This window comes from Tenrec ecaudatus, chromosome 14 (genome assembly GCF_050624435.1).
Source record: "Tenrec ecaudatus isolate mTenEca1 chromosome 14, mTenEca1.hap1, whole genome shotgun sequence".
Classification (NCBI taxonomy): domain Eukaryota; kingdom Metazoa; phylum Chordata; class Mammalia; order Afrosoricida; family Tenrecidae; genus Tenrec; species Tenrec ecaudatus.
The window spans coordinates 27,824,746-27,968,924 of NC_134543.1; the positions used below are offsets into that span (position 1 = coordinate 27,824,746).

The 144,179-nt window shown below is 50.3% G+C and overlaps 3 pseudogenes; 1 reads left to right on the forward strand and 2 right to left on the reverse strand.

Moving 5' to 3' along the window:
• The first annotated feature begins 33,993 nt into the window (after positions 1–33,993).
• Positions 33,994–116,130, forward strand: LOC142426208 (glyceraldehyde-3-phosphate dehydrogenase-like; annotated as a pseudogene).
• Positions 57,354–57,493, reverse strand: LOC142426908 (U1 spliceosomal RNA; annotated as a pseudogene).
• Positions 116,131–133,073: 16,943 nt separating the features above from the next.
• Positions 133,074–134,280, reverse strand: LOC142426210 (endosome-associated-trafficking regulator 1 pseudogene; annotated as a pseudogene).
• Positions 134,281–144,179: the final 9,899 nt, after the last annotated feature.

Genomic DNA, 144,179 nt, shown 5'->3' on the forward strand with positions numbered 1-144,179 from the left:
AAAGATTTACCAGCGATTGCCCGGTGTACATCGCTAAGAAGCGCCGCTGAAGGTCGGTCTAAAGTCAGCTCTGTCGGAGCTGCAAGTTCAGCTCTGGGGCGCAGTGCCGGGGCCTCCCGCGGCCTTCAGCTCCCTTCTCTGCACTTTCTGCCTTTGCCCCAGGACAGTCACATACTGGTGGCTTGACCCAGCCTAGCCTGGTGGTGATGCCCAGGATAACATCTGGACAGGGAAGGAATCCTGGTGGTGTAGTAGTCATGTGTTGGCCTGCTAACTGCAAGGTCAGCAGTTTGAGACTTAGCTGCTCCCTGGGAGAAAGATGAGGCTTTTTATTCCAGTAAAGATTGACGGTCTCAGGACCTCACCGGAGCAGCTGTGCCCTGTCCTATAGGGGCCACCGTGAGTGGGAATTGACTTGCTGGCAGTGGGTTTGGTTTTGTTTTTGAGGGGGGAATAATATGCTGCCCCCATCTTTCATGCGTCGATCAGGTTTGTCACCATTTTCTGCTACAGGGATTTCAAGGTGGTGCCTTGGAATAAAGGCCTGGCAATCCACTTTGGAAAACCAGTCCTTGAAAACCCAATGGAGCACAGCTCTACAGGAACACACAAAGGAAGGGCTGCCGTGAGCCGGAGCTGACGGGACAGTAATTAATGTCTGGTTAATTCTGAGGTCGCTTCTGGAAAGTGTCTTCTAGGTCAATCTCTCAGAGCCTGTCTTTCTGAGCTCCACCTGGCTGGGCTTGCCCTGAGAGTTCGGTGGTCTCCGATTCTTGGGCGACCCGACAGCGTAATGCATCTCCTCTGATGACACGGGCCTGCAATGCTGCCCGTAGGCCGTCTCTCAGCTGGACTGGGTTTGGTAGGGACGAGGGGCTAGAATTCAGCGGTTCTCAACCGGTGGGTTGTGACCCCTGTGGGGGCCAAACAACCCTTTTCTCGGGGGTTGCCCGATTCATAACAGTAGCAAAATTATACTTATGAAGTAGCAACAAAAATAATGTTATGGTTGGAGGTCAGCACGACATGAGGAACTGTATGAAAGGGTCTTGGCATTAGGAAGGTTGAGAACCACTGGGCTAGAGGAATGGAGATGGTCATTATCCAGGGAACCCTATGGCCGCTCTTTGTAGCAAGTGAAGTTTCGCTTCATTATGCATGCCTTTATTGTTAACTATTGTGGCGTCGCCCCCCACCCCACGGTGACCCCAGACCATTGGGTTGGGCGACTGATTAGGTGAACTCTCTGACATTGGATGCCCTACCGTCAGACCTCATCCCAGGACGGGTGTGTCTATAGGGTGAAAGTGGGGCAGGAGAGAGCAGAGAGTGTAAGGCTTGAGAGGGCACAGAAGCTCAAATCCAGCAATTCCAATTCACTCTTTACCCAAACCAGAAAAAAAAAAATGTCGCTGTTGACCCAATGCCAACCTAATGGGTGCCAGAGTAGAGCTGTGTTCTATAAGGGGCTCAGTGGCCCTGATCTTTGGGAAGTGTGCTTCCAGGCATTTCTTCCAAGGTGCTCCCAGGTAGATTTGAACTGTCGACCTTTGGGCATTAGCTGAGCACTACCTAGGGACACACACCATTTTCCTGGGACCTGCATTTCTTGTGTATCCTTGATATGTGTGTGTGTGTGCATGTGTGTTTGGGGGTGGCAGCTCCCTAAAAGTCAATGGGGCAGCTCCTTGGCTCCAGTATTGGGGTCTGAGGGTCCTGCTGGAGTACCCACATCCTTGCTCTTCAATACTCTGAAAAGGTCTTGTGCGCCACTTGTCCCTCAGCTGGTCATACTGTGGTGGCTTGCGTGCTGTTGACATACTGGTAGCGATGCCAGTGGTATTCCAAACACCAGCTGGCTCCCCCAGAGTGAACAGGCTTCAGCGGAGCTTCCAGATGACAGACAGACAAATGAGAAGAACTCGGCTCCCCCCTTGGGAGGAAGAAGCCGCTGAAAACCTTGTGTAACCTTGAAGATAGCTAACCATGATGGTTTGCACCTGGTGATGTCCAGGGCATGTCGATCTCCTTCTCCTAACTTTTTGCTGGGTTCCTGTCCCCCCTCATCTATCAACAGGATGGGGCTAAGGTTACTCTGATGCCTGAAATGGTGTGCAGAGGGGAGGGGACATGCTTGTCAAGTCCACTGACTTTGTAAAAGCATCCCAGAAGGACCCTAATGCTCTAGTCTCTGTCTCTGAACGAAGTGAGGGAGTTAGGAACCCTTGGGAGGATCGGCCAATCAGAGAAGGGAGAGCGCAGTGGGATCTTCACGCACAGGCTTACGTCACATGGAGTCAGAGAAGGTGAGGTGGAAAGGCTCCAGGAAGCAAAGGTTGGGGGAAAAGAGGAAACTGTCGTGGAGTAGAGAGGGGGGTCTGGTCCATTCGCACCTCGGAGGACCCCTTTGGGGACAGGTCCTGGCTGCCTTCTCCATTCCCTCCTCCTTGCTTCTCAGCCAACCCCCAAATCCACATGGGGAAAATGGCCAAAGGACAAGTTGGGCGTCTCTTACTGCAGAGCCCCTCCGGAGACAAAGGGCTCCGTGGGTCGCGAGTTAGGGGAAATGTCACCTCCAGAGATGCCGATTCCCTGGGAGGCGTTCGCCTCTCTTCATTGTGCATTTTACTGTTTCCTTTCCAGCATCAACCAGCAAGTCACCTGGGTGACAGTGTATTAGAGGGAGCAGAGCACGTTAGGATAAATAGACGCTGTCCCCCACAGGGCCCCCCTCCCCTATCCGAAACTGGGAGGGACAGGCCTTCTGAAGACCACAGGGATAAGGAGACCAGGAAGCAGGCTGGCAGCAAATGGAATGCAGAGTTCCGGAATGCCTTCTGTCTGATCAATCTTCACAATTATAATCATCTAGTTGCAAAGGGCAGGAACAGTTGAATTGGAATCATGCCTCCTCCCCAATCCCAAGTTCTGTCCAAGGTGATTTGGGGGTTTAATGTGCACATGCTCTCTTCAGGAGAAGACCGCAGGACCAAGTTGGAAGACCCCTGGACTTCGATCCACAGGACGCCTCCACTCTATGTAGCATCCCAACTGCTGGGTGATCTTGGCGCTAAGTGACCACTTCTCTGATCTGACGGCTTCCCTGGTTTATCAGTTGGGAATCATGACCCCCACCAACCTCACAAGAAGAAATTCATTGTGCTCAGACTCAAAAGGGATAAAGTATCTGAACGTGATACGTACATACGAGGGGGCCCCCCAAACCGGAATTTCCCCCCAAAGCTATGTATTTAATTTTTTTTTGGAACAAAACAACCTTATCATCCTCAAAGTACTCTCCATGACACTTCTTATATTTGTCAAATCTGCGATTCCATTCTTGGAAATATTTTCCAAACTCATCTGTTTGGGTGGCTGACAGCACCTTCCTCATTTTTTTCCCTTCACCTCTTCTCCATCATCAAATCACTATCCTTTCGTGTCCCTCTTCATTAGCAACAACAAAAAGAAGTCACATGGAGTGAGGTCAGGTGAGTCAGGTGTGTGGGGCAAGAGGCATATTGTTTTTTGCCCCAAACTGGCGCACTGAGATGGTTGCATGAACAAGTACGTTGTTGTGGTGGCAAAACCAGACCTCATCTGTCGCCGATCAGTCCTTTCTTGTTGCACACTGGTAACACAATCTTTACAGAAAGCTTGATTGCAGTCGGACCTGGGAGAACAAACTTCAAATGCACTATCTCCCTCACATTAAAAAAACAAATGAACATCATCTTGATCTTTGATTTCACTTGACGAGCTTTTTGGGGCGAGGTGACAATGGCGTCTTCCACTGGCTTGATTGATGTCTCCATTTGTGGTCATGAGAATAGCACCGTGTCTCATCACCAGTAATGACCTTGGAAAAAAGTCTGGGTCACTTCAGACCTGTTCTTTCAAAGTACTACATGTTTCTAGTTGACGAAAACATGGTCAGTCAGAACCCAAGGCACAAATTTCTAAGTGACCCTTCTCATTCCCAAACTTTGAAATTCGCTGAACCGAGCTCCAAGACAGTGCAGATGACTTCCCCATCTCTTCGTTGGTCCCTCGTTGGTCTTCAGTACAAGTGCATGAATTTTGATGACATTTTCATCCCTTCAGGAAGTTGACGCATTTCCAGAATGAGGGTTGTCATCAATTGACATTTCACCTTTGTTGAAATGAGAAAACCACTCATACACTTGAGTTTTTCCCATAGCGCTGTCCTCGTTAGCTGTTTCTGTGGCATTTTCCTGAGCAGGAAATAAAATTTCACAGCCAAACGCTGTTCTCTTGAATTGGTCATCACAAGAACGAGGTACAAGAAAAACTGCTTTTACGAAAAAAATTCACTGTGACCAGAGAGAACCTTCCTAAGCAATGCCACTGGGTGCACTAACTCAGAGAGAGTTGCTTGATGCTTTCCCAGCAAGGAAAAATGTGGACCACAAAAGCTCTGCCCAGGAGAGCTTTTTTTTTTTTTAAAAATTTATTTATTTATTTATTTTAACAATTTATTGGGGCTGATACAATTCTTTTCACAGTTCATACATATACATACATCAATTGTATAAAGCACATCTGTACAGTCTTTGCCCTAATCATTTTTTTTCTCTTTTCTTCTTTTACATTTTATTAGGGACTCATACAACTCTTACCACAATCCATACATATACATACATCAATTGTATAAAGCACATCCATACATTCCCTGCCCCAATCATTCTCAAGGCATTTGCTCTCCACTTAAGCCCCTTGCATCAGGTCCTCTTTTTTTTCCCCCCTCCCTCCCCATTCCCCCCTCCCTCATATGCCCTTGGTAATTTATACATCGTTATTTTGTCATATCTTGCCCTATCCGGAGTCTCCCTTCCCCCCTTCTCTGCTGTCCCTCTCCCAGGGAAGAGGTCACATGTGGATCCTTGTAATCAGTTCCCCCTTTCCAACCCACTCACCCTCCACTCTCCCAGCATCGTTCCTCACACCCTTGGTCCTGAAGGTATCATCCACCCTGGATTCCCTGTACCTCCAACCCTCATATGTACCAGTGTACAGCCTCTGTCCTATCCAGCCCTGCAAGGTAGAATTCGGATCATGGTAGTTGGGGGGAGGAAGCATCCAGGATCTGGGGGAAAGCTGTGTTCTTCATCGATACTACCTCACACCCTAATTAACCCATCTCCTCTCCTAAACCCCTCTATGAGGGGATCTCCATTGGCCGACACTTGGGCCTTGGGTCTCCACTCTGCACTTCCCCCTTCATTTGATATGATATATATATACATATATACACATACATATATACATATACACATATATACACATACATATATACATATACACATATATACACATACATACACACACATATCTTTTTTTTTTTTTGCATGATGCCTTATACCTGGTCCCTTGGGCACCTCGTGATCGCACTGGCCGGTGTGCTTCTTCCATGTGGGCTTTTTTGCTTCTGAGCTAGATGGCCGCTTGTTCACCTTCAAGCCTTTAAGACCCCAGACACTATCTCTTTTGATAGCCAGGCACCATCAGCTTTCTTCACCACATTTGCTTATGCACCCATTTGTCTTCAGCGATCCTATCATGGAGGTGTGCAGCCAATGATATGATTTTTTGTTCTTTGATGCCTGGTAACTGATCCCTTTGGGACCACTCGATCACACAGGCTGGTGTGTTCTTCCATGTGGACTTTGTTGCTTCTGAGCTAGATGGCCGCTTGTTTATCTTCAAGCCTTTAAGACCCCAGTCACTATCTCTTTTGATAGCCGGGCACCATCAGCTTTCTTCACCACATTTACTTGTTCACCCACTTTGGCTCCAGCCATTGTGTCGGGAGAGTGAGCATCGTAGAGTTCCAATTTAATAAAAGAAGGTATTCATGCATTGAGGGAGTGTTTGAGTAGAGGCCCAAGGTCCTTCTGCCACCTTAATACTTGACCTATAAATATAGACACATAGATCTATTTCCCCATCCTCCTATATATATTTGCATGTACATGTCTTTGTCTAGACCTCCATGAATGCCCTTTGACTCCTAGCTCTTTCCTCCATCTCCCTTGACTTTCCTCCTGCCCTACTACCATGCTTCATCGCCACCTGGGCTAGAGTATACCTCTTCTCTAAGCAACCTTTCCCTTGATCATTTCCCACCAGGCCTGCCACTCCCCCTTCTCTACCATTTGGGGTCCCATGTTTTTCCCTTGTCCCTGGGTTTGTTAACACCACTTCCTTACCCCCCCCTACCCCCCCACCCCAAGTCCCCCCGGAACTGTCGGTCCTGTTGTTTTTCCTCCAGATAGTTCATCAAGCCTGTCCTATTCAGACAGACCTGTGGAGTCACTAACATGCACGAAAACTAGACAGAGGAAAACAAAGCAACAGTATACAACCAGACAACAAAACAACAAAAACAAACCACTGACAAAGAACAGAACAAAACAGTTCACAAGAGAAAAGCTTGTAGTTAGTTCAGGGATCGTTTGCTGGCCCTTAGGAGCGTTTTCCAGTCCAGTCTGTTGGGGCACCACGCCCTGGCCCCAAAGTCCACTTTCAGCATTCCCTGGGGACCTTGCCACTCCATTCCCTTGCTGTTCCGCTGCACTCCCCCAGTGATTTGCCTCAGTGTGGTGGGATCAGGTCAGGTGCAATTCCCACACTGTGTCTCCGGTGCTGTCCCCTGTATCGCCCTTAGTCACTGAGGGGCATCATGTCTCATAGTAGGGCCAGCCATGTTGTTCTCTCTGTGGACTGGCTGCTCTACTCAGGAACATCATCCTCACGGCCTGGTGGGCCAGGCTGTGCTCCACTCTCTCCTCCTGCCCCTTCATCTGCTCCCGTGTGCTCTGATCAAATATGTCCATCTCCCAGAGCTGCAGAGCCAATGTCGTCCTTTGGAACAAATTCTTTTCGGGGGAGGGGCAGGATTCCACTTAATTTATGGTGCTGGGGCCAGCCTCCCAGACCTCCCAGGAGAGCTTTTTAATGGGTACCCACATTTCCCCTTTCTACCATACCAAATGAACTTTAATTAGTTTCCCTAAATTGTCTGGCCAGAACTGCAGAGTTCTATTCTTTCCCAGGAAACATAGTAAAGAGACATGATGCAAAGCAAGGACAGAGTCTGAACCTCTACTACCTATCCACAATTTTGTAGACTTACATGGTGGAAGCTGTTATTCATTTTGCTTGTCTATCTGTCCATCCATCCATCCATCCATCCATCCATCCATCCATCCATCCATCCATCCATCCATGCAGGGAATCTGGTTGTTGTTAGTTGCTGTTGAGTCGATTCAGACTCATCCGGATCCTATGTACAATAGAAGGAAGCACCACCCAATCCTGTGCCGTCCTCGCACCAATGCTTGCGCCCATTGGTGCAGCATCATGTCAATCCAGCTTGCTGAGGCTCTTCCTCTTGTTGGGACTTTTCTGGGATTTTAAGAAGAAGAAGAAGAAAAGGATTTTCAGTTAGAAGCACTGGGTGTGCGTTCCTTCGAATTTCTTGCATGTGTCCTGGAAACACTCGTACAAGGAAAATAAAACTGATACCTTCTAACGGGGCTTCTCCGAGGCTTGAGCCCAGGAGTCTTTAGATTTAACAAGGTTGTTTTGGTTACTTTGACCCAGATCCCAGCTCTGGTGGGTTACAAGGGACATAAAACCCGACACTTCCCTGGTTTATAGTGGGGGTGGGGGTGGGGGTAGAGGGGTCTCCTGTTCGAGCGCTATCCTGGAGACTGATTGTTCCCGACTCCCTGTGAAGTGCCGTTTTCTGCTGTGTCCCCTTCTTTCATCCCTTTTCTTCCCAGCTCTCTCTTTCCCTCGCTCTCATTTTTCTCAGCAAGGGAATAATCTACCTGCTTTGGAAATACACAGAGATGGTCCTGCTCTGGGGGCCTCTCCTCTTCCTTCCTACATTGAAAGTTGATGTGTTCTAGAATCCTGGGGAAGGGAGAGCCCTGGAGAGTCAAACTTAGCCCCTTAGACAGCAGCCTGTATGCTCTTTCTGTAACCCAGAGCTCTTTTACATTCAGTTGGAACTTAATAAATGTTTGACATGTGAATCAGTAATGACTAAATCTATCTCCTAAAATACTGAAAATATTTGTCTAGATAAAGCTCCTCAGGGCCATTGGGAAACCAGATATTGGCCATAGACATTGTAATAGTTCTTTCTGGCTCAAACAGCCAGCATTGCTACTGGCATCGTTTCTTGAGCCCCCATGTCCCAGGTGCTATATTAGACGTTGTCTGAGCTACCTGGGGCTGTTGGGACAGAAATGTCCCAAGTGAATGGCTTTAACAAACAGAAATGTAGTCCTTCACATTGTTCACATAGTGCACAGTGTGAGAAATGTGATTGCAGTGTGGTTTCTCTCACTGTCGGCACTGGAGGACCCAGAATTCATTGGAGAGCTCCGTGTGTTTTATCGACAATATTTCCCTGGGTCTAGGAGGTTCTCAGCACAGGGATCCCAGGCTCAAAAGACACATGCCATCCTCAGCTCTTCTTTCGTGGTGATAGCAGTAAGTACCTGTCACTCCGTTCACTTCTCTGTCGTCGTATCTCTGTGGGATATAAGGTGTTGCAGGTCACACCTCAGAGAACCCCCCCTGACATCTGATCAGGTCTGGGAGATGAGTAAGGAAGTTACATCACTCCATAATCTCCTAACCATGGATTGGTTATTCACATCAGATCACAGCATTATGTAACTGCCAAGTCACATGATCACATAACTGCCAAACCACTGAGAATCACGGCCCAGACCACTTGACACGTGTTTTGGGGGGAGTGAGTGCTTTACAGAAATGATTTCACAATATCCTCGTGACCATCCAGCAAAGTCTGTGCTGGTGCCATCATCTTACAGGCAAAGAAATCGAGACTTGGAAAGTTGAGCTGATTTCTCAAGGTTACATCCAAGAAGTGTCGGGGCCTGGATTTAAAACCAGAGATGCCTGTCATTGAAGCCCGTGTTTCCTGAACATACATGGAGTCCACATTTATAGCCTCATAATTGTTAATCTGGAAGGTCTTTCCAGATTGTGTGGACCACTTTGCTTCTCTGTACATTGAGACCATTCAGCCTGAGTGCACACACGAAAGCCTTGAGAAACAGTGTCAAGGTTCCTCCTGGACAGGAGCCAGTCTGGTGGCCACAGACGCCATCCTTTCCCTGTGAGTGGTACTACTAGTGGGGTATTGTCTCTCTACCTCCCTTGGGTTGAGCTCTTCTGCCCTCAAGTCAAAAGGGGAATTAAGTTACTGGTGCCACTTGGTGGGGGGGGGGCGGGGCGGGGAAGGGAAGGGGCACAATGGAAAGAAAGGAAAATTTCCACTACCTAGTGCCTAATGCATTATAAAACACTTGCCCATACATGTTCCAAATTTATCCTCACCACAGGTGAGGAAGCAGATTATACTTGTTCTTAGTTGTTTAGAATAAAACTTTTGAGCTCGGAAATGATAAGCAGGGTTACTATGAGTTGTAATCTGGGAGGGAGAGTTCTTTTTGACTTGGGCTTTGGAACCCAACCGGGTTGCTAAGCAAGGAGAGGCTACTCTGGAAACCTTAGTGGACAGGATGTTAAATCTAATGAATGAGTCTCTTCTTTTGGGCTTACTAGTTACTGAGAATTTCCTGTAATAGCCACACATCAGCATTAATGAGGATTTCCTATGTATCTGCCTCTGTATTGAATTTAATCCTCAACAACCCTTAGAGGTATGTTGTATCTTATTTTCCTTTTTAGAGATAAGGAGACTCAGAAAGGTGAAGTAGCTAACCCAAAGTCATACAGGCAGTAAGTGTCAGAGCATGAGTTCAAATCCAGGCCCTTGGATTTCTTAACCCATTCACTTTGAGCCTCTGTTCCTAGGCTGGTCTGGCAGTGCTCCCAGGAGCACGTAACATGGAATGGGAAAGCAGGTAATATGGATAGACTGGCTACTGCAGGGCTTGTACTTTACAAGCAACGTCTCCCTCTAGCCTTACTACAATCCTTTGAAGTGGGCGGAATCTCTTTATTTTAGCAACAAAGTCATGGAAGAAAAATCAAATAATCTCACTGTGTCTTACACTTAGCAACGGACAGAGGCCAAATCCTAACTCGGGATTGTCTGGCTCCAAAGCCCTATTTCCTCTTAATTTACACCCCCCCCCCCACCGCCAACGTGATGTTCTGCTGTGAATGGGATCTCCACAGCCTTGTCTTCTCAGAGCCCACCTCCAATCCACAGCCCTGCATGAAGGATGTATCAAAGTGCCTGAAGGGAAATTGTGGTAGTTACATAATTTGTTGGCAATTTGAGATTTAAGAGTGAAGGGGTGGAGTTTAGCCTGTCTATCAGGTAGCAGCTTGATGACCTCATTTGGAAGTGCTAAGAATGTACATAGCTCACTGCAGGCAGGGCACACACTCACTCCCTCTGAGACATTCCTGCGGACAGGACACATGGAGCTATGCTAGAGCCCTGGAGCTGGAGGAGCTATGTGGAGACCCCCTGCCAGCGCTAAGATGGTCTACCGCCACTGGATCCACAAGACTTCCAACTCACTGGCCGGTGATCTTCCTGCATTCGGAGTCATTTCATGTGTTTTGTGAGTCTAAAGAGGAAATTATGGACTAGTATCGGACATATGGGCTAATATTGGACTTATGGACTTGATCTGGACTGGACTGGGATATGTTCTTAATGTACAATTACTCTTTTATATAAAGCTCTTTCTATACACACGAGTGTCTATGAATTTGTTTCTCTAGTCCACCCAGACCAACACAGAAAGGTTATGTGGTTGTCCCAGCAGCTGCTGGGGGCTCACAAGTTCTTCCAGGAGTTGAATAATTTGGAGGCTAGATAGACATGTCAGCAGTGGTGGTCATAGTCATCATGGCAAAAACATGTATGTCAAAGTCCTTTGAATGTCCACTGGCTATCATTTTTAGTAAGCAAGGTCAATATTTGAGTGGTCAGTAGCTGTGGGATTCTGCTTTCGACATCTGAGACATCCGTCGTGAGGATAGGGTCCCAGTGGACTTCTGTTTTTTGGAACCTATTGTTACTATTTAGACATCCTTGTGAGTCATCCCCTCCTTCTCCCGCAGCTCACACGGAGCCAGTCATTGGGACCATTGCTAACTCAGGATGACAGAGTAGCCGATGGGAGATTGTTTTTTTTTAACCTTTGGGCAGGGCAGTTTTCAAAAGACCTCACATCTGGTGAGCCTGGGCAGTGGCTGATGAGTACTAGATGCCCGCAGTAGACACAGACACAAGCACAGCTGTACTGGGCGCACTCATTGACTAGCTCACTTACCGTTAGGTGCTAAATTTTTCAAAGTCCTGTGAAAATTCTCAAGACCTAAAAAAAGAAAGAAAGAGCAGAAAAGGAGATGTTAACGTTAATGTTGGTTCAATGTTATGTTAATTAGCTCATTGCAAAACCCATCCCAAGTAGTGTCAATTGTATTTAAACGAGGCTATAGGAGTGTTTGGAGTCTCCGGGTGGCGTGAATGGCTGAGCATTTGGCTACCAACCAAAAGGTTAGTGGTTCTATCCACCTTGAACTTCCTCAGAGGAGAGGGACTCTGGGAGCAGCTGCTGAAAGCTCTTTGTCAGAAAAACGGCTGAAGCACTGTTCTCAGATGCACGGGGATTGCCATGAGTTAGCATGCACTTGGAAGTAACTGCCATGGAAGCCTTTGTGTGTAGTGCATGTGCAGTGGGTGGGACCTCCAGAAGCGTGGGTGATGGTGATACTGTAGCCCGTGGTGGAGGATGGCATAAAGAGTCTAGTGAAGGGTTGGTCTCAAGTCAAATCTCCGCATTCTGTTTCACTATGTTTTCCTCTCTCGTCCTGACCAACAAGGGTACATGGATTCCTGGTTTTCTGAAGAGGGCTGAGACTAGACTATTGGTGGGTAGCAGGAGGACCCCTGGCCTCAGAGACCAGAGATAGGTATCCCTTTCCTGGGTCAACAATGTATTCCTTTATGCGCCTAGATCTTGATGATGTCATAAGGCAGCTCTGTGGCTCACACAGGTCACCTGACCCATTTATAAAAATGAGGGCAGCGGTGGGTCCGATGGTATTTATTTCTGGTCCCTTCCAGCTGAACTCCAGGGTTACATAAATGTGTTGGAGGGATGGCTGGAAACTACTGCTCAGTCTTCAGGCATCTTTGGTGAAGTGGGAGTGTCGCTCTGCACTGACAGCTAGGCCCAGGTCTAGGGACACAGTGTGTGTGCGCACGTGCGTGCGTGCGTGCGTGTGTGTGTGTGTGTGTGTGTGTGTGTAAAACCTTGCCCTGGGTGAAAATCCTGCTCCTACTCCCTGCTGCAGCACATACCTGAGGAAGCCAAGAGACTGTGACTTCCCATTACTTGACCAGGGGTCCTTCTCTCTCAGGAAGGACCCTTCCATCCTTGGGGTCTGGGGTTGGGGAAGAAAAGGAGAAGGGGGTGCACCCGGAACCCAGACTGCCACAGCCACTTAGATGACATCAGGAAACAGAGAAGTAGGGGGTGGAGTGGGAGGGATAGGATAGGGTGGGATCTAAAGAAAATATAATTTGGGGTTCTAGGGGCCCCTAAGATTGATGCCCCACACTGTGGAATCAGCACTAGCTGGGAGCTTCCTGGACCTTACCTATGATAGACGGTGTCAACTTGGCTGGGCCCAGACTCTCAGCGATTTGGCTCTTGAGGCCTCACCTGTGAGGGGACCCAACACCACAGCATCGACTCCAGCACAGGATCTGCTGTGAGTGGCCCAGCAACTGTAAGAAGGCTAGGTGGGAGTGCCACCCCCTTACCGAGGTCACGACCCGGATGCAATTGAAAGGAAGTTTCCCAGGGTGTGTGGCCTGCTTCTTATGTCAGTGCACTCTGTGGGAATGCTTGTTTGCTTTTGGTGGGTCTGCATCCTGTCTCTGGCCCACTGACCTTAAATACTTTGGACTGGAGTCAGCGGTCCGCCATATTGCCTGCTGCCGCCAGGAGCCATCAGTGGTCTGCCACCTGCGCTGCTGACCTTGGGTCATTCCCCTCTGCAGCCAGGTGGCAGTTTGCGGTCTTCCTGAAATGTTTCTGGATTTCTGGTTCTATTTGAAATGTGCCTTAAGTGTCAAGTGCACATGGGATTCCAAGAACTTAGAAAGGGTAAAAAAAAAAGAGAGAGAATATGTAAAGTATCCTATGAATAGTCTTCTTGTGCTCATAAGTAGAAACCATGTTTTGATTCTGCTGCTGTGTTGTCAGGTGCCATCAAGTTGGTTCCAGAGTATGTGTAAGAATATATGGATCCCTGGTGGCATCGGGGGTTATGTATTGGGCTGCTAACCACAAGGTACACAGTTCAAAACCACCAGCTGCTCCTCGTGAGAAAAAAAATTAGGTTTTCTGCTCTCATAAAAATTTGTAGTTTCTCCACAACCTTCCTCTAGTTTATGCTTAAATGCTTTCTCCACCCGACCTCTACCCCAATTCTATCTTACAAATGTGGCTAGACCAGAACAGGTATACTGGTACAGATAAGAACTCGCAACACAGGGAATCCAGGACAGATGAACCCCCCAGGACCTACAAGGGTAGCAGCGATACTAGGAAGGTAAGGGAAGGCTGGGGAGTAAGGGGAACCGATCACAATAATTGATGTATGGCTCCCCCTCCCAGGGGAACAGACAGCAGAAAAGTAGATGAAGAGAGACACCGGTTTGTGTAAGACATGCCAAAAAATTTATAAATTATCAAGGGGACATGGAGGAGCAAGAGTGGGGAGGCAGGAGACAAAATGAGGAGCTGATACCAAGGGCTCAAGTAGAAGGAAAATGTTTTGAAAAAGATGATGGCAATAGATGTACAGATGTGTTTGACACAATGGATATATGTATGGATTGTGATAAGAGCTGTAAGAGCCCCCAATAAAATAAAATAAAATAAAATAAACGATGTGCAGCGTCTGAAGCCTACAGAGACAGTCCTGCTCTGTCTTAAGGAGGCACAGTGAGTCTGAATCCACATGACGGCAGTGACTACGTGTATGTGTGGAGACGTGTACATGTCTAAACTGAGTGTGTATTTTTCCAGCTCTGTTAGCTTGCTCACATGCAGCCCGATCTAAAATGTGCCATCCCTGCGACTGGGGTTCAGGTTGCTGTGGCCCGTGGGATTTTCCTTGGCTGACTTTCAGAGATGGGTCTCCAGGTTTTTTTCTTCATCCATCTAAGTCTAAAACGTCTGCTAACACCCATTCAGCACCTGCACAATGCAGAAGCCTCCACCGACAGGGGCAGTGGCTGTGCCTGTGCTCCCTCAGCCAGGAACCAAGTCTGGGTGCTCCTTGGGAAAGCAAGAATTCTACCCCGGGACCACCAACACCCACCTTCAGGGGCATTCATGATCCCCAAATGATTACTCTCTATCAATCTGACAGCAAAGTTTCATGTTTCTCATAATGGACCCTGCTCGATACAAAATTTGGCATCGCTGAGCTGAGGTGGGGTTGGTACCCTGACAGGCTCTGAGTCCAGCTAGCTTATCCCAGTGTATGTGAGAGAAGCAGGTATCTCTGATTTCTTGGTAGATGAGGGGAAGGGACGTGCTCTCGGGAGAGGAGCGTGGTCTTGTCATTTCTCGACCACCGTGGTGTCCAGGGGCCCTCCTGGTGCTGTGGGATGGGGGTGACCTGCGCCCCAACAAGGCCAGCAATCGCAACCTACCAGGAGCTCCTTGGGAGAGAGATGAGGCTGTCCGCGCCCGTGAAGATTCATCTCAGAAACCCTACAAAAGGTTGTTAGGAGCGTGAATCGACTCGACAGCAGTGTATGTGTATGATAGATGGTTCCCAGCGATCTAGGAATTCCAAGATGATTTTCAATCACCTAATCTTTTATTTATGGATTGCAGAACAAGGACGCGCCCCAGGAAAAATGGATTCTCCCGACCCCCAGAGAAATGCAAAGAAAACCAAGTAGCTGGTGGAGAATTGTACGTGAGCATCTTTTCAATGTCACCCCTCTCTCGCCGCCGCCAGACGTCCACTCTCCATACAAAGAGACCAGCCTTTGAATCCCATGAGATGATTCATGCGGAAAGTGACTTCCGAGTGGCCTTGATCCGTTCCTCAGGCTGCAAGGCTTCTTGATTCCTGGAATGTCCATCCGGAGGGATTGCCTTCTCTACTGGGGATCCTTAAGCCGGTGTCCAGGAATGGGCTTCATAACACGCCAGCTGTGTACTTCCCTATGGGAATTCCTCGGGGCAGAGGGCTCGGAGATGCCATCAGATTGCCAGAGAGGCCCAGGCGCCCCCAGAAGAGTCAAGCCACTGTCCCATGCCCTCCGATCAGGGACGATTTGTGTCCAGCATCTAGGTTTCTGCCTTCCTTCCGTCCTGGAGTTCCTCATGAAATTCTACCTCTGCAGAAACCATCTGTCCCTCGTGACCTATGTGCCCAACAGAAACCTGGCGAGCTCTGCGTCCTGAGAACCCAGCTGGCACTCCAAAGGAATGGACTGAAAGTCAACTCCACCTGCCTCAACCTGTCCCCAGGGCCACTGGTGCTGTCTGGTGGCTCAGTCATGCAACTGCCGTCTGTGGCCCACCCTACCCAGCAGGTTTCAGTTTGGGGGGCTCCTATGTACCTGAGGTGAAGCCCTATCCTGGAAGAGAGTGTAAGGATGATGGGTTGGTTATCTTCAGCCCTCTAGGCTCTCTGCTCTGGAAGAGTTCCGGTCTCGGAAATGCACAGGGCAGTCCTACCCTGTCCTATAGGGTCGCTGTGAGTCAGCATGAACTCCAGGGAGCGAGTGAGAGTCTGGATGCAGGAACACTGGTTTGAGTTTTGGGTTTGAGTCTGGATGCAGGAACACTGGTGGCACAGTGGTGAAGTACTCGGCGGCTGATGACAAGGTTGGCAGTTCGCAGCCACCAGCTGTTCCGCAGGAGAAAGACGTGGCATCTTGAAGCCCTATAGGACCAATCTGCTCTGTTCTAGAGGGTCGCCACGAGCCGGTATTCGGCTCCCTGGCAATGGATTTGGATCGGGTTGTTCTGGATGCGGAGATAAACCTTTGAGCTCCTTGGGTCCCACCTCCTCATGTTACTGATGGGGCAAGAGACATTGGGGAGGTGACACAATTGCCCAAGGACACACAGACCGAGAGCCACCAGGACCAGGGTGCAGCTCTTCCCACTTGCCCCCTCCCCCTCTTCTATAGCCTAATCTAACTGGTGCCCAGCGTGCTCCAACTGCCAAAGGAGGGCCGCTGGCATACACGGTTGATGCAAAACGCTAAGACGTGAGCGGCTTGGGCTCACATTTCATCTCCACCATGGGAAGTTCCTGAATCCCAGGCAAGTCCCCTTATGTCTCAGCCTTAGGTCTCTTCATCTATATCAGATCCATGTCCTCCCTGGGTTTCATGTCAGGACTAAGTAGAGGATATAGGGGCGCATTTAGAATTGAACCTCAGGTATAGCAAGTGCTGAGCAACCCGTAGGTGTCATGGAGGCTCCACCCCTTGCCCAGACCCCTCAAGGCACCCCTGCTCCTCACCCTGAAACTGACCTCCCTGGGTTTTGTTCAGGCAAGACGTCACTGCGTGACTAGCGTGTTGTGCTGGGCCTTCCGGCTCCTTTGTGCTCTCCCGAGATGTGGGGCCCGGGAGGACCCCCCAGCCTTGTCTTCCACTGTGTGTCCCTGTGACCCGCTCAGGGCTTGGCAGAGAGTAGGTGCCCAGTGGGCTGTCTTGGGGAGCTACTGAACTGGTGGCTTTCAGTGCTGACTGCTGACCCCTGAAGATATCAGGTTCCTCCTTCCCATAGCTGGAGGAAGGCCCATCGCAGATGGCACTACGTCAAGGATCGTGAGACGGAGAGAGTGCCCTGAAGGCCGGCACAGAGGGAGAGGGGATGCAAGCCCGGAGACGCACAATCTGAAGGTGCTGGCTTTGAAGCGGTGGGGTGGGACAGCCACCTGGGAAAGAGTCCCCGACTCTCCAGGAAGGAGCGTGGGTCAGTGTGGGTCAGGTGTCCAGGCCTAAAGCAGTCAGTCAAAGTCAGAGAAGTGGGGTCCAAACCCGGGCGAGGGAGCTTCGAGGAAGGAGGAGGTGCTAGTTATTGTGAGCAGACAGAACACACAATAAGGCCTTCACAACGTGTCTTCTAGTTTATTTCTGGGTCAGTCCATCATGTACAGAGAAGGTAGCAGTTTTCTTTCTGCCCCCCGGGGTTTCACTCACTGCCATCACGTCCCTGTGACTCATAGCGGCCCTGTGGGACAGGGCAGAGCTGGCCCCCAGTTTTCAAGACTGGAACTTATTACAGGAGTAGAAAACCCCATCTTTCTCCCACAGGGAGGTTGCTAGTGTGGAAGCACTGATCTTATGGTTATCAACCCAATGCGTAGCCAGGGTGTCATGGTTACACAGTAGGCTGCTGGCTGCGAGGTCAGCAGTTCGAAATCACCAGCCACTCCATGGGAGAAAGATGAGACGTTCTGCTTGCGCAAAGCGACCGTCTTAGAAACTCACAAGGGCTGTAGTGTCACTAGGAGCTGGAGTCGACGGCAGTGAGTGTTTTATAGGTGTTATAGAAGTTTGGCTTTTTTGCCCATTTATTTTTACATCGAGAGTGATGGGAAAGGTTCCTGCTGCTATTGCTTCTGTCTAGTTCTTACCTGTTTTAGTGCTCTCTAGTTTGGTACACAGTGTTACAAGTTCATTGCATTCAACTGGAGCATTCTACTTTTGAACTTTGAGATGCTCGGCATGGAAGAGACCTTCAAAGTCCTTGGTTCATTCAGGAAGGTAGCTGTGCCCATACAGCCACAGGTGAGCTCTCGCGGCATTGGCAAACCTGTCTCTTCCCTCCGCTCCGTGTAGGACTGCTCTGATGGCCACACCCGGACTCCGTGTCTCCCTGTCACTGGCCATCAGTCATGGTGCTAACATCCGCCATCTTCCCCCAGGCAGCAATCTTCCTCATTTCATCTCAGCTTCCAGAAACACAAAACCACTGACTTAGAACCGTGTCCCGCTGTAATAGGGCTCATGTCAGCCTTTGATTAAAATAACGACATCAATAGCAGCAATAGTCTGTACTAAACCACGACGCCGGGAGCCGTCTTTGAAGGATGGCTCGAATTGGGCTGCCTCAAGGGAATTTTAGGAGGGGTTATGCATTGGGCTATGAGCCTCAAGGTCAGCAGTTTGAAACCACCAGACACTCCATGGGAGAAAGATGAGGCTTTCTACCCCACAAAGCGTTACAGTCTCTCAAACTCACAGGGCCCATCCTATAGGGTCGCCAAGAGTCGGCATTGACTCCATGGCTGTGACTTTTAGAGTAAGGGCCCCTTAGGACTCTCAGGTAGAATACGGCTGTAGAACACACCTTTACCGCCTGTCTGGCTTCTATACTCTGCCTTCCTGGTGCTGTTCCTGGCTTGGGCCCATCCCAGGATAAAGACCGGGTTACCATCTGAGTGCCTAGAACTAACGTAGGAAAGGAAAACATGTGTGGGACCCTCTCTTCACTTTGACTTAAGGGGATCCATGAGATGGGAAGGGGTTCTGTGGTTCACAGGGATGTGAGATGTGAGAGGTGACCGAACAGAGATCCCGGACAGGTACACACCTTCCGCGAGAGCCCAAATGCCTCTGCCTGAAGCTGGCTCTGCCTTCTTGGCTCTCTTGGGGCTTAACTGGGCTCCCCAGCTGAAGAAAGACGCTGGCTACCTTTTTCCTTTCTGCAGATGGAAGAGAGGATGGCCCCCAATGATGTGCATTCCATAGATGGCGAGAGAGATTAAAAAGAGAAACAGCCACGTGGTCTAAGAGGGGCAGATCCTAGTTAGGAAAGTTGTCCTCAGCCTTGGACAACTGATCTTGGAGAGAACCTGCAATCTGATAACAAACTCACTGCCATTGAGTCCATATTGACACACAGCCGCCCTAGAGGAGGACACATTCAAACTGTCCCTGTGAGTCTGTGAGTGAGTAACTGTTTACAGTCATGGGAAGCCCCGCCTTTCTCCAGAGGAGCGGCTGGTGGTTTTGAACTGCAGACCTTGTGATCACAGTGTAGCTCGTAAACACTACACCACCAGGGCTCCTTACAGTCTGATGTTACAGTCTGATAACAAAAGGGTTTGGGAAAGAGGACCTGCTTCTAGCCTGCGTTCCTTGAAGGGCTTCCTGGGATCCTGGTTCGGACCTGGCACCGGGGAAGATGTGACTCCGCTCTCCCGTGGAAGTTGCTTCATTTTGGAAAAGACAGAATCCAGTCCCGCTAGGGACACCATTGCCAAGTGTGAATTCGGGTTATTTCATTCCCTGGCTCTCATGGAAGCCCCAGAGCATCCTGTCACTCTATACTTACTGGTATATTTTGGCCCTAGCAACTGTTAGCCAATGATATATTGATAACAAATGAATTACCTACTTAATAATGGCCCATTATCATACACACACACACATACACACATCAAGCTTCTGACAAGAAGGACATTAAACTGATGTATTAATTTTAGAATCAATACTTTAAAATATACTATTTCATCCTTAAGCATGAAATGTCTCTCCGTGGGTTAGACTAGAGAAAAGCTTTCGGCTTTGTATAGTTCACGTTTCAAAGTCTACCAGGAACTCAAATAGTTTGCTGTTAAACTAGGCCTGCAATCCTGCCTGGCAAACTTATAGCGTATTTTTCATCCTTAGTAATATTTATACCGATGATTTCTTTTTTTTTTCACTTCATTAGTAAGAACTCTAAAACCTGTTCAGTATCAGCATTCTGTGTCTTATAACTGATATTAAATGAATGGGTCTCTGGGCATGGCTGAGAAGCAACGAGTCTGCCCAGGAATTACCAAGGTTCTGACAGCCATGGCCTTCATTCCAGGAGTCCACAAACCCTTCAGACTTGGGGTCACTACTCCTAACCACCCTGCCCAGGCCACCATCCTCTTATGGGCAGCTCGTGGCAAACAGCACCGTCTTGCACAGCCTCTCGATCAGGCGTGCGGGTCAGACACTGATGCCCAAGGTTTTCCCTGGCGGATTCCCGTGGTCCATCCCCAGGCCTTCCTAGTTCATCTTCACCTGCAAACTTGGCTGACACCCGGGCCACCTCGTATGGAGCTATATGCAAGCCTCCACGGAGAGGGGAGCGGTTGGGAATCGAACCTGGGCTCCCAAGCTGAAGATGGGAATTCGACCATGAAACAACCCCTCTTTCCACCCGGGTTTAAACTAATTCCCGAGTAAGACAAAAGAGGCAGCATACAGAGGTCAGAAGTCACTTGTGAGGCTAGGTTGTAGCATGCAGTGTAAGCCTACAGGCCCGAGGACCTCCTGGCCCTGAATCCAGAGTTGATGGACATCAATCAACCTGTGGCCACCCGCATCCTGAAGTTGCACAGCTGAGTGAATCTCATCGGGGAGATGAGACAGGAGCGAGCCCCCCAAAGGAAGTGGAGGGTGGTAGGGGAGAGGCTCGGCCAGGAAGATTCAGCTAGAACATCGACTTGACAAGCTTGGCGCCGAACCCGGATGAAAACCAACCCCCTCGCCACAGAGCGGAGCCTGACGCAGGGCGACCCCTGGGTACCGGTACCGAGCAGATCTGAACGCCAAGAGGTTTTCTTGGTGGCACCAACAGGTAAGTGCTCCACGACCGTCCCAAAGGTTGGAAGTCACGGGTGGTGTCGTGGGCATATGTCGCGCTGCCAGCCACCACGCCGCCAGTTTGAACCCACCAGCTGCTCTGAGGGCAGGAGACAGGCTTTCTACTCCAGGAAAGATTTAGTCTCGGAATCCAGAGGAGCCGTTCCGCCCTCTTCTGGAGGGTCGAGAGGAGCCAGGGCTGACTCGAAGGCAGTGAGTTTGGCTTTTGACTTTGAGGGGAACCCTGGAGGACAGGGGAGCTCCGGTGATGGGCTGTTAACCACAAGGCTGGCAGTTCAAAACCACCAGCCAGCTCCTCGGGAGAAAGACGAGCCTTTCTACTCCCGTAAAAGAGTTACAGTCTCCAGCGCAGTTCTCGCCTGTCCTATTGGGTCACCACAAGTCAGCAAGAGCTGGTTTTCCTTACTGAGGAGCTCGGGGTACACGCACAGCGCTTTCCAGACCGTGCCTGGCCCGCTCCCCACAGACCTGTCTGCGTCATGCTGACTCATAGCCTCCCCCCATGGGTTTCCGAGGCTCTAACTGTTTACTGGAGTAGAAAGCCCAGTTACTGGTGCTTTTGAACTGCCGACCAGGCAGCTCGCAGCCCAACGCACAACAACAACACCAACAGAATTTACCTAGATTTAAAAACAAACAAACAGACAAGCTTCTGTGCTGTGGGGGTCGGCAGGTCCTGCACGCGTCTTCAGCTGTGTCTACAATGTCTGTGATGCCCAAGCCTGTCTTGTCGGAGCCCTTCTCTGCAGCCAGGCCTCCCTCCCCAGTCTCTTCCCCCAGCATCCTGCCCCAGTGGCCTTGGGGGAACGTCAAAAGCACTCATACGGAGCACGAACCAGGACCCCGGGCATTCCTGGCAGTTGGTATGCTCCGCTGCTCATCAAAAGGCTGGGGGTTCAAGTCCAACCAGAGGCACTTTCGGGAGAAAGGCCTGGTGATGTACCTCTGAAGAAGTTAGCCATAGTCCTAAATGCTTGCCCCCCCCCCTTACTCCCCACCCCACGGTCATGATCCCAGTTCTACCTTATAAATCTGACTAGACCAGAGGAGGTACACTGGTACAGACAGGAACTGGAAACACAGGGAATCCAGTACACATGATCCTTTCAAGACCAGTGCTGAGAGTGGTGATACCGGGAGGGTGGTGGGAGAGCGGGGTAGAAAGGGGGAACTGATTACAAGGATCTACATATAACCTCCTCCCTGGGGGATGGACAACAGAAAAGTGGGTGAAGGGAGACATCGGACAGTGTAAGATATGGAAAAATAATAATAATTTATAAATTATCAAGGGTTCATGAGGGAGAGGGATATGGGGAGGGAGGGGAAAATGAGGAGTTGATACCAAGGGTTCAAGTAGAAAGCAGATATTTTGAGAATGATGATGGCAACAAATGTACAAGTGTGTTTGGCACACAATGGGTGTAAGGATTGTGATAAGAGCGGTACAAGCCCTCAATAAATGACTAAAGGACTATAAAAAGAAGCCAGCCACGGAAAGCCCCTGGGGCACAGTTCTACCCTGCTGCACGGAGATGGCTTGGTGTTGAGGTTCGTGGGAAAGGAGAAGGCCGACCGCAGAGCGGGGCCTGGGCATGTCAGACCCTGAACTTGTGCTCAATGCGTGGTGGCAGTCCACCAAGGACAGTGACCGAGTGGTGTGGGCAGGATGGGACGCTCCGTCCCTGAGACATTGGCCTGGGTCAGGCCTGGGGTCCATGGGCGGGTGTTTGGGTCCTGAGCCGAATGAAGTCAACGTGTTCTGCTCTGTCGGCAGCCCTCCGTTATTCCTGGTTCTGCACTGTTTTCTAGCTCCCACAAGGAGCCCTGGTGGCTGCAACTCCTGGTTGCTCACCAAACAGTCGAGGGTTCGAATCCCCCAGCTGCCCCCCGCGCCCTCCCCCCAGGGGAACACTGTGGCAGTTGGCTTTTCTAAAGCTGCACCGCCGTGGCGACCCTGCGGGGCAGTTCTACTCTGCTCAGGATGGACGAAGGGAGCAGGCTTGATTTGGAAGTGTATCTTGTCTCACCTCCTAAGGAGCAAGGAGAGAGGAAACCAGGCGCCACACTGGCCTCATTGCCTTTGTGTGGAAGATGGTGGAAGCCAAGGGCGTGGGTGTGCGCTCCTTTCTAAGCAGGACCCAGCCTCGGTGCAGCCCCCAGACGTGAGGCCTTAGCTGTGCTGGCCGCCCGCCTGCAGGGGACCGAGAGTGAACAGTAACTGCCAGGATTGGTCAGGGCCGCCACAGGGCAAGGGCCGTGAACGCGTGTTTCGGTTCCTCCCCACAATCTTCAGGTGGGCCCAAACAGTCCCTTTCTAAAACAATAATAAAAAAAATCAGAGCGATCAAGGAATGGACAGACAAAAGTATCGAGCTGGTAAGAATCAGCTGGATAGTAGTCGCCCTTGGACTCCCAAGTCTGGCCCAGGATGCTCAGCTTTGGGGCCAGATAACTCTTTCTTTGGGGACTGTCTCGTGTGTGTGTGTGTGTGTGTGTGTGTGTGTGTGTGTGTGTGTCTTTTGCAGCACTACTGGTCTTCGTCCACTATGTGTAGAACCCTCCACCCTAGTCGGGACCCCCAAACTGTCTCCCCCCATTGCCCCTGTGGAGAACCTCTAGTCTAGTCTTTCAGTTCCTGCTGAGCAGCGCCCTGGGCTTAGCCGCCTTGTTCCCCATTGGTAGGGAAAGATTCAGCTGTTTCCTCGCCTTCAGATGGCTTCCCCCGTGCAGTCCGGGGTCAACGACTCCAGTTTCTCATACATTCATTTATTCAGCGATATGGACCAAAGACCTACTCTGCCCCGGGAGAAGTATGGAAACTGCTGCCCCCAGGAAGCTTATGTTCCAGTAAACAGAACACTCTCAAGCTCTGCGAAACCCAGACACCTGCTCACACACTGCATTCTCCCGGCGGCCTCTGGCGTTTCTATTGGCGCGGGAGCCCCTCCGAGGCACTGGGAGACCCAAGAACTGGCTGGAGTTCACCCAGGCAGGGGGTGGTAAAGGGCAGCATCAAATGCAGACCACTGCCCTTTCTGCCTTTCCAAACCTCTTCCAACTGCTTTGGCTAATGCCACTTAGCTGTCTGGGTGCCCTTTCAGACTCACAGGTAAATGGCAACTGTCATCTTCTCCCCCAAATCGGCTGCTCACCTCATCCTCCTCTGAGACACCACCATTCTCCCGCCTCCCAAGTGGGCTCTCTATGTTAAACTCATGCCCCGGTCTGTCTATTCCTACGACCTCCCAGTTGTTTGTGGAACAACCCTCTCGTCTTCATCCCAGGGAGCCAGAGAGGCAGTCTAGTCTATTTCTCTGCTCATATTTTGAAAATAGGCTTTATGTTCAGACTGGTTCAAGCTTACAGACAGTTGGGCAGAAAGTAAAGTGCCTCCAAATATACTGCTTCTCTTATCATGACCACCTTGCGTTCCTGTGCCAGGAGCCCTGGTGGTGTAGTGGGCTATGTATTGGGTTGCCAACTGCAAGGTCAGCAGTTTGAATCCACCAGCTGCCCTGCAGGAGAGAGATGTGGCTTTCTCTCCTGGAAACCCCCTGAGACAGGTCTCCACTTGCCTGTAGGGTCACTATGAGTCAGAATTGACTCGATGGCAGTGAGTTTGGAGGTTTTGGGGTTTTTGCATTCTGGCGGTCTGTTTGTTACAATTGATGAGCCTGTATTGATAAGCTATTATCAAGTGAAGTCTGCATGTCACACTAAGGTCCACTCTGTGTGTTGTGCAGTGCTGTGAGTTTTGACAATTGTGTAATGTGAGGTGTCTCGGGGTGACACTTCCACACAGGCGTCTCACTCACACGGCGTCCTTTGTCCTCCTCTATAGAGCAGGCGAGAGAGGAGCAAAGAGGCCCCGGGGACTTGCTAATAGATGTTAGAACCAGCCTGTCTCTTCTGATCATAGTGTCATCCTAGTAACAAGTTCTTTGAGGTAAAAAGTCTTAAGAGCTTCCAGAATGGACGAACCATGACTTATTCCATAACCACAAGGTCGGCGGTTCAAAACCATCAGAAACTCCACAGGAGGAAGATGAGCTTTCTCCTCCACTAAAGAGTTGCAGTGTTTCGAACCCACAGGGGCAGTTCTACCCCGTCCTATAACGCCGCTGCGAGTCAGCATTGACTTGATGGCAGTAAGCCTGGGTTTGGGAATCTTTCACTGAGTCTCGGGCTTGTGTTGATGAAAGTCACGCAGAGTGTGCGTCCCCCAAAGTGGGCTCCCTCCTAATTACAAAGATGTCACCTAGACTCTGCAGCTCCCACCCATGCCAACCCTTTGTACAATAGACTTGAGACAGCCCGTCCTGCTCCAGCCTTACAATCCTACATCCCAGTCCGCAGTGGCGGCCCCTGGGATGGTTCATACAGCTCAAAGTCTTCCTCTTTTTACCGAGCCTCAACTTGACCAAGGACGATGTTCTTCTCCGGGAACTGGCCTCTCCTGGTGGACAAAGTTTCACCACCCTGTCTTCTAAGGAGTTTTTTTCCCCGGCCTCTTGGTGTTTTTTTAATGAGTGCTTACTATGTGCTGTTATTTTAACAGTTTAAAGATCTGACTCATATAGCATACCATGACAATCATCATCACCATCAACTTTAAAATCCAAGGAGCATTTTTGATTGTACTTCCCAAGAGTTCATGCTCGCAAAGACCACCAGAGGGCACTGTGCTCCCCACGAACGAGGCCACCGGACGCCAAAGCCTGGCTGAGAAGCTAAGTTCAAGTGACCACAGAATTTGAAGTGGTTTCCACTTGTGCTGAGAGTTCAGGCGCGGCCGATGGCGCCCTCGGGGCTGTTATTTAGGGAGCGGCGGGACTTCAACGTGACTTGTGTTCGGATCTTGGCATTTTCCAGCACCATGGCCCTAAGCTTCTGTTCTTCTCAATGATAGGCTAGCCTAGGAATAGCGGCTCGGACGGCCTCCCTCACCTTCAGAGCTGCTCTGGGGCTGAAATGTGAACCGAGAGATGGTTTTATAGCTATGCAGTAATATAATTATGGATGTTATAAAATCAACCATCAGCTCAACTCCGGATTTTTTAGAGAAGTACCGCCTCCAACTTCCTACTCTGAGTGGCTCGCTGAGAGCCAGCAGCAATGCCAGAGCACTGGCAGCGGCCCCTGCTACTGATGGCTGTCTGGAATTTAACATGCGCTCCAGCCGGCCCACGTACCCCTGGGGTTGGAGGGTCCAGAACTGATGGTGCTTAGACCCACAATCTTACCCCCTGCTTGGACGGTGCAGTAGGCTGAAGAAGGGGTGTTGTGATTATTGAGGCCATTGAGTCAGTTCCAGCCCGTAGCGACCCTGGCACAACAGAACGAGATGCTGCCCTGCCCTGCACCATCCTCGCGATTGTTCCTGTGCTTGAGCCTGTTGTGCCAGCCCCTGTGTCCATTCATCTCACTGAGGGCCTGCCTCTCTTCCGCTGCCCCTCCACTTTACCAAGCATGACGTCCTTCTCCAGCGACTGGTCTCTCCTGACAACTCGTCCAAAGCCGTGAGATGAAGCCTCGCCACCCTGGTCTCCAAGGGGCACTCTGGTCATGCTTCCTCCAGGAACGCACCGTCCATGGTGCTTTCCGTATTCTCCGCCAGCTTCCTTCTTCGATGTCCAACTGTCACCTGCATCGGAGGCCATGGAAGACCGCTGGCTCAGGCGCACCTCAGTCCTCAAAGCAACTTCCTAGCTTCTCGATACTCTAGAGGTCTTGTGCAGCAGATTGACCCAAGGCAACGGGTCGTTTGGTCTCTTGAGTGCTGCTTCCGTGAGGACTGACTGTGGCTCTAAGCAAGACAAAAATCCTGCACGACGTCACTCTATCCTGCACAGTAGCTTCCCAAGATGTGCATTCCCACCCTTTGGGAAGGAGTCTTGGTAGATACTCCGAGGTCTTGAGATGAGATCACTCTGGCTTCCTTGTTGGGCCCAACAGTCCAATGCGGAGTCCTTGAAGCAGAACAGATGAGGAGTCAGCCCAGTCCCTCAGAGGGCAGACCAGGCAAAGAGAGAGGCAGAGTGGGATGTATGCAGCTATAAGCCCAGGAGGACCACCGACTGGAGGTGCCCACCTGAGACAAGCAGAAAGGCACAGGACCAAGGTGCCTCAGAGCCTCCAGGGGGACCCAAGCCTGCCGACATCCGACATCTGGTCTCTGGATCTGTGGGAGGGAGAAACTAGAGTTCTATAGCTTTATGTCACCAAGTTATGACGGGTGTCAGCGGCCCTCAGGAATGACTACAGAGGGGAAGGGCTGAGAGTATTCAGTGAGCTGCCCCAGAGATCACCGTGGGTTGTTGAGATTAGGGGTCCCACCGAGGGAGTGGAGGAGAGCGGACCCAAGGTGGTTTGTTAAATATCAAGAAGTCTGACCGGCAGAGTGTGTGTGTTTGAACGAGTGCCCCCAGGTGACCGCATGCTGGGAGCGCTCGTCTGGGCCCCTGCTGACCCTGGACAGGTGTTGATGGAGCTTCCTTGGAAGAAAGGCTTGGCCTTGTACTTTGGAAAATCAGCCGCTGACGATGACAATGACCGGATGGGCCAGTGGTAGCGAGGGTGACCCGGGCTGGGCAGCGTCTCCTTCATTGCCAGGAGTCAGCGCTGTCCTGAAAGCAGTTAACACAACAGCGCCCGGAAACCTTTGTGACAGAAGCCTCTGAACCCGTCTGCAGAGACCTCCAGGACAGCCAGGAGTGAGCTTTGAGCACGGCACCACAAGGGGTCAGTCAAGCCTTATTTTTTTAACTTCCCTGGCCCTAACACCCAGAGGTGTCCTTTCAAAGTAGGGAAAAGCTCCCCACTCCACTGGCAGGGGTCAACCAGGGCAAGCTGCTGAGCTGGGATCGGGGCCTAGCAGCCCGTGCCCTCAGTGCCCCCTAAGAGAACCTGTAACCAGCGTCCACTCTGCTGCCACAGCTCCGTCTGCCCCACGCTGGGGGCAGCTACCTTAAGCTCCAACAGCTGTCCTGGTCACCAGGACTTGAGTGCTGGTGGCCGTCCCTCTTCCGCGCGAGGGGGTTTTGCTCTTGAAAATCCCCATGGTTGGAGAGTCCCAGAGGCTGCCCTTAAGACACAGGAAGGACATGGGTGTGGGCACTCAGACCCACAATTCTCTGAAAGATGGTGTAACATCAGTCCATTAAGTAGACCACCCAATGTCATCGGACACATCTTGGACTAATGGCTCCGTAACAAGGGTTTTCCATCCCAGCAATCCCTGAGCTCTCTGCACGCCTCATGCTCCCCGTGGAAACGCTGCCTGCACCGTGCTCGCTGGCACAAGGAGAGGAGACAGAGCAGAGACCAGAAGGGCCATCTCCCTTCCTGTGTGTGGTTTTCCATTCTGGCTCATGAGCATCCCCCGCCATGTCACCCTCCCTAACCCTTAGCCTGGAGAGCCCTGCCGGGGGTGTTCTTTGTTGGGAAGCATGTGGTAGTCCACTGATGAACCCTGGAATCCTGTGGAACAGACTTCCCAGACTTCCTTTCACTCTGGCCCCAGTGCCTAAGATCAGGTGTCCTCAAACTATGGACCACGGGCCACATGTGGCCCGCTGAGGACATTTATCCGGCCCGCCGGGTGTTTTTGCCCCATTTGCTTTTTTTACTTCAAAATAAGATATGTGCAGTGTGCATAGGAATTTGTTCATAAGTTTAAAAAATATTTTTATTTAAACTATAGTCCAGCCCTCCAACGGGTCTGAGGGACAATGAACTGGCCCCTGTTTGAAAAGTTTGAGGACCCCTGCAAGATGCACAATCGGTGCTCATGGAAGCAGCAGTGCATCTAAGCCAGACAAGATCCTTGACCACTCTGAATAGTAGCTTCCGGAAAGGTCAGAGGGTCTCCGCCCAGACCACCCAGCGGCAGCAGCTGCTGCTATTGGCGGGGACCCGATTCCAACTCCTGGCGGTGTCCCCTAGGGGAGATAGTGGCTCACCGGGTTTTCCAGGTCGCCGCTTTGGGTGAGCAGATACCCAGGCCTATCTTCCAGGCGCCTTAGGCATGGAGCCATAACCACTTGTGCCGCCTCGGCTTGCGAGCTGGGCTGCTAATGGCAAGGTCAGCAGTTTGAAACCACCCGGCTGCTCGGTGGGAGAGAGGCGGTGCTTTCTACTCCTGGAAGAGTAGAGGCAGTTCTCCTCTCGCCGCCATCGGTTCCTTGGCAAGGGGGCTTTTGTTTTTTGTGTTGCTGTCATTTCAAATTGGCAACAACTTGACCAGTTGGTGGTTCCTCCGTTTAACTGGGTTCGGGCAGGGGCTACAGGTCCTCCCATCCCATATGCAGGCTGGTTGCCTGCTGCCCAGCACAATGCTTTTCATTGAATAGCTCCTTGATAAGCCATTCCTGGAGGGAGGGGCACCCACTGGGCGACTGGAGCTGAGCTTCAGGAAGCTGCTGCTGCTGACTGGGGAGGTGGAAGGCTGCCCTCTGGACAGATGCATTCCTCCTTTATCACGGGCTCCGTCTTAACCTGAGGCTTTTCAGAGTCCTTGATATGCAGATGCGAGGGGTGATATCACAGAGGGCATTTAGTACAGAACAGCCTCCCAAGTCTTGACCTCTGTCAAGGGGAAGACACAGTGGACAGAAGGCCTAGCAGGCCCTTTCAGTCCTGCCTGGTACCCTCGACCCACAGAGCAGGCTGGGTCCAGTTAGCTACCGGCCATTGAAAAGCTCTTGGCCATTAGGGAGGGCACTGCAGTGAACGTGGACGGACAAGGATCTGGTTGAGTCCAGCTTTAAACTGATGGAGGTCGGGGGTGGGGTGGGGTGTCTGTAGCTGGGAGTGAGCTTGCTGGGTTCATCACTGAGCTATTTTCCACAGGTCGGCACCTCTTTGCACTCCCCCAGCAACAACGAGGGATCCCTAGTGACGTCGTGGGTGACTATGCCGTGAGCTACCACTGGCAAGTTAAACCCACCCGCCTTTTCCCTGGGTGCAAGATGAGTCTCCTACTCCCTTAAGGAGTCACCATCTCAGAAACCCTGAGGGGCAGTTCTACTTCATGCTATCGAGTGGCTAGGAGTCTGAATTGCTCGGCCTCAGCCGTGAAGGAAGGTTCCAGTTGATTCCCATCCGTCTCAGTACTTTGGAGCTTCTGGAGATGTTTGTGTGATGACACCCTCTCCTGGTGGCTGTGAAGCAGTGTCTCACAATGGTGTTGAGTCATTGTTACTAATAGCCAGTGGTGCTGAGCATCTGTTCATGTGCTAGCTGGCCCACCTGCAGCTCCTCTTCTTCCACAAGCCACTTGGAATCTTCGCACCTGGGTGTCTTGACTTGATTAGTTTATTCGACGGACGTTTATTGAACACCTGTTAGGTGCTTGGCATGCTGCTAGGATTTGGGGATGAAATCCAGACAAACACAGCTTGAACGACAGGGTAAGTGAAATTGGAAGGAGACGGCCGATGGCCGACATCAGTAGGAGATGATACCATGACGCGGATGAGGCAGGGTTAGGTTAGGGGAGATTCAGGAAGAGCTGGCGTGACCCACACCTAGGTTTCTGGTTTGTCCAAATGACCAATGGTGGGGAAGGACTGCCAAATGCTCCTCCAGTCTTCCTGATCCGGTGGTCCAACGGGTTGTCCCCCAGTGCTGCTGTCAACTAGCTGTCACAGATGGGTCCTGAATCTGATGAACAACACATCCCGAGGATATCCTGCCATAGGGCATCCCTCTATCAGACTTGTGACCTGAGGAGGTGGCACCTGGCCCTCTGTCAGAGCAGGCCTCTACTGTGGGCAGCTGCCTCCAAGGCCTCTTCTGCCTCTCCAGTCAGCCCTCTTCCTGGGGTGGGTGGCAGTGTCCCCTGCCTGCGCCTCAGACTCACCAGAGGGTATACAATGTGACTGGTGCAGCCTGCTGCCTGGACAGGGGTGCCCCTAGGCGTCCTCTGTGTTCACTATGAGTCAGTATTTGGCTCATGGCCAGTGGGTTTGGCTTGGCTTGTTCTATCACCTCTCTCCTGAAGTGGCTCTGCCTAGAGCCCCTCCTGGTTGGTGACCAGAGGACAGAGGGCTGTGGACTGAATGTCTTGAGTTGGGCGGGGCCTGTGGTATGTGAGTTCTAGAAGTTGAGCTTCAGGGTCCAGTGAGTCCTCTGGGCTTCACCTGGCTGGTGATTTTCCCAGGGTCAAGAGAGGGGGCGCTAGCTGGTCCTGAGACTCCAGGCGGGGAGTCATCCCAGCTGCCACCTCCCTAGAGAAAGACCAAGCTTCCGGCCGGGCTCCCAGGGGCAAGTGCTCAGTATGCATGAAGGAGCCTGGGGCATAAGCATCCTAGTGAACACGCACATGCTGGAGAGCTTCCCAGGCATGAGTTCATTGAAGCCTCAGAGCGATGCACTGAGGTAAGCGCTCCTGGGATCATCTTTCTCATTTGAGAGATGATGTAATGGGGCCCAGCGAGCTTATAGATGCAGTCAGGCCAAGGTCACCGAGCTAGGAGGGGACAGAGCTGGATTCTAACACAGGCTGGTGGCGAACAGAGCCCTCGGAGCTGGTGCCGGGGCTTGACGATCACAGCAAGAGATCCTGGTGCTCCGGCCCCGGTGTTGCCTTGGCTCACTATTCAACCCTTCCCCGCGGTGGCTTGGGTGTTCCTGTGATGTTGGAAGCTATGCCACAGGCACTTTTAAATGCCAGTAGGGTTGCCCATGGGAAGCAGCTTGCAGCAGAGCTTCCAGAGTAAGATGAACGAGGAAGAAAGGCCTGGAGATCTACTTCTAAACCTGATGGGTCACCGCAGTACACCGTCTGGCTCACGTGCTTTGGACGGGACACCGACAGGGCTAGTGAAGGCCCTGCATGCGGTGGGCTCGGACTGTCCCTACAGTGAAGGACTCAGCCGGGCTGCTGACCGTGAGGACACAGGGCCAGGCAGCACTGCGTTTTGCTGTCCATCAGGCTGCCAGGAGTCAGCATCAACTTGGCGGCACCTACCAGCAACATCAAACCATTTAACAATGGAACCGTCTAAAGACGGAGACCCAGGATCAGCTGGCCACGGCCTGAGGCTTCCGTGTGCCTCTCTGTTTCAGAACGTTAACCAGCAGCCTTGCGGACAGACTGGAGAAGGAGGAAGGAAGGAGAGGGAAGCTTGCACCATGTCCATAGAAAGATCCGATTTAGGGCTTGGGGCCCCCAAAGTGGCAGACAGAGAATGAGGAAAGATCTGCCAACGGAAGAAAGGAGAGGACTGGCCGGGAAGGGAAGGCCGAGGAAGGAGTTTACGCTCTGGAGCTGTGAGGCTCGTGTCCTTGAGTGGAGGGGGCTATTGTTAGTTTATTACTGCCCTAGTGGAAGCAGGAGCCCGATATTCCATTAGAAAATGGACGGAAATATTTTCTTGAAGGAATAATTGCATTTCCTGAAATGGAGGACCACAGGAAGGCCCACAGCACCCCCTCGTCGGAGAAACAGCCCGCTCATAGTTGCTAAAGCCAACAAGGGGAGCTGGTTTCACATAAAGGGGAGACGCGTGGGAAGAGGGAGCGAGGAAGGGTCACAAAACCCGAACCAGACACACTGCCACCAAGTCTGTCCACGTCACCGTGGCCCATGGAACAGGGTTTCTGAGAATCTCCTTCTCTAGGGGAGCAGCCAGCCTCAACTTTCTCCCGCGGAGTTTGAACTAGCGACCTAGCCCACCACTTACCCAACGGTACCAACGACGCAGAAGGACTAGCCTGCCTCATCCCAGACCTTCCCGACAAGGGCTCTTAGCAAAGCGTCCATTCTTTCTTCTCTCCTGACCCCACTCACTGAGGCAGGATGTCGAAACACACAATGGAGACATAGATGGGGTGTCTTGGGATAGCATGTAGGTCAGGTCAATCCCAGGGGAAGTCCTTGAAACGAAAAACTGCTTCATCTGGACAAGGTTATTGCGATGATCAGAGACATTATCGCTGGCTCTTTGCACAACCTCTGGGGGACAGCGGTAGGTGTGAGCTCAACAGAACCAAGTGCTTGGAATATGGTGAGGCTTCAGCCAAAGATGGATGCTGGACCCCACTTACTCTTCCTCTCTCTTCACTGCTAAGTCCGAGCTGACTCCCCAGAGCCAGACTACGTCAAGAAGCCTGTAGGGACCCCTGCGCCCCTCCTCCCCTGGCTCCCAGGAAGAGCAGTTAACTCAGACCCTTGAAACACCCATAGATTAAACTGGTAAGGGATTTAAAATTTACAATTGGCAATTTACAATTGATTTTGTGACTTTTAAAATAAGATTTTTTTGTAAATATCTATCCTTTAGCAATTTCTTCTCGGAAGTTGTTGACTCCTCTGTATTTAAGCTCTGTGAAAACCTCTATGTCCCCCCAGGACTCTGGTAAATCCTCACGACGTGTCGCTTTGTTCCTTCAATAAACTTCATCTTAATAGACGGCGAGGCCCTCGCCCTCTCTCCAACTTGCTCCCTGACATCCTTAGCAGTTAGTAGTTAGAAGCCAAAGAGACACACACTATTATTTATGCTTCCTGCTAGCCCTCCATTTCTTTACTTACTCAATGTCGCACCCCTTGGGTGTTATGGGCTGCATTGTACCATTATCCACAAGGTCAGCAGTTCAAACCCACCAACAGCTCTGTGGGGAAAATATGAGGCTGTTTGCTCTCCAAAAGGAAGATTTACAATCTTGGAAACTCTATCTCGGGTTGCCATGCGTTGAATCAACTAGATGGCAGTTTGTTTTTTGTTTTGCTTTCTGTACCTAAAATCCCTAGGCGGTTAAGGCTTTGGGCTGCAACCAAAGGGATGGAAGTTCAAGTCTACCCAGAGGGACCTTGGGAGAAAGGCTTGGGTTCTCCTTCTGGAAACCAGTCATTGAAAACCCAATGGCGCACAGCTCTCCTGTGCAGCTTGACTTGAGGGCAACAGGTTGGTGTGTGTTTGCATTTAACACCGCCACTCAGGTCACAATCAGCACCCATGAAAGTCACAGTTAAGAAACCAAATGGCGTAGTGCACCACCAAGTCTGCAGCAAAAGACCTCTTTAAAGTGTTAAAAGCCAAGAGGTCACTTTGAAGACTTACGTTCAGGTTGACGCAAGCTGTGGTGTTTTCAGTTGCCTCATGTGCAGGTGCGGCTGCACAATGAATGAGGAAGGCCCAAGAGCTGGTGCCTCACATGATGACGTTGGAACAAATACTGAAAGTGCCGTGGATGGCCAGAAGAAAGAGCGAATTAGTCTCGGAAGAAGTATACCCAGAATCCTCCTTCGAATCAAGAATGGAGAGACCATCTGATGTCCCTGGAGCAAGATGTCACGCTTGCTGAAGCAGAAGGTCAGCGAGAGGGAGGAAGCCCTTCAGGAGATGGACCGTGGGCCCGAGCGGAGGGACCAGGGTGAGGATGGCGCGGGACTGGGCCGGGTTTTCCTTCTGTTGTCCGCTTGCTGGGTTACAACAAGGAGGAGACAACAATAACAACAACGGTGTCAGAGCTGAGGATGAAGACATGATGGGTGTCACATTTCTGTCTTGTTTGGAAGATAGGCGTGTGAGTCAATAAAATCTGAGCCATGTGACAAATGCTCTCATAAAACCCAAACCAAACAAACAAACTCACTGCCATCAAGTCAATTCTGACTCATAGCGACCCTGTAGGGCAGGGCAGAACCATCCTTGTGGGCTGACCGGACCATAACACTTCATGGGAGTAGAAAACCTTCTCCTTCTCCCTGCGTCCATAAAGTGCAAAGAAGTAGAATGAGGTCATTATCAAGATCAAACCAATGGGACTTTCAAGGGGGTGTGAATCTTTGCAGAACAGACGCCTCATCTATCTCCCAAGGAGCCACCAGTGGGTTCCAAGTGCCAGCCTTTCTGTGAGCAGCACCATGCTCTACCCACCGTATTCCTAAGCCTCCCCCAGATCAGCTACAGAACCTTCGTATCATTGCAAACTGCAGTCCCTTTGATCTTGAGCTTTCTGGCAACGACAGTTGGTTACAAGAGAAGCACGTTGTTCCCAGTGTCCAATATGATATTTCCCAGATGCTTGTCATTCCTGAGGTTTTGTGCCTCTTCTGTGGATTGACTTGGGTTAGGCTGGGTTCTCAAGAGAATCACAACTGGTGACTTTGCTCGTCCGGTCGGGTTCAAGTCTGTGGATCAGACCTCCAACCCAAGGCTTCTCTTGACGTGTGGAGCTGTCAGGGCTGATGGGCCAAGAAGCAGGAAGATGAAGCAGAAAGACCACAGCTGGTGGATGCAGAGGCAGATGAATCCAAGGTCGGCAGGTCAGACAGCCGGCTCGGATGGCTCCCGGGATGAGTGGGCAATGTGCTTGGATGTTGGCTCAAGTTCAAAGGACTGGAGGTCGATGAGCCAGATGCATAAGCCCAACCAGCAAGAAGCCCTCCACAATGTCTACTTCTATATGAAGCGTGCCACCTCCCCAAGGAAGCATCGTGAGGGCCGTGACCTCAGTAAGGGACCAACTGCACCTTGACCTTCCCACTACTGCTGGGCTACTCACAGCAGATCCCATCAGATAATTGATTACATCTTGGGGGAGCCCTCAACTGCCAAACGACTGAGAATCTTGACCCAGCCAAGTAGACACAAAACCTGTCACACTATGCCCACATTGCTCCTTGACATTTCTTTAAGTCATGTTATTATTTAATTGAATTAATTAAAAAAGAAATCTAGCACCCTTTACATAAATGGAAAACGACCATCAGTAACCACAACTTAGGAGATAATCACATAAATTAATGCATAATTATTCAAGTACAGAATATTTGTCTGTTGGTACCCTCTAAAAAATCTCAAGTGATTCTGTGTGCTGATTATAATATGCCAGTCACACTGGGGTAATAAATGATGTATCTAAGGTCAATTGGAGACAGACTTCTTGCCGGGCATAAAATTCAAGGAAATATTTATTGCAAAAGACACTGGCACTCCATTCAAATGGATCTTTCTTATGAACCTCCTAAAAAAGGTAAGGACATAAGTTAAATCTTAATGTGCTGAGGACTTTTCTAGGGGAACTGAATGAACAGCAAAAGCTGTTGCTTTCTGGTGATCCAACCTAGGAGTCTGCTCATTTTTCTGTCAATGGCCAGGTAGCGGAAGGTTTAGGCTGTCGTAGGGTACAAAAGAGACTCCAATATAAAATATCATTTAAGGAGAACATTTATTCAGTCTTGAAAATGACAAAGGCAAAACACAAGGTGCTCCATGTGTAGAGGGGGGACCACCGAAGCAGGAAAGGGGCCTCTGTTGCTACATGTACAGTGTTAGATTATAAGAGCTTACAGGAGGGGCCAGGGCCTTCTAGCCAAGGCAGTGAGATGAGTGAGACTCACCTAGACAAGCCCCTAAGAGACTGCGCTCTCTGCGCTGACTGAGGGTAACCCACTGTCCAAAGCACTCTGCCTGAAGGCAAGATGATCTACATCCTTGGTCAATGGTCAGAAGGAAGTCAATGGATGCTCAGTCTATGTGGGGACTCTGCAGATGGATTTCGGACTGTGACTGTCATCCACAACCTTCTGCAAATCGGGTGCTCAGAATTTAAGCTCCAATACACAGCTGTGTGAGCCATCTAATGGACGCATTCACACCAGCCCAGCCCCTGGCCGTGGAGTGGATCCGGGCTTTCAAGGCTGTAAACCTGTAAAGCAGAAGCCTCTTCTTTTTCCTTGGAAGCTGCCGGTGAGTGCGAACTGCTGGCCGTGGGGTTAACAGCCCAGCGTGGAACCCACGCACTTGCTCACTCACTGCAATCGAGGCAGTTGTAACTCATAACAACTCTGCTGTCAGGGGAGACCTGCCCCTGTGGGCTTCTAAGGCTGCAGATCTTACCTGGAGGTGGAAAGTCTCATTCTTCTCCCAAGAAGCAGCTGGTGGGTTCCGACTGCTGACTGTGGTTAGTAGTTCAAAGAGTTGAGTTAGCTCCAGACAATATGTAAACCAATGGGTGTGGCTGCCTCCTAAGCAGACTCTCTCTCAAAACGTACTGCCATCGAGTCAATTCTGACTCATAGAGACCCTATAGGACAGAGTAAAGCTGCCCCCTGTGGGTTTCCGAGACTGTGACTTTACAGGAGTAGATAGCCTTGTCCTCCCCATCCCCCTCCCCCAGGAGCAGCTGGTGGTTTTGAACTGCTGACCTTGCAGTTAGCAGCTCAACGCATAGCCACTATGCCACTAGGGCTCCTATGGACAGGACAATTTGAATCAAATGTGTCATTCGTGTTAAAAACACCCCCCACCCCAGCCATTTAAAAATGTGAAAACCCTTCTTAGGGTGTGGGCAGGACAAAATGAGGTGGGGACTAGACGTGGTCTGTGGTTGACCTCTGATAACTAAATCCGCTGCCAGCGCAACGCGCGTCTGTCTCATAAAGACGTTCTTTCTGTCCCCGTGCTGTTAGGGAGCTGGTTCTGACGCATGGTGACCCTATGAAACGCATCCTCACACTAGTCTGGATGCTTGAGCCCGCGGGGGAGGCACTGTGGCAATCCGTCCCTGGAAGGTCTTCGATTTTCAACGGATCCTCCACTTTATGTCCTTCTCTAGGGACCGGTCCACTCAGAACCTGCTCAGCCCCACAGTCTCTTCTCTCCATCTTCGATGCGAAGGAACATGCTGCTGTACTTCTTCCAAGAAAGATTGGTTGGTTCCTTGGGCGGTCGTGGTACATTTGATATTCTTCATCAGCTTCGTATTCGAAGGCATCCATTCTTCGTCGGGCCTCCTTCTCCTCTGTGCGTCGTTCACAAGCAGATGAGGCCCTTTAATTGCCACGGGTTAGGTCTAGCACGCCTTATTTTTTCAAGTGCCAACTTAGCTTCTTAATGCCTTAAAGAGGCCTTTTACAAAAGGTGTGTTGACGCAGCACATTGTTGGTTCCCTAACTGCTGCTCCCGTGGGCACTGGCTGTGGACCCAGGTACGATGAAATCCTGGACAACTTCTCACCCTCCCACCCCCACTCCGTGTGTAGTGACTTTGGCTATTGGCTCTGCGGTGAGGATTTTTGTTTTCTTTGCATTTAGTTGCAATCCCTCCTGAAGGCTAGTCATTGATCTTCATCAGTAAATGCTTCCAGCCCTCTCCGTTTTCATCAAACGAGGATGCGTTATCTGCATGTGTTAATGAGCCTGCCTTAGAGAGTCCAGCTCCTCTGAAGATCTTCCCTCACACAGACTGCATACGTGTGGTAAACGGAAAGGGCTTTGACGCACACCCAACCTGACTTTAAACCATGCAACACCCCTGGTTCCATCTGAATAACCAACTGCCTCTTGATCTATGGACAGGTTTCATGTGAGTACAATCCAGTTGTCAGAAATTCCCATTCTGGGCAATCTTGTCCATAATTTGTCACGATTCAACATGACACAAGTAAACATATTTTTGCATAGTCCATAAACCAGGTAAACATCTTCCTGGTATCCTTTGCTTTCAGCCAAGATCCAGCTGAAGTCAGCAATGATAGCCCAAGTTTCGTGTCTTTTTCTGAATTGACTTGAATTTTTGGCAGTTTTTACTTGCCATATTACTAAAAGCCATCTATGAATTATCTTCAGCAAAATTTTCCTTGCATATGACATTAATGATAGGGCTCAACCGTTTTGCATTCTGTTTTCTGTTGGACCACCTTTCTCTGGAATGGACGCACATGTGGATCCTGTCCAGTTGGTTGGCCTAAGCCCTTCAGTCCCTTTACAAGGTCATTTGCACGACTGTCAACACAATGAGAATTAGAACCCCAAATGTCCCCTGTTGAACTTGCTGTCCTTCCTCTTTCTGGATGCAGCCTTCCTGGAGGAAAGGCACATGTGTTTTGTGAGTGCCTGGGACAGAGCCATTTGTAAACAGGACCTCACTTCGCCTTCCCAGCATTCTGTGTGTCGTATCAGGATCCCTCTTTGTCAATAGAGATACAGAGTTTTAGAGAGGTGTTTACTTGTTGCTGTTGGCTACCGTCAAACAGACCCGCGATCAGTTGCAGTTCTGTGATCACCGGGATCATCAAGCCTTTTTTCCTAGTCCGTTTCAGTTAGGAGGCTCCACTGGAACCTCTCACCATGGAAGCCTCCCCGGACAGATGGTGATGGCTGTGCATGAAGCGTGTACGCAGGAATCAAACCTGGGTCTCCTGCGTGGAAAATGAGAATTCTACCATGGAGTCACCCCGGCCTCTGTTCCGAGGTGGAACCAGAGAGAGAAGCAGGTTGGAGACACTGGGTCTTGATACTTTCTGAGGTGGAAGTCACCCTCAACAGAGTGGTTTCTGTGAGGCAACATATCGCCAGCCCCTTTTTGACTTAAAAGATTTTATTGTCTTTTAGATGAAAGTTCATGGAGCCGGTCAGTTTCCCATTTGACAGCTTGTACGGGAAGCAGCCGCCAAGAGCTCAAAGGACACATCGCGTTGGGAAAATCTGCTGACAAGATCTCTTTGAAGTGTTGAAAAGCAGGGAGGTTTCTTTGAGGATGAAGGTGTGCCTGACCAAGCCGTGGCATTTTAATCGTCTCCTGTGCACGTGAAAGTTGGGCATTGAGTAAGGAAGACGGAAGAAGAATCGATGCATTTGTAATGTGGCACTGGAGGAGGATTGAAAGTACCGTGGACCGCCAAAAGGACAAACCAATCTTTGAAGAAATGTGGCCGGGTGCTCCTTAGAGGTAAGGATGCTGAGCCCTCGTCTCATGTCCTTCGGGCACGTCACTAAGAGAGACCCATTTCTGGGGACGGGCGTTGGGCTGGGTACAGTATCAGGGCAGTGAAAGGGGAAAGCTCTCAACAAGATGGATTGACCCCAGAGCTGCAGCCGTGGGCTCGAGTCCAGGAACAGCTGTGGGGCCGGGGCCGGCCCGGGCAGAAGCAGGGCTTCCTTCTGTTGTGCAGAGGACCAGCACGGTGAGAAACAGCTGGTGAGCTACATCCTTCCAGATGACCGCCAAAAGCCCCGATGGAGTTCAGTTCTCCTCTGTCACATGGGGACCCCAAGAGTCAGAATCTGCTCCACAGTGATGGCCTTGGTTTTTTGGTGTCACGCAATCTCAAGGTATCATCCTTGGGACAGTCGGGGGCAGAAGGAGGGAAAAGACTTCCACGGGGGGTCCCACCAGACATTTCCCCTTAGACTCTGTTTCCCTTCTTCCAGCAGTTATTCAAACTCAGTAACTGCACTCCCCTCTGTTAGCTCAGTGGTTCTCAACCTTCCGGATGCTGCGATCCTTTCAGACAGCTCCTCATGTGGTGGTGACCCCGTAACCAAAAAATGATTTTCATCGCTACATCATCACTGTCATTTTGCTACTTTTATGAATTGGGCGACCCCTGTGAAAGGGCCTTTCGACCCCCCACAGGGGTCGCGACCCACAGGTGGAGAACCGCTGTGATAGATGGGTTCACATGGATGAGCCTCCGAAAAGTAAAACACCTCTCTCCAAGTCACACACCTTCTGAGCAGCCGAGCTGGCGGGGGGTGGGGGGGGTTCTTTCTGCCTTGGAAAAGTTCGCTGCTTCCTCAGGAGGGAGAGGAAACTCAGGAGTAGATAACCCTGGAGTTGTTAGTTGCTATGAAGTCAGGCGACCCGTGACAACCCTCCACGCAGATGTAACAGTGAAAAGCTGACCATTTCTGTACTGTGACGTTTGATCGATCAGAATCCGCATCCACGACTGTGCCTATTAGACCAGTTCATCCCATCGAGAGCCTCCCTGTCTCTCGACCCCCTACGTCACCACACAGGGCATTCTTTTCTAGGACTGGTCTTTCCTGATGGGCCCAAAGTAAGCAAGACAAAGTGTCGTTACTAAGGAGTCTTCGGTTATATTTCATGTTTGCTCTTCGGGAAGTCTCTTCGGTCTGTTCCATCAGCACCGCGGGTCAAGTGCACCCGTCCTCTGTCTTCCTACCTCTTGGCCCAGCTTTCACACGCAGGACAGACCATGGGAAAAGACCCCGGTTTGGGGCAAACGCCTTAGTCGTCAATGTGATATTTTTGCTCTTTAAAACTTGGAAGAGAACTTCGGCATTGGCTTTGCAATTCCTTGATTGTGCTTCCATTGGCCCTGGAGGGCGCAGAGCCACTGAGAACTCAGAACCGAGGGTAAGAAGGAGCAGGGTGGGGGCTGGTTCTAACTAACCGAGATGGACACAAACATGGGATGTGACCCCCCACCCCCCAGTCAAGGTCTCCAAGCCACTGCACGCACCTTCCCCTCCTGCAGCCCTGGGTGGGGCTGGGCCATGGGCTCCCTGCCCTCCTCACCTCGGTCTCCCCAGCCTGACCCAGCGGCCCTTCTGATCCCTGCCTCTTGCCTTCGCTGTTCCTGCCCAGTCCTGTCATTTCAGGCCCCCTAATTTAATAGGTTTGTCTCATTATTTTGATTAATCATATTAACTCATGTTAATGAAGAGCTAGATTTCAGTGCTGACGGAGGTTAATGGAATCAGCCCGTGTTCTTCTCTGGCTTTTGTTGGGGGGAAGAAGAGGGAGAAACAGGGGATGGCGCGTCAGCAGGGCAGACCCGGGACAATTCAGGGAGTCGGCGCCGAGTGAGGGAGATGGGGGGGGGGCATCGAGGAGACGATCACTTCTCAATCAGAGTTTCCTTCTAATTGAATGTCTGATTTTATTAATGATGGGATTCATAAAGGTCCTTAAGAAAAGAAAAGAATCGAGTCCGTTCAGCAGTTAAGTGTGGAAAATTAATGCAGAGGACATAAATTACAACGGCCGTTTGATTTTGCTTTCTCGCTTCTTTTTGGTGTGTGTGGCCAGGGGGAGGCTGTGCCCTCTACCTCGAAGGCCCCGTTCATCTCCGTCCTGAAGAAGCAGAGCAGTGGACTGGCGCCCCGGCCCTAGGAGGCATGATACCCGCCATCTATTCCATTCCAGGGGGACCCTGGTGGGGCAGTGGTTAAGGTTGGTGGCTCAAACCCACTCAGGCTCTGTGGGAGAAAGCCCTGATAGTCTGCTCCCAAGAAGACCCCAGTACATAGCCAGCGGGGGGTGGGGAAGCCTGGGGAGCAGTCCTGCTTTGTCACATGGGACCACCATGAGCCAGAACTGACTTAACCTCACCCAACAAGAAGCCCCACTTCACTGTGGACCCTAACACGCACCCTTTCGTTTCACCCTTACGGCAATGCAGGGAGCCCCCCTTTTACAAGTGAAGACGTGAGGTTGCTATGTGAGGGGTCCGGCAGCTAGCTGAGCCAAGGTTGTGACTCTCTGGCAGTGCTCCACTATCCTCGGGGTGGGGTGAGTGGGTCAGAGGGTACTGAGGTTCCTAAGGGGGGCATCAGTCCATTCTCTTCAAAGTGGAATTCTACCAGCGGGGCCTCCTCTGTGTGATCACGGGGATGGTGGCCTCAGTTTCGAGGGGCTGTAACATGCTGGCGGAGCCCCCACCAGGGAAAGTTGAAGGGCACTCGGGGAGAGAGGGCTGTGGCTGGGAGGTGCTGTTAGCTGGATTCTGACTCCAGAGACCGTATGCACAACAGAAGGAAACACCGCCCCAGCCGCACAGTCCTCACCATTGGGACCCACTGGTGTAGACACTGTGCCAATTCTCCCGCTTTTTGGCTCTACCTCGACTTGGTGAATCATGACATTCTCTTTCAGGGACTGGTCTCTCCTAACAACATGTTCAAAGAACGTGAGACGAAACTTCACCATCCTCGCCTCCCAGGAGCATCCTGGCCGTCCTTCCAAGAGCAGCGTCATTGGTTCTTTTGGCAGTTCACGGTACTTTCAAGATTCTTGGCCAGCACTATCATTTAAATGCATCGATTCTTCTGTGCTCTTTCCTGTCCACTCTCCAATTTCCACCTATAGACGAGGCCCCTGAAAATACCATGGCTTGAGTCAGGCCACACCTTGGTCTTCAAAGACACACCCTTGCTTTTCAACACTTTAAAGAGATGATGCGCAGCACATTTGCCCAATGCAATGTGCCGTTCGATCTCTTGAGCTGCTTCCAGGAACGTTGTTTGTGGATCCAAGCAAGACGAAATACTCGGCAACGTCAATTTCTTCTGGTGGAAGAGGTAGGATCGCGATTCTTGGCCGGCTGAAGTTTCCTGAGATGGCTACGCCCCAGCGGTCAGGGCTCCCCTCTCTGCCAACCGTACCTCTTCTTATCATCCATGTCCCAGGGCTGAGGAAGGCTTGGCTGGGTCTGAAACCTTTACCTGCTGGTGGATACCTCTTTGGTTTAAGATCTTCGTCGCTGTTAAATTTTAGAAAATATCCTTTGAGTTGTCTTCTGTCATTTGCACAGAACTGGAAGGAAAGTGTTGTGTAGCTGGCATTTGATGGGTAATAACGTGTCTGATGTTGAGAGAGCTGACTTCAATCCCAGCTTACCTGGGGGGCAGTCCTGACCACGTGATTGGCTGGATACCTGCTTTCCAAACCTAAGTCGTTTTTTCTGGATCAGGTGTGGAAGGAGCCCTGGGAGGATGCGGGGTCATTGTGGGGCTGCTAACCCCAGGACTGGGGGTTCATACTCGCCCACTGGAACCCGGGAGAACAAGGAGGAGGCTGTCTGCGCCTGTTAAGATTTACAGTCTTAGAAACACTGTAAAGGACCACTGTGCATCGGAATCAACTCAGTCACAGTGGATTTGGTGGGGATTTCATGCTATGTGCTTCTCTATCAGAGCCTTGGGATAGAAATAAACTCTTTGTAACTATACATGAATTCTTGCTAAAACGCCAGTACCTTTCTGAGTTCCTCATTACATGTGCAAAGCTTCAGCATCTGGTGTGGGAATTTCACCACGGCCCCTGCTCCAACAGCAGACATCAGTAGTAATACGTTACAAAACACCATTCTACCAGACCGGTGAATGTCCTTTGAACCCAACACTCCAACTCATCAGCATATCCACTGCAGGATTCTTTTATTTGTCTGGAAAATGTTTACCGAGTGCCTCTATGTGCCAAGCTCAGTTCCAGGAATTATCCAGATTCTACATCTAAGATAAACTTTTGTGTGTGTGTGTCTCATCTCTGACCTGATTCCGAGACCTCTCTCCTGGCATTGGGCATGCTACCATGCATGTCCCCATGCGCCAGTTTGTTGTCTGTGGTGGATTGTGTGCTGCCTCCAGTCTTTCAAACAGCAGCAGGGTCACTCAAGGTGAACAGGTTTCATCAGAGCTTCCAGGCAGACAGAAGAGATTGTCCACTTCTGAAACAACAGTACACCCTTCTGTCTAGAATAGCCCCCGATATAAGAAACCCACAATCCTCACAGCGGGACCAAACGACAACAGCATGATAAAAACAGAGAAAATGAAAGGTATCATGGATTTCACTCTACTTGGTTCCACAAGCCAACGCTCATGGAAACAGCAGTCAAGAAATGAAACGATGTTTTGTATTGGGTAAAACTGCGACACAAGACCCCTTTGACGTGTTCAAGAGCAAAGGCGCCCCCGACAGAGCCATGCATCTGAAAGCTGGATAATGAATAAAGAAGATGGATGCATTTGCTGCATTTGAATGATGGGTCTGGGGAAGAATATGGGAAGTACCATGGACGGCCTGAAGAATAGGCAAATCTGTCTGGGAGGAAGTACAGTCAGAATGCTCCTTAGAAGCGAGTCTGGCAAAGCTTCTTTTCATGTTCTTTGGACGCGCGGCCAGGAGGGACCAGTCCGTGGAAAAGGACAGTGTGCTTGGTAAAGTTGAAGGTCATCAGAAGACAGGAAATCCCTGAAGGTGATGGGTTGGCACTGTGGCTGCTGCTCTGGGCTCCCCCACAATTGTGAGGATGGTGCAGTGTTTCCTTCCGTTGTCCGCAGGCTCGCTGTGAGTCAGACGTGATAGTCTAGCAGCGGAAAGAAACATCAGCAACCATCATGGATTTGACTGGCCTGCGTTCCTGCATCTGTGGCAGAACCAGAGGAAGCACATCGCTCTTTCTGAATTCAAAGCTCGGCACCTGAAAAGCGGACTGAAAACACCCGGATCTCTGAGATGACAATGGCAGGCAGATAATAGTCACCTGAGCAGGGGAGACCTCGGAAGAGCAGAAGCCTTGGTGACGACCGTCAGTCACATCCAGATTCCACCACCCGGGGACCAGGCTGGCTCTGGCTCAGCCAGTGGGCCTCTCTTGTCTATATTCAGAGAAACCCCGTGAACAAGGGGGATGGAAGAACAAAGCAGGTCTTCGTTCAACAAAATCAACTGAACAAGTAGATCTAGAGCGTTAGCAACTCACTCCCGTCCACCAAGCCAACCCAGACTCATCACCCCCGACAGTCTAGGGGGAACTGCTACTTAGTGTTTCTGGGGCTGTACCTTTCAGTGGGAGCAGCCTCACCTTTCTCTCTTGGAGTGTCTGGCAGCTTTGAATTGCCGACCTTGTACTTAGCCGCCCAGTCTTACCCCACTGTGGCACCAGAGCTCCAGCCTAGCAACAGTTTATGCAGAAAAGAGCTGGGGGCTGCGGACAGCTGTTAGCTCAGTGTGATGTCATTGACATCTTAACCTGTACTCATAGAGATAGTGCCCAGGAGGAAGGAAACGAAGGTCCTTTGATCTACTGTGAAGTTCTGTTTCTTGAATCGCACACTTGGTATCCCACGCTTCAGAAGAGCAGGGTGGGTGTGAATGAATGTGCTCATTCAGGTGTCTAGTATGTGCTTGGAATGTCACATCTATATTTTCATTTTAATCCTGATGACAACACGCTCACCTTGAACAACGACTTCCCTCTCCTATTGCACAGCTGAGGGAAATTGAAGGTAAGCCCATTGTCAAGGTCTTCATCCATTGAAGGAGCCCCGGTTGGAGCTGTGGGTTAGGTGTTGGGCTGAGAACTGAAAGGTCTGCAGTTCAAACCCACCAGCTGCTTCTCGGGGTAGGGCGGGGGCGGGGGAGAAACAAGGCTATCTGTGACTTTCCAGCCTTGGAAATCTTCCGAAAGGTGTCACTGAGTTGGAATGTTTGACCGTTCATTTTGCAGTGGTGCAAAGCCTGGAACTCAGATTCATGGGAGTCCAGAGTCAATGGTCTTTCCAGGATACCTGGGTGATCCTGGGAAATAGAATGCTCCCAGGTGGCTGCTCCAGGGAGGAAGGAAAGTGGTGAAAGATGTCTGACCAAGCCTGGTCTTGAATGAGGAAGACTCATTGCTATCAAATGGAATACATCTCTAGAACAGGGTGGACCTGTTCGCTAGGATTTCTGAGGCTGTAAATCTACCTGGGAGCAGACAGCCCCGTCTTTTTCCTGTTGAGTGGCTGAACTGCTGCTCTTGTGGTTAGCAGCCCAACACCTAACTCATGATGTCTCCAGGGCTCTGGTGAAGAAGGAATAAAGTAGAAAAATAGGAAGGAAAGGGGCATGCCAAGGAGAAAAGAAAGTGAGGAGAGGCTTGGGGATAAGAATCTAGGAGGTGTCGCTGATAAGTTCGGAGACAAGCAGACTATGTCTGCAGGGGAGGAGCAGAGGCAGGAGAGGAGGGCAGGGCATGTCCGTAGCACAGACGGATTTGACCACCAGGCGAAGGGAGGATGGGAGGTAGTAAAGACTGAGTAGCACCTTGAGTCCGAGTGTCATGCTAAGGGCTGGATTTTAGGAAGAGAAAGTGTTGACTGCATCTATGGGGGATGAGGTAGGGACGAAGAATGGCACAGCTGGTAAGCTAGGGAAAGCAGAGAGAGATGACAAAAACAAGAACAACAAGAACAAAGCAGACTATTTCTATACCATATTCTGTGAACAACGACTTAATTTCTAACCAAACGCTGAATCAAAGAGGCACGCTAGATGAAGATACAGGAAAGTCTGAGCTAGGAAATAGGTCTTTGGGGGTTGAAGGCAGGAGATAAAGCAAGAGTTTTGAGGACTAATGATGTGAGGGAGGGTGCTAGTTTCAGAGGGAATGGTGGATTTTAAGACGTTGTACTGTCATATGTAAACACATTTATATATGAGGATGGAGAAATAGATCTATGTGCACATATTTATAAGTTTAGTATTAAAGTAGCAGATGGACATTGGGCCTCCACTCAAGTGCTCCCTCAATGCAAGAATACTTTGTTCTATTAAACTGACATTCCATGATGCTCACAATTGCTGAAGATAAAGCGGGTGTACACAATTGCTGAAGATAAAGCGGGTGTACAAGCAAAAGTGGTGAAGAAAGATGATGGTGCCCGGCTATCAAAAGAGATAGCGTCTGAAGTCTTAAAGGCTTGAAGATCAACAAGGGGCCATCTAGCTGAGAAGCAACAAAGCCCACATGGAAGAAGCACACCAGCCTGTGTGATCATGAGGTGTCGATGGGATCAGGTATCAGGCATCAAAGAACAAAAAATCTTATCATTGTGAATGAAGGGAGTGCGGAGTGGAGACCCAAAGCCCATCTATAAACAATTGGGCATCCCCTCACAGAAGGGTCACAAGGAATGAGTCAGGGTGCAGCATAGCACCAACGGAACACACAACAGTCCTCTAGTTCTTTCATGCTTCCTTCACCCCACCCCCACTATCATGACCCCAGGTCTACCTTACAAATCCGGCTAGACCTGAGCATGTATGCTGGTACAGATAAGAGCTCTCAACACACAGAATCCAAGAGAGACAAACACCTCAGGAACAATAGTGGGAGTAGTGATACCATGAGGGTAGGGGAGAGGTAGGGGGAGAAGAGGGAGAAACAGGGAATCAACGTCAATGATCAATGTATTAACAAACACACACACGGGGAATGTACAACAGAAATGTTGGCAAAGGGAGACAGAGGTCGGTATAACATATGAGAATAATAATAATTTATAATTTATCAGGAGTCCACGAGGGAGGAGAGGGAGAGAAAAGAGGAGCTGATACCAAGGGCTCAAGCAGAAAGAAAATGTTTTGAAAATGACGGCAACATATGTACACATGCGTTTGATACAGTTGATGTATGGGTTGTAATAAGAGCTGTAAGAGCCCCCAATAAAATGATTTATTAATAAAAGAAATTAAAAACAGATGCCCTCGTGCCCCAGCATTTTCACTCCTAGACAACCTGCAGACGGAACAGATGTGAAAGCAGAGCCCGAGGCGGACGCTCCCACAGCCGGGTTCATTGCACTACTGTGCCCCATAACCGACAGAAGCCCAGGGCATACCAGCAACAAATGAACCCTAGATGAAATGGGTGTCAGATATGCCCCAGGGCCAGTAGCAGACACCATCATGATGCATGCCACTCACTGTAGTGATGCAGCTCGGAGACGTCGTGCTGCGAGAAATGCACCGAGGCCGACCTCAAAAGGACAACTATTGCATGAACTCACTCGTAGAGAAAAACAAACCCTTCATGAGCAGGGGTTCTTAGTGGGGACTGGGGGAGGGCAGGGGAGAAAGGGGGATGTAAACGGTGATGGCAAATCGCATTGATTTAGACAAGGTTGCAGGGCCAATTACTGCAAAGGTGGTAGGCCTGTAAAGAGTGGAATTCGCCAGAGATAGACTTACAACAATCTCTCTCTCTCTCTCTCTCTCTCTCTCTCTCTCTCTCTCTCTGAGGCTGTTTACATCCAATTTTAAGTGCTCGTGGGATTTGGTTCCTTGGTGTGGGGTTGATGGGCATGGTTTCAAGGGGCATCCCAGTTCATTGGCTTCCAATACCGTATGATTTAGTGCTTCTGTTTTACCTCCTCATTCTCTGCATAGTGCCTGGGCTCTTACAAACTTGCAAGCGGCCATCCAAACACAACAGGTGCTCCGAATTCACCTGGAGGAGGGGGGCCGGGAAATGGCCCCCATGAACCACGGCCTCCTTTGCAATGTGTCTGGGAAAACTGGGTGGTGGGTGCCTGGCTACCGTTACTGGACTCTGTGAAAAATCAAAATCCTGATGAAATGTGGGGTTGGTATGGGGAGGAAGGGGGGAGTCTGAACAATATTTTAAATCCCTGTGGATTCCAGACTTTCTGGGTGAATCTCTGAATGAACTGCTAACACTTAAACAGAAAACATCTCCTTGGGCCTGCTGAAGATCACTCCCCGAGTGGAACGTAACATGTCAGCGATATCTACCTTGAGCCCTGTGTTCTCAACGGCAGCAAGTCAAAAGATGAGACAGGACCCCGAGGCGACAGTGAGCGTCGAATGGGGAGGACAACTCAGAAGAGACGGCGAGGACCCTGGCACAACCTGCAGGATGTGATCACCGTCACCGAATTGCACGCGCAGGCGCTGCAGGATCGGAGTGCGTTCTGTTTGTGTACCTGTTCAACACGAACACACAGAAACATGAAAAATCGTGTTGGATTGAATTTTAAGTTTTGTCTCCCGTGCAGTTACTTAAAAATTAACAAGTTGTTTGTTTTAAAATATCCACTGTCATCGTGCTGACTCCAGTGTGCGGAGACCTTGTGCGTTACAGAGGGGATTTTCTCCACAGGGCTCGCTTGGCTGTCAGCTGTATGGAAGTGTGTGGCCTGGTCTTTCTTCTGTGGCTCTGCTGTGTGGATTCCACCCACCAACTTTCCATGAGTGGCTGAGTGCAAACCATTGGTTCCATCCCAGGACAATCGTGTGATTTTACTGAGAGAGATTAAAAAAACATAAGGCACCAAAACCAAATCAAACTCACTGTCATGGGGTTGGTTCCGACCCAGAGCAAACGGCGGGTTTCTGAGCCTGTCATTCTTTATGGAAGTGGAAAATCTCGTCTTTCCCCCTCTCAGCAGGTGGTGGTTTTGAACTGCTGACCTTCCAGTTAGCAGCCCATGTAACCCACTCACTAGGCCACCAGAGCTCCCTAGTTGAGGCACCATGAGCTTAAATACAGTCTTCTCCCCCACCCAAAGTCACATTATGAGTCAGAGACAGGGCCAACATTGAAACCGGAGTCTTAACTGAGAAACTAGTATTTTGTCTCTAACCACATTGCACGTCACATGAAGCATGGCTAAGGTAATCTGAGGCGTGATTAAGACGTCCTGGTGGTGTCTTGGTTACATGTTGGGCTACTAACTGCAAGGTCAGCAATTCAAAACCACCAGCCCCTCCATGGGAAAAAGAGAGGGCTTTTTACTTCAGTGAAGAGTGACAGTCTCAGAAACTCACAGGGCAGTTCTGCCGTCTTGTAGGGTCAGTAGAAAGCAGCGCCAACTCAATGACAGTGCATTTTGAATGTGGGCAATTATTTTTTTAAACTACTCTATGAATCCACCACGATGTATTTGGTGAGTTGTGCTACAAGCCAGGCGCTTGCCTTGGTGTTGCGCAGGACCTCCCGGAAACCCAGAGTGGCTGTAGTGCAGCAAGGAGACGTAACCGGCTCTTGCTGGGGGGACTTGTAGGGGAGTCAACGGTCAGTAGGCTCAAGTGTCTAGGGGTGGGCTTTGGTCTCATCCCCCTCCTCCTGCATTTAAGGTTGATATGACAAATACCACTGGCCCAAACCCAAACCCAACAATAACAAAACCCACAGTGTCATTGAGTGGACTCTACCCCATGTCCCTCATGTGCGGCCGTGGAGAGCATTGCTCATAGGGTTTGCCAGGTTGCAATGCCTTGAAAGGAGATCGCTAGACCTTCCTTCTGAAGAAAGCGGGTGAAAACCAAAGAGACAGAAAGAAGACAGTCACGTGGAGAGTCTGTCTCCTTGGCTCCTTCCTCTGCCCAACGGCACTGTGCTCAGCCTCTCGCCTCCAGCCAGTCCTCCGAGATAATACGAAGCTGATATGCCTGGGACTGGCAGGTGGATGGAGCAAGACGTCCCAGCAGAGGAAGAGAAATGACCATCCCCCACTGCTCCTCCTCTCCTTTCTCTCTCCCTCTGGCAGGCCAATCTGGGGCCTCTGATACGTGCCAGGTACCAGACTAGGCTCTGCGTGCCACTGCCCTGCCCACCGGCAGCCCACGAAGGAGTTTGGGGACATGGTGATTCAAATCTCTCTGCCCAGAATGTCAGTGCCAGGGGCTTTGTTTGCTGGCTCCCTTTATTCTTGTTCGTGTTTGTTTGATTGTGTGTCCTGTTGTTGTTGAGTAGATTCTGACTCAGAACCCCCACCCCCACCCAGTGTGATGGAGTAGAACTGCCCAGTCATGTTTTCTCAACTATTATCTTTATGGAAACAGATCATCAGGTCTCTTCCCGAAGAGTTGCTGGTAGATGCGAACCACCAACCTTTCAGTTAGCAGCCAGGAATTGAACCACTGTACAATCAGGGCTCCGGCGTCTTCTCCTGCCCAACTTCACGGTACATAGATACTGTCCTCATTTCCTGCGTCAACCATGATTCTTTGACTCTAAAACCTCCATCCACCCCACCCCCTTACGTGATCCTGGGAGAGAAGCCACTGGTGTTTCCAATGCCAGCAGGGTCGCCTGTGGTGGACAGGTCTCAGCAGAGTGTCCAGACGAAGACAGAGAAAGGCACAGGCGTTCCACTTCTGAAAAGACGGCCCGTGAGGACCTTCTGGACGGCGGCGGAACGTTGTCTGATATATGTTGTCCTGCGGGAAGAAGAGTCCCTCAGGTCGGAAGGCACTCAAACAAACCAGGGAAGGGCTTCCTCTGCAATCCGGACGGCCTGACGGAAGTGGACGGAGAAAAGCTTTCAGGCTCTTCCCTTGCTGAGGGGCCTGACTGGAAATGGGAAGAAACACCTCAAACATCCATCTTCTCCTAAAGTTCTCGTGCCTCAGAGCTTTGGGTTTTAGGACCTCATTTATCAGGAAGATAAACATGCACGCACACACACGCACACACATGCACACACACACACACACGCACGCTCGCGTATTCAAAAGGCCTCTGCATGGGAAAACGAACGGGCCAGAAATGTCAAGAGCGCCTTATCAGCTGGGGTATCCGAGTATCTTTCCGGAGAATCCCAAGCACTGACTGGAAACAGATAAGGGAGGAGGGCAGCAGCGATAAAATAGAGAACACGGTTAATGCTTTACTCTGAATAAAGCTGCGCGGTGAATGTGGATTTACAGTACTTTCTGGGGTGCAATTCCTTGACTTCATGTCCCCCCCCCCCACACCCTCCTTATGCCTGTGTGCTGTGTCCTTGGACCCCGGCGTGCCCACTGTCGGTCTCCGTCGGCGCACAGCCTCCTGTGGGCGCAGGCAGCACGCTCCTCTCCGGAGCCCATCCATATGCATGGGGGTCTGTATCCCAGGCGCGGCTGGCATCATTCATTTCCAAAACCAGCATGCATTCATTTTCATAACTTTTTGTTCCATTACAATATTAATGGGACCATCAATGGGAAAGGACAAGAGAAGCATTTTTAATGTTTATCTGACAGTTCCAAATTTCACTTGAGGTTGTTTACTGGGATCTGATTGTTGGCAGAGAGGAGCAGGAGAGGCGGCAAGATTAATGGGGTCACGGGAAGAGGAGATGTATTTATGGGCCTTCTGAACAACCATCTAAGAGTAATAAAAAAGTCCTGCCTCACCCTTCCCCGAGTGAGACTTAAGAAGTTTTAAACGCTCGGGAAATGAGGGATTGTTTTAATTAACTTCCATCTAATCCAGGTGGCCTGTTCAAAGTGAATCATGTTGCCTTTATGTCTTAGTCTATTAAAAAGCAGACGGCCCGCTCCCATCCCCCACCGCTGAGCCTGCACGCTTTCTTCCCTGGCTGCCCACACCCCTACCCTCTGGCCCTGGATGGCTGTCACTCCGGCTTGCTATATTCCCCCCTCTGTCCCCTGTTCCCTCTCATTTTGAAACTTCCACACCATCTCAAGGATGCTAAAAGCGTAGGAGAGACGAGGAGGAGGAGGGAAGAGGTGAAGGAAGGGAGGGAGGCAGCTGTAAGCTTGCAGTTGGACTGGAGTAAGGAGCTTTGTGCCTCATCCTGGGTGTGTGGGGGGGGGGATGGGGGGCGTCCTTCTTGCTCCTGGTTGCGCCCATCTGAAGCCATTTGGCCACGAGTCCAAATGCCCTGCGGAGAAGTGACCTCTGTGGGCCAGAGGTCTGGGATGCATCAGCCAGCCTCCCTTCAGAGACTGACCACAGAAGGAGGCCTTTCCAGGGCTCAGGCTGCTTCCTGACGGAGCCCTCCTTCTGCTGGGACCCTCAGTCAGGGTGCCAGATAAAATCTGGGGTGCCCAGTGAAGTTTGGATTTTGAATAATGAATAGTTTTTTTAAAATGTTAACAAGTGTCATAGTGGCCTTCCTGTGGCTGAGACCCTGGAAGCTCCACAACCACCGTCTCAAATACCAGCGGGGTCACCCAGGGCGGACAGGCTTCAGCGAAGCTTCCAGACTACGCCAAACTAGGAAGAAAGGCCTGGTGATCTACTGCCGAGAATCAGCCCATGGAATCTTTTGCATCACAACAGAAGACGGTCCAACTCACCTGCTCTGGACATGTCACGAGCAGGGGGGACCTGAACTTTAGTCCATCCGAGAGCCCGGCGAGGCACAAGAGCTGTTGCCATGAATTCACACTGGCAATGTTTTCTTCCACTGGACACAAAACCAGAAACCAAACTCCCTGCCATCGAGTCGGTGCTGATGCACAGTGACCCCCTCGGACAGGGCAGGCCTGCCCCTGTGGGTTTCGGAGACTGTCACTTTACAGGAGTAGGAAGCGCCATCGTTCTCCCAAGGAGTGACTGGTGGTCTCGAGCTGTGTGACTTGTGCTTAGCACCAGCCCGGCATGTAACCACTACCCTATGAGGCTCCTTTGTACATTAGTCACATGAGCCAGAGCGGACCCAATGGGAACAAGCAGGAACAATTCTCGAAGACCACATGGGCCATGCTGACCCTTCCCAAAATATATAATATATATCCACTGCTTATTTGAAACTCAAATTCAATATTTTGTAATTTTGCTAAATTGATCACAGACCTCAGGGTACGGTGCCCCCCAGTGTGATGTTGCTAACAGGTGTCGTAGGGTTGGTCCAGCTCATAGCAACCCGCTGTACAATAGAGGGCACCATCGCCCAGTCCTGCACCACCCTCACCATCATTACTCTTGAGTCCATCGCCGCAGTCCCTGTGCCAATCCGTCTCAGTCTTTCTCTTTTTCACTGACCCTCCCAGCGCGGTCCTTCTCCAGGGACTGGTCTCTCCTGACAACATGCCCCAAGTACTTGGTGAGACCGAGTCTTGCCATCTGTCTTCTCAGGAACCTTCTGGGTGCTCTTCTTCCCAGACAGGCCTGTTTGATCTTCTGTCAGTCCACAGTACTTTCAGGATTCTTTGGCATGACCATACTTCAGATGCAGCCGTTCCTCTTTGGTCTCCCTTCTCCGTTATCCTCTCTCACATGCCTACGAGGCGAGTGAAGAGGACATGGCTTGGATCAGGTGCACCTTAGCCCTCAGAGTGGCAACATCCTTGCTCTTCCACTCCTGTGGCTATTTCTGTGCTGGGCTCTGGTACTGCAGTGACTGCGTTCAGATCTGGACTTGCCTCTCTGACCACTGCATCTATAAAATGGGATTCACAGTGATCACACTTCCTACTTCTAGGAATGTGATCAAGTGCGATTAAGCATGCCAAGTACAGCCCTGGTTGGCAAACACATTCTGAATAGAAGCAGAGAGTTACTATGCCAGGCTTTGCAGGGCAGACGGCCAATATCGCAATAACTGCCCTCTGCCTCCAATGTGTGGAAGCAGCCATGGTCTAGATGTCAACAAATGAGAGGGGCTGGACTCCAGCTAATCCCGAGTTAGAAAATACAGGCAGTGGGCCGCCTTCAGTCCAGGCTGACTGGCCTGTGACTGAGAGTGGTACCCGGCCCTTTGTAGGTGCCTCTGAAGTACTAACCAGGTGTGTTAGTCTAGGCTGACTAGAAAAAACACATCCATAGACACTCATGTGTGTATAAGAGCTTTATAATAGCATCATTGTATATTCAGAAAACATCCCAGCCCAGTCCAGATCCAGTCCTTAAGTCTGACATTAGCCCATATGTCTGATACCAATCTATGAAGTCCTCTTCAGACTCACGCACCACATGCAACGATGGCGAATGCAGGAAGATCAGAGACCAGTGGGTGGGACGTCTTGTGGATTCAGGGGTGGTGGAAGCATCTCAGCGCTGGCGTGGGTCTCCATGTGGCTTCTCCAGCTCCAGGGCTCTGTCTCCATCAGCGTAGCTCCATGTGGCTTGTCAACAAGAATGTGAAGCAGAGAGTGTCTGTCCCTTCTCCAGGGAGGAAGACAGGAGTTCCCAGAATCCCCAAGAGAAGGCCATGCCCACACAGAGGCCTCATTGGCTATGACCTGATTGACAGGCTAGCCTCCACCCCTTCACTCAAGTTGAAAGGAGATGATGTAACTGTCACACCATTGTTATTTCACAACCCTTAGACTCCCAGTCAGGAACCCTGGTGCTCAGCAGTTTGAAACCATCAGCTGCTCTGCAGTAGAAAGACAAGGCTTTCTCGTCATGTGAAGATTTACAGCCTCAGAAACCCACAGGGGTAGGTCTACTCTGTCCTTTTGGGTCACTGTGAGTCAGAATTGACTCAAGGGCAGTGAGCTTTTTGGAGTCTCCTGGTCAGGCCTCCTAGCTAGCGTGGCTTAAACAGCACCAAAGGGCTCTCCTTGCCCTTCCACACGCCTCTCCCATCTTCCAGGGAAGAGATTCAGTCTTGGGGCTTAAAGAACTCTGAGAGGAGTCACCCCTTGGCCTTCTTCTTTAGAGTGAGGACTCTGATTGCTAAGCACTTGGGGTCCACCGACCCTGGGCCAAGCAGCTGTTTTTTTTTTTGTTGTTGTTGTTAGAGATGTTAGGCCCAGTGAGATCTAATGGCTGTGGACCATACAGGCTTCTGTGGGTGATTTTGGGGAGCAAATTGCCTGGCCTTTAGTCCTAGTCTGTCTTACTCTGGGAGCTCTTCTGAAACCTGTTCAGCATCATAGCAAGATGCCAGCCTCCCTGACAGATGGCCGTGGGCTGTGCATGACACGCATGGACCAGGAATCATCCGTGGTCTGCCGTATGGGAGGTGGAATGCGACCCCTGCCCCTGTTCTGACAGAGCCAGAGAAAGAGGCAGGCAGAGCCGGGGAACTGGGTCTCACCCACTGCCCAGCAGAGGAGGAGCGGCCCAGCTGGTTGACACTCCCCTCGCTGCACGGAGACCTCCCGTGCAGGGGTCACGTATTCCGCATCCCTTGGTTCACCTGCTACCCCCACCCAGCAACCACGTGGGACCAGGAAGAACGGATGAAGATCTTGTGAGCAGTTCTCTGGGGCACCAGCCAGCTGTGTGGTCTTGCCTGAGGTTTTCCTAGTATCAAATGGTAATTAAAATATGTTCTCATTACAGCAACACGATCGCTGGCTGCCAGGCTTCAGGGGAGGGAGGGGAGACGACTTGGTGGTACACTGAGTGTTTTTAGGGCGGTGAAATTACAGGGCATAAAAAGCAAACCAAACTCACTGCCATCGAGTCGGTGCCGAGTCATAGTGACCCCAGAGGACAGGGCAGGGCTGCCCCTGTGGGTTTCCGAGACTGTTGCTCTTCATGGGAGCTGACAGCCCCGTTGGGCTTGAACTGCTGGCCTTTCAGATGACAGTCCAGCACATAAGCACCACTAGGTGAACACATGACAAAACCCACGGAGCGTTCGTCCTGACTGCAGACCTCCAGTCATGATGCTCCACGTCGGTTCATCTGCCATCACAAAGCGCCCCAGGAATGCAGGGGAACTGGGGGTGCCTGCGTGGGGAACGAGCTTCCCGCACAGTGGCTCTGTGAATCTCAGGCTGCTCTAAAACAGTCAGGCCTTCAAAGATACCTGGTGTCATCTGATCCTTCCCAGCTGTCACGGGGGCTCCTAAGCCTGCCCACCTGGAGCCTCAGTAGCCGCCTCCAAGGAATGGGTGGCCTGCAGTCAGTGCCTGACTCTCAGAGCCACTGGAGGGTGAAGTGGAGGGGGCAGAGGATGGGGTGGCACATCTGGCTCCGTCGTAAGCGCTCAATAGGCACAGGCGAGCAGGAACGCAGACATCTCGCTTGTCCAGTAAAGACGGCTTGAGCGCCTACCACACAGCCACCTCTGTGCTGTGTGTGTTTGTGTGTGTTGGGGCAGGGGGAGAGGGCTTAGGGGAGAGGGAGCCGGGGTGGGGAGCAGAATGTCCTGGAGAGGCTGCACGCAGAGTGTGGCTCTGGGCTCCTAGCTCGCCTGTGGCACTTGGTGGCCCTGCTCCCTCCTTGGTCAGTTGTCTCCTGGCTTCACCCTCAGCCGGCCCCAGGACCAGCTCAGGGGTGGTGCCTGGAAGGGATGCTGGCTGGCACCTGCAGAGCCCAGCTGTGCTTTTTTGAGGTTTCAGGCTGTCTTCAGGCCAACTCCCCGACCCCACCCCACCCCACCCCCAGCCCTGTTTGGTTTGACAGGGCTCTGCTACAGTATTTGACCAAGCTAATGAAAGACGTTGTCACTGTTCTGTCAGGGGCCAGCTGCCCTGCAGACCACAGGATGACCCACCCCCAGTCCCATGCCATCCTCAGAATTGTTCTGATGTTTGAGCCCGCTGCTGCAGCCACGGGGTCACGACTTACGAAAGAGAATCGAGCCGCTTCCTCGGATAGACTTTGAAGTCAGGAATGGTACTCACCACCCCGCAACCTTTCGCGTCTGCCATGACCTTTTGTTTTCATTCGTTTTTGTTTTTTTTTTCCTTAGGGGAGAGCGCGAACGCAGACCCCCACTACCACAAATTATGCAGTCGAGTTTCCCACATTTGGGGAAATCGCAGGGGTCAGCACATCCGGAGTGCAATGGATAAGCCTCGCCCTGGGAAAACCACCTGTCATTCGTTTTTTTTAATGAAGCATTGAGTTCATTAAAGTTTATTGTGCCAACCTGGCTGATAAACACATGTGGGGTTAATTGAAGGACGGAGGGATAAATGGCTCAGTGAACCTTGCCTTTCGAGTTCTTGGGTCTCTTGCTTTGTGATGGTCAGACCAGAGTGCAGCTGCCTTAGCCAGTTTCCTGCTTCAGCTGGCAAGGCTCACTTCCTGTAAGACATTCCTGAAGAGAAGCCACATGAGCCTACCCCGATGCAGCCCTGGGTGCTGGAGCAGCCGTGTGGAGACCCCTGCCAGCACTGAGATGCTTACATGCTCACTGACTCTGCTTTCCTCCTGCAGTTGGCATCATTGTGTGTGTTTTGTGAGGATGGAGGAGGACTTTGTGGATTGGTGTTGGACATATGGGTTAATGTTGGACTTGTGGGCTTGGGCAGCACTGGGTTGGGATATTTTCTTGATGTACACTTAACCTTTATATAAAACTTTCTCTAATACATTTGAATTTCTGAGGATTTGTTTCGGTAAAGTACCCAGACTAACACAAGCATGCAATACAAAGAAAATGTTCAAAGAATAAACATGAAATGAGCACGTGTGTGGCCATTACCCAGATGAAAGAGACAGACTCATTCTTCCTTCTGAAACCCCATGCGCCTCTTCCAGAGGCCACTGAAGAGCAGCCCGCCTTGCTGAAGTTGGTCATCCATTTCTTGTCCGTCTGGATAGTTCTGCTACGTATGTACCCAGCCCTGAACAGCCGAATGTAGCTGTGTGTGTGCTTTTCAACTTCATGACAATTCAATTATTCGTCCTCATTTACTGTTTCCACTCAACGCCCTGCTTTCTGAGCTGCACCCAGGATGATGTCGATGGCTAATGCCAGTACAGTCACAGGTGCACAGCTTTCCAGTGATCCCCATGATGCCATCGGGGAGCATTTGGCTGGTTCCTAGTGGGGGTGCTGTTGTGACCGACGTTGCTATGAAGGTTCATGCATGTCTCTTGGGCACAAGGGCAAGATTCCTTGTAATAGTGGCTGAGTGTGGGAGGGACGGTTGGTAGAGTGTCTATAAGGAGTCCTGGTGTGTGTGTAGGGGGGGGGGGGTGGTTAAGCGCTTGCTTGCTCACTGAAAGTCTATCGAACCTACCGGGGCTCTGAGAGAGACGAGACCTGACAATCCCCTTCCCTGACGGTGTATAGACTAGGAAACCCCGTATTCCATGCCGTCCTGCGACGTTGCTGTGAGCAAACAGGCACACCACCACAGACCGTGGGCGAGTGAGTATTCTGTTTCAGGTATCACTCAGTAGGGTTTTTCCCCCCCACTGGTTTTTCCAAGATGGTTGTACCACCAGCATCAGCAGACGGATAGCGCTCAATATTGGCAGACTTACATGGATGTCAGCTGAAATCTCCAAACTCACCGTCCTGAGTTGCTGCCAATTTAGTGGGTGTGTAAAGGTCTTTCATAGTATCACCATTTTTCATTTCTCTGATTAAAAATGATTGAAAATTAGCCCCCACCCTGTATGCCCACCCCCACCCCCATCCCCACTCCCAGCCAGGACTTCTTTGACAAGGCTGTAACTAGTGATGTTGGGACCATCAACGACTCCATTGTGTGCTTTAAGGAGAACAACGCTGACTCCACTACAGAAATAATTAATCAATCTTTTCCTATTTCCTGTCTCGTTTGAGTGGGAAAGCTTTCCACGCCCTCTCCCGGTGGTTGGTTGCCCCACGCTGGGAGCCCTGGTGGCATCGTGGGTCACTAGTTGGGCTGCTAACCTGCTGACTGACAGGTCAGCAGTTCGAAACCACCACTGGCTCTGTGGGAAACGGGTCAGGCCGTCTGCTCCTGAAAAGAGTGACCGTCTCAGAAACCCACAAGGGCAGTTCTACCTGTCCTGCCGGGGTTGTGGGGAGCTGGAAGGGACTCCACCGCTGTGGCTTGGCTTTGTTGGCTGCCTGGGCGACACACATCTCTTAGCTGATGGCTTGTCTCTTCCTTCTCATGACGGTACTGTTTTGGTGAAAAACAACCTTACGTTTTTCTTTACGGTGGACACTCCGTGTGCCTTAAGAGACCCTTCCAGACTTGCAGGGAGGGGTGGGGATGGGGGAGTATCACAAACACATTCTCTCTCCCTTCTTTTTTCTCCACTTGGATGCTACCTTCCTGGATGAAGACCCTCGGAGACCCCATTCATGGAATCGCTCCTATCCGACCCCAATCAGACCTGCGTCTCAGACCTCACCATCTGGAACCCAGCCACCAGTCTGCCTGCCTGCCGCTGACCCCTCTGGGCTACAAGCAGGGAGCTTGTCTCTCTGAGTCAGTTACACTGTGGGCAGTGGGTGCTTAACCATCTTACTCTCCATGGGGCCATCATTTCCCCCTCATTACAACACCCCTCTTGTTCCTTCAGCTCCAAAGCCGTGGATTCTCGACGGCGACTGCACCCACTGCCAGACTCCATCCCTAGCCTGTAGTCCAACCCCTCCCAGTGGGCCTCTGGCCATCATTGCTTTGGAGGCTCCTCAGGTGCCTCTCCTGCATGCTGTGGGGTTGAGACCCACTTCTCCGTGGTCTTGTCAAAGAGGCAGGCTCCAGGTCCTGTCCTTTGGGGTGCCAACTCATGTGTCACCCTCCCCTGGCCTCTTACGTCAGGCCCCATCCCAAATAGCCAGCCAGGAAGGGAGCGGGTGGGGTGGCGGCACTCGCCTGCCAACCTGAAGGTTCCCAGAAGGTGGCCTGCCAAGCGCCGGGCTGGGTCTCAGCCCATCAAGGCTGCCATCTTGGTGGCTTCAGCGGCCCCCGATGGGGCATGGATTCTGAGCGGGTATGCAGAGGACTGGCTCCAGACCATCTGTGAGAAAGGCCAAGGGGTGCGGGAGGAGCGAGAGAAACACGTTTTGGAAAGCGCCAAAGTTTTGACAGGAATCCGCCTCCTTCCCCCCACCTCCCCACGCCCCCTCTCCATCTGTTTGGAGAAATGTAAATGCACCCGAGTTCCCAGGTGACTGGCCAGCGGGTAGCCTCTTTAGAATTCCACAAACTGGCCATCTGTCGGCCCGTAATAAATGATAGCTATAAAAGAAAGTGATTATGGCGCCGATAGGGGGAGAGGCATTTGTTTATATTCTTATAATATGTATCAGATTGAATAGAAATTATCACTTAAAATTGACAAATGGAGAGCAGGGTGGCTTAGAGAGGGAGTCGGGGACACGGCAGCACTGATGGGACCGGAGGCAAACTTTCTCTGACCAAGTGCAGGGGCCAGCAGCGCCCTGCCTTGGGGGTGGGGCAGACAGGGGCCCGAGGCACGGAGGCAGGGACCTGGCTTCCAACCTTCTCCGGAAGTCTTGGGTGGACGCTGGCTAATGAGACCGAACTGTTGTAGATGAGAGCCAAGGAATGAAAGAGTGTCCTTTGCCTCTGTCTCTGTGGGAGCGACTTGACCCTGGGACTCCCACACATGTCCCCTACCAAGGCCAACACCCCTAATAAGTGATTACCTGCCAGGCCTCCTACCTTCCTCCCACCTTTCGTCTCAGCTCGCCTCCTTTCATGTCCTTTCAGAAAAGTGTGCTTCTCCCAGCTTCCTGAAGGGTTTGCTTCTCTAACATACCCCCCTGCACTTCCGGGACAGCCGGGTGGCTTCCTCAACCCCAGAAGCACTCAAGGCTCATCTTTTCCTCAGAAGCAGCTACAGGCTGAGTGGTTGGCTGTGCCCCTACCTTCTGCTCTCACACACACCTTGGGGAAAACCTCTGGTCTCCGCAGGGGAGTGTCTCCAGGTCCCAGGATCAGAAAACTGGACCGTGTGAGATAGACATGCGGTGGTGGTTGAATTGACTCCGTACAGGTCTCAGTAGCTTTCATCTAAGAAGCCATGGGCAAGGTCAAGCTGCGGACAAAGTCTGCAGTTCAAACCCACCAGCAACTCTGAGGTAGAAAGATGAGGCTGTTAGGTCCCGTAATGATGTATAGTCTTAGAAATCCTATGGATCATTCATTACTAGGAGTTGGCCAACTCCTTGTTGGCCATAGGTTTGGTGAATCTTATGGAAGTAGATCACCAGGTATTTCTTGTGCGGCACCACTGGGTAGACTGGAACCGCCAGTCTAGTGGTCAGTGGCCAAAGGCAAACCATTTGTGCCAGGCAGAAAGGAAGGAGACTGAGCAGATGGACAGAGCAAATACACAAGCCCCCTAAGGCAAGTCCACAGCCATGGAGTCGATTCTGACTCATGGAGACCCTTCCAACACTGTGCATCTTGACAGGAGCAGAAGGATTCATCTGTGTCCTGTCGAGGGGCTGGTGGATTTGAACTGCTGGCCTTGTGGTTGGCAACCCAACAATGCTTCGCCCATGGTGCCACCAGGTCAATCTCCTTGTAAGATAGACAAACTCCAAAACAAAGAACGAACCTCTCTGCCACCGAGGCAACTGACCCGGAGCGACTGAGCCCCGGGTAAAGCTGCAAGCCAGGCAATGCCACGGGGGTGGGGATGGCAGAGTCCCCACTGCTCAGAGGCTGCGCTCTTCAGGAGGGACGCGGTGGAATCTTAGGGTTGAGAGGGAACGAAGTGGGACACTCGGGGAGGAGTTGATGTTCGGCTTCTGCCATTATAGCTAGGACGTTCTAGGCAGACAAGAGGCTCAAGAGCTGGGCATTGGCAGTCATCAAATGATGTGTTGCACTTGATGATCTTCCCCTGGAGCACACGAAGATCCAGGTCCAGCTGACCAGTTCCATACGAGGGAGGGCCTGACAGTCTTGGAGAACCAGATGATGGAGGAAGAAGTCTGCCTCTCGTGGGCCTGGTGGGTGGTGGGGAGGAAAAGAGGCCGTAGGAAAAGGGACGCTGATGGCCGTGTAGGTGTCCTGGTCATGGAGTCCCCCAGGGCAGTGCCAGGTGGAGAGCTTCTGCTCATCTTCTCCTTGGGGATTTTGGAGGACACACCTCGGTCGGTGCATGTCCCGAGCAGGCAGCGGCAGACGAGCGTAGGCAAAGAAAGAGCAATATGACGGGCCAGGTGCATTTTTGTGCAACCCATTCCTGGTGGGTGGACCATGAGCTCAGAACAGTCGGCCTGCCAGGAGCCCTGCCTGGCCATGCCAAGCTGACCCCACAGCGAAGGAGAGGTGAATCCAGGAGCTGGCAGGAGGGGTGTCAGGGCCTCAAAGAGACCTAGAGCACTCAAAGAGATGATGGGTGCCCATCGGCAGGAGTGCCATCAAGCCCTTGCTGGAAAGGGAAAAATGAACCATGGGCTCAGCAGCCACAGACATCAGTGGATGCAGTAACTGCCCCTGGGCTGCTAAGGACAAGCCCAGGCCACCCTGATCTCAGCAAACACCAGCCATCATGCTCCCAAGGACTGGTGCAGAGCTGGGAGCCCGCAATCCTTTAAATTCCACAGAATCATGTAAACCACCCCCCTGTTTACACACGGAGCACTTTTGCTCTATGCCATGAAAGTAGGCTGAATCAACTCCCATAAAGCACCACACCTGGATCCCTCAGACCTACCACCTTGCATGGTAAACAGACACGATCGGTGTGATCACACCTGTATAGCCAGATGCTCCTCAGAAGCAAGATGCCACAATGTGTCCTGTATTTCGTGTTTTGATTACCTTTCTTTGGACCTGTTCTCAGGAGGGATTGGTCCCCAGATAAAATACCATGCTTGGTCAAGTTGAAGGGCAGTGAAAAAGAGGAAGATCGTCAAGGAGTTGGATTGACACAGCGGCTGCATCCATGGGTCCAAACATCACAATCATGATCAGGATGAAGTAGGATCAGGCAGCGTTTACATAGGGTCAGAACTGACCAGGAAGCACTTCACCACCACCACCACCATGAATGTTGAACTAGATTAATTACCTCTTTCCTCCATTTCTAAATTTTTTTTTAACTCGGCATCTGAAAAGCAGACCGAGGTCACCCACATCCCTGAGACGACACCCACCAGGCACCTTAGAAGACGCCTGTCTACGGACATGCTATCACGAGAGAAACAGTCCCCGGAGAAGGACCTCGTGCTTGGTCCCGTGTGCGCTAAAAAGAGGAAGTCCCTCCAGGAGGTGGCTTGGCACTCAAGGGACAGCGATGAGCTCAAACACGGGGCAGCGGGCAGTCTTTCCTTCTGGTGTACACACAGTTGCTGTGAGTGAGACCCACTCAATGCTACCTAACAAGGCCACGAGTGAGAGAGGACTCTTGATGTCACGGCAGTTAAACAGGGACTCCCAATGAGAAGGGTTGTGATTTGAACCCACGTAGCCGCTGAGCAAAATCATGAGAGAAGCTGGATTCTACGCATAAGAATCTGGCGTCAGGATTGGAGGAAAGCATCCAGATTTATAACAGCCTGCACGTGCAGCTGTGTGGGAGACTGAGAACCGGGAGGAGAGGGCATGTGGAGCAATTCTGGATGCTCATATTTAAGAGTCTGGGAGGCCGGGATTCTCGTGCTGGGAGTCCCTTGTGCTCGTGGAGGTGGAGATGCATCCCAGTCACATTCACCCAAGTAAAAGTTACTCCTCCCCATCTACCTCCCCATAATAATGCCAACTTGAAGGTGCTGCTTGTCAGCACCCAGTTGCTTACCATACAGCTTGCAGGTTACCTGCCTGAAGGTGGTCTGTCCTGGAGAGCAGTCAGACCCTATTGTCTGTCCGACCCTAAGCAGGGCCCTCTCCCTTCTGATATGGATCACAGATTGATCCCCAGGCGAAGAGCTCAGGGACACGTAAGGTCAAGCCAGGTCATACACAACCGAGGTCAAGCCGCCATCTAACTCTAGAACCCACTCATCTTGTCAGGCGCCTTCCTGTCCCTGTATGCTCTAGCATCTCCCCTTCCTATTGCGTGTGTGCCCCTAGCATGGCACCCTCCTTTTACATGTACGTATGTGCTTACCGTGGCTTGCATGCCCCAGATTGTATAAGCATGTGAGAGAACACATTACTCCCTCACTCTGGTTCCGGTCGCCATGGAAGGTGTGACCCCTTGCATGCCTTGTCTATTGTTCGTTTCATGCACCCTTCAATTACACAACCACCCCTTGGACCCATTTGGTTGTGTCGGCCCACACAGATGACACAACCCGGCTTGCTAAGAGTGAGGAGGGCTTGAAGCACTTGCTGACGAAGATCAAGGATCGCAGGCTTCAATGTGGATTACAAGTCACTGTAGAGCAGTGGTTCTCCACCTTCCTCATGTTGTAGCCCTTTCATACGGTTCCTCGTGTGGTGGTGACCCTCAACCACAAAAGTATTTTCGTTCATACTTCATCACTGTCATTTTGCTACTGTGATGAATTGAGGACCCTGTGAAAGGGTCGTTTGACCTCCTCCCTCCCCCCAAAGGGGTCGCGACCCACAGGTTGAGAACTGCTGCTCTCAAGAAAACCAAAATTCCCATAACTGGCCACCAAGAGGTTACATTACGATCATGGAGAAGAGATGGAAGTTGTCAAGAAGTTTGTCTTGCCAAAATAACAATCTATAAATTATCAAGGGCTCATGAGGGAGCGGGGAGTGGGGAGGGAGGGGAAAAAAAAGAGGACCTGATGTAAAGGGCTTAAGTGGAGAGCAAATGCTTGGAAAATGATTAGGGCAAAGAATAAACGGATGTGCTTTATACAATTGATGTATGTATATGTATGGATTTTGATAAGAGTTGTATGAGCCCCTAATAAAATGTAAGAAAAAAAGAAAATGATTAAGGCAAAGAATATACAGATATGCTTTATACAATTGATGTATGTATATGTATGGATTGTGATAAGAGTTGTATGAGCCCCTAATAAAATGTTTAAAAAAAGAAAAAAAAAGAATTTTGTCTTGTTTGGATCTGTTAGGTGGCTTAGCTTAGGGACCAGGGTGGTCATTATGCATGCTCAGAGGTTCAGGCTGCTGGCCAGGAGGGGGAGGTACACTTGGGTGGACGCTGCACCTGGATTGGCTCACCTAGGCCAGGTGAATTCAATTCAGCCAATGGGGTCGACCAGGGTCATCAACCATCCCTCCCTGCGGAATAATTGAAAAGGCAGGATCCCGGAGCCAACCGCATGACATTCCTGAGCAGCTTCTAGCCTGGCTGCATGGGGGCAAGGGGCCCTGTGGGTGCCCGTGTAAACCTGAAACTTCTTCTAACTTTCATAAAACTCACTTGGCTCACAAACCAGGCTTCAGCATGAATTCTTTCTCACATGGAGCCAAGGACCAAGGCACATCTCTCTCCCAAGAGGTCTAACAGATCCACCATCAATGCTCATGGAGCAGCAGCTGAGAGATCTAACGATGCACTGCATTGAGTAAATCTGCTGCATAAGACCTCGTTACAGTATTGAAAAGCAAGGATGTTACTTGAGGACTAAGGTGCACCTGACACCAGCCATGGTCTTTTCCATTGCCTCATCGATATGTATGTGAAAGCTGGACATTGACTAAAGAAGCCCAGAGAAGAATTAATGTGTTTGAGCTGGCAAAGAACATTGAAAGTACCATGGACTGCCAAAAGGAGGAACATGTCTGAATTCCATCTCCCACAAACGTTTTGGAGCCCCCTCCTTGGGAGAAAGCGGAGGCTGTCCACTCTCAAAAAGATTCCCTCACCCTTACTGCCATCAAGGCAATTCTGACTCAGAGACCCTAGAGGACAGTAGAACTGCCCCTGTGGGTTTCCAGGAGTAGAAAGCCTCCCCTTTCTCCCTGCGAGCAGTTGGTGGTTTCGAACTGCTGACCTTGGGATTAGCAGCCCAGTGCACAACTCAGCCTCAGAAAGCCTATATAGGGTCATTATGAGTTTGAATTGACTTGATCGTAGAGGGCGGGTATGTGCCCTGGGTCATGAAGGAAGGAATTATTCAATACCACCCTGAAGTAGCCTTGCCCGAACAATCAAACTGAATGAGGTCAAACTTCTTGGTCGAGCTACTAAATTAGAGGGGACTAAGAAACCTGTTCAAGAAAACTCCAGGTATTTCAGCAGTACGATCCAGACCACACGAAACTACACAGGACAAATACCCTCGGCTCCTTAAAGTTGGGGAAGGAACAGAGGGAAGGAAAGTATGGGGAAAGACAAGGGAGGGGGTGTATTATAGCAGATTTAAGAGACCTAGCAAGCAATTCTCTCCTGCCCTTCAGGGCCCCTGGGAGTCAGAATTGACTAGGTGTTAGTGAGTTTGATTTTTCCAGGGATTTGGGTGGTCCTGTTAGTCAGCTTACCACAGGTAGACACTATTTTACCCCCACTCTCCATAAGAGGAAACTGAGGCCCACCCTGACACCTGGGCTTGTTCTGTGACCTCTCAGGTCCCCAGCTCCTCATCTGGTGCCAGCCTGCCTCCAAAAGAACAAACCTGTGACCATTGAGTCGGTTCTGACTCATGGTGGTGGCCCCAGGCATGACAGAGCACACAGAGCACCATAGGATTTTCTAGGCTGAACTCTTTACCAAAGCCAATTGCCAGGCCTTTCTTCACAGGCTATCGTGTGGTAACACGAATCACCAACCTTTTGATTCATAACCTGGAAAAATGATAGGTATCTCCCGGGACCCGCTCTGGTGCTCAAACCCATAGCTGTTTAGTCGATGCCGACTCATAGTGATCCTGGAGGATGGGGCAGAACTGCCCCCAACGGGTTTCCAAGCTGTCCTCTTTATGAGAGCAGACCCTCTTGGCCATCGTCCTGCCCCTCCGCGGCTACAGCCATGAAGGTCAAGCTGGGCAGTTTCAGCAAGTACAATATTTACCCCAGACAAGGAAGGTACTACACCAGGACTGACGAGAAGGATTTCCAATTCCTTAATACAATATACGAAATGGGCATTCCCATTCCAAGAGGAACCCTGGCAGATAAGCCACCCTGTCTTCTATAGAAGGAAGCACAAATGGGGGGTGGGGGGGACTGGCAATCAGAGGAAAGTCCAAGGAAAAGAGCCCACTATGCAGTCAAATTCCAGAGGGCCAGCACTGGTGCAGCTCTTGCTGATATAATGGCCTAGAGGCATCAGAAGCCTGAAGTTAGAAAGGCTCAATGAGAGCAGGCTCTCAGGACTACAAAGAAACAAAAGGGCTATGCACGCGTCTAAAAAGGCAGCAATGGCTGCTACTAAGGCTCCCGTGATGGTGGATTGTGTCAGTTTCTGCTCTCCAGGTTGGTGGAAAATGCTAAGTTGGCAGATGAGACTTTCAAGTAAAGGTGCAACTATAGCTCAAAAAGAAAGGAGAGCAGACTGCTACATCTTCTTCCCACAGATCAGCTGGTGAGCTTGCATGCTGGCCTCCAGTTAGCAAGCGAGTTCTTAACCATTGTGCAACCAGGCCACCCGTTGACTCTTGGTTCCCTCCCTATCCCTCTCCCCACTCCTTCCCTGTCCCTCCCTCCATCACTCTGCTTTCCTCCCGCTTCCCCTTCTCTAACAACGGCCTTTCACCTTTTCTTCTAAATAAAAGAAGTCTGAGACCTGCGTCCAGCCAGTGCTTAGTCTTGTGTACACTGTTTCTCTCCTTACTCCCTCCCCTTCCTTAGTCCTCTCTCTCTCCCCACTCTCTACATGGATGCTGCACTCCTGGGGTCCCACCTGGAGTACAGCCAAGCAGTGGCCATAAACATAATGGAGTTGGCAGGACCCCTCCCCAGGGCACTGTACTCAGCTGTCACTCATTGTTGCTAACGGGCTCTGGTCCCCAAACTCCCTTTGCGGTGCTTGGGAGGAGTGAGCCAAAGCAATGAGGCTGTTATGTTCCTCCAGTGGGCTTTGCCAGCATCCTTCCTGCTGCAACCCGCCTGTCCTGCTCCGGGGCTCTCTGGCAGCTTGGAATGAGAGTTTCTGTCTCGAATGGGTCCCTCTCCTTCACTCAGCAAACACTAAGGAATTAGCAAGAAGCAGTCAGAGCACTAGTACCAAGCATGTGGTGCTGGCTGGCAGCCCACGCAGGAAGGGGAGGGCTGGAGCCACCGAGCTTGGATTTCTGTCCTCCAACCTTGAAGCTCTGACCTCGGAGTAAAAGAAACTTACCACAGCGCTTCTGACACCCCCTCCTCTTACTCTCCAACTCAAAACTCACTGCCATCCAGGCCAAACCACCGCTGTGGGTTTCTGAGACTGTAACTCTTTATGGAAGTAGAAAGCCTCACCTTCCTCCCTCGAGGCACCTATTGGTTTTGACTTTGTGGTTAGCAGCCCAACACATAACCCACTGTGCCATGAAGGCTCCTCTGCATCCATCCCCATGAGCATCTATTACACTGCTGACCCAGTGCCCAGGTTCACACAGCCCTGAGGGACTGAGCTGCTCCAATGTGCACAGAAAATGGGCTGTTTCGACAGGACCAGGGAGGACAGACGTCCCAGCTCTGGGTGACCTCATCTGGCAGATGCTACAAACTGGCTACCTAAAGCCAATACGAAGCTGCCTTTGCCACACCTGCCTCCCTTCATAGAGGTCAGTGAGCCACGTACTCATTTCCTAATTTCTTTTGAAGGGAACCTGGTGCTGCAGTGGTTAGTGTCAGGCAGTGAGCTGCAGCTCTGTGGGAGAAAGACTGGTCTTTCTAGTCATGTAAACAGGTACAGCCTCAGAAGCCCACAGGTGGGTGTGCATTGACTCTCTTTCTCAGCTAGAGATGGGGGCACATGGTCCAGCTCTCACCAGGGGCACACAGAGACGTTTGTAGAAAGTGCCAGGGAAGGACGGTTCTCCCATATGATTCTGAGTGATGTGCAGACTAAACACCCCCGCCCATGAAGATGTTCACATCCCAATCCCTGGGCACTGGTGGTATGGCATCACCATGGCAAAGGGGGATCACGGTGGTAGGGGGAATGAAGGTTACTAATCAGATGACTGTTAGACAGGTAGATCATCATGGATTACCCAGGTGGATCCAATTTATACTTGTCCAGGGGTGGATTACTCACTATGTAAAACACTGCTCCCTGTGCCAGGGACATAGACATTGAAAAGAAACTTTGGTTCAGTAGAGGGTACTGTGGGGATTGGGAGGGAGGCAGAGGACAGCCAGACCCAGAGCCAGAATTTTTGATGTGGTGAAACAAGGTGACTTTGTCCCTTACAGATTAGTATATAAGCACCAGCAAGCTCGTACTCATCTTGCTGATTGGGGAATCCAACACCACCTTTCTAGGAAAGCGTGTAACTGCTCCAAAGGGGTTTCAACAGGGCCTCAAACTGGTGTGAACCAGTTCCATCATGGCTGATGAGCAGACCTGCCTGCATTTTAAAAAGTTGGGTGATCTGGAATGAGAAAAGGTATGGATTGACACTCTGGGGTGGGTGAACTGAAGAGGCATAATGAATCCTTTCAGGAGTCTGATGTGTAACCAATTGTGGTCAGGACCATGGACAGCAACACATTCAAAAGTGGTGTGGTCCACCTCCCTCATTGAGCTGGGTACCTTTGTGTTCAACTTAGGCAAGAGATTTGGTTGCTAGGTCTCTCTCTCTCTCTCTCTCTCTCTCTCTCTCTCTCTCTCTCTCTCTCTCTCTCTCTCTCTCACACACACACACACACACACACACACACACACACACTAGTGGACTTTGACCTGTAGTTTTTCCCATTCCAGTTGATGTTCCAGTTCACCCACATTTTAAGACTCTGGGGTCCATTTTAGTGTCACTGCATTTGACAGAAGGGCTTCAGGCCAGAGTCAGTCCTGTCCATCTTGGACTCTAAGCACTGCCCACAGGGGTGACTGTCACTCCTGGCCAGCGCCCCCTCCTCAGCTCTCCAGGGTGCTGGCCTTGGTCATAGGCTGCTACATTGGAGGCTCCCAAGGCCAATGGCAATCTCTTCCAGGAAAAGGATTCCTAGTCCCTCTCTAACTTTCCACAGCACCTGCCACACAAGTGAGCTTTTCAGATGATCTAAATAAAACAAGAGGAAGACCCTCAGTGAGGTGGCCTGACCCCCGGTTACAACAACGGGCTCGAACAGAGCAATTGTGAGCATAGGGGACTGGTGCTGCTGCTTGCCATTTTATGTCGGGCCCCTATGAATTGGCACCGACTCAATGACCCCTAACAACAACGCCAACGATGACGGGTAACGATTTGATCATGGGCATGTCACGGCAACGAGCCCAGGTGGTGGAGCAGTCAAATGCTCGGCTGCCAATCAAAGACTCAGCAATCGTAACCCACCTGCCGTTCTGCAGGGGAAAGAGGTGGCAGTCTGCTTCCGCGACGAGTCCAGCCTTGAGAACCTCCAGCATCCGTTCTGCTTGGTCCTGGAGGGTCGTGGTGAGTTGGAATTGACTCGATGGCAGTGGGTCTTTGGGATTTTGTGTGTCATGGCTCTGGGTGCTCAGAACCCTGGTTGTAAGTAGCCACACGTTTCCACTGGGCTCACCAGCCGACAGCAGCCCCTCAGACGACTCAGAGGGCATATAACGCTCGCTGTCTTGTCTGTTTTCGTTTTCTCTCCATCTGTCTCTGTGATGAGATGCCAGGCATCTTTGAATTTCTCATCACATTGCCACCGAGCTGATTCTGACTCAGCACTTAGTAAAGTGTCTTCATCATGCAACTGTATTAGAAATGCTTTTAACAGTAATAATAATAATACTTTATAACATATATAACACAACAATAAGGGCTCCTGGGGGTGGGTTGCGGGATGACAATGTTTTGAAACTGATGGTGGCAGCAATTGCATAATCATGCATGATCTAATTGAATTATGCATTGTTACAACCTCTGTAAGAGCACCCCATAAAGTGATTTGAAAGAAAGAAATGCTTTTAGCTGTAAGTAACAATAACTGTCAATAGTGATTGTTTGCCCTTGGGCATCTTGAAGCAGGAGAGTACTGGGGATGGACCAGGAGCCTGGCAGCATCAGGAGCAGCATCTCTGCCTGTTTCTTAGCCTTTCCTTCTTGTTTGAGACCAACTGCCACAGATCCAAACAGACAACATTCTCACCAGCCACATAAACGAAACGACTGCCGAGTGGATTCCCATGTCCACATTCCCGTGTGTCACCGAGCAGAACTTAGCTCCACAGGATTTCATGTCTGTGATCTTTACCTGGCTTTTCTGCTGAGGTTCCTCTGGGTAGGTTTGAACTGCCGACCTTTTGGTCACTCAAGCAGCTGAGTACCTAGCCATTTGTGCTCTCCGGGGACACCCTCAGCAGCAGTGTCTGTTTCTTTGATCGTAGCCGCAGCTCTGGTGGGTTACGCATTGGGCTACAAACCGCAGGGCTAGCACTTGAAGCTGCCAGCCCCTCTGTGGGAGAAAGAGAAGGCAGTCTACTCCCATACAGATTTCCTCTCTTGGAAACCCACAGGGGCAGCTATATTCTGTTCTACGGGGCTTCTATGATTCAGAATCGACTCGTTGGCAGTTAAGTTTTAAGAACCTTGCTGGCATGGTGGTTACATGTTGGACTGCTAGTCACAAGGTCAGCAGTTCGAAACCAGCCGCTGCACTATGGGGAATGATGAGGCTTTCTACTCCTGTAAAGAGTTACCGTCTCAGAAACCCACCAGGGCAGGTCTACCCTGTCCTTTCAGGTCCCCATGTTTCAGAACTGACTTGATGGCAGGGAGCTTGGTTTTAGTTCTAACTACCTCCTACTTCATTGCCTATGTCTGGGTCATGTGACAATTCCCAAGAGAGGTTGGGAATAGAAATATTTCCCTTTTGTAGCCTTGGAAGTGGAAGCAGGCTAGGGAAGAGGGGGCTGGAAATGGGTATTGTATTAGACCTAGACAACAGAGTCTGCTGCAAGATGCTGAATGAATGAATGAGAATGAATGCATTTTCCCACCTAGAAAAGCCTAGGGTAGAAAGAAAGCCAAGGGCCTGGTTTTCAGAGCCCTGTGTGGTCGGTCACTGGGTGATGCCAGACAAGTCCTGGTGAGCTCTCCTGGATCCTGGAACTCCCAGTGTATGCTTCTCCTGAAGGAAGAGGCAGCCAGAGGTCTGTCCCTCCTGCTGGTCCCTGCCCCCATCCTGTCCATACAAGATTGATAATGAAACCAATACCTTTCACCAGCGTAATTTTCATATTTAATGAGCGTGACTCAAAGCCTATTACATTAATTAGTCAAATCCCACAAACTGTTAATGGTGCACGCAGTAATTAATATTGTATTCAATTAAAAAATGACCTGTTTGGGGGGCTCCTCCCAAGTACGGAGCATGGGGGTGGGGCCAGGTGAGCCCTGTTTGGGGCCTGAGCTCCCATGGTTGGGTTCCTCTTCCTGGTTTTTCTGTCTCCCTGTTTCCAGTGATTCCGGGAGGCAGGGCTCCAGGAAGCCGGTAAGTGGGTAGGGGGCCACGTGTTGGGGGGGGCATGTGTTGGTGGGGGGGGGGGTTGGGGAGGACCTCTCTGCCCAGCCATGGGCTTCGCTGCTTGCCAGCTCGCCCCTCGGTCCCTCCCCCGGGCCCCCGCCGACAGCCTGTTTGCTGTGATTTATGGGAGGGCCGGGCACAGGGCTCACAGACTGGAAAATTTCCAGTTTACACAAGAATTCCCTGAAAAATGAGCTTGGTTAATTTATTTCTTTCATTAACGATTTCGAACTGTGAGATAATCTTTCTGCGAGACCTCCCCTCCCGCAGGGCCCCCATTCGCACGTTCTGATAGGCTGTGCCCTGGCACCCCTCCCGCGCCTGCTGCCTGCTGGGTGGGTGGGCAAGGACTCGGGGAGGGCAGGGGGCCAAGCTCAGTGAGTCGCTGCCCAGTGGCTCATCAGTTGGCACTGGGGACCTGTGGCCCATCTGGGACTACTTCTTCCCCGCTCTGTTGGAGACTCGGGATTGAGGTTCTGAATCCACAAAACCCCTTCGCTGGTCCAGCCAGCTGCTAAGCCCCTAGGGCGGCAGAGGTCAAGAGGCTTTGAAGTCATAGTTTCATCCATTGAGAAGTTACGGTGTAGATGGGAGTTCAATCCTGGATAGGACGGAGGAGAGTACCCAGGGCCAGGCCTCGCCCTTGCATGTCTGTGGCCTGAGCCAAGAGCGCCCACAGTCCCCCAGCAATGGTGCTCCCATCTCTCTCCCCACAAAGAGACTCCGCCTCCTTCCCCAAACTCGACTGCCTTCCCAGGCGGCCATCTCAGAGTGTCATCAGGCCGGGGCTGAACATGGTGGTGGGGTGATCCATTTTCCCCAGGGTGGACCCCGACAGGAGGCTGGAAGCGGCTTAGGATGCTGAGCAGCGTCCTCAAGGGCTTCACGCCGGGACTCCTTGTCTGTGCGGAGGGAAACAGCTCGAGAATTGTGATGCCTAGAGCTCCATGTCTTGGGCAGAGGCCTCCTAGCGCGGGTCTCACGGCAGGGCCTCCTGGGATGATGGTGGAAACACATTGTGAAATCAGTAGGAGACACGGTGAACTCTTTGAGACAGCGTGGTGCCTTGGCGGAGTCCCCATGATCAGAAGCAGGAAGCATTCAGCTTGAAGCCTGCCTCTCCACTTCCTTGCGAAGCAACGCCGGCCACCTTACTTCATCTCTCTGGACTCACTGTCTTGATCTTAGGGAGTTGTTTCTCCCCATAGATTTCTGGAGCACTGGGTCGCCTGTGTGTCCACAGAGCCCACTAACGGACACCTAATAAAGAAACCAGCTGCCACAGAGACGACACTGCGTGCTAAAAGACCCTGTGAGGTGGCGGAGCAGAACTGGACTCCGGTGACTGCTTTTGAGGTCTCCAGGCCGCTCTTCCAAGGTATATCTGCCTAGGTTCCAACTTCCCATGTACAGGTGAGCAGCTAACCACACCCAGGGATAGCTGACACCCACTCCCTAGCCACACTGATATTTGCACCGCCCAGGACATCTGACCTGCTGTGGTGTTGATGGCAGCATTGTTAGCAGACATAACAAGAGAGCTTTGGAAACTTTCACCTGGCCCTGCCGCCCACTGGCTGCTCCCGGTGCCGGTGCCTCCTGGTCCTCATTTGCAAAAAAGAGCTGATAATCACCATCTCATTGGGATGTCATGCAAATGAAGGAGACTAATGCCAGCGAAGGGCTTAGCACTTCAACAAGTCAGCATCTCTGTTAAGCATCAATCACCCATCATTATCATCACCTTCATAATGGCCCTGGGAGACAGGTGCATCAATGTCCACGAATCCCTGAGGGTCCTGCTAAGAGCCCTTCCGACTCTGTGGTGGTCCTAGAGTCTGCATCTCTACTCAGGGCCCAGGTGAGGCTGCTGCCAGCCCTGTGGGCCACCTTGAGAGTAACCAGGGTTTCATTTACCTAGTAACCGATGTCTGAATGAAATTTCAAAAAGTTACATTTCTTGGACAAGACGACTTAATCTGAAACAAGAGGACGCCAGACCCCGTTGAAAATACTTACCTGTTGCTGTTGTTGTTGTTAGGTGCTGTTGAGTCAGTTCCAACTTGTGTACAACGTAAGTGAGCCCATGTACCGCAGAGTGAAGCGGGCACTGTCCTGTGTCATCTTCACAATCGTTCAGATGTTGGAGTCCATTGGTGCGCCCACTGTGTCCATCCATCTTGTTGAGGGCCTTCCTCGTTTTCGCTGCCCGTCTCCTTTACCAAGCATGATGTCCTTCTCCAGGGACTGGTCTCTCCTGATAACATGCCCAAAATACATGAGATAAAGTCTCACCTTTAAGGAGATGAAGTTGTCTTGAAGGAGCATTCTGACTGTCCAAGAAAGATTTGTTTGTCCTTTTGGTACTTTCAATATTCCCCACCAACACCGTAATTCAAATGCCCCGATTCTCCTTTGGTCTTCCTTATTCAAAGACCTTACTCCTTATTCAATGAAAAATTCCTTGGGCAAAATATTGAATGATGCAGGAAGCATCAAATGAAGAAGGAAAGAACACAGAGCCCCTCTACCAAAAAGAACGCGTTGAGAGGAGGTAGCATATGAGCAAGAACCAATGGTGCTGAGACTTCACTGACTGCATTAGCCAAAAACAAGACTCCAGGAATTGACAGGATGCCCAGTGAAATGTTTCAGCAAGCCATAGAATCACCCACTCGTTTATGCCAGGACATTTGGAAGGCAGCTGCCTCACCAGCAGGCCAGAAGAGGTCCACATTTGTACCCGTTCCAAAGCAAGGTGACCAACAGAATGCTCAGACTATAGGATGATATTGATAACGCACACAATCAACTTTCCCTTAAGATCATCCAACAATGGCTGCAGCAGTACATTGACGAGAAACTGCCAGAAGTGCAGCCTGGATTCAGTAAAGGACATGGAACAAGGTTATAATTGCTGATGTCAGATGGATTTTGGCTGAAAGCAGGAATTCCATTGACTATGCAAAGGCATCCGAGTGTGGATCATAATAAACTGCGGAGAACCTGGAGAAGACTGGGAATTCCGGAACCCTTCATCGTGCTCATTTGGAACGTGTACATGGATCAAGAGGCAGTTGTTCGAACATAACTAAGAAATAGCGCACGGTCTAAAACCAGCAAAGGCGGGCATCAGGGCGGTATCCTCTCACCATACTCGTTCAATCTCTATGCTGAGCAAATCATCAGAGAAGCTGGATTATATGAAGAAGAGTGTGGCATTAGGATTGGAGGGGGGCTTATTAACAACCTGCGATATGCAGATGATACAACCTTGCTTACTGAGAGTGAGGAAGACTTGAAGCACTTGATGATTAAGATCAAGGATTATAGCCTTAGTATGGTTTACAACTCAATGTAAGGAAGACCCAAATCCTCACAACTGGGCCAATAGGTAACATCATGATAAATGGAGAGAAGGTTGAAGTTGTCCAGGATTTGGACTTACTTGGATCCACAATCAATGCTCATGGAAGCAGCAGTCAAGAGATCAGAAAAGGTATTATGTTAGGTAAATCTGCTGCACAGGACCTCTGTAGAATATTGAAGATGAAAGATGTTACTTTGAGGACTAAAGTGCACCTGACCCAAGCCGTGCTATTCTCCATTGCCTCATATGCATGTGACAGTTGGACATCGAATAAGGAAGACAGTAGAATGATCAATGCATTTGAATTGTGATGCTGGGGAAGAATATCGAAAGTACCATGGACAAACCGATCCGTGTTGGAAGAAGTCAGGCCAGAGTGCTCCTTAGAGGCAAAGATGGCAGGACTTTGTCTTACATACCGTGAATATGTTGTCAGGAGAGACCAGTCCTTGGAGAAGGACATCATGCTTGGCAAAGTGGAGTGGTGACGAAAAAGAGGAAGGCCCTGGACTAGAAGGGATGGTCATCGTGGCTCCATCAGTGGGCTCAGGGATAGCAACCACATGAGGTGGCACAAAACCATGCAGTGTCTCCTTTGGTTGTGTGTTGGGTCACTATGAGTCAGAACTAACTCAATGGCACCTAACATAAACAACATTCAACGTCCAACTTTCACAAGCCTATGAAGCAACTGAAAATACCATGACTTGGGTCAGGCACCCCTCAGTCTTCACTTTAAAGAGGTCTTGTGTAGCAGACTGACCCAATACAATGTGTCATTTGATCTCTTGACTGCTGTTTCCAGTGCTTGTGGATCCAAGCTAGATGAAATCCTGGACAATTTCCACCTTTCCTCTGCTTATCTTGATGTGACCTCCTGGTTCAGTGTGAGGATTTTGGCCTTCTTTATATTGAGTCATAATCCATACTGAAGCCTACATTCCTTGATCTTCGTCAGCAAGGGCTTCAATCCTCACTTTCATCTAGCAAGGTGGTGTCGTCTGCATTTCGCAGGTTGGTAGTAAGCCTTCCTCATCTTCACACCGTATATAATTCTTCTTCATATAATCCAGCTTCTCTGATGATTTGCTTAAAGTACTGTCAGGGGATGCAACTTTTCCTGATGTTAAATCATTCAGCTTTCCCTTGTTCGGTTCACACAACTGCCTCTTGGTCTACTTAGGACTTGAAAAGCCCTACCCATGTCTGGATCGGGCTTTTGGCTGTGTGTGTTTGTGACCCAGCAAAGCTCTTGGATTTGATCACACACTCTTAGTATTTATGGTTTTCCTAGAACTACTGTAACAAACTGGAAGGCTTCTAAGGACAGGGAATCGCTGTCACACACAGAGTCTCTGCATGGCTGGGTTCTTCCTGGAGTTTCTCTGGGAGACCACATGTTCATGCCTCTCCTTGCTTCTGGGAGCCCCACATGTTCTTTGATCATTGCTGCATCTTACCACTCTACCATCGCATGGCTGTCTTCCTGCGGTCAGTCTCAGGTATCTTCTCTCCTCTAACAACATCACTCAGTTGGATTAGTCTGACCATCATACTCCCTCCCGTAAGACCACATTAACGGATAACACCTTCCAAGAACCTAGGAACATTTCTAAGCAAGGTCGCAGTCACAAGCACAAGGAATCAGGGCCTCAACATGATCACCGAGGATGTGGCTGGGGAGGAGTCACAGTCCGGTTCTAATGGTTATGTGAGATGCCTCCATGGTTGGAGGCCAGATGCTGGTGCTGGGTACCTTTTTTGGTCCCATTTTGGGAGCTTCTTTCAACGCTATCACCAGTTCAAAGGCAGAAGTTGAAAGGGAGTTGGAAGGTCACCCGTTTTCGTGGGCCATTGTGGATCAGATAGCTGCAAATGAGACTGATTCCACAGTGGCAAGCCAAACAGTGTCACCACGTGTGGTTTCATCTCCCGAAATAGTGGACATTTTCAGACATGACCCTGAACAAACCAAGTCCAATGTTATCCTGATAGATAAGGCTAAATTTTGGCGAGATGAAAACTTTGCAAAAAAAAACTCCAAACATTCTGCCCCCAAAGCAAATAACCATGTGCTCAAAGAGTGTTCGTTCCAGGCTCAAATCACCCACATCTGTTTTTGTTTATTTTTTTTAAAATGTGCCTAAATGTCCAGTGAGCTATTTGTCAGTTTGCCATTCACATGGGCCCTGGGGCTTTCTTTGTCCTGTAGGATCGCGCTGGGGGTGGGAGATACCACTTCCCTGGAGCATGCTCACTAAGTGCCTGTGGGGAACCTACTGCAAGAAACCCCCCTGAGGTAGGGAACTCCCCGAAAGCATCAGCACAGCGCTGGGTGTCTTCATAGGTGGAAACCACTCTGACATGGAATGGGCTACCCTTCCTTCCTTCCATTGTCTCTAATCCCCCCAGCTGCCTTCCTCCACCACCATGTTTCAGCTTCATCCTGTCAGTATCCACTGCCCCCATGCAGATGGAAGGCCTAAAAGGGGGTGGGGGTTGGGAGGGCATCACTCAGGAACCTGGCTCTGGGGTGTGTAGAGTCTCAGTTCCAAGCCTGTAATCAGACAAGTAACAAAGAATCACTCACTAACTCACTCACTCACTCACTTACTCACTCACTCACTCACTCACTCACTCACTCACTCACTCACTCACTGCTATACATTGTTTCTGATTGACAGCAACTGTGAAGAACAGGGTAGCCCTGCCCCTGTGGGTTCCTGTGATCTTTCAGGGTTAAATAGCTTCATCTGTCACAGAGCAGAGTGGCCGGTGGTTTCGAGCTGCTGGTCTTATGTTTAGGGGACCAGTAAGTAACTCACTCCGCCAGCAGGACCCCCATTGTCACAGGCCAAGTAACAAAGACTCACCCGCTCATTGCCGTGTAGTGTGTTCTGACTCATAGCCATCTATGTAGGGTTTCTGAGGCTGTAAATCTTTATGGAAGAGACCGCTGGTGGGTTTGAACCTCCGATCTTGCGGTTAGCTGTCCAGTACCCACACGACAGCACCCCCAGGACTCTTCCACAAAGAATCGTCGCTATTGTGATTGTTTTGCACAACGTGTGGGCCTTGCCAAAGTTCAGAATGTTCTAGACTTTGTGGTGACCTCAGACCTGCCATGAGGAGACAAGGGGAGGAAGGCTCCTTGCCTGTCCGCATACCTGCTGTTCCAGTACCAAGGACTTGTCCCAGGTCACGAACACAAGAGCCCCCACTGCTGTCTAGTGACACCTTAGTCCCATGGCCGCTCAGTAGAATGCCTTGTCAAAGAAGTTGAGCTCACGGCCAGTACAGACCTCCTACCATCTCTGGCCATGGCTGCTAAGTATCGTGTAACCAACCTGCCGGCTGGTTTCAAAGCAAACAACCACATGCGCAGTGTCCTCGGGGGAACTGAAGAGAGTCACTGCCCTACTAGGTGTTGTGTGAGCCTCTCTCTGCTTGGAAAGCTCTGGAGATCCACTCAAGCACATCACGAGAGCTCAGTGTCCGGCAGGGAATGGACGTGGTAGTCCTGTGGTAAGAAGAACCAGGTTACTTGGCTAAGGGGAATTGAGGTTGCTACTCAGCTGGCCTTAAAGTAGAAAGACTCTTAGATTGTCTGTGCATGCCCAATGTGATTCCCACACCCAAACTATTGCCATCGAATGGATGCTGGCTCAAGCGGACCCTGCAGGACGGGGTGGAGCTGCTCCTGTAGGGCTTCTGTCACTGTGACCTCCATGGACGCAGACTGCCACATCCTCCTCCCTCAGAGTGACTGGGGATTTGAACTGCTGGCCCTTCAGAGTGCGTTACCCATGGTCCCACCAGGACCCCTTCACTGCAATCACAAGGTCCTAAGATGTGGAGGAGGGAGGGGAAGGGGTGGTCAGAACGATGGGATAGGGAGCACCACACGTGGGCGATGTTAACAAACACCTGTGATCTCTCTCAGGTTAGGAGGCTAGACGTCCAGGCTGCCAGCCCTAGGAAGGCACTCCCTGTTGGCTCTGGGACATGCCTTGTGTCTTCACCCCCTGGGGCTCTTTGTGTGGTGCAGCATCCGCCACCTCAGCTTCTTTCATCTGTTGTTGTTTTTTTTAAACATTTCACAAGTGATCTACTCCACACCTCACACTAATACCACCTCCTCCAAACAGTCTCAGGTGGGATTATAGCCACCCTTTGAGACCCAGATTTCACAGAACCTGCTTGCGGGAGACACAGTTCAATCCATCCCAGACCCCACCGACTGTTTCTAGTTTGGAAGACAGAGGAAGAGGCCGCCGGCCAAGGAGCACAGGTAGGCAGCCTCTGGAAGGTGGGAAGGCAAGGGAATGGCTAGAGAGAGCCTCCGGAGAGGTACCCAGCCCAGCTGGTGCCTTGAACTGAACTCAGGGGACGACCATTGTTGGCTCCAGAACTGCGAGAGGATGGATTTGTGATGCAAGCCTGGCTTCTTGCAGCAGCTGTACCAAACCAATACAGCCCCTCATTGATTCCAGCCCCTTTCTGGTATTGATGTGTGCTCCCCCAGCCTCTGCTCGAGCACCTCTCGTAAGGAGGAACTCACTCCTTAGAAGACAGACAGCCTGTCCCCGTACTGGCCCACAAGAAGACTTCCTTCTTGCGCTCAAAACCCACCTCCATCATATCCAGTCATTCCTACTAGTCTTCCTCGGACCCCCACACCCACACACCTGAGTTCTCCGTTAAAGAAACACACACACACACACACACACACCGCGTGTATAAATACTCACATACCTTAAAATGCACACAAGGACATGCACTTGCACATACATCCACATCCTGGATCTTCCATAGGGACACACAGACATTCCCAACATTTTTTTTCCTTTCAACAATTCCTCACATGGTTAAAGAGAGTCCCATGCTTTATACAGAGTAAGCACCGCAGAATTTGCTGCGTGGATGAATGACCAACTGTCACTTGGGCAGCTGCCCGTCGACTGTGTGACACAAATGGAGCAGACACACACACGCTGACCCACCCCAATACCCCCTCCCCTTTCTCCAGTGGCAGCGCTCCAACTCTCTTGGGATAGCCCTTCCCCCGCTCTCCATCAGCCTGGGGGAGAAAGATTTCCATCATCTCGGCCCCAGTATGTACCAGCTGCGATGGCCGGTTCCTGACAGGAAAACCGGACCCCTGGAAACTCAGTCCTTTGACTTTGGGAGAAGCAATAGCCCTTGAGCAAGAGTCATGCTTCCCATGGGCACCCAGGAATCTGAATTTTAGTACGGCCAGAGTGATCCTTAGGGACAAGGAAGGTGAGGGAGAGACCAGTCAGTCCCTAGAGAAGGGCAGCGAAGGAGAGGAGGGCCCTTGGGAGATGAACTGCCAAGGGGCTTCAGCCACACACTCAAGCACAGGGGTACTGGTGAGGGCAGCACGGGCGCGGGCAGTGTTTCCTGCTGTGGTGCAGAGGGCCCCTGGGGGTCAGAGCCAGCTCGAGGGCACCTGACAGCCCAAATCAGCAACCTCCGCTGATTGGTTGACACTTTGCCCTGGGAGTCCTCTGGACTAGCAATCAGATGTAGACGCAATCCTGGTTCCAAAGGTGGCTTTTCACTCAACATCTCAGAGGGCAAGAAAAGGATACGTTGAGAAGACTTACACCTGCATGATAACAGGTCATTTTCTTCAGCATAAAGAGTTTCATTAAACATAATGATCATTCATTAAAAATAAGACTATGGAGCCATCCCATTCCCTCCTCCCACCCCATACATTCTCTTACTTGGAGTCTTGTCAACTTGCTAATAGTCAATCTCTCTACCTCTGTCTGTCTTTCTCACTTTGTCCATCTCTTCCTCTGTCTCTCTCCCTAGCCTCTCACATGGATACTCCAATAATGAAATTAAGCCTGGCCCGGGGTGGGGTGGGGGTGGGACACTTCATTGTTTACCCTCCTTCAAACCAATCAGAATAAGTGGAGGCCTCACTGTACCTGTAGGTGGTCAAGACCAGGGGCCTGCTGAACAGGAGCCCTGTCCTCTTGGGGGGAGGGGGTGCCCTGGCCTTAGCAATCTGGCCATTGGAAGTTTGCCCAGGTTTCTGTGTCTCTTGAACCCATTCCACTGGTGGGAGGGGCCTGATTAAGGTGCCAGCTCACCTGCACTCACGAGCCAATGGAAACCTGCCCAAGGATTCTGGCCGGCATCTGTGCTGTGAAGCCACCCTGCATCTCTTGGGGCCTCTAGCTGGGAGTCAGCCAGGCTGCACAAAGCCCAGAGCCTGGGCTTCCCACACACGCAGTGCTGGGAATATGGACTGCACAGATGAATGGATGAGAGGAGCGAAGGGGGAAGAGGGCGACTGAGCCCGTTCTCTTTCTGATTGTCTCCTCTCTTACCCCTGTGGAGGCGAGAGACCTAAGGAAGGCTTTTATTCCATTGTAGTAAGTATCTTCTTGGAAGACAGCATAATGCCCATAGGAATAGCTCCTTCCTGTCAAGGGCCACCTTGCTAGAATAAATAACCATAGTTATGGCGCCAAGCTTCCCAATGAGATTCCCTTGCCTGTCCTATAGCCAACAAGTGGAAGCGATACTAATAAAATGAGTCACAGACGCACAGTGGAATATCATTCGTAGTTAGTTTTTTGCACCAACCTGGCCGATAAACACATATGGGGTTAATTGAAGGGCGGAGGGATAAATGGTTCAGTGAGCATTGCCTTTCCAGTTCTCGGGTCTCTTGCTTTCTGATAGTGCCCTGCTTCAGCTAACAAGGGTTACTTCCTGCAAGACATCCCTGAGGAGAAGCCACATGGACCTACCCCGATGCAGCCCTGGGTGCTGGAGCACCTGTGTGGAGACCCCTGCCAGCGCTGAGATGCTTATGCATTCACTGACTCGGCTTTCCTCCTCCAGTCGGCATCATTGTGTGTGTTTTGTGAGATGGAGGAAGACTTTGTGGATTGGTGTTGGACGTGTGGGTTAATAGGTTAATGTTGGACTTGTGGGCTTGGGCAGCACTGGGTTGGGATGTTTTCTTGATGCGCACTTAACCTTTATATAAAACTCTCTTATACATGAGTTTCTGTGGATCTGCTTCTCTAAAGTACCCAGATTGACACAGTGACCTTCAAAAAAACCTTTTTTAAGTGCGAGAAGTCAGGCACAGAAGGTCACACATTACCTGACACTGATGTGAAACATTCAGAACAGGCAAATCCTCAGAGACAGAAATCATATTGTTGTCAACACTGCCGGGTCCTGCACCAACCTCACTGGTTCACTGCCCCCTAGACCACTCTAAGGACAAAAAAAGATATGCCAAATGGTAGCACAGTGAATACTTACATAAGAACAATAAAAGAGGCAACAAAACTAGACTATGTTCTAGGAAAGAGTCTTAAAATATTCATGAAAATATTAAATCATACCTGACAAAAAACCTGTAAACTCATATATTTCTCGAAGGGCAGCCTCACCTGCAATATGCTTCACTTTTATCGATCATCGCCAGTCTTGCGATTTATCCTTAACCGTCTTTTCACCCTAGGACTAGGACCTCGTTCCTTTAGACAAGCAGTCACATGGAGAGAACCCTGACTTCAAGTGCCATCTTAACAACCGGCTCGTCGAACTCAAGAAAAACTCAGGTATCGGTTCTGTCAAGCTGGCGCAAACGGCTGAATCCCATCGCTGGTTGGAGCCACTGGGTCCGTTTACCTTTGGAGGCAATGAAACGGTTTTGGCTGCCCCACTGTGCAGACACTAAACATCGCTGAACGCATGGTGCGTTTACGTCATGTGAATTTCACCAAAGCACGATGGCATTGCGTGGCACATGGTCTTGTCGCTATGCCATTGACAGCTTCTCCACACTCCGTTCTTTGTCCCCCGTCCCACCCCGTGCGAGGACTACCAAATCCTCAAGAGCTGCTTTTGCAATCTGGAGAAAATCCTTCTCTGGGGTTACCCCTACTCCCCACCCCCACCTCCTTCTCACCAAGCTTTAAGATGCAGCTGAAATTCTGTTTCCCCGACACTCGCTCTCTGGGATTTGTTCCTCAGAATCCCTGCTGCTTGTTTGCCCCCCACCTTCCTTTCAGTGGCCCCATTTTCTGGTTAGTCCCCACCAGGTTCAGCTGAGTATCTGGCCGTAATTTCTTGTGTCTACTAGGGGTTGGGGTCAGAGGGGAGTGACTGTTCAGAGTTAGAATTCGGTGTCAGGACCCAGGCTCGGTACCTGGCCACTGTACCTCCCAGGCAGCCGCCGTTCATCTGTCGGCAGGCGCCTGCCTGTTGTTATGCTGCTGAGCAGCTTTCCTTGGTGCCTCCAGACTCAGACAGCTAGGAAGAAAGACCTGGCGACCCAGTTCTGAAAATCAGCCTTTGAGAACTCCATGTATCAACAACCTGATTGCAAGTCAAAAGGGATGGTGTAGAACTGGGGTTCATGCTTCTGTACCTGAGCTCCGTGCTTCGGTGGCAGCTAACGACAACCACATCATCGCCGTCATCATCAACACCAGAGTTTGGCTGTGGTCTTGCCAGAAGTGACTAGAACTGGAATTGGTGCCGATATGGACGCTCCTCCTCGTTCCTTACCTGGCTCTCAGGCACCCAGTTCTTCAAGTGCAGGAGGCATGCCTCCACAGCTCACCTGGTTCAGGCACAGTGGGTCATCTCCCAGGGTGAAGGGCTCCCAGCCTCTGCCTCTGTAACTCCACGCCAGCAGTTAGGGACCTGGATCTCCATCTTCCTTTCAGGAGCCCCTTCTCCCCCTGCTTTGGCCCCTCCTCTTGCACGCTGGTGCTGGGGTCCCTGGGGGCGCTGCTAAGAATGCTCCCTGCCTTAGCTGCGCTGCAGGCTTGGCTGACTGGGCTCAGGCCGCTCCCCTATGACTTGAGAACATGGAGTCCCTGACCCTAGGGCTGAGGTTCAAACACAAGATTGCCTCATCTCAAAACACACACTTTCAGTCGCTGCACCTTGACCGCACTGTGCCTTCAGACAGAGGGACAGGGAACAGACATTCTTTGAGGACAGAAACACAGTCCGCATACGAGGGGGCTTGTTTGAAAATGCCCTCACAGTCACCCAGGACCAGGAAGTGAAGGAAACATTTGGAACGTGCTAGGTACTCATCATAAACATGAAGGGCCTTCAAAAAGTTCCCAGGAAAATCCCACTATGTAATTCCATTTTCCACGAGCTTTTTGAAGCCCTTTCATATTAGTACAAAAGAATTCTTGCTTAATTGTGAAAGCGGAGTCCAGTTCTGACCCCCAACCTGCCTCCCTCCCACTCTGCACTCGGCCGGTCATTTCTGAACCATTTGTGGGCATTCCTCCCCCAGTTTTCTACTCTCCTTCCCCTCAGTGTTAGGATCCCTGGCAGTGGCAGCGGCGTAGTGACTATGCATTGGGTTACTAACCACAAGGTCAGCAGTTTGAAACCAGCAGCTGCTCCAAGGGAGAAAGATGAGGCTTTCTACACCAGTAAAGAGTCAGTCTCTGAAATTCGCAGGGGCAGTTCTACCCTTCCCTACAGGGTCTCTGGGAGCCGGCGCTGATTCGAAGGTGTGTGTGGGTTTGTGGTGGTGTCTTTGTCCTCATTAGTACTTTGCAAACACCAGGAAGAAATAAGCGCTGACAGTGCAGTTAGGGAAACACCTTACAGGTGTGGGCTTACTCCCTAAGCAAGGCAAGCCCTGGTCTACTTCCATGTGCTTCCCCATTGGTGGGGACGGGTCACCCTTTCCCATCACATCAAGGATTCTGTTTCTAGGTCCCTCTGGCATCTGTCCCTCTCTCTCCAACCCCACAGGCCTTCAGACACAAGAAAGTCTCTTTTCAAATGACCCTCCTGGACAGGAAGGGGTGCCGTGGTGGCCCGGTGGGTTAGGCATTGAATGGCTTCACTGGGCAGTCACAGCCTAGGATGACCCATGGGGCAGTTCTACTCTGTCCTCAGGGAGCTCTGGGAATCTGAATCCACTCTACGCCAGTGGGTTGGGTTTGGGGCTGGATGGGCGTGGAGCACCCAGGAAGCAAGGTTAGCAGGAGCTTGCCTGTGTCTACGTACTAGTCCATGGTCAAGCGCTCTCCCTGCTTCTGTGGTGCTGTTCCCTGTGGAACTGCTCACTGTAGACGGCAAGTGAGGCCGAGCTCTCGAGGCACCGGCCCCTGCACAGCACGCCGCTGCCGTCACCTTTGCCAGCAGGTGGCAGGGCCCCCTGTCCCCAGGGGTATGCGTGGGCACTCATGTGTGGCCCAGCGCATGGGGAGAGGATCCAGTGATATTTCACACAAATGAGAAATGTTATTCTGCAGATTAAGGCCTCGCCGAGGCCGGTTTTGTCTTTATTTATGCCTTTCCATTTTCCTCTGTGCTGACACAGGTGCCCACGCCGGGGAGCACTGAAGGACGTAATTGGCGGGGTGAAGGATTGTGGAGTGATCCGGACGCTCCCAAGCAGGGCCACCCCCCTTCCCGCCCCCATCTGTCACCATCTAATGTGACAAAGTTTTTATCGGGCATCGAGGCGCAGGAGATTAAAAGTAAATACCGCAATCAGGAGGCAGCTGGGGAGAAAACGCAGCGCATTTCACAGTAAGCTGCACAGCGTCAGCCTAGCGGCCCTGGGAGGGCAGGGGCGGGTGGAGGCCGGGATGGGGGTGGGGAGGGTGCACTCACCCTGCTAAGTAATCATATGTTATTACTATTGTTAGATTCTCCCCCCACTCAAAAAACCAAAACAGAACATTTTATTGGGAGCTAAGACCAATCCCCTATCTTTCAATCACATCGAGCAGCATTGTACAATCGCTACCATGACCAGTTTCAAAACATCCCTTTCCTTCCTGGACTCCTTGACACCAGCTCCCTTTTACACACACACCCCCCTGAGGACTTCTCCATCTCCATCCCCCCCCCCAAACCGTTTTTAACTGGCTGTCCCTATAGGTTCATCAATCCTGGGTTTCAGAGACTGAAAAGAAGAGAAACCTAGAACGCACATTCAAGAGGGTGACCCCAATGACATAACACATCTGAGATAAACCCCAATACGCACAAACAACAGAGAGTGAGAGCGAGAGTGGGAGCGAGAGCGAGAGAGCGAGCAAGAGAGAGAAAATGTTAAGAACCAGATCGGGCCTAATCTCAGAGCCAACCTGCTTTGGAGAGTTTCTAAGACTGTGGACTTCCAGGCCCTCTGGCCCAAACACCTCTCTCTCTGGGTGGTTTTGAACTGCCAACCTTTGGCTCTCGCTGAGCACTTAGCTCCTTGTGCCACCAGGGCCTCCTTCACGATAAGATGACCGTGCGGCAGAAGGCTTTTGTTCATTTCCCGCCTTACGCCTGGTGGCGACGATGTGAAATTGAGTCGATGACAAAGCTGAAGGCCAGGAGCGTTAAGGGTCGTGCTAAGGTCACCGTGATAAGTGGCCCCGGGGTCCCCCTTCCCCTCCCACCCCTTCCTGCCCTCTTCTCCAATGAGCAAACGGCGGGCGTGGGGTGTGGGTGGGCACGGCGAGGTGTCCCCACAGAAGTTTCCTCCTGTTGCTTTCATTACTGTTTGCACAAAGCCACACACACCCCCCGTCCCTCCATTCACGCGCCATGTGGTCACCGAGCCAGAATGCAAGCTGCACCTTCTATTTGTTTGATTTGTTTCTTCATATTCAGTGCCTCTAGTGCCTACACCATATGTCCGCCATCCATCCACTGCCACCCCCAGCCCACCCACTCTCCTTCAGGACGGTCCTACGTAGGGGTTCCAACCGGTCAATCCTATGGGAGCGGACGGCTTCCTCTTTCTCCCAAGGCGCATCCGGTGGGTTTAAACAGCTGATCTTGTAGTTAACCGCCCACCGCCTACCCCCAGCACCACCGTGGATCCTTTTAGAAGACATAACATAAAATAAACCTACTGCCAACAGATGGATTCCAGATCACGGGGCCACGTACAGCGTTTCCAAGGCCGTAAATCTGAAGGGGAGCGGGAGCAGAGAGCCTCATCTTTCTCTCCAGGAGCAGCTGGTGACTCTGAATCACTGACCTTGGGGTGAGCAGCCCCGCCCTTCTCCCGCAGCACCTCCATTAGGACAAACGGAAACCTTTAGTCAACAACTGCTTGCCTGATGGAATGAATATGAGTCAAGTACCCCCTCTAGCAGGGGCCCTGGTGGCACCATCACAGTTGTGGGTTCAAACCCACCAGCTACTCATGAGGCTGTCTGCTCTCACAAATGCCGCTGAACAGACAGTTACAGCCCGGAGTCAATTTCACACACGTGGTAAGACAGCACTTTCCCTCCCTTCCTACTTCAGGCTTGTGAGGCCCCACTGCTGAACGCCAGGGTCTCCTGCCACGCACCAAATGAGTGGGTGGAGCGAGATGAATAAAGTGCTTGTGGCCCACCAATCAGATTGGACAGTTTGTTAAAAATGCAAAGAAGGGGCGTGGGATCCTGCAGGGGTGGAGCCTTGAAAATAAGGTATATGAACTACAAGGAGATTGGTCAATTTTGCCACCCCCTTATGCTTAAAACCAGCCGTCCCAGAGGCAGAAGCAGGGACCTGATTACCATCAAGTTGACAAAATGGGAGTGGAGGGTGTTCTTTGGACTCAGGGTCTCTGCACTGGGGCCAGGAGACAAATATTACATCGAAGGCAGCAAGAGATGATAAGAAACCACAGAGAAACAAACACGACCAAGAACCAGGAGATGGGGTGGTGGACTTGCTGACCCACAGAGTGAGAGAGCTGAGCACCTTCAGGCAGGAAGCCTGCTTGCTGGCAGAGTAGGGTGCCTCCAGGCATGTATTGGCAGAGCGAAAGAGCTTTTCAACAGTTTCCCAAGCAAGGCAGAAGCTGGGTCAGCCCCGGAGGCTGGAGCTGTTGAGGAGCTGAAGGCTCAAGGGGATAAGGGCCAAGAGAGACCTGTCTGTGGGCATGTCTAAGAAGCTGTTCTGTTTGAAGCATTATACCTGGAGTTATTTCTGATCCTAAATTGTAAACTGCTACTTCCTGAGGAGCCCCATTATCATGAGCATCATCTGTGGCTTCAGTGGCCATTGCAATGAAGTCTCAAACCCAGGAAGGAAGCAGAGAGTTCCGTGGGAGGGACAGCTGTTGTCAGAATTGGTTAAAAAAAAAAAGGTTGGAACGAGGAGTATGTCTCACCTCTGCTTCCTAGGAACCAGCCTTTGGATGGTCCTGATAATGACGCTCCTCGTCCCATGTGGCGTTAGGTGAGGCCAGACCTGTCTGCACTACACCACGTTCACAGCAGTGATGTCAAAGTAGATGCTCCTGGGGAGAGCACCATGGGCCATCAAAAGGGCGAAGCTGCTTTCCAGACGGGCGGCTGGAGAATGGCAACGTAGAGGCTGGACCGTGAGGTCAGCGTCGCGGTCACGCCTGCTTCCCCCTCTCCAAGGCAGTGGAGCTGGTGGGTGCAACTCAAAATGTGAAGAAATAGCTGCAAATATCAATTGGTCATCAGAATAAGGAATGTAAGAAGTATGAATCTAGGAAAATTAGAAACTGTGAAAAATGAAATGAGACACATCAGGACCGACATTCTAGGCATTAATGAGCTGAAATGAACTGGTATCAATCATTCCGAATCAGAATGGTTTCCTACACCAGGAATGACAGATTTGAGAGGAATGGTGTTGCATTCAGAGTCAAAAAGGACATTTCAAATTCGATCTTTAAGTACAATGCTGCCGTGATAGGATACTATTTACCTGAAAACAAGGAAACCCAGTGAAGACCACTATTTTCAAATTCATGCACCAGCCACGAACATACAACTTTCCTCTAGTTCTTGGGTGATTCCTCTCTCCCCACCCCCCGCCCACTACCATGACCTCAATTCTACCTTACAAATCCAGCTAGACCAGAGCATGTACATGGAAACACAGGGAATCCAGGACAGATAAACCCCTCAGGACCAACCATGAGAGTAGCAATACCAGGAAGGTAAGGGAAATGTGGGGGGAGAAAGGAGGAAGTGATCACACGATCTACATATAACCCTCTCCCAAGGGGACGGACAGCAGAAAAGTGGGTGAAGGGAGACATTGGTCAGTGTAAGACATGAAAAAATGATAATAATTTGTAAATTATCAAGAGGCTTGTGAGGGAGGGAGGGGGGAAATGAGGAGCTGATACCAAGGGCTCAAGTAGAAAGCAAATGTTTTGAGAATGATGATGGCAACAAATATACAAACGCACTTGCCACAGTGGATGGATGCATGGATTGTGATAAAAGCTGTATGAGCCCCCAATAAAATGATTTTTGAAATGCAGAAATGGAAGGATTCTACCAGCTTCTTCAGTCTCAAATCGATCAAACTTGCAATCAACATGCATTGATAATCATTGGTAATAGGAATGGAAAAGTTGGAGGCAAAGTGGAAGGAATAGTAATCGGAAAATATGGTCTTGGTGATGGAAACAAAGCCGAGAGCACATGGTAGACCTTTGTAAGATGAATGACTCCATTGCAAATCCTTTTTTCAGTAACCCAAATGACATCTATATGTGTGGACTTCTCCAGATGGACTATAGAGAAATCAAATTGATTACAAAATTAAAACAAGTCCATTAGAGCCAAAATAGGATGTAGAATCTATCCCACAGAATTTTGAGAACATCTCAAGGACAGATTTGACCTATTGAACACCAATGACAGAAGGCCTGATGAGCCTGTGGGAGGACATCAAAAACATCAGACCTGCAGAAAACAATAGGTCATAGACCAGAGGATGTACACTGGTACAGATAGGAACTGGAAACACAGGGAATCCAGGAGAGATGACCCCTTCAGGACCAGTGCTGAGAGTGGCGATACCTGGAGGGTGGGGGAAGGTGGGGTAGAAAGGGGGAACTGAATACAAGGATCTACATATAACCTCCTCCCTGGGGGATGGACAACAGAAAAGTGGGTGACGGGAGACATCAGATAGCGCAAGATATGGCAAAAGAATAATTTATAAATTATCATGGGTTAATGAGGGAGAGGGGCGGTGAGGGAGGAGGGAATGAGGAGCTGATATTAAGGGCTCAATTAGAAAGCAAATGTTTTGAGAATGATGATGGCAACAAATGTACAAATGTGCTTGACACAATGGACATATTATGGACTGTGATAAGAATTGTACGAGCCCCCAATAAAAATGCTTTAAAAAAAGGACAAGAAAGAAAAAAGAAAAGATCGAAGTGGATGTCAGAAGAGACTCTGAAGCTTGCTCCCAATCATAGAGTAGCCAAGGTCAATGGACGTAATGATGAAGCCATGGAGTGGAACAGGAAATGTCAAAAGGAAGCTGGAGAAGACAAAGTAACGCAGCATGATGAGAGGTGCAAAGAGCGAGAGTTAGGGAGCCCCGCAGGGAGAACATGCTCAGCATACTTTAAACTAAAAGGACAGAAGAAAAAGTTCAAGCCTCGAGTTGCAGTACTGAAAGATTCCGTGGGCCAGATATTGAGTAATGCAGGATGCATCCGAAGAAGATGGAACAAATGCGCAGTCACTGTATCAAGAAGACCTGGTCGACATCCTAGCATTTCAGGACGTAGCATACGAGCAAGAATTAAAGGTACTGAAGGAAGAAGTTCAAGTTGCACTAAAAGCAATAGCCCAAAACAAGGTTCCGGGAATTGATGGAGCATCCGTTGAAATGTTTCAACAAGCTGATGAAGCACTGAACACACTCACTCATCTATGTCAGGAAAGTTGGAAGACAGCTACTTGGCCAACTGACTGGAGAAGATGTGTATTTGTGCCCATTACCAAAAAAAGTGAGCTAACAGAATGTTCAGAGTATAAAATGATATCATTGATATCACATACAAGTAAAATTTTGCTGCGGATCGTCCAACAATGGTGGCAGCAGTACATTGACAGGAAGCTGCCGGAGGTTCAGGCCCGATTCAGAAGAGAACGTGGAACATTGCTGATGTCAGATGGACCTTGGCTCAAAGCAGAGGATACCAGAAAGATGTCTAGTTGTGTTTCATTGACTACGCAAAGGTATTTGATGGAGCGAATCATACACTTTGTATAGGATCGAGAAGAATGGCAATTGCAGACCACCTCATTGTGCTCATGCGGAACCCCTATGCGGATCAAGAGGCAGTTATGCAAACAGAACAGGACAATGTTGCATGAATTAAAATCAGGAAAGATGTGGGCCAAGATTGCATCTTCTCACGTAAGGATCACCTTTCTTTGGAATGGGTACAAATGCGAATCACCTCCAGTCAGTTGGCCAAGCAGCTGTCTTCAATCTGCACGCAGAGCAAATCATCAGAGAAGCTGGATTATGTGAAGAATGTGGCATCGGGATCAGAGGAAGACTTATTAAGAACCAGCTGCATGCAACTGACACCACCCTGCCTGCTGAATCTGCGGAGAACTTGACATACTTGCTGATGAAGCTCAAGGACTGCAGCTTTAAGTGTGGATTATGACCTAATGAAAAGAAAACCCAAATCCTCACCGCTGGACTGACAGGTGACCCCAGGAAAAGCAGAGACGAGATGGAAGGTGGCAATGATTTCGTCTTGCTTGGATCCACCATCAATGGTCAAGGAAACCTCAGTCAAAAGACCAAATCGCTCACCGCACAGGGTAAATAGGCTGCATTAGACTCTATTTAAAGTGCTGAAAAGCAAGGATGCTACTTTGAGGACTAAGGTGTACCTGACCCAAGACAGTGTTTCTTTTTAAAATCTTTAATCATTTTATTGGGAAGTCTTACGGATATAATAACGTTCCACAGTTCAATCACATCAAGCAGTATTTTACAATTGCTACCACAGTTTCAAAACATTTTATTTATTCTTGAACTCCTTGATATCAGCTCCCCTTTATCCCCTCCCTCCCCGACTTGTCCCCTCAGGAACCCTTATTACTTTCCCCTTTCTAATAGGTTTTTGTCATATCTTACATAATTCAATATATCCATTCACTTATAATTCTGTTATTTTATCCCATCAAGTGCGGTTATGCTGTCATCAATGTTATCGGCTCCCTATTCCTCCCTCCCAACCCTTCTTCTCATTCACGGAACCATTACTTCTGTTACTGTTTCTGAAGGGTTATCCATCTTGGCTTTCATGTACCGGATGATCTTAAATATACAAAAGAACATACACAAACCTAACATGATTAATGAAGTAAAACAAATAAAAACCATAATCATAAGGGGAAGGTTCATCGGTGCTATACCACGCCCTGGATTTTTCATCCCTTCTGTGCGGCTCTTCTGAGAGGGACTGTACAATTATCTTACAAGTGGGATTTGGGTCTCCACTTTGTCCACGCCCTTCGCATCGATTTGTTGCTTGTTTTGAATTTCTGATACCTCTTCCCATCAACACCTCATGATCACACAGGCTGGTGTGTTTCTTCCAAGTGGGCTTTGCTGCTTTCCTGCTGCATGGCCGTTGTTTAACTACTAGCCTGTGAGACCCCAGGTGCTGAATCTCTTAATTGCTGGACACCATCAGCTTTCTTCACCACATTTGCTTATGCAGCCACTTTGTCTTCAGGGATCAAGACATAGTGTTTTCAACTGCCTCATACACATGTGGAAATTGGACATTGACTAAGGAATACTGAGGAAGAATTGATGTACTCAAAGTAGAGTGCTGTGAACTTCCAAAAGAGCAAATAAATCTGTCTCGGAAGAAGGACAGTAAGAATGCTCCCGTGAAGCAAGGATGGTGAGATTTTGCCTCATGTACTTTGGAAATGTTATCAGCAGAGACCTGTCCCTGGAAATGGTCAATGTGCTTTGAAAAGCAGAGGGGCAATGAGAAAGAAGCGCCTCCACGAGACAGACTGACGAGCAGCTGCAAGAATGGGCTTGAAAATGACCGTGATTGAAAGGACGGCACAGGATCGTTCTGTTTGCACCAGGCAGCCGTGAGTCAAAATGAACGTCATGGCACCTAACAACCAACCACGTGGAAAAAAACCATCAAGACATGTCTAGAAAGACATTTGCTTCTGATGGCATCAACAGCCCCTAGATCAGTGGTTCTCAACCTTACTAATGCTGCGACCCTTTAATATAGTTCCTCATGTGGTGATGACCCCCAACCATAAAATTATTTTTGTTGCTACTTCCTAACCATCATTTTGCTACTGTTATGAATCAGGTGACCCAAAGGGATCGCAAACCGCTGCCCTAGATGAAGTTGTCCCTAAAGCTCTACCACTGGTCTTTTTGCTCATCTGATTGCTTCTCCTTTTCTTATTTTGATTGAGCCAGGTGGCAGTTACATCATCTACTGTCAGCTTGAATGAAGGGATGGAGTCCAGCCTGTCAATCAATTCATAGGCAATGAGGCCTCTGTGTGGGATTCTGGGAACTCCCTGGAGGTGGGACACACTCTCCCTGCGACACATTCCTGCTGACAAGCCACATGGAGCTACAGTGATGGAGCCAGAGTTGTGGAGCTGGAGGAGCCACGTGGAGACCCACACCAGTGCTGAGATGCTTCCACCACCACTGGATCCACAAGACTTTCCACCCACTGTGCCTGTGATCTTCCTGCACTCAGCATCATTGCATGGCTGCGTGAGTCTGCAGAGAAATGTATAGACTGGTGTTGGACACATGGGCTAATATCGGACTTATGGATTTGATCTGGACTGGGCTGGGATGTTTTCTTAATATACAATTGCTCTTTGACATAAGCTCTCTCTCATACACATACGGGCGTCTCTGGATTTGTTTCTCTAGTCTACCCCGACTAATACAAGCCGAGTTGTGCCACTGTTCCCATCACGAGCAAAGAAGGGTCTTAGCTGATCTTCATTCAGAGTGAATCCACGAGGCTCATGGTTTCCAGAGCTCACCTGGCTGCATTTGTTTCTTTTCGTCTTCCAGATTGAGACAACCCTGATTAAGAAGTGGATGTACCTTGAAGGCATAGACGCATGTTTAAGAGCCTTCACGTAAAGGAAGCTCATAGGCATCATGTCTTTGCGTGGCGTCGTGCGCCCTCCCTGGGGCGTGACCTAGACTAGGGAGGTAGAGGTCGAAAGAAGGGCTCTGGGAAGGGGATGGTGTGCAATCCGCAGAATCAGTGCAGACGTCCATGCAGGAAAGGGGCGTGAAGGCCAAATCCTAGGACCCTCCACTGAGAAATGCAGAGGCTGCCCCATCCTGAGACAGGGACCTTAAAGGCTCACCAGGAGGTTTATGCTTAAGGAGCCCTGGTGGCATAGTGGTTACGCTTCAGGCTGCGGCTCAAAAGGCCAGCAGTTTGAACCCACCATCCAGCTCCATGGGAGAAAGATGGGGTTTTCTACTTCCGTAAACAGTTGCAGCGGTTCTCAATCTGGGGGTCAAGGCCCCTTTGGGGGTCGAATGCACTTTCACAGGAGTCACCTGATTCATCACAGTAGCAAAATGACAGTTATGAAGTAGCAATGAAAATAATTTTATGGTTGGGGGTCACCACCACATGAGAAACTACTAAAGGGTCACAGCATTAGGAAGGTTGAGAACCACTGCATTACAGTCTTGGAAACTCATAGGGCTGTTCTACTGGAGACACATGACCCCGGGCTCCAAGAGGTGGCTCAAGAGGCATCCGAGTCGGAGTCATCTGCCTGCGAGTGGACTGGCAGCTGAGCTATGCATGTAGAAAGGCTGGGAATCAGGTCCCATCAAGTCCATTCCAACTCAGATTGGCCCTTGGCACAGCAGAAGAGATGGCCCAGGGTGAGAAATAGCTGGTCCCTGTGGGCTGCAAGTCTGGCAGTTTGAGTCTACCCAGAGGACCTTTTGGAGAAAGGCCTTGCCCCCCACTTTCAAAGCACCCCCCGGAGCACATCTACCTCTGGAGCACAGGAGTCGCCCTGACTCACAGCCACTGGTTTGGAGGTCTGGGTTGGATGGACCCTGGAGGAACACCGTGAGCCAACCAGGCGGAGGGTCCCATGGTCCATTCAGCTCCAATGCCTGGCCCTACGCCACCCCTGCTCTGCTTCCTGAGCTGGAGCTGCATGCGGGCAGGCATCGGTCTCCATCACCTGAAACAGGTTTCTAAGAGACAGGGACAGGGCCTGTCGTGTGTATCACTGAGGAAGGCGCTCTACTGCAGCCCACACCCCTCTGTGCCCCCTCCCTCTTAGCCCCTCTGCACATCCCCTCCGCACCCCCTTAGGTATCCATGACTGCAAGTACCCCTACTGCAGGTATCCATGACGACCTGAGGGCTTACTTGGCTGCCTCTGGGTCTGGGCAAGGCTGCAGGGGCCCCGCCTCCCAGGAGCAGACTTCAACCAGTGGCAAAGGGGAGCTGAGGGAGAACCACCCAGCTCCTTGGCCCTCAGGTGGGAGTGGGACCACTCTGAGACTGGCTCTCCACAGTCTCCCCAGGGTGACTGCGCCCCATCGTCCAGGGTCAGGAGCCCCTTGCGAACACTGCCCACATTGGTTTCTTGCCCTGTTTCAAGGACCCCTGGTGGTACTGCGGGTTGTACATTGGGTTGATAATCATAACATAGTTCAACAGTTCAAGTCCACTAGCTGCTCTATGGGAAAGAGATGAGACTGTGTACTCTGTAAAGATTTCCAGTCCCGGAAACCCATGGATGCAGTTCTCCATTGTCCTTTAGGGGTGCTGTGTCTTTTAAAAAAAATTTTTTTAGGGGTGCTGTGTCTTGAAGGGGACTCCATGGTGTCATTTTTCCTGGTCCTGGGTGCTTCTTGGGGTCTCACACATCCTATCCCAGCTCTGCTTCTGGGGCTGTTCTAAGCAGCCTGGTGGTTATTGAGTGGCCAGAGCAGAGCCTGGCTCTGTATCAGCCAACTTGATATTGCTTGGCTGCATTAGTAAACACATCCATCTCCACTTGCTGGTGCGCAGGGGCAGCCCAGTAAGAGGGCTTCGTCTTCTGTCCTCAGCCAGGGGCTCCCAGACATGAATGGTCACTGCAGCCTAATGTCCAGGCCGTCTGCAGGACAGTGAACTCGGACACATTGGCATGGTGTGTGTGTGTGTCCTGCTTTGTGCTTTGGTGTGTATTTGCGGGGGCACAGAAGCTGCCTGTCATTATGCTGCTAATGGAAATACTGCCACGGATCGCAACTCTCAATTAGCTCCCGGGCACTGGCTGTGACAGCCAGTTACCAAACAGTGGGGCCTTCAGGAACGCATTAATTTGTAGTACACGGCAGCTCGAGGGTGTCCAGTTAGCGACGGGACTCGACAGCCAGAGCCCCTGATGAGCTAAGCCGGGGATCGTGTGGCTCTCACAGGGACCTGGAAGACCTCTCCTCTGTGGGTCAGGCCTGAGAAAGGACGAGGGGGAACTTCAGGGAGGCCGGGCAGCCCACCACCCTCCTCACTAAACTGGCACCAGCCACTCCGAGGGGAGAAGCTGGCACCCGAGCAGACCCCGGCCCAGGTGCGAGGACCTGGAGGAGGGTGGTGAGGTTTTGCTCGCTCGCTCTCCAAACAGGGACCTTCTGGTTGTCTCGTGGCTGGAGTGGGGGCCAAGGGCCTTCAAGGATGAGGTCTTTGTGGGTCAACTAGGACCAGGATACCAGAATCACAGGGTACCAGAGGACAGAAACCAACTGCAGGTTGTTCCCAGCTTACACCGGGGTTCCATTCCAAGGACTCCATCATAAGACGGTTCTGACATCAGTGGAACGCCTCATTTTATACAAGTTTTCATTGTTATCGCCTTTTCTTAGAGGTATCGGTAAAATTTGGATCTTTGTCTTTCGGGGTTGGCATGAGGACATCAGCAAACGATGCAATACAACATCATGTGTAGCACGTGTCACTCGTAATAAGATGTACTAAAACTCACACCCAAACCCAGAGGTCCCAAGTGGGGTTTGTTGTAACTTGGAGTGGGCTGTCAATCAGGACAGCCTGCATTCTCTCTCTGGGAGCCTAGCCTGGTAGCAGGCTTTGGGTTGGGGTGCTAACCGCAAGGTCAGTGGTTCAAAGCCATCCGGTATTGCAGGAGAATGAGGAGGCTGTCTTTTCCTGTAAATACGTACAGTCTCAGAAACCCAAAGGGGCAATTCTATTTTGCCCTCTAAGGCCACTGTGAGTTGGAATTGACTCGATGGAAGTGAGTTTTTGGTAATTTCTCCATGGTTTCGTTCAATATACGTAGTGTAAATTAGACTAGCCAAACAAACAAACAAAATAATGGGGGAATTGTTTATAGGGGCAGGCATCTCACTCTGTCATGCCCCTTCCCAGCCCTCACCACCTTCCACATCGCACCTAACCCCGGGAAAGATCAAGAGCCTGATCTCAGCCAAGTTCAGGAGCCAGGACCCGGCACTGCCTCCTGCCTCTTCTGCTTCTCCTCCGCCTCGCAGTTCCACGGGTGCTAGAGGCTGCGCCACAACTTGCAAACACGGGGCCCGTGAGCTCCAATGTCCACAGCCCCTCAGCTCCACGTCCACTGGCGGAGAAGAGAACCCGATCGGGTCTCTTTGGGCAAGTGAACGGCTCTGGCGAAATTGCAATAAATCGAAAGCAAAATCCGTGGCGTCACTAAAGCCGAAGCAGAATACGAACCAGAACATGTTACCACCTGTCCGGCGAACGTCTTTAAAAAATTCAGCTTTATGGGGAGTTTGATTTATAGGCTTGGCTTTGGCTGGTGAGGGATTCCCACCCCACTCCCCACCTGCATATTAAACAGGACCAAATTTTGTCTTTTACCCCACTTACTTCAGTATTTCCCCCCAAAGAATGAGACCATTCTTTTCCATAACCTTAATGATAAAAATCAGAGCATTTCACATTATGACCATGCTATTTTCTGCTTCATAATCCATATTTAAATGTTATCACTATCCCTCTAGCCTCCCTCATAACTGTTTTTCCCTCCAACCCAGGATATACTGTCACTCCACTGTCATGTTTCCTTTGGCCGCTTTTGACTTGGAACCGTTCCTCAGACTTTCTTTGCCTCTCTGTTTTATGGGTCCCCCTGCCCGCTGTAAACTTTATTGCTGTGAAATATAACATAAAATTTGCCACTTTAACCATTGTAAGTGTGCAACACGGTGACATTAATTATTATGGTAGAGTGGATTCATTTATATGGCCCTTTCTACTGTGACCTTGTAATTCTCACCAAATAATTGGGTGAGACTATGTAAATAAGGTGTTTGTGGCCCACCAAGGGGATTGGGTGGTTTGCTAAAAATGCAAATGAGGCATATGACACCCTTCTAGGGGTGGGACCATGTAAATTAGGTATATGGAATCCCAGTGAGGGATTGATTAGTTTGACCATTCTACTAGGCTAAAACTGAGCCATTCCAGAAGCAAAGGGGATGGGGGACCTCCGAGGAGAGCTACTAGGGAAACAGTCTTTGGACCCAGAATTCTTGTAATGAGCACCTCCTGGACGCAGGACACTGAGAGGGGCAGCTGAACACCAAAGAGAGTGAGAGAAGGTGAGAAACAGCACAGAGAAAGGGCAGATGGCACAGTAGGCTTCCTGGCCCACGACACGAGAAAGCTGAGTGGCTTTGGGCTAAGGATGCTGCCAGGATGGGATGCCTCTGAGCACTCACTTATCAGTGGAGCGAAAGAGCCTCTGACACTTGCCCGAGGAGAGCACAGGCCAGGCCAGTCTGAGAAATGATTCTGACTGAAGAACTGTATCCTGAGTCACTCCCGATCCTGAATTGTTGCCCAGATTATAAGTACTTCCCCAGACAACCGCACAATCTTGAGTGCTGTCTGTGAGTTCCGTGTGGCTGGGGCAACACATGATCGAAGCCGGCAGAGAAGTCGAGTGCCGTGGAAGGTCCGTTTGAGTCAGAATTAGTCAAAAGGTTGTAAAATTAAAAATCAGCAGCAGGGTGCTGTATCTGACCTCTACTTTGAAGCAATCAGCCTTGGGTGCTACTGATGGTCATGACTCCCTTCACCCCTATGGACTGAAGGGAGGGGTCAGAGGCTGCCACCACTACCACATTTACCACGTGGTGCAGCCATCTCGACTATTTCTCAAACGTCGCCATCACGTCAAACAGAAGCACAAACTCCACTCAGCAATAGCCCTCCGTCCCTTCCCCACTCACTGCCCCAGTCCCTGGGCTCTGGCTCTACCCACTTTTCTGTTCTAGGTGTCGCCTATAATCGGGATCCTAAAGCAGGTGACCTTTCATGATGCACATATGCCGCATAGCCTCGTGTTGCTTGTGTTTCGCGCTTTGTTATGAATTGATTGAAGGCTGATCCTCGGTCTCACATTCAATGATTCCTACACATTCTGTTTGCTCTCATTCATTGCAATCCTCTCAATGGAGAATCTCTCATCCAACCTCCTCCCTGAGTTTCCAGCGTCCATCCTTCCTTCTTTCCTAACCCTTCTGAACTGTGTCCCGGGGAAAGGATGTCCCTTTGATCCCAAATGGTCCATCCTTCTTTTTTTTTTTTTTGGTCCATCCTTCTAAGGAAAGCGCACACCACCAGCGTGCTCATTTCCCTGAGAGATCTGTTTATAGTTTGGCTGAAGATGAAGCCACAGGGCCAAGTGAGGTCAGTTCCAGACCTGAAGGGGGACCAGGGACCAATCTCTAACCAAACAGCAGATCTGGTCTTTTTCATGACTTCGTTCCATATCCTTCTCCCACTCTATCCAGGACCTGACATACTGCCATTATGGCTTATCCATGTCCATAGCGTGGACCAGAACTTAATTTCTCATTGTGGTGGATAATAGCACCTTGTTTTTGATGTCCCACATTTTGCTTATCCGTCCCACCTCCTGACCATAGGAGGTAATGCTGCGATGCACATCGGTATGGAAGCGTCTGCCTGCGTCTCTGCTTCCAGCTCTTTGGGGGTCTATCCTGCAGTGGAAATTCTATGGTAAGCTTTCCAAGGACCCACCAGACTGCGTTCCACATTGGCTGCATACACCATTTCACAACCCCACCAGCAACCAGGACTGAGGTGCCAGTGGGCGTAGGTCTAGATAAGCAGGTGCAGAGAACGCTAGCTTGTATTACTCCAGCTCAGTTACATTCACATAACTGAGATGAATGAAAATGCACCACAGAGAAAGCTAAACCGAACTCACTGCCATCGAGTTGATGCTCACGCAAACTAAGCCTATAGGACAGCGTAGAACTACCCCTGTGGGTTCCTGAGATGAAAGCTCTCTTCCGAGTTGTAGCTGGTGATTTCTGATTGTCGACTTTGCAGTTAGCAGCCCACCAGTGACCACTGTGTCACCGGGGCTCCTGCGTTAGGCCAGGTAGACTAGAGAAGCAAATTCATAGACACGCATATGTGTCTAAGAGAAAGTTTTATATAAAGGGTAACTGTACATTAAGAAAGCATCCCAACCCAGTCCAGTCCAAGCCCTTAAGTCTGATATTAGTCCATTTGTCCGGCATCAATCTATCAAGTCTTCTTCAGACTCACACAACACATGCAATGACGCTGAGTGCAGGACGATCACAGGCCAGTGAGTAGAAAGTCTTGTGGATCCAGTGGCATTGTAAACATTCAGCACTGGCAGGGGTCTCCACGTGACTTCTCCAGCACCCAGGCTGCATCAGGGTAGGTCCGTGCGGCTTCTCCTCAGGGATGTCTCACAGGGAGTCAGCTCTGTCAGTAGAGTCTCCAAGGGAGTGAGCCGAGAGAGAGAAAGTGTCTTCTGTCTCCAAGGAGGAATACAGGAGTTCCCAGAATTCTCAGGAGAAGGCCATGCCCACATAGAGGCCTCATTGGTTATGACCTGATTGACAGACTAGACTCCTCCGCTTCACTCTTAATCCTACCAAATTGACATCAGATTATGTAACTTCCACAGCTCCTAATCAGAAAGCTAGTGCTTATTAACATTGAAGCTTCCACACGAGATGACTTAGAAAGGTCTTGCTTCTTCCATAGCTTGTAGAGTCAACATTTAAAGCAAAACTCAGATTCGGTCTTAACCAGGAAATCTCATGTTGGAGACTGATACGCCATTTAGCCCATCACAAGCAGTTTCAGCGCTGTCTCTGAGTGCCTGGGCTGAGTCTTTCTGCCACACACATATAAAAGGTGTAGGGGGGCTACGTTGCCCAGGCAGCATCACCCACCCTGAGACCAGCAGGCTCAAATCTGCAATGTAATTCTGAAACCAAATCACATATGGGCTAGCTCTGTTTACAGGGAATAAATGATTAAAAACCCCAGAATAGCCTTCCTCAGAAGCTCTCTCATTTGGAAAATTGAAGAGAAGTGGGGAATGTTTTGCCAACATGAAAGCTAGGGAGGAAAGAACACCCACCGCAATTTCATCCAAAGCTGAAGTTTGGTACTTTGTGTTTGTGCCCTTATGAATGCCCCGCATGATTAGCACCATCTAATCGTGGGCGTCGTAAAACCTGCTCTGAATGGCCACTCTAAGTGTGTTTGAAGGCTGTGTTGTGCTTAGATTGAACAGCAATGGGGCATCCCTTCATACCTGCCATGATTGCTGAGGCTGTTGTATATTGGACGGCACCCGAGACCACCTGGATGGGAGGAGCGGAGAAGGCTTAATTAAGCATGGCTAGTGGGAGTGAATTGAAAAACCACCTTGAAGAGGGATTGAGGAGTGGCTAGTGAAAATAGCCCAGGGGATTGTGTGGGTGAGGCACGTAGCTGTCAACCACAAGGTCAGCTGTTCAAACCCACCAGCCGCTCCATAGGAAAAAGATGAGGCTGTCTCCTCCCGTAAAAATGTGCAGTCTTGGAAACCTGATATAGGGTGGTTATGAATTGGAATTGACTTGATCTGCGGTGTTTTGGGTTCCCACCTTTCCTTCATGTTGTTGTTGTTTGGTGCCAGAGTCGGTTCTGCCTTACAGCGACCCTATGCACCAGAACAAAACACTGCCCGGTCCTGTACCAGCCTCCCAATTATTCGTGTGTGTGAACCCATTGAGGCAGCCACTGTGTCAATCCATCTCCTCGAGGGCCTTCCTCTTTTTCCCTGCCCCTCTCCGGTATCACGGCCTTCTCCAGGGGCAGGTCTCTCCCGATAACACGTCGAAAGAATGTGAGACACAGTGTGCCTCCTTGCCTCTAAGGAGCACTCTGGCCGTACTGCTTTTCCAAGACAGACTCGCTTGGCTGTTACTGTGAGGTGCGAGCAAGGAGCACTGGTAAGGTCGTGGTTGCATATTGGGGTGTGAGTTGCAAGATTGGCAGTTCAAAACTGCCAGCAGCACCACGGGAGAAAGATGGGGCTTTCGACGCCCACAGACAGTCACAGAAACTCACAAGGTGGCTCTACAGCAGTGACTCGAAGGCCTTGGCTTGAGGGCGAAGGCGCACCTGCCCCAAGTCATGGTATCTTCAATCCCCTCATACGGACTTCACAACTCCATCAAACTGGATGAAGGCTAACCTCTGCCCAAGATCCCTATTTTCCTTCTGGTCCGGCTTCTCCTCGGCTGCTTTGTGGACTCAGACTTTCAGGCACCAGTGAGAAATCACACTCATCTTATGATGTGTGAGGCGTCCACCATTGTTTTAAATCATTTTATTAGGAGCTCATACAACTCTTATCACAATTCATACATAAATCAATTGTGTAAAGCATATTTGTACATTCATTGCCCTCATCATTCTCAAAACATTTGCTCTCCACTTAAGACCCTGGCATTGGCTCCTCATTATTCTCCTCCCTACACGCTCCCCCCTCCCTCATGAACCCTTGATAATTTATAAATTATTATTTTGTCAACTTGCACCATCTGACATCTCCCTTCACCCACTTTCCTGTTGTCCGTCTCCCAGGGAGGAGGTTATATGTAGATTCTTGTATTCAGTTCACCTTTTCTACCCCACCTTCCCCCACCCTCCAGGTATCACCACTCTCAGCACTGGTCCTGAAGGGGTCATATGTCCTGGATTCCCTGTATTTCCAGTTCCTATCTGTACCAGTGTACATCCTCTGGTCTAGCCAGATTTGTAGGGTAGAATTGGGATCATGATAGTGGTGGGGGGTGGGAAGCATTTAAGAACTAGAGGAAAGTTGTATATTTCATCATTGCTACACTGCACCCTGACTGGCTTGTCTGCTCCCTGTGACCCTTCTGTAAGGGGATGTCCAGTTGCCTACAGATGGGATTTGGGTCTCCATTCTGCACTCCCCCTCATTCACAATGATATGATTTTTTGTTCTGATGATGCCTGATACCCGATCCCTTCGACACCTTGTGATCACACAGGCTGGTGTGCTTTTTCCATGTGGACTTTGTTACTTCTGAGCTAGATGGCTGCTTGTTTTCCTTCAAGCCTTTAAGACCCCAGACGCTATATCTTTTAATAGCTGGGCACCATCAGCTTCCTTCGCTACATTTGCTTATCACATCCACCCATTTCCACAACCATAGTATGCATCAAACTGAATTAGCTATTGTAATTTTTATAGCTATGCAGTTCATGTGAGACAGGGACAGTGGTCAATTTGGGAGGCCACTTCTCTATAGAAGAGAGCCACCTTAAAATCAGGAAGGCAGAGAATTCCAGGGACCCCCAAAGGAGAACCACCAGCAGCAACATCCCCGCTTAAAACGGCATCAGAGGTCGAGGGTTGGAGGCCATGGGACAGAGTAAAGGAGCCACACAGACAGAGCGGAGGAGCTGTGTCCCTGAGACCTGAGACTGTGAGACCGAGAGGAGGCACGTCAGCCAGGCTTCACCAGGCCGAAGCCAAGGGACCACATGACTGAGAAGTTGAAGACCAGAGAGAGCGAGAAACTTGGCTACTGGTTGACCCAGGCTGCTGTGGACCAAGGTCTGCATCCTTACTGTCAACTGATTCTGACTCGCAGGAACTTGCTAATCTGTGTTATCTGAGTTCTGTTCGGCCATGACAACCAATGATCAAACCCGGCAGAAAAGCAGAGTGCGGCTGGTGTGAAAACAGGATTAAGGAGGGAGGGCAGGGCAGAGGGTGTCTGACCTCTGCCTGGTGACAGTGGGCCCTGGCTGGCATGGAGCTGCATTCTGCTTCTCCCTTGTGTGGCCGGAGGAGGTCGGATGTGGCCTGGCCATTTTCACAGTGACTAAGGGCCCTGGTCTTAGAGATTCCATTCGTCTCTATACAACCAAGCAGGCTGATCTTTTTTATTTTTTAATGATTTTGAATTTTGTTTCACATTTTCCTCCCACTCTAGCCAGGACCTCCTAATGCGAGTCCTGTCCGGGCGGTTGCTCATGGTTGCCAGACAGCACCTCCTTCCTCTGGTCTCAGGTTCAAGGTCCAGCAGGGTTCGTTGGTAGGTGCTGCAGTCAGTTCTGACTCACTGCACCCTTCCTTGCATCAGAGCAAGACCCACCTGGGCCTGCGCCATCCTGACAGGCGCTCCTGTGCAGAGTGCGACCGCTCCATGTGCGACCTTTGGAGACGTCACCCAGGCCTACCTTCTGAGGGGCCTCTGGGTGGGTTCCAGACTCACCCCAACCATTAGTACCACCCAGCCTAACACCAACACCAAACTCACTGCCGTCGAGTAGATTCTGACCCACGGTGACCTTGCAGGGCAGAATGGATTCCAAAATAGTCATCCTGAATTCAAAAGAGTTGACTCAGACACAGTTCCTATCTCCAAGGAATGGAGATCTGTGGCAGTCACATAAGCTCTCAACTTGAGGACGGGGTGGAGTCGAGCCTGTCAATCAGGTCGCAGCTTGATGGCCTCCTTTGGAGGTGCTACAAAGAGAAATAGCTCCCTGGAGGTGGGACACTCACTCACTCACTCGCTCCCTGCGAGACATTCCTGCTGAGAAGACACACGGAGCTACGGAGCTAAGCTAGAGCCCTGGAGCTGGAGGAGCCACGTGGAGACCCCTGCCAGTGTTAAGATGTTTCCACTGCCTGGACCCACAAGACTCTCCCCCACGGGCCTGTGACCTTCCTGCATCCGGCATCATTGCGTGTGTTGCGTGAGTCTCAAGAGGAATTCATGGGAGAATTTTGGACTTAAGGGCTAATATCGAACTCATGGACTTGATCTGGGCTGGGATGTTTTATTGATGCATAATTGCTTCTTGAGACAAAGCTCTCTCTTAGACACATATGAGTGTCTATCAATTTGTTTCTACAGTCAACCCTGACTAACACAAGATCTAACAGGGGGACTGCTCCATTAGCAATTTGGGAACAGTGCACCTGGGCTGAGCAAGGGCTGGAACCAGATGTTTGGTGCACACAGAGGAGAGAGGGGCCCGCTGAGCCTGAGGGCTTCATGTAGGAGGCAGACAGGTATGGGTAGGGCGGAGGTGGGAATGGGGGGGAGTCTTCCTGGCAGCAGAGAGAAGGGCCCCAAACCCTCTCAACTCACTGCCCTTGAGTAGATCCCAGCTCATCAGCTCTGTGGGGCAGAGCAGACCAGCCCTGTGGCCTTTCCAGTTGTGGCTTTTTTCTGGGAGTAGAAAGCCTCCCCTTTCTCCCACAGAGCAGCTGGGGGTTTGGGACAGTCCAGTGTGTATCCCATGATGCCACCAGAGTAGAAGCAGCTGGATTCTTCACATGCACCCAGCCTTACAAGCACGAAACGTGCACTAAAGACATATGGATGAAGTCTCACTGTAGCAAACTCTGACATCCTGCAGTTCACCTTTATTTCTAGGAGGAAGTTACTCTTGGATTCCGTGAGGCTGAAATTAGGAGAGGTTTTGCAGGAAGGTTTCTGCTATAAAATCTACCTGCCCATTGAGCAGCTTTCGTGGCAGGATGCTTTGACTGCTCCTTCCCCTCGGCACACAGCGGTATCGCTGTTCTTGCCCTCACAACGCCATTCTTGCTTGCTGAGTTCCATCAGTATGTGTTGATTGAGCACCTATTCTGAGTTGTTGAAGGAGCCCTGATGGTACGGTAGGTTAAGCATTAGGTTGCTTAACAGTAAAGGTGGTCAGTTCGAACCCGCTAGCAGATCCACAGGAGAAAGTTGAGGCAGCCTGCTTTGGCAAAGCTGTACAGCCTCAGAGAGTCTGCGGAGCAGACCTACTCTGTGCTAGGGGTCAGAAGCACCTTCACAGGAGTGGGTTGGGTTGGGTTTTGAACTGTGTGCTCAGTGCTGTGTACAAACGGGAGCACGTCGGGGAACAAGGTAGAGCACATTCCTACCTTCATGAAGCTGGCATTTTGATGGGAGGAGACAGAGCCTAAGCAAAATACGAAAACAGTATGCATACGTACCAGCCGAGAGCACGCATTTAAAAGGAGGTCAGGGAAAGTACCATTCACTAAGAAGGTGATGTGTAAGGATTTCTTTGAAATTTTAAATAATGGTGTTAAGTTGTGTTTACATGTGTATATTTGCATGCGTGAGTACTTTGACCGTGGCATGGATTGAAATGTGTCCCTCCAACATGTGTCAACCAGGTTGGCTCAGGATTCTCAGTGGTTTGGCAGTTATGCCATGATGTCATTTGGCAGTTTTGTCATGATGCTCTGAGGTCACAGCCCTGACTGGGTGGGATGCATCAGCCTGAGTCAGGTGAGAGGCCTGACACCAACGGGGAGACTTGCTGGGCTGGGGCCTTCATCAGCTCACATCTTACAAGCGTGGAAAGGAGAATGCAGTCAGCAGCGGCGGTAGGAGGGATGTGAAGCCCTTGGCACCACCCAGCACCAAGAGTCGTGAGCAGAGCACAACCTCTGGGGTCCCCGCACTGAGCACCTCCTAGACCCAGGGGAAGATTGATGTCAAGACACATGGAGCTCCAGGGAACCCCAGACGCACAGCTGTTGAAAGGACACAAGCCCCAGAGAGAGGGGGGCCTTCCCCAGGAGCTGGTGCCCTGGATTTGGATGCCTCGCCCCTTCTGTGGCGAGAGAGTGCATTTCTGTTTGTGGACGCCGTCCACGTGCAGTCTTCCTGTGCCAACCGCCAGCACATTGGCTCCTCTAGTCCTGAGAGCACCTGCAAGCCCAGCACAGAGAAGGGGGGCGGAGGGACATTCAAACTCAAACACACTTTTTGAGCCAAGGAGTAAGTGAATGATAATTTTCGAAAACGAACCAATAAAAATGTAATGCAGAGTGAAAGGATGAATGGACCAGAAACAAACATACAAACAAGAGCTTTGCGTGCTAGTCTGGCGTTTGGGTGCCTGGCTCAGCAGCACTGGAAGCTTTGTACCGCCTGCCCTCGTCCTGCCCCTTCTTCTTGGACAGGAGAGAAAAGGCCCGTAGCGTTGGGCAAGAGAAAGCTCAGATGGGGCCTGGTAGGGTGAGCCTGGGTGGGGAGGGTGGGGTGGAGGACCTGGAGAGTTGTTTAACAAAAGGAGCTAGAGACGCAGGAGGGGAGCTAACGAAAGATCAGGGAGAACAGTCGGGGTGACAGCAGCCAGCCAGAGCCTCCTCCCTTGATTAGAATTCATGAACTCCCCTCTTACATTAAGTCTTTATATGACACCTGGCCTTTAATGCAAAGCTGGCTGCGAACATTAAAAATTAAAAGGCGAAGGTAGGCTGCATCCATCTCTGATAGCACAGCTCCCTCAAAGCCATTACACATTGATAAATTATTTTGGGTAATAGCCGAGATATTACATTGTTTCTGAGTGAAGGTAAAATCTCTCCCTGACACGGGCATTTATCAGGAGTGCCTTTCATCCTATTTATTATAAGCCAGATGAGCACGGGGCTTTGGCCCAGCCGGGGTGCTGGGTGGGCCCCCTTCCCCGCCCCATTCCCCTCCCTGTCCCTCTGTCACTCTCTTGATGGGGTATTGATGGGGCTTGTGACAAGTTAATTATTAGCTAAAGATACGCAGTTCGCCTTACAAGGGGTCGGGGCTCCTTGGGAAGAGGTGTGCTTAGCTAGTTAACAAGCAGATACATGCAGGATGGTGGGTCCCTGACCCCACCTTGGTCACACCTGGCAAGCTTGACCTCAGCTCTATGCCCAGGCCAGCTCAGCTCAGGGTTACCTGAGAGCAAATTCTCACAGGTAGTGGCCTGGCATGGACTGCCAAAAGGACAAACAAACCTGCCCTGCTGTCCAGCCAGAGTGCTCCCTAGAGGCACGGATGGCGAGACTTCATCTCACGGCTTTGGACATGTGGTCAGGAGAGCCCAGTCCCTGGAGAAGGACGTCATGCTTGGTACAGTGGAGGGGCAGTGACAAAGAGGAAGGCCCTCGAGCAGGCGGATGGACACATGGCTGCACCAATGGGCTCAAGCACAGGAACAGAGGTGAGGCTGGCACAGGGCGGGGCAGTGTTTTGTCCTGTGGTGCAGAGGGTCGCTGTGGGTCAGAACCGACTTGATGGCATCTGATAGCCACAACCACAACAGTGGCCTGGCTCTACCTTACCAGACCCTCATGCCCTCCTCCTCGTCTATCCCCCGACCCCCAATCCCACAACTTGGCAACCCATTGGGATTGCTGAATCTTTGTTCTGAAAAGGGGTGGACGGCTTGGGGTCTCTACACATGCACGCCACCCCCGATGCCCCCGAGAGAATAGAAATGAAAACAAAAGGGTGAGTCCCAAGCCTAGGCTACAGGCAGTCACCTCCTGCTGTAGAGTCCCCAACCTGCTCATGTCTGCCCTCCACCCGCCTCCAGCAGTCCTGGTGGCACAGTGGTTAAGCCGACATGCCATTGGTTCAAACCAGCCAGCCTCTGCATAAGGGAACCACGGTCCGGGGTCGTCTGCTCCGTCCTGTAGGGTTGCCACGACTTGGCAGCGACATGCCAGCAGCAGAGCTCTTGGTTTACAAGTGCCCCACCTGCACCCCAGGCGTCTGGACGCTGTCCTCCATGCTCAGAGGGGGAGGGGGACACAGGGTCTGGGCTTGTTCATCTATTGTCGTGGTTGTCCTGGAGTCAATCCCACCCCTGGTGACCCCAGGTGAGCGGAGGAGACCGGCTCCGTTGAGGTGTCAGGACCATGGCCTTGGGAAGCAGGTTGCCAGGACTTTTGTTCCAAGGCACTGCTGGTTGGGTTCAAACAACCCACCTTTCAGCTGATGATTGAGCATTTAACCATTTGTGCCACCCTTGCCCCCCAGTTCCCTCACCTGCACTGTGGAAATGCTCAGTGGGTTCTCTGGGCAGGGTGAACTGTTCACACGTTTGACTGCTAATTGGAAGGTTGGAAGTTCAAGGCCAGCCACAAGTTCCTCGGAGCAAAGATCTGGCGATCTGCTTCCAGAAACGCAGTCATTGCAAACCCCGTGGAGGCCCAGTTCTACTCTGACCCACAAGGGACGCCGGGAGTCGGAATCCACTCCCACGAAGTGCTTTCGTGCAGAGCTGGCAATCCTGCCAGCCTCGTGGGTTCACTGTTGTAGGAGGCCATGCCAGGCTGGCCAGGTGTCAGGGCAGGCGTGGTGAGGTGTGTGGGAGCGTGGGCTGACGTGTGTTGCATGGGTCTCATGCCGTGCAGTGGCAGCAGCTGCAGAAATCGGGCACGTGGCTTGAGGGTCTTGAGTGTCATTCAGGGATGGTCTCTCCTTGGAAGGAGCCTTCCTTCCAGGGCTGCTCATCCAGGTCTGTACTTGGGAAGACACTGTCCTGAGTGCTGAATGGAGGAGACTGAATACGAAAAACCTGATGCTCAAGCTCCAGTAGCTCATGGTCAATGGCATTGACCCGCTGTCCCCAGAGGACAGGGGCAAGGGCTCTGGACAACCCTGTCTCTGGATCTGTGTCCGTCCCAAGCCCTATCAAGATAGAGAATGGGAGCAGAGAGCCTCATTGTCCTTCCGTGAGATAGCCGGTGGGTTTGAACTGCTGACGTTGTGGCTAGCAGTTCAACACATTGTGTCATGTGTGAGATATATATATATATATATATATATATATATATATATATATATGATGGATGCTTGAAATAGTAACTACTGAGCCCTAGGTGGGCAGGTATAAGCTAGCTGGGTCTACTTTGTAGGAAGCAAAGGCTGTTGGTTCAGCTTAGAGGACTGCCCATCTCCTTTCACTCCCCCATTCCTCCATGGTTGAGGGGAATCTTAAAGGCAGAGCAAGATCAGGGTCTGGAGAACTAGGTTCTGGATATCTACATAACATTGCCAAAGAAACGAGCAAAAAGGCTTAAACGCGAACCTTGGAAGTTCCCGGAATCTTCTTTAAAGGTAGAAGCAGCAGTGAAAGACTACCAGAGAAGCTGAGATACTTCCGGGCCCTGGTGGATCAGGATCAGGAACTGAGTGAAGGCAGTGGCCAGGAGGCCCCTCTGTTCCCAGCAATTTTGAAACAGAACCTGCTGGAACCAGGAACCTGTTGAGACAGGAAGGAGTTCCCCAGCCTGAGGCAGACCCACCAGAGGGCTCAGGGGATCCTAGAGGGCCCCAGCCACATGCCCCAGCCAGGGGGCATCGCAAGACCCATTGGCGAGAAGAGTACCCTAATTACTCATGGAAGGAACAAAGAGGAGGCACGTTGGAGGGATGGGTGGCACTGGGAGGAAGACAAACCCAGGGTCACTGCACTGCCCAGGACACTTGGGTGGTCATGACAGCAAGAGCTCCATGCCTGGGCTTCGGAGGGGGTCTTGGAAAGGAGCCCTGGTGATGTAGTGGGTATGCAGTGGGCTGCTCACCACCAGGTCAGCCTTATGCTTGGGAGAAAGATGGAGTTTTCTACTGTCCTAAACAGTTAGGGTTTCAGAAACTCACAGGGGAAGTTCCGCCCTGTCCAATGGCCTTCCCAGGGTCACTATGAGCCAGCATCGACTCAAGTGCAGTGAGTTTTTGTTGTTCTGTTTTTGGAGTTGACAGTTGAGGGTGGAAAACAATATCAGAGCCTCAGAAGTTTTTCTGAGTAGTAAGGAAATATTTCCCTGTAATTATTTTATAACATAGGGAGCTAAGACACACACACACACACACACACACACACACACACACACGTCTTTTATCAGACTTTTATATTTTGGTCAGATTGTTTCATCTCTGAACACAAATTTGTGTTGAGACCCAATCGCATAGCAGCCTGGATTTTTTAACGGTTGCCTTTTTAATCTAGAAAACAAATAAATAAGACCACCTGCTACCTGTATACCCTTCCCTGAGTCTAGAGCTGTCCTCTGCCCACACAATAGGATTTTAAAATACTTTAAAAAAATTCTGATAACAAGGTAGTAACAACACATTTGTTGTGTCGATTCTCTCCCCAGGAACAGTTCAGGAAGGCTGCCTGGGTCACCCTGCAGTTCCACCACCACCGCAACCTGACCCTGGGTCCTTCCGTCACCCTTAGAATGACTCCGTGCCCCAGCCACACAATATAAAATGACCCTCGATTTTCCTGGGGCAGCGCCTTGTGGACCTGCAGTCTGCCCTGGTGAGGGGTTGACATACTCCTCAAAGGTTTTCCAGTCCCCAAATGGAAGGGCTCTGCGGTCTCACCTTCTGGCGACACCTGGAAGAGGTCGGGGCACCTGGGAGAAAGGCTTCCCCCCTGAAACAGGCGAAGGGATTGCAGTCATTTAGGGGACATCCCAAGGGTCCCCAGAGGCCAGGCTGTCAAGTAACCATTCGCTAATTCTGTGCATCCCTAATCTTTGCAGTCTGGCATGGGGCTGGGTTTGGGACTTTGCTATTGAGGAGGAATGTCATCGGGCTGGGGGAGTGAGTCGAGAGGGAGGAGGGTTAGCCGGTTTCTGCACACCCCATGCCTCTGCACCCACAACCTGGTAAGGGGGCAGTGGTCAGAGGGAAACAGAGGGAGAGAAAGATATCAAGTGTAGTAATCAGAATGAAAAATGGAGCCGTGGTTACTTTAAACAAGAGCTAATTCATCATGGGAACGAGTGGATAAGTAGCTGAGTTTCAGGCGTTCAGTAAGTTCCCCGTTCTGCTCCAAAAATTATTCCACCCCTGTCTGCACGCGCCCATAAATCATCCCCTCTTCACATCAGCTCCGATTACCAATTACTCCCGCCCGTAACACGCTTTCTGTGCCCAACACCGTCTGATGGGGCCTTGCCTTTTAATTTTACAAATGCCTTTCGCCCACTTCCCTGGCTGCCTTTCCCGCCAGCCTCTCCCTGCCCCCAGCCTCTCCTCTTCTTCCTTGTTCATCTCTTCCTTGCACAATGCCCCCGCCCACACCCACACCTGCCACGGGGCTTGGTCCCCAGGGAAGGGGAGATGGAGGGGACTTTTTTCTCATCTGTCTCAGATCGGACCCCACCGCCAGCCTGCTCCTTGGCAGAGCCAGTCTGGGATGGTGGCAACCTGTTGGCAAGAGCTAGCCATTCTCCCGGAGAAGAGAGCGTCCTCCTCCCCCTGGGAGCCAAGTGCGGTGAACTGACCATTCGCAGTATTTACCGTCATTGTCATTAGCTGCTGACAGTCCTCGATGCCCACAGCCCTTCAGACTCTGCTGGGCTCGAAAAATCCATTTTGGGATGAGCATTGGCTCTGACATCGCAACCACTCCAAGCAGTGTTTCCGCTCAGTCCTAGGGTGGCACCAATGGCTAGTGCTTGGCTGTCAACCAAAGGGTTGGAAGTTCAAGTCCATCCACCTCAGAAGAAGGGCCTCAAGGTCTACTTCCAAACACACAGGCAATGAGCACAATGAGGGCCATGGCGGGACTCAAATAATTCAACCACCGATTCATTGCCTCCGTGACCATTTTAAGTATGAAACACGATCCACCAAAAGGTAGTTTACTCTTTCATACAGTTAATACTTAAATAAGAACAGTAAAAGAGAAGGGGGGAAGGGAGACTCCGGATAGGGCAAGATATGACAAAATAACGAGGTATAAATTACCAAGGGCACATGAGGGAGGGGGGAGCGGGGAGGGAGGGGAAAAAAAGAGGACCTGATGCAAGGGGCTTAAGTGGAGAGCAAATGCCTTGAGAATGATTGGGGCAGGGAATGTATGGATGTGCTTTATACAATTGATGTATGTATATGTATGGATGGTGATAAGAGTTGTATGAGTCCCTAATAAAATGTAAAAAAAGAAAAGAGGAGAAAAAAATGATTAGGGCAAAGACTGTACAGATGTGCTTTATACAATTGATGTATGTATATGTATGAACTGTGATAAGAATTGTATGAGCCCCTAATAAATTGTTAAAAAAAAAAAGAGCACAAAAACTAGATTATGTTCTAAGAAAGGGTTTTTAAATGCTAATGGAGGCCTATTAAATAATCACCTGACCAAAACAATAAAAGTATTATTTCAGGCTGTGATCCTTTAATACTAATGCTTTAGTTCCTCATGTGGTGGTGACCCCCCAACCATACAATTATTTTCGTTGCAACTTCACAACTGTCATTTTGATACTGTGATGCATCATCATGTGAATGTCTGATCTGCAGGATGTGTTTTCATTGTTACAAAGTGAACATCAATAAGGCCTAGTGATTCATCACAAAAACAATAAAAATATTATTTCAGATCTTTCCACGTGGCTTCTCAATGGGCTTCCTTCACTTTTATCGGAGCATCATTGGCCGCACGATTTATCCTTAGCCACCTTTCACTGTCGGAGCAGGTGCCCATCCCCTCAGAGGCAGGCCAAGGACACTAACAGCCATTGCATTGGATAGATTAGAAACAAGGAATTTCTCTTCTCTGGACAGATGGTGTTCATCTTTGAAAACCCCTTTTCTGTTTCTGCTGAACTGACAGCAGTTGTTCTGACAAGAGTCTTAGCTCTTTGAACACGTTCAGAAATTTCCTAACTTACTCAGTATCACGTGAGGACTTGAGGCACGACAGAAAGCTGAAACGAATGACCGGGTGTCACCCTCTGGTAGTTTGGCACTTTCTCTCTTTATGTTATATGGTTGTTTATGGAAGTCCCAAATGCAAGGCCATGAAACGTAGTAATTCATCGGAAGTATAATGACTTTTATGAACTGAACAAATAAATATTACAAGCATGGTTCCATCTAATTTTTATAGCTATGGATGGAATAAATGTTACTACAGGTGCTTGGAGTATGCTCTTGAGCAGTTGAATGTTAAAAAGGAGTAAGGAATGTAAATTTGAAATTTCCACATTGGCCGACTGTCCAGCCACCTCAGAGAAAACCCTGATTCCAGGTGTTGTTTTAACAAGTGGTTTACCAAACCCAACAACAAATTAGTATCAGTTCTACCGAACCAGGGTGAACCATCTGAATCCCACCACTGCACCACTGCATATTGGCCACAATTCTACTCTGACACACTTGGGGTCACCATCAGACTCGGCTCTCTGGTCCTCCTCCTATGACAGGCGGCCATAACTTCCCATTCCTGGGTAGTCCTAGCTGCATCCCAGAGACCCACGGTGAAGGTTGGCAGAGTGAACAGACTTGGCTGCATTGAGCGCCTGGTCACCAGGACTGCTTTCAATTCCGACATTGTTGCCCTCAATGACCCCTTCATTGGCCTGAACTACATGGTCTATGCGTTCCAGTCTGATTCCACCCATGGCAAGTTCAATGGCACCGTCGAGGCTGAGAACGGGAAGCTTATCACCAATGGGAAGTCCATCTCCATCTTCCAGGAGCGAGATCCCGCCACCATCAAGTGGGGTGCAGCTGGTGCCAAGTATGTCGTCGAGTCTACTGGCGTCTTCACCACCACAGAGCAGGCTGGGACTCAAGCTTACAGAAGGGTGGTGCCCGAAGGGTACTCATCTCTGTCCCTTCTGCCAATGCCCCATGTTTGTGATGGGCGGAAGTACGACAACTCCCTCGACTGCCAGCAATGCCTCCTGCACCACCAACCGCTTGCTCCTGCCCAAGCTCATTCACAACAACTTGGGCATCATGGAGGGACTCAGGACCACAGTCCACGCCATCACTGCCACCCAGAAGACCATGACGGCCCCTCTGGGAAACTCCAGTGCGACAGCCATGGGGTGGCCCAGAACATCATCCCCCTGCGTACAGGTGCTGCCAAGGCGGTGGGCAAGGTTAACTCTAGGAAGTAGTTATACACTGTCCTTTAAGGTTGCTGTGAATTAGAATGGACTCGATGGCCAGTGGTGGTGGTAGAACTCTTAGAATCCTAGCTGCGTTTCCTACCTGTGGTAAATGAAGGCCAGCTCAACAAGAGAAGATGAACGGGGCTTGGCTCGTTGAAGGAGGGACCTGACTCGCTTCCACAGGTGTGCTGATCCATCTCTTCCAGGGAGGTGCCAGCATCCTGGGGTCTCTTCCCCAACAGGCCACATGTCATGATTAGATTAGAAAACGACAGAGTTTTGCAGCGTTGAGAACGCCAAAAATGGACTCCAAGCCACGTTCCACAATGGTCACGGAGCCCTGATGATGCCGTGGGTAGAGCATCGGGCTGCCGACCTCAAAGTGGATGGTTCAAACCCACCAGCTGCCCCAGAGGCACACATAGAAAGAGTCACAGTCTCAGACACCCAGTGGAGCAGTTCTCCTTTGCCCTGTAGGCTTGCTGTGAGCCGGAAGCAGCAAGACAATGGGTTTCATGGTGGCCAAGGGAGAAAGATGAGACTTTCCACCCCTATAAATGCTTACAGCCTTGGAAACTCTAGGGAGGAGTTCTGCTCTGCCCTACAGGGTCTCTGTGTGTTAGAATCGATGTGATGGCATGGGTCTGGGGTGTGTGTGACTTTATCTATATCATGGCACGCAAGCCTTGTATTAGCGCTTCAGTTCTGAACATCCGGTTTGCAGAGGGCTATTGATGACGGTGGAAAGGTCGTCCTCTATTCATTGCTCCTCTGCTTTGTTAGGAAAGATGCTCTTTCACAGGGACTGGCCGACAAACTGATGCCCAAGTGGGGGCATCAAGCGCTACATGCCGTTATTGCTGAGAATCTTTCTTTAAGAAGAGCCAACAGCAGCAGAGCCATGTACAAAAATATAGCAATAGAACACTTCCCTTAGACACATCACCAGGAAAGAGTACTAACCAGAAAAAAATGAACCTATTAGGTAGAAGATAAATGAAAATAAGAAAAATTCCTTTATGCTGTAGATTGACGCAACCATGGCAACAATAACTGTAGACAAACCACCGACCAGGAAGGTGGCGAAGGCCCAGGCAGCCTACTTGGTTTTGCTCTCCGTACCTAAGACGGCCACGAGTCAGGGACAACTTGATGGTAACTAACAACTTTTAAAACACGAATAATTGCTTTAGTTGCTGTCAGTCAGTCCCAACTCAGAGTAACTAGAACTCTATGCACCAAAGACAAAACACTGCCTAATCCTGTGCCTCCCTCACAGTTGCTATATTTGAGCGCATTGTTGCAGCCGTGGCGTCCGTCCATCCGTTCGTCCTGTTGAAGGTCTTCCTCACTTTCATTTCCCTTCTACTTCAAGAATGATGACCTTCTCTAGGGACTGGCTCCTCCTGGTACGACGTCCAAGTTTGGGAGCTGTGGTCTCCCGATGTTCGCTTCCCTGGAGCCTTCCAGCTGTACTTCTTCCAAGAGACATTTCTTCATTTTCACGACAGTCCGTGGAATATTCAGTGTTCTTCTCCAACACCATAATTCAAAGGCATCAGCTCGCCTTCAGGCTTCGTGATTGATTGGGCAGCTTTCCCATGCATATGAGACTATTGAAAACCCCGGGGCGTGGGGCAGGTGCACTTTACTCCGTAAGGTGACTGCCTTGCTTCAAAGACGTCTCGTGTGGCACACGTGCGCAGTGCAATAGGTGGTTTGCTTTCTCGACAGCTGCTTTCACACGTGTCCATTGTGGATCCAAGTAAAATACATTCTCGACAATTTCATTCTTTTCGCCATTGATCAGGATGCAGTTCACGGATTCCGCTGTATTGTTGTTTTCTTTACATCGCGGTGCAATCCTTCCTGAAGGCTCATTCTTTGCTCTTCATTTGTAAGAGTTTCAGATCCTCCTTGCTTCCAGCAACAAGGTTGTTCCACCTGCATGTTACAGTTTGCTAATGAGCCTTCCTCCGATTCTGATGCCTTGTTCTTCTTCATATAGTCCAGTTTCTTCTGCGTACTTGCTCAGTATAGAAATTGAATAAGTATGGTGAAGGGATACAACCACGACACACACCTGTCCTGATTTTAACCCACTGAGACATCGCTCGCTTGTTCTGTTGCAGTGACCATTTCCTGGTGTACGCACAGGTTCCACATGACTCCACTGAAGTGCTCTGGAAATCCCATTCTTCTCAACGTTATCCACAGTTACTTAGACACTACTCAGTGGAATGCCTTTGTGTAGTCCATACAATATAAGTAAAGACATTTCTGGTAGTCTCTCATTCATCCAATACCCACTTGATACCAGCGACTTCCCTTATGCCATGTCCTCTTCTGAATCCATCTTGAATTCTGGAAGCCCCCTGTTGATGTACAGCTGCCACCATTGTTTAATGATCTCCAGCAAATTTTCACTTGCATGTGATAGTGATAATATCGTTTGATAACTTCTGCCTTCCATTAGGTCACCTTTCTTTGGGATGAGCACAAAATGGGTCTCTTCCAGCCAGTTGTCCAGGCAGCCGTCTTCCAAATTTCTAGGCATAGATAAGTGAGTGCTTCCAGGGCTGCATCAGTTTGCTGAAAGATTTCAGTTGGTATTCTGCCAATCTCTGGAGCCTAGTTTTTATCCAATGTTTTCGGTGAAACTTGGACATTTTGCTGCAGTATTATCAGTTCTTGATCATATGTTACCTCTTGAAATGGTTGAATGTGGACCAATTCTTTTGTTTTTCCACATCAATTTTATTTTTATTTTTGACAGATTTATTGGCACTTCATCCACATATCACACCATCCATTAGTTCCATCAAATCAAGGAATGTGGTGCACCACAGGGACGAACAACAGAAACACGGGTGAAGGGAGATAGCGGTCGGTGTAAGATATGAAAACAATAATCACTTATAATTTATCAAGGAGTCATGAGGATGTGAGGGGGAAGGAGAAACCAAGGGCTCAAATAGAAAATAAATGTTTAGAAAATGACGATGGAAACATATATACAAATATGCTTGACACAATTGATATATGGAATGTTATAAGAGCTGTCAGAGCCCCCAATAAAAAGATTTTAAAGAGTTATACAATCATTACCACAATCAATTTTTGAATATTGTCTTCTTCCTTGTACTCACTGTTATTCACGTAATGGTGGCAACAATAGATGCAGCAAAACATTCTCCAATTCAACAACTTCCACCTGCATAATTCAGTGTCATTGACTATACTCTTTGTACTGCACACCCATTGTTGATCTCCCTGTCCAAATCATTCTGGCACCGTTACCATGAATACAGTACCCCTAAGCAACAACTCTTCCTCCTCCATCACCCCCGGGAGCCATGGGTCAAGCTTGGCTTCTTTCCTTCTTGTTTCCGTTTTCTTGATATGATAGTCACATAGTATACACTTCCATAGTTAAATTGCAGACCCTACCATGAAGCACCAAGCCATGAGGACAGCGTGTTCACATGGGAGAATGCATGAAAAGAGGGAGCTACAGGGCTGGCCCCAACCAGAGCCAAACTGACCCCCTCCCTGGAAGTGGGTTTGGCAGAGAGCAGCTTGGGGAGAGGACCCAGCATGCCACACCACATGGAGGCAAGCCCAGAGGGAGGAAGAGAAAGAGAGTTGGACTGGGACCCTCGCTGGCACACGATGCTCAGAGGATGGCGTCCCTGCTGGGAGCTAATGGGACACAGAGGGGACTGGGCAAATGACAATAGCACGTATCATGCTGTCCCCTTGCTGGAGAAGACAGAGAACATTTCTGGGGTCATAGGGTAGGAAAGCAGCATGGTCTGAACCCCCCAAAGTGGAGCGAATCAAGAAGGGAACATACCTGGATAAACAATCTGGAGGAGAAAACAACTGGGCTGACTGTTCGGGGGGACAAGGGAGAAGGGGAGTGGGAAGGGAAGGAAGTGGTGTTAACAAACTCAGGGACAAGGGAACAAGTGGTCCAAAATCAGTGGCGAGGAGGGTGTAGGAGGCCTGGTAGGGCAATGTAACCAAGAGGAAATGCTGAAACCCAAATGAAGGCTGAGCATGATAGTGGGACAAGAGGAAAGTCAAAGGAAATAGAGGAAAGAACTAGGGAGTAAAGGGCATTTATAGAGGTCTAAATACAGCATGTGCATATGTAAATATATTTATTTATTAGGATGAAAAAACAAATCTATGTGTGCATATTTATAAGTTTAATACTAAGGTACCAGATGGACATTGGGCCTCCACTCAAGTACTTCCTCAATGCAAGAACACTTTGTTCTATTAAACTGGCATTCCATGATGCTCACCTTCCTGACATGATCACTGAAGACAAATGGGTGCATAAGCAAATATGGTGAAGAAAGCTGAGGGTGCCCAGCTATTAAAATATATAGCATCTGGGGTCTTAAAGTCTTGAAGATAAACAAGTGGTCATCTTGCTGAGAAGCAACCAAGCCCACATGGAAGAAGCACACCAGTCTGTATAATCACGAAATGTCAAAGGGACCAGGTTTCAGGCATCAAAGAAGGAAAAATCATATCATTGTGTGCTCTTCTTCCTGATATGATTGCTGAGGACTAATGGGGGTATAAGCAAGTGTGGCGAAGAAAGCTGATGGTGCCTGGCTATCAAAAGATATAGATGTCTGGGGTCTTAAAGACTTGAGGGTAAACAAGCGGCCATCTAGCACAGAAGCATCAAAGCAGCCCACATGGAAGAAGCACACCAGTCTGTGTGGTCACTAGGTGTTGAAGGAGTCATGTATCAGGCATCAGGGAACAAAAATCACATCATTGTGAATAAGGGGGAGTACAGAGTAGGGACACAAAGGCCATTTGTGGACAACTAGACATCCCCTTACAGAAGGGTCTCAGGGAGGAGATGAGCCAGTCAGGGGGCAGTGTAGCAACAATGAAATATACAACTTTCCTCTAGTTTTTAAATGCTTGCCCCCACCCCAACACACACACTATCATGATCCCAATTCTACCTTACAAATCCAGCTGGACCAGAGGATATACACTGGTACAGATGGGAACTGGAAACACAAGGAATCCAGGACAGATGAACCCTTCAGGTCCAGTGGTGAGTGTGGTGATACCAGGAGGGTGGAGGGAAGGTGGGGTAGAAAGAGGGAACTGACTACACGGATCTGCATATAACGTCCTCTCTGGAGGATGGTCAACAGAAAAGTGGGTGAAGGGAGACGTTGGACAGTGTATGATATGACAAAACAATAATGACTTGTAAATTATCAAGGATTCATGAGGGAGGGGAGGAAGAGGAGACAGGGGGGAAATGAGGAGCTGATGCAAGGGGCTCAAGGGGAAAGCAGATGTTTTGAGAATGATGATGGCAAAAAATGTGCAAATGTGCTTGACACAACGGATGTATGTATGGATTGTGATAAGTATTGTACGAGCCCCCAATAAAATTATTTTTTTAAAAGAGTTGTACAGACATCATCACAATCAGTTCTAGTGCTCTCTCCTCCCTCCCACATTCCCTGTTTGCTCCCCAATTCCCCTCACACACACACACACGCACGCACGCACACACATACACACGCACACACACTCGCATGCACACACACACACATACACACGCACACACACTAAACCATCACAACAATTATTGTCTCTATCCTTCATAAACTGGGAAACCTATCAGAAACAATAAAAAATAAAACAGAAAGACTAAAGTGATAATAATAATAATAATATAAAGAAAAATAAAGAGTCAAAAAGAAAAGACCACCAAAAGCCAAAGAAGAAATTTCTGTCGTGGAACAAGGGAGACACATTTGAGCTTAGAGCAAGTTCAGGTTGGGAGCTGACCAATTCCTTTTGGTCAAGTGACTGTGTGCATTCTTCCCATCTTCTCTTGACGCTTCCTGTGCTGTTCAATACGTTGACCAGAGAATCCTTCAACATTTCAACTCAATGCCTGAATTTCCTTCCCTCTCTCAGTCTGAGAAAGGCTGAGCACCTTCTTCTTCCAGTTTCCTAATTCCAGATCTTGGTACATTCCATGATCACACGTCAGTTTGTCTTCTTGAGCTGCCCTTGAAGTCTTCTGGGCAGCTTCATTACTTCATCATCTCTCCCACTCAATTGAGATACTTGATGCTCAATAGCAAATCCCAGACCCCATCTATTGACCGGTAAACCAGTTGCCATTCTTGTGTAGGTACTGTCTTTTTACCTTTCCAATTTCTATTACGATTTAGGTGAAAGTTTACAGAGCAAATTTATCTTCCATTGAACGATTCATGCCCGTGCTGTTTTGTGATGTTGCTTACCACGTTCACAATGGGACAGCATTCTTCGCATTTCTTTTCTGGGCTTACCATTTCCATTGGTCATGCTTCCCCATCCCCTCCTGCTTTCTGAGCTTTGCCTTTGGCCGAATGCTGTCCCTGTGGTCTAGTCAGGCTGATGACTATCGTGAATGTGTACTTTCCTAGTATTATTGTGAGGCCTGTTTATTGTTCCCCCCAAAGTTGACCCATGGGAGATGAAGAATGTCTGAGAGCCATGGCCTTCATCATTCCAGCAATCTTTGTCAGACCAGAAGGCCTGCTCGTTTTTATGGGTTTGATCCTCATTTTCCTTCCACTCTATCCCTTTCTGAGTGGTCTGGACACCACCGAGTACTTTGCGTCTCAAGGTTGTGGAGGCTGGGGTTCATGTTGCCTCTTCGTCTCTGAACTAATTGTTTTCATGCATCTTTGGATTTTCTTCACTCTACTTTGCTCCAAATGTGGAGGTGCCAATAGTGACATCTCAGATGGCTGCTCACTGCTTTTAAGATCCCAGTCATTCAGCGCCTCACAGAAGGGTCACAAGGAAGAGACAAGCCAGTCCAGGTGCAGTATGGCACAGACAAAACATACAACTTTCCTCTAGTTCCTTAATGCTTCCTCTCGCCAACTATCATGACCCCAATTCTACCTGACAAATGCAGCTAGACCAGAGCATGTACACGGTACAGATAAGAGCTTGCAACACAGAAAATCCAGGACAGTTAAACCCCTCAGGACCAATAATGAGAGTACTGATACCAGGAGGGTATGGGGGAAGGCGATGATAGAAAGAGGGGACCAATCAAAATGATGCACCTGCACCTATAATACTGCCCACCCCCACAGGGGGACGAACAACAGAAAAGTGGGTGAAGGGAGACAGTTGGTGTAAGACATTACAAATTTTTAAAATAAATTATCAAGGGTTCATGAGGTAGGAGAGGGAAACAATGAGGAGCTGATACCAAGGGTTAAAGTAGAAAAAAATGTTTTGAAAATGATGGCAACACATGCACAAATGTGCTTGACACATGGATGGATGGATGGATTGTGATAAGAGTTGTCAGAGCCCCCAGTAAAACGATTTTTTTTAAAAAGAGAAAAAGAAAGAAAAATTGCCAAATGAGTGTAGTGTGTTCCACTCTGAGCCATGCAGTCAGAGAAGTGGGTTCAACTGTCCTGACACTGCTGTCCAGGGGTAGAAAAGAGGGGATGGTGAAACATTCGGATAAGGAGAGGTTCCCCCCAAACCAGACATGCTCACTGAGGTGTTCAGGGGTTTAGAACAAGAACAAACACCGAAGAGTAACTGGGCCCGACAAAGTGACCATCACGTACCTGTGCTGCTAGGGATGGGATCCCGGTGGGAACCAGCCAGGAGTGTCCACATCCCGAGATCCAGGAAGAGGTGGTCACACCTGAGAGGAGACGGTGGCCAGGAATGAGACAAACCACGTAACTGCCAAACCAAAGTTCTCAGTCAAGCACCAGCTGCCAGCGAAGGCAAGGGCAGACCCTAGCCCAACCAGCTGGCAGCTGGCCAAGGGTCCCTGTCCTTGTGAGCATCCACCATGAAGGGCAAGGCTGTACCCTGCCTCAGTAAGCTCAACCCACGTTAGGCTCGCTTTGAGCGAAGAGCCGTATCTCAGAAGGGTGTGTCCCTCCAAGCGACACATTGCACAGAAGTCCTCCAGATTGCGACTCCAGGCTTGAGATACGCTGAACATTTTCTTCCCTTCTGGTGTTCTAACTCCAAGTGTTTGCACATTTCCCTGCAGTGCTTTGCTTTGGTCTCATCAAGCTGCCCTTTAAACTTTTCGGTTCAGATGTTTTATTTCACAATTTCTTCCGTTCACTTCAGCTACTCCGTGTTCAAGAGCCAGCGTCAGGGTATCTTTTGTCACCTGCTCTAATCTTTCCTTTCTCCCAAGTCTCTTGAACAGGCTCTTACTTTCTTCTTGCATGATGTTCTCAATGCCATCTGGCCACTTGTCTGCTCTTGGGTCATTCGTGTTTAAATGTGTCAAATCTGTTCTTAAAGTGGCCTCCAAATTTAGGTGGGATGTACTTGGGGTAGTTATATAATCACTTGTCAATTTGAGAGGATTAAGAGTGAAGGGGTGGACCCTAGCCTGTCTATTAGGTCACAGCCAATGGGGCCTCCGTGTGGGCATGACTTTCTCCTGAGGATTCTGGGAACTCTGGTATTCCTCCTTGGAGGCAGGAGAAACACTCTCTCTCTGCTCACTCCTTGAGAGACATTGCAGCTGACAACACACATGGGACTTGACCAGTGCCCTGAGCTGGAGGAGTCATGTGGAGACCCCTGCCAGCACTGCGATGCTTACAACATCACTGGATCCACAAGACTTCCCACCCATGGGCTTGTGATGTTCCTGCATTCGGCGCCATTGCATGTGCTGTGTGTCTGAAGAGGACTTTATAGATTGGGCTAATATCAGACTTATGGACTTGATCTGGACTGGGCTGGACTGTTCTTTTATTGTACGATTACTCTGTATATAAAGTTCTTATACACATATGAGTGTCTATGAATTTGTTTCTCTAGTCTACCCAGACTAACACAATACTCAAGAGAGTAATTTGGCCCTTATGGACTTGTTTAAGTTTTCCTCAGCTTCCACCCGAGTGAGAGCCTATTTCACAGACGATGGCAGCTTTGCCACCATTCTGCCCACAGACGCTCCTAATTTGTTGCCTAGCTATGCCTGCTAATGAAGTCCACTGCTTGTGTCGCTGGGAAAAGAATGTTAATAAGGACCCGGCTTCATTTGTGTCCACATCTACATATGGATCCTTCCCCTTTGTTTGCAGCATCTGCAGAAACTACCCACACACTTTAATCGTGTGTTTGATCAACTTGGGACCGAAAGGTGGATAGAGTTCTCCAGCCCCTGCCTGGTTGGCTTTAGTGGCTGCTGCTTGCTTTTTCATCATCATTCTATTACCTGGTCTTCTGTGTCGATGGACAGAGTCTCCTGTCACAGACAGCACGGGGCTTCAGGAGCGCTCATCTCATGAAGTGTTCTTTAGGCAACACCTGGGATGCCGCGCCTCCTCTTGAAGGTGGTCACACCTGCCACAGGAAGCCACGGAGCTGCGATGTACAACGGTCCCTTCTACTCACTGAGGCCAGGACATTGATCTTGACCATCTGACTGTCCCCAGTGGCTCTCCCAACCCTGCTCCTACTCTCCATGCATTTTAACCCCACTGCCTCCCCACACATGGGCCCCTCTGAGCCTTGGCCCAGGTCAGCACCTCGTCTTGCCATCTTGTCATGCCTTTGCTTCCTGTCTTCTGCCGCCCAGCCCCTACCTGGTGCTCTCCCCGGTCCTCTTCTCTGTGAAGCCGTCTGCAGCCCCTCCCCAGAGAGTAAAGTGTTCATTTAACTGAGCCCCTGCCCCCCACCCCCTCACCCCAGCCCTTGGCTTCATTTGCCTCGTTCTGCCTGGAAGTATCTACAGCTGACTGCTTGGCTGTCTCTCAGCAGGGTGAGAGTCCCGTCAGGCGGACAGGCACTGGGTGAGCATATCAGCGCTTTACGATCTCCTCTCCAGCCTGCCTCGGCGCTACAAACACAGAAATCACTCTGGAAGGAATAATTGCAGGAAGACCTCCATACGCAAAAGAGCCTTTCTCAGAAATACACGGAGTTACCATTTGCTCAGCAGTCCCTGGGTGGTGCAGTTCACCTGCTAGACTGCTAACCAAATGGTTATAGATTCAAGTCCACCCAGACGGACCTTTGAAGGAAGAGTGGCCACCGACTTCTGAAAGTCTCAGCCACTGGCAACCTCACAGAGCCCAGTTCTATTCTGCCATACATGGGACCCCCCTGAGTCGGTGCCGCTGGCTGGTTACTGGTTTGACGTTTATTAAATAGGGGGCTTCAAACAGTTCATGGAAAAATACCATTCTCATTTCATTCCATTTTTCCACAGATTTTCTGAAGTCCCCTCATATTTGCATAGGGGTCCCGGTGGTAGAGCGGTTCCATCTTTGGCTGCTGACTGCGAGGTCAGCAGTTTGAAACTACCAGCTGCTCCACAGGAGAAAGATGAGGCTTTCTACTCCCGTAAAGAGTTACAGTCCAAGAAGGAAGCCCACAGGGGAAGTTCTGCCCTGTCTACAGGGTCACTCAGAGCCAGAAGCCAATCAGTGGCAGTGGATTTTCTTGAATATCCACTATCTCATGGAGCCGTTTCCGTGACCCCCGTGACCCTCAGTTTACAGGCAGAGTCCCAGTGGTGGGTAGAGTTAACACATTTCCTGCTAACTGAAAGGTGAAAGGTTCAATTCTTCCCAGAGCCACCTTGAAAGGCAAGTCTGGGGATTTCCCTCCCAAAACATGAGTCGCTGAACAAATACCTTAGGGATTGCTCCTTTACTGGACGCACACGGTGTGGCTACAGGTCAGACGTGGCTTGAGGGTAACGTGCTTGGTCTGGTTTCTAGGAGAGGAAACTCAGACACTATGAATTTTAAGTACCAATCGCGAGACTAAGAAATGGTGGAGGCAGGATTTGAACCAGAGTCTGGGAATGCAAGCAGGAGTTTACTTTGCCTCCCAACTGCAGCATCCAGGCCCGCCAGGTTGGGGACAAAGGACTATTAGCAAGAAAGGTGATCTATTCTTGAATGACCAGGAGGCGAGTGAAATTAATCAGGGTTCTTAAGTGGCTGCAAAATGAACTGCCTATTAAAACCTGTCTATAATAAGAAAAATAAAGTTTGGAAATGGGTGCAATTAGTAAGTCATAATAAAAAACAGGTAAAGGGTCACTTAGAAAAATGGAATGCTTGGGAGAGGTATAAATCACGGGGGTCCTACGGCAAGCCAATGGAGAGGTCTTGCCAGAATTAACTAATGAACTTACCCAACACTTGATGGCTCCTTTCCAAAGGTGACGGTGAACCTCCCCAGGGAGACGGCCTCACGAGGACACACGGGAGGGCCAGGGCCCAGGGGCAGGGACTGGACTTGAAGAACAGACAGAGAGAAACGGATTCCAACTCCCCCCTTCCCCAGAGAGTCCGTCAGTTCTGTCTGTAGGCGAGCCATGGAACAAAGTTTATGATGAAAAATTTACGATAAATTTTATGAGTAGAAAATCCAGTAAGCAGCTGGAGGGCAACAGAGGCCTGAGCCATAAACTGGGCTGGCAGGTTTACGCAGCAGCCATGCTGGGAAAGCATGCCTCACTTCCCTTCTTACTAATTTGGGGTATGAGTGGGGAGAGGACCCACGGCAGATTTAGTGCTTTTTGATTTTTAGAAAAGCCTTTGATTCAGTGTCTCGTGAAATCGGACTAGCAAAATTAATTTAAATAGGCATGGACAGGGGTTGTTGTGGGGTGGGGTGGGGTGGGGTGGGGTGGGGGTGGAGGGTGCTCGCTGGAAGGCTATAAACAGAGGTGTGATAAATGAAGGCAGCATATTGGAGAGGTGAGGGAGGGGGCGGGCCAGGCCTGCAGCCGGCACGGGCAAGCTCAGCAGAAGCAGAGGCCCGATCACTTTCATGGTCCCCACGAAGGTGAAGGTAATGGTGGGTCAATTAAACCTGCACGTGTAATTTAGTCAGGGTGACACAAACAGACACCCCCAAGAGACTGGGAAAGGACGGAATGGTCACCAGGAGAGAGCATGCTGCTCCGGACAGGAGCCACAGCCTTGGAAACCCACAGGGGGCAGTTCTGCTCTGTCCTATAGGGTCGCCGGCTCCAAGGCTGGGACTGGGCTTTTGGGTTTGGGGCCGCAGAGGGAGTGAGGCATAGTCTACCTGGTGGGAGAAATCGGAGCCAAGATAAATTCACAGCAAGATCCTAAAGAGATGGGGACTTGAACGATAGGTAATCAGAGCTGGAAGGGCGAGCAAGGTAACAGAACACCTGAGGCCGTGGGCAGAACCGTGTTCCCCCAAGAAGACATGCTGGAGTCCTAGTCCCTGGTACTTGTCACTGTGACCTTGGTGGAAGTGGGGTCTTCAAAGATGTCATGAGTTAACACGATGCCATCCTAGGATACGGTGGGTCCTTGTCCTGCAAGAATGGTGTCCTTCTCAAGAGAAGACAAGAGGCAGAGAGACAGAGGGAAGCTGGTCATGTGAAGACAGGGCAGAGGTTGGCGTTAAGTTGTGTAAACCAAAGAAGTCTGGGCTACCTGAAAACTGGAAGGGACTGGAGGGAGCGTCCCCTGGAGATTTCAGAGGGTGCATAGTCCTGCCAACACCTTGATTTTGGACTTCTAGCCTCTAGAAAGTGAGAGAATGGGACTTCTGTTGCCTACACCACCTCATGTGTAGACATTTCTATTAGGAAACACAGCAAAGTTATCTTCCCTGCAGGAATGAGAAAGGGAAGGTTAGCTTCAGGTATGGTATGATCAGGAGCTGGGCTTTTTATTTTTATTATTATTCTGTTAGTGCCATTGTTTGGCTCTGCACTGTCCCCCGCTCCATCCTCAGGCTGGCTTCTCCCAAGATTGTAAGGTGACTGCAGCGAGCTGAATGGGCACTGCCCAAGAGTATGTCCATGCTTCCCAATCGGTGAGGAGGCCTGACTTTCACATCCAATCCCCTTTGGCAACCGCACAGTGCTAGGGCCTTGGTTCTTCAGTTTTCTTTGTCCGGCGTTTCCAGGCCTAATTTCCAGGTCTCCCGCTTCCAAATTCTAACTCTATGGGAGGGTTGACCTTCCTTGTTCCTAAGCAGAGCCATGTGATTTGATTAGCCAATGACAGATGACCAGCAATTATGTGGATCACTTTTTATCAATGGAAGCATTTAACCAATGGTGCACCATTCCCCGTCTTTCTTTCCCCCAAGTCAAGGACACTGACTGCCTTCTAGACAGCAAAGCCTTGGACAGCTGATGTCTTTCTAGAGGGTGAAAGAAGCAGAGATGACCATCCCACCTAGGAGACGGCGATGTGCACCCTAGAAAGGAGCCTTTCTTACTGCAGCCACTGAGGGTGGGGGCTATTTACTCCTTCAGCCTACCTGACCAGTACTGAGGGAGGGACCTGCGGGACTTTCTCCTACAGGAGAAAGGTAGGTGAGATATTCCAGCCGGGCAGAACTGCAGGAGCAAGACGCTCAGAGACAAAAGCACATGCTCTTATTGTTCCAGAGAAGTCAGTGGGCTGCCTAAAGGGCCATAGACATGGCTCCCACCAAGACATAACCAAGCACCTCGTGGGGTGGGGCTACTGAGTTTGAGGGCTTAGGCCCGCAGTCTTGGGGACAACATCGTCACCTGGCATAACAGAGCTCATAAAGATAAAGTTCTATATACTCATTGGTAGGTAGCTTCAGGGGGGTGGGGTTCTTAAAAGCTAGTGAGCAGCCATCTAAGCCACAACTGTTGGCCAATACGTGTCTGGAGCAAAAAAGAAAGAAGAAAGCCAAAGACTCAAAGAAGAAGTGGTCTACGGGGTAACAGTCTAAATGAACCATGGCCTGACCCACCTTGAGAACCAGAAGACCTAGCTGGTGCCTGGTTATCACTATGGACCAGTCTAAATAAGGACACAATAGATGGTCATGGATGAAATAGTGGGGAGGTTGGGGTTGTACCTCTAAACTCAAGTCCCTAAAGTAAGTGTGTTAGACAGGATTCTCTAGAGAAACAGCAGCAGTATGATTATATATATATATATATATATATATATATATATATATATATATATATATATATGGAATATAACAGATAATTAGTCCACATCACAGGACAGAGATCTCAGTTCAACTCACTTCCATGAAATGGTTAATATACTGGAAGTCCTTCAACTCACCAGGGCTGCTGGGTCCAAGGTCAAGGAAGCAGACACCTGATTCTTCTGTAGAGCAATGCAGGCAGTCCAGTCACAGGCAGCAAACAGCAAGGCGGGTCACCAACAGTCAACCAGATGACAGAATCCGACCGACAGTCCCAAGCTCAAGCAATGTGGCGTGGCGAAACAGGTCTTGAAGGAACCCCAATCTCTAGGGACACGGTCCACAAGCTGGGTGTCCCATAGGCAGTGTAGTTCACAAGTTGAGGCAGAGAACTAGCTAAGGCAGCTGGTCGGATCACCAGAAAGCAAGAGAGAGAAGTGGGGCTTGCCTCACTGAGCCATTTATCTCTTTGCCCTCCAATCAACCTGCAACCTTATTAAACCCACATGTTCTTATTGGCCAGGTTGGTATAATAAACTTACCTATCACAGTGAGCCAGATTTCCTACATCTGTAGAAACCAGAACAATCCCTGACATGATTACCCTGGGATCCCCTGTAAATGTGTAATTCAAACCACTACTAGAGGCCATGTGTCAGCTTACAAAGGAAATGATACCTTCTGAAAGGCTCCCACTGAAACCCACCAGCAGCTCCATGGAAGAAAGATGTGTCTGTCTGTTTCTGTGAACGTGACAGCCTTGGTGAAGCACACACCATTCCTCTAGTTCCTGAATGCTTCTGCCCACGACCATGACCCAGTTCTCCCTTCCAAATCGGGCTAGCCCAGAGAACACACATTGGTACAGATAAGAGCCCTTGACTCATGGGATTCAGGACAGGTAAACCCCACAGGAACAGTAGTGATATCATGAGGGTAGGGGGATGTCAGGGAGGGGGAGAGGGGGAGAAAGGGTTGAGGGGGACGAATAACAGACATGTGGGTGAAGGGAGACAACGGACAGTGTAAGATACAAAATAATAATAACAATATATAATTGATCAAGAATTTACGAGGGTGGGAAAGTGGAGGAGGGAGCAGGCAAAAAGAGGAGCTTTATACCAAGGGTTCAAGTAGAAAATGTTTTGGAAATGATGATGGCAACATATGTACAAATATGCTTGATACAATCAATGTACGGAATGTCATAAGAACTGTAAGAGCCCCCAATAAACTGATTTAAAAAATACACACACTTTAGGATAATCAAGCATTTGCAACCAAAAAGGGTGGCGTTTACAAAAGGAGAAGGTTCTAAAGCGTTAGAAAAGGGCGGGGAAAGAACCCAGGAGGAAGAACAGTGGTGTGGCACTGTCGAGATGACAGTCAGTGAGATGAAGCTAAATGTGCATGAACCATTGGATGAAAAATTGATCTGCTCCGTAACCCGTCATTCAATTCACAATACAAAGTTTCTGGGTTTTTTGGTTTGTTTGTTTTTAAAGATGGCGGGCTCAGGAATTCCACAGGGGCATTCTACTCTGCCCGGGGGGCACCCACCGTGCGTCAGGATCGATTCGACAGCAACAGATGGGTGAAGGCTGCACTCCTCCAAACAAGGGGCGCAGGGAGACCTCTCGGTCAGCACTGACCCCAGACCAAAGGTAAGCAGGTGAGAGGGACACGGAGGCTCAATGCAAAGAGAACAAACAGAAGCGTAAGGTGAATGCCAACACGGGGGGCCATGGATGTCACTCAACACTAGGTCTAGGAATTGCTGTATGTGAACTTGATTTGCTCTGGAGTCACAGTAAAGCGTCACTGAAAAAGGAAAACAAAAAGGAATCGCTGTTCTCAACGCCACCTGCTTGTGGCATCTGTGTGATCGCAGCACTACAAAGAGAAGACAAAGTCAAGAGAAAGCGACAGGAGAAAGAACAGCCACTCCGTGCAGACTCAGGTTAGAACTGAACCCCACAGGCCCACTTCTGCACCTCGACGTTGCCCCTAAAGCTCCCACACCGTGTGTGTGTGTGTGTGTGTGTGTGTGTGTGTGTCTGTCTGGGGCAGTAAGCTCAGGGCCCCAGAATCATGACCTTGGCACTCCTCTGTCCTGATCACAGATGGGCCGCTCAGAGGAGGCAAGGAAGAGTGTTCACCTTCAGGGGGGCCTGGTCATCAGTCATGGTTTTTGAATGCTAAGTCACTTTGACAGTAAAATCTCCCGAGTGCCTGCCAGGGATGTCCTATCAAAGACCATTTATTCCACTGGAGTGGGAATGTGCAGGTCCCAGGAGAGACCCCAAACCGTGAGCAAAACAGGGCCCTTCTTGGCTCATGTCATTGAAAGGTCCATGGGTAGACGGGGTCCATGAGGCCTTGAGGGTGTTAAGAATTTACCCTTCAGTCTCCCTCTCAACCCTTTTTGGCTTTGTTCTTTCTCTCCTGGGTGGCCAAGGGTGGTCCTGATACTTCCAGCCCTTCGTGGCCCATACAGTCAGCGACCCAAAAAAATGAGTATGTCACTCTCCCAATAGAGTCAGCAAATGTGCAAGGGATGACCCTCATGGGGATAGCGTGGGTCAAGCACCGACCTGTCTGAGGGACCAGGGTGGCATCAGATCCAGTCAAAGAGCATGAACTATCAGTAGCAAAAGGTGTGGATTGAGCCTCTGGTGATGCCCTGTGACCACAGCCCCGGAATGTGATGAGCCCTGCTCTCATGTGGCCGGAGTTCACTGGGAAGTGCGTGGTTGCAGGTGCAGTTGGGTTAAAATTTAACACCTGGGTCCTTTGAGCTCCCTTCTGGCCCATTTTAAATTTGTTCTAGTTTTTAATATTTTCTGCTTTCTTTCCTCTCTCTCTCTCTCTCTCTCTCTCTCTCTCTCTCTCTCTCTCTCGATAGCTTTACTATGATGGAGACCATGCGCAGCCGCGGGCTCAGGCATGAACAACGGGGCTCAGGACTCATCCTCCAGCCCCCCTTCAATCTCCGAAATTCTGTCTATAGCTTGGAGGATCTCAGCGACAAGCTTCAGCGTCTCCGCTCCAGCAACCAGCTGCTCTGTGGACTTGTGCGCGCTGCTCATGAGGACCTGGAGGTTCCGCAGGTCCAGGTCAGGTCGGTGTGCAGCTTCACCACGGTCAGGCTGGCGCCCTGGCCGCACCGCAGGGCCTCGTCCTCCTGCTCGAAGGTGGAGACCTGAGTCTGGACCAGCACCATGTCCTGCTCCAGCGTCACCACCTCACTGTGCTCTTTCCGTTTGGTCATCAGGCCGAGGTTCTGCTCCACCTGCTGGACCACGGACTCCAGGTCACGGTAGTCCCGCCCATCTTCGCCTCCAGCCTCCCAGCCTCCGCGCCTGCGTTCTCACCACTTTTGTTTGGGTTCAGAGAAGCTCTGAACCTCGTTCAGCTTCCTTCCTAGCTTAGAGCTTTCCTCGGTGCTTCAGAACATCGGCAGCGTCCACAGGAGGCGGGCCCCCAGAGACTCTCCGTGGACTACAGGAAGGGGGCTCTGGAAAGGGGGCGCGGGAGCCTGTGCCACTCAGCGCCCACGGGGGCAGAGACACGGGCCCAGCCAGCTTCCATGGGCTGGAGAAGAAGGACGCGTCGGTGCTGCGGGGCGACGTGCTGGTGGCGGCCCTGAGGGTGTGGGTCTGCTCCTCCGAGGATGGCAGGTAGGCCCTCCACCCAGGTGTCATCCTCGACCTGGTCCAGGAGGTCAACCGTGCCCGTTGGGGCTTCGGAGAATAGCTGGGAGTACTCCAGACTATACCCCGTGGGCTGTGGGCTGGGGGAGCAGTGCTCCAGCCCCAGGAGGTGCCGCGGGGGCTCCTTCCTGTAACCCTTAACATTGGGGGTTGGGGGGTCCTCTTTGGACAGGCTGAAATTCTTGGTTCTCGGGAACTCCTTAAAGGAGAAGGGATTCACCTCTTCAAGCTCTTCCAGTTTGTCATCTCCAAAGTGTGTCCCCTGGGCCCCAGGCAGGCCCCAATCGGCACCTTTCCCCTTTCCACAGCCCAGCTTGTCCGAATGACCCAGCTCAGGGCAGCAGCGGCCCCATGGCTGGCCCGGCTGCCCCTCTCTCCGCCGCTTCTCCCAGCCCCTCACCGCTGCTCTGCTTTCTTCTTGTTTAAACATTTTTTTTCCTGCTTTCTTTTCCATTGAGGCTTTCCTCTGTTTTCCTTCGTTATCGCCGTTAGTTTGTTGTTGTTGTGTCTCCTCCAAATGTTTTTCTGGTCTATGAAATCCAAGATGGGCAAATCTATGGAGACCGTCTCATGGCCCTTTGGGGGTGCGGCGGAGGAGATTGGGGAGACCGGGGAGCTGGAAGGATGCGTACATGCTGTCGTTTGATGGTACATGTTGGCAGGTGGCCATCAGCAGGTATCTGCAGACTGAAGACACAGTGTCCAGCGGCTAGCGGAGGGGTGCAGAGTACTGTGGTCACGGTCATCTGCGTCTGTCCATGCTTTATGGAAGCAGGACGCCCCATCTTGTAGGCAAGGGGAGGGTAACTAGGGGCAAGCGTCCACTGCAACTGAGAACCATTTCAGATAAGCCAGATGAATCTATTCTGTCTAGCTTTGAACCACACACAGGATGAGTACAAGGATGCAGAAAAGCTTGTAAAGTTGATTGTGGTGATGACCATGCAAGTCTTCTCGATAGGACTGCACTATCGAACGGTATCGAACGGTATGGCTCGTGCATGAGATGCCAGCAAACTGTTGAGGCAAAGACTGCTGGAGGGTGTTGTCTCAGGCCAGCCTCCATCAAAGGCCGACCTGAGCCAGACGGGGCTGCGTGTCTGTGCTGGAGAGGTGACCCTGGGGGTGTGAGAACGTGAGACCGAGAAGGGAAGGAAGGTAGAATGTGCATTAGAGAGTCAGTTCTAGTCTGGGCAACTGGGGCTCCACTCCAAGGAGGCCCTCGGGGAGTTTGTGTACAAGGAGCCTTGTGTACAAGGAGTTTGTGTACAAGGAGCCTTGTGTACAAGGAGTTTGTGTACAAGGCTGCCCCGGAGGAGAGCTAAGGAGGTCAGAGCTTTTATTTATCAACGCTGTCTGTCTTTGGTTGACGGGAACCTGGGCATGAACTCCCCAGTATGTCACACCTATTCCAGGTAGGTAGGCCGAGCAGGATCTGTGGCCAGAGAAGGTCCTTCAGGCAGGTACTAACAGAAGAGGTCAGCCATGTCTTTGAAAACTGGATGCTGAGAGAGGGGGGACCCATCACAAGGCTGGATTTACAGTCCTCACCCCCAAAGAGGACGAATAACAGAAAAGTGGGTGAAGGGAGACAATGGACAGTGTAAGGTACAAAATAAATAACAATATATAATTGATCGAGCACTTGTGCAGGTAGGAGGGAGGGGGGAATAAAGAGGAACGGATACCAAGGGCTCAAGGAGAAAGAACATGTCTTGGAAATGAGGATGGCAACCTATGTACAAATGCGCTTGAGACAACTGGTGTATGGAATGTTATAAGAGCTGTGAGAGCCCCCAAGAAAATGACTAAAGAAAGGAAATGGGAGGCCGGGAGAAAATGAGGAAGGTGTTGACTGTATCTGCTGTAGGCGGTCCCCAAAGGTCAACAAAGGAGACCATAACCCAATGGAGGGACATGGACGCAGACGGGCTGCAGCCAAGTTCCTGAGTGCGACTGGAAAGCTGATCTCCGAATCCCCAGGAATCTGTGAATGTTTCTGAACGGAAGATCCATAGTTTTCATCAGACTCTCAAACAAGGTCAGGCTTTAAGCCCAGAAAAGTGAACAACCATTTCTCTAAGCGATTCCCTGTGAAAACAGGAAGACGCACTTCTCCCCAAGAATTCCAAGGATGACGAGACCTCCACACAAATGCACTGCTAATCGTAGATTTCTGGGATCCACAGAGCTGACCGTAGGAGAGGGACTCTTGGGGAAAGGGCCCTTTCTTGGCATTGCTGCCGCTCAGGCAGTCATGCTTTGTGACTGACCAGATATGAGATGGAAGGACCACAGCTAACAGTCGTCACCGCCAACCTTGCTTGAGCCTTGCAGTCATCTATGAGACAGGAGGAGTAAGTACTATCCCCACTCAGAGGTTCGAAGAGGTAACAAGGTAACAGGCAAAGGGATGGATGCTTCCACTTATAAAATACCTAGAGTGGACAAGCAGGGAGTGGTTTAGGCTACAGTCTTGGCAACCCACAGGGGCAGTTCTGCCCTGTCCTATGGGGCTGCTATAAGTGGGCACCCACTTGATGGCAGTGAGTTTGTTTTTAAGAAGCTTGGTGTACAGCCTGTGTGATCGAGTGGTCCCGAAGGGATCAGTTACCAGGCATCAAAGAACAAAAAATCATATCATTGGCTGCATACCTCCATGATATGATCGCCGAAGACAAACGGGTGCATAAGCAAATGTGGTGAAGAAAGCTGATGGTGCCCGGCTATCAAAAGAGATAGTGTCTGGGGTCTTAAAGGCTTGAAGGTGAACAAGCGGCCATCTAGCTCAGAAGCAATAAAGCCCACATGGAAGAAGCACACCAGCTAGTGCGATCACGAGGTGCCAAAGGGACCAGGTATAAGGCATCATGCAAAAAAAAAAAAAGAATATGTGTGTGTGTATATATATATTATATATATATATATATATATGCCATAGTGAATGAAGGGGGAAGTGCAGAGTGGAGACTCAAGGCCCATTTGTCAGCCACTGGAGATCCCCTCATAGAGGGGTTTAGAAGAGGAGATGGGTCAGTCAGGGTGCGATGTAGTACCGATGAAGAACACAGCTTTCCCCCAGATCCTGGATGCTTCCTCCCCCCAACTACCATGATCCGAATTCTACCTTGCAGGACTGGATAGGGCAGAGGTTGTACACTGGTACATATGGGAGCGGGAGGCACAGGGAATGCCAGGGTGGATGATACCTTCAGGACCAGGGGTGTGAGGGGCAATACTGGGAGAGTAGAGGGTGAGTGGGTTGGAAAGGGGGAACTGATTACAAGGATCCACATGTGACCTCCTCCCTGGGAGACGGATGGCAGAGAAAGAGGGGAAGGGAGACTCTGGATAGGGCAAGATATGACAAAATAACAATCTATAAATTATCAAGGGCTTATGAGGGAGGGGGGAGCGGGGAGGGAGGGGAGAAAAAAAGAGGACCTGATGCAAAGGGCTTAAGTGGAGAGCAAATGCTTTGAAAATGATTAGCGCAAAGAATGTACGGATGTGCTTTATACAATTGATGTATGTATATGTATGGATTGTGATAAGAGTTGTATGAGCCCCTAATAAATTGTAAAAAAAAAAAAAAAAAAAAAAGAAGCTTGGTGTAGAAGACTGTCTGGGAAGCAAGGTCTGGGTTTCACCAACTTCACATGAATTCACTCACGACAGATTAGTAAATCAGCGCAAGTAACCCCGTGCTTGCCTCGTGCGTTACGCAGTGCCACACGCTCTCACACGGCTGTTCTGAGTGCAGGGGCGCCTCAAAGGCACGTGCCCACTGGCAGGGCTTCCAGTGTGCTGGCCCGTCGTTGTCCAAGGAGGCAGAAGTTCAGGAGAAGCTTGGCTCTGAAGCCAGATGACCTGCCACGAGGCCTGGGCTCTGAGCTCTCAGATGAGATCCTTAACGTCTCCCATGGCTTGTTCTTTATCTGACAGAAGCAGCCAAAACAGCTCCTGCTGCCCGGATTATTCGCGAGATCAGTGAATGGATGCATGCGAGTGTTTGAAACAGGGCCGGGCCTACCTCACAGAGTGGTTGCCAAAGGCCTGCTATTCACAGCACCCGTCGTGAGTGGGAAATGAGGGTACAGGTGCCTCACACTAGGGGAGAGCTGCTGTCTGAAGAAGGGGTGCTTCAGGAGGGCTCCCTGATGCATTGATTCTTGTACCGCCACCGGTGGGTAAGCTTGCTGCAGGAAAAGGCCACTTCCCTTCCCGGCCCAGCTGTGCAGCCCGTTGACTCTGACTCCTGGTGACCCCACAGGACAGAGGAGAACTGCCCTCGGGGGGTGCGAGACACTAAGCCTTTACAAGTGTAGATAGCAACGTCTTTCTCCTGTAGAGCCAGTGATGGGTTCGAACCACTGACCTTGAGGTTAGCAGTGTCATTCATAATTCAGTCTACCACTGGGGCTCCTAGAAATTCTAGATTTGCCTCAATTTTACTCCTAAAAGCAAAGAGGGGTAGGGGGTGGCCTCCTTTCATTCGGCCAGGCGTATGAGACCCCGGCTCCCGTGTCGGTGAATGGGACATTCTTGGAAAGAGGGTCTTGGCAGGCGTGATGGTGCATCAACACAGGGCCTGGGAGGGAGAGACACAGGGTCCTGCGAGGCTGGAGGCAGACACCCACGGTCAGTGGGACATTTCAAGCAACTAATGGCCAGGACTGCTTAGCAACCGCCAGGAACTAGGGAGACACTTCAACTGCGCAAACCCCCCTAGGTCAGGAGAGAGCTTCGGGAGGGAGGAGGGCTTGACCAGCACCTCGGGTGAGGCCTCCGGCCACACAGCTACTTAGTAGGAAAGGCCTAAACCAGAGAAACAGATTCTCTCATGGTTCTGGAGGGCAGAGGTCTCACCCCAAGGTGCCAGCGCCCTGGGAAATGATGGGTGACGTGAGCTCAGCACTATTGTATCTCCGCTTTCAAGATGCGGAGGCTTACAGAGGTTAAATGACCTAGCCAGGCCACACAGCTATCCAGGAGGAAAATCAGGTTCCAAACGCCCTTCTGCCCATCAGACTCCAGAGCCCACCCTCTGCACCACCAGGCTCACCCGCAGTTACAGAGAACACCCCGCTCGTTGCAGCCTTCATTCAGCTCTCGGCCACCCCACCCTCCACCCCCAACCACACCCACCCCCACCAGGGCAGGCTGCTCTCCTTCTGCCCATCTGTGCAGTACCCCCAGGAAAAAGGGAGGGGCCCCCAAGGTTCCTGAGCTGTGTTCCTGAGAGAAGGTATCTAAGAGATTCCCACGTCGATTCCAAGGTGGCTGACAGGGAGGGTGGTCTTCGGAAGAGGAGACCAGAGTCCAGAAGATGGAACGTCCCTCCCACAGACTCAGCTTACCAAGGACTAACTGCCTCACACAGGGTCACCGTGAGTCAGAATGGGCGTGAGGGCAGTTGCTTTGTTCTGGGCTCTGCCTGGCACCTTCCTCCAGCGGCTTTGAGCCCCAGTCTTGTCAGGGCTCCAGGGGAGGAATCTGCCTGAAGCCCAAGACCCATTCGGTTCGGGGTGGGCTCCTTTAGAAGCTGCACCCACTCCTGCAGCTACTAGACCAGGAATGCCAAGGCTGGCTGACCATCCCAGGAAGCTACGGAGGGGCAAGGGTGTGCTCCCTGCCAGTGTCTTCCTTTGCCTGCGTCCCCAGCCCCCAGCCCCTGATCAGGACGCAGCACCACAACGGGCTGGTTTTTAATCCTTCTGAGATCTCTTTGATTCTTCCCCCCTTTGCTGGGCATCCTGGCTGTAATTTTTCCTTCTGTGTCATCCATCACAGACACGACGTCGCCTGTGCAAATTAAAATGCACCTTGGAATAATAAAAAAGGGGCTTTCTCTCCCCCGCTCTCCCCCCGGCCCTCTTTTTCCTTCCCAGCAGCCACTTGACTCCTCAACACAAAACATTTGTCTCAGGGGCAGGAGCATTAACCCTGCACGTGCCATCGCCAGGTCCATATGGTCCCTGCAGCCACTGGCAGCCAAGTGATCAGGGCCGAGGGCCAGGCAGCTCATGGCCGAGCAATGGGCTCTGGATTGTGGGCTTCTTGTGTTCCGGGTGCTGTTCAGTGCTTGCCAATTTCATCCTCACCACAACCCCGTGGGGTAAACTGATACTATTATAGAGAAAAGAAGTGGGGGCGGGGGCAGTTAAGTGACTTGCCCAGTTAGTTGGTAACCAGAGCTAGGACCTCGGCACTGACTCCAAAGCCCAAGTCCTACTCTCCAGACTCCACGTGTGGTTCTCGACCTGGGGAGGGCGCAGGGCGCAGGGAAGCATCCAGGAGTTTGTTGGAAATTCAGTATCGTGGCCCCTGCTCCCTCAGCATCTACTGAATCAGAATCTGCATTTTAAGAAGACAGCCAGGTGCTCTATCTGTATATGTTTATGAAGTGCTACTCTGAACCACAGGGCCACCTTGGTGCCCGTGTCGTGACTGGTCAAGAAAAGGCCATTACTGGGGATTGCCTCCGCTCCAGCACCGGCTCCGCCCTAACACCCAGTCCTGAGTTCTGGTTCTATCGCAGCAGATGCAGCACAGACTGAGCACGGTGCCTGCAGGCCAGAGGGCGATCAGCCAACCTGTGCCAACTCCCCAAGCCTTTCCCTTTGCAGACCCAGGACAAAGGCTCCAGCTCCAGCTTAGGGAGAGGGGACACGGGCACGCAGGTAACTCAGGCCCGGTGAATAAATAGACCTTGCTCTCTAGCTTTTGACAAACTACCAGAACGAGCCCTGACCATGCCATCTAAAACAATCTCAAGAAGACTCTGGCAGGTGGGAAGGAGGAGACAGAGAAGCTAGAGGTGCAAGGATGCAGAGATCGAAGTGGGGTGGGTCTTTGGGTTCCTCCTTTTACATCACCGATCCCTGACTTGCGGCCGGAGGGGCCGGCAACCTGGAAAAACTAAAGGGGACCCCAAAAACCTTTCATTCCCCTTGGACAAAGACGAGGCAAAGGGCAATGTAGCGAGATAGACGTTTTAGACAGCCGTCAGTCTATCGTAGTCAAACAACACAGGAAAACTGAAGCTCCCACTCGCCCCCCTCACCTCTGCAAAAGCCAATCTCATCAGGTTGTAGCAAAGTTTCCTAGTCCCCCGTACCAGGAGGGTGGGATAACTGATTAGGAAGCCGGGAGCTTTCATCCACACTGAGCAGTAAGGAGGACCTCTGACCCATGGTGCCAGTAGCTGGTGTCACCATCTGGAGATCAGTGATGACTCCCTTCTGCCACTTCCAATGAGAGAGCCAGGAAGCCTACCTCCATCAGCAGTAAAGAGAGACTCCTCTCTTGGTGCCAACAAAATTCGGTAAGAAACCTGGACCGGAGCGGAGCGGACTGGGAAGCTGCTCTGCCATCTCATGGTCCCAGAGCTGCTCCTCGGCGCTGTCTCACGGTCTTGGCTCCTTGCTGCCTCGCCGTGCGTGGAGTTCGGATGTGCTTCACGCCTGGTTCTTCTCTCCTGCTGGTCGTGGGATTCTCTCCCTCTGTTTCTGCCAAGTTGCTAAGGATCCCACTTGGCATAATGAGGTATCACAGAAAGTCAGCTAACACAGAAGGTCTCAATAAGATCCCACGTCTCACTATATAACACTCAGATGTCCAGGCTCCAAGCATATTCCTGGAGGTCTATTCGAAACCAAGTAGGTTAGCTTAACTTGTAAACAGTGTCTGCCTGGAGCCCTGGGTTCTTTTAAGTTCTATCTGTATGGGATCAGGCTGATAACAGATGTGATAGGAAAGTGGAGGACAGTGAGCTCATGTTAACAGGGCAGAGAGGGAGAATGGTTGCCCGACTCACAGAATGGAATCAAAATCAGTGCCGCTGAAATGGACATGGAGAAGCTGCTGACCTGGTGTAATTTATCCTGTGCGTTCTCAACAGAAATATGACGATGGAAAAAGTCCAGGGGTCAGTAATCATCATCATCATCATCACACACTGCACCAAAATCATCATCATCATCACACACTGCACCAAGAGCCAGGACGGCTTCAAATGGATTTTTTTTAAAGCAAAGACAATCAATCGGTGCCAACCCCCAAATGGCGGTGATGTTAAAATGATCTGCCACAGATTTCAAGTCACCCCGTCCCAAGAGCCTTCAATAAGGAACGCACACATGTGTAACAAGCGAAAAACTGCTAAAAGAATTAAGTGAGCAAATGTCTAGGAGCAGACTCCTCGTCACTGACATCTCAAAGATTTACTCTCGCCTTCTCGGTGGAAGGGACAAAGCCAAGCAAAGAATCTCAAACATGTAGATTTTCAACGCACAGAGAGAAAGGAGTTGGGAGAGATGGGATATGAACATCTCCATTATTTTTAATCATTACATGGTGCATTAGAATTATATGATTAGCCAGTGGCATTCTAATTAGGCCTAATGAAGAGTAATAAGTGTAAGACAAGGCCTGGAACATCTATAATTGTATGTGGTGGAGAAGCACAAGGACCCCGCATGGGTCCCCAAGATCAGGAGGATGGAAAGCTACTGTCCAAACAGAAGGCCTGACCTGTGGGTTGAAAGTGCTGGTGACTAAGGACCACATGTACTCGGTGCTTTAAAGAACAGACAGATGCAGGGTGGGAATGAGTGAAGAGAACTTCTGTTTTAACCGAGTAAAATAGACTGGTAGGTGACACAAGTCTAATCTTTTGTAAGGTGTAACATTCCCCAATGGGATGCATATACCCATGTAGGGTACCTGAGGATATAGATGAGTTAGACATGGGGCAGGGATAGAAGAGTGAGACTTAGGGAGTGCCTTAGGTCGGTCTTCTGGAGAAACAATGCAATGAAGCATATGTATGTCTATATACACAGAGATTTATCTCATGGACGAATTTCATAATTGTAGAGGCTGGCAAATTCCATGTCGGTGAGTCAGATACCAAGCTGGGGACTTCTCCTAATGCATGGAGCTGTAGGGGCCGAAGAACCAAGATCATCAGGTCAGACAGCAGGCCGCAGAGGTGAAGGAATGAAAGGTCAGCAGATGAGGTGATGAAAACCAGGATTTGGCAGGTGTCGTAGAGAAGCCAAACTCAAGGTGCTCATCTATGTATCTATATAGAGAGAAACTGGTCTCAAGAAAATGGCTTGCAACGTGTAGAAGCGTGTACAAGTTCAAGTCCAGGCAGGATCCAAAGCTGGATCCTGAGTCAGATGTTAAACCAGAGGTCTCCTGACTCTCATAGCTCTGGTGGCCGATGAACCCAAGATCAGCATGGACACCATCAACTACTGGTGGCTGCAGAAGTGCAAGGTCAGCAGGTCAGATGGCAGGCCTATGATGACTCACAAGATGGGCAGACAATATGGCAGACTTTAGGCTAAAGTTAAAAAAAATCAAAACAACAGAGATTGATGAGCCAAATGCAGGGTTGAGACCCAGCAAAAAGCAAACAAGTTTTGCCAGAGTAGCTACATCGATTGGAGGCAGGATACATTTTTCAGTTGATTGGCTGCTCATGGTAGATCGCATCATGGAAGCGAATACATTCTATTAGGTGTCAGCACGGAGGATGACTACGTCTGAATGCTAAACCACTGAGAATCGAGGTCCAGTCGATTGACACACATCTTAGCCATCACTGGAGGGAATGCCCTGTGAATTTTCAAACAAACAAAAACCCTCACTGCCATCATGTCAATTCCCACCCATAGTGGCCCTATAGGACGGTGTAGAACTGCCCCCTTTTGGGTTTCTGAGACATTAAGTTTCTTCAGAAATAGACAATCTCATTTTTCCCCCACGGAGTGGCTGCTGGGGAGTTTGAACTCCTGACCTTGTAGTTAGCAACTCAATGCATAACCTACCATGCCATCAAAATCGTAGGGACCCCAAATAACTGGCTAAACGGAAAACAGAGAGGAAAACTAATTTTCTCTCCTATTATCTGATGAAGGACCAGTCTGTCTTCGTAGCTGTAACTCAGGGCAGCCATCATGACTCTTTTTATCTTCCAAGTGTTTCATTGGCACACAGTTTGCATATCATACAATTGAAGAGTTCAATCATTCAATCGTATCAAGGGGGGTTGTGCAATCACCACCACATCTATCTTAGACCCTCTCCTCCCCACTCCTCAATGGCTGAATCACCGTTACACCAAGTGGTGCCGTCGCGGTCAGTTCTAGTGCTCCTGCTCCTGGCCCTGCCATCATGATTCTTGAGGGTCAAGTTGGCTGACGGGCTGTTGTCCTGGATTGTTGGTTAGTGGTGCAGTGACCTGCCTACTTGCCTGACTTCCAGCATTCCTTCATTCCTTCTGAAGAGAGAGAGGCTAATCAGGTTGGAGCCATTGAGGGCAGTGAATTGGGCCAGGAT